A 144,179-nucleotide genomic window follows, 5' to 3' on the forward strand; every position below is an offset into this window, starting at 1 on the left:
AGCTTTCAGGGTTCCCAGAGTTTATTGAGTTCTGAGTTGAAATTTAACCTGAGCGGTCTCGAGTGACTATCCCATTTCACAAACAATATGCAAGTAGTGAAAGAACTAGATCATTCTGCTCCATGGACAATGACCGAGCTTAGTATTTACAAAGAGAAAAAGTAAAAGAAAAAAGACATTCTGGGGTAACAATGGAGCATATGGCACTAGAAGACATGTCTCGGCACGTCAGTGAGTGACTTTGCCAGAGATGCTGGACTCTGAACTCTACAAACACAACCAACAACATGCCAATAGTACTGTCATTGGAAGAAAAGAACAACATTGGATTGAAATGTTTCATTTATTATCTATCTATCAATTTTAGTTGACGTTGTCCTTTTAATTACATCACTATGAATAATTTTGGGTAACAATGTAGTGGTAGTAGTAGAAGTAGTAGTAGTAGTAGTAGTAGTAGTAGTAGTGGAAGTAATAGTAGTAGTAGTAGTAGTAGTAGTAGTAGTAGTAGTAGTAGTAGTAGTAGTAGTAGTAGTAGTAGTGGAAGTAGTGGAAGTAATAGTAATAGTAGTAGTAGTAGTAGTAGTAGTAGTAGTAGTAGTGGAAGTAGTAGTAGTAGTAGTAGTAGTAGTAGTAGCAGTAGTAGTAGTAGTGGAAGTAGTAGTAGTAGTAGTCGTAGTAGTAGTAGTAGCAGTAGTGGAAGTAGTTTATCACTATCGAGTAGTGAATAAATAACGCTTTGAGGTTTATGTAATGCAGTTCAGGGCAGGAGTGTGACATTTGATTGGACTTAGAGCGATTTATACCGTATTTTCCTGACTATAAGTTGCACCCTTTTTCATCGTATTGGCCGTGGTGCGACTTATACTTATATTTATACTTATACTTATACTCCAGAGTGACTTATATGTGATATTATTTGTTATTTTCACACTTGCAACTGCATTTCATACTCCAGTGTGACTTATATATGTTTTTTTTCTTCTATATTATGCATTTTTTGGCTGGTGCGACTTATAGTCCGGAAAATACGGTCGTTTACATATGGTAATTCATGCTCACTTTCCAATCAGGTAATTGTAGCGGCAGTACAGACAGCATCTAGCAGAAGCATCTGAATACTTGTATTTTAAAAGATGGTTACCTGACTGATCGTATTGTTATGGAAACTGTGGCTCTTTATTTAGATCCTGAAGCATTCCTGGAGCTGGTCCTTGGAGAGCGCCTCAAAGAGAAGAAACCAAAGTCAGGGTTCTGGTCCCTGGGCTCGCGGTCCTGGTGCGACCTGCGAGTCCCAGCAAAGATAGTGTGTCCAGACAAACAAATACAAGGCCTCTGCGTGGACCAAAGCTCATCCAAACACTGCTCTGGAAAAAAAAAGTCTAAATAGTCTGGGTCAAAAACTAAATCTGAATGAAAAATGTGCTAGAAATAGACTTTTCATAATACCAAGCCTGACCCTTTTTTAATCAAATTGACATATCAACAAAATAGTAGGGACCTATTCATGCTAACTTGTTGTGTTTTGAACCCAATTTAGTCCTAATGTAGACCTGGTTTAGTTTACTTGGAACTAGAATTTGTGTCTAATATTTTACTACTTTATTCATTTTCAAGAACCATTTTTTATCCCAATATACCTACACTTCTATGTTCCTTTGCGCTTATAAATAAATATCTAATGGAGGAAACAGTGAAGCTTCATTGGTATATATTGCATAATGTCGCTGTGTCCTTGAGCAAGACACTTATACAACCATATTGTCTTTATACAAAAGTGTTATAGTTGTTTGGTGGTGCGAAGAGAGGCTTTAGACATCGATTTCTTACCAAGACAATGAGGAAATAATGAAGGTAGCAAGTTAATATTGATGTTAAATATTTGGTGTGTTAAGGTTTAAGGTAAAAACATCATTACAAAACACAATTATATCATTTTTTTGTCTGAGGAAACTGTGTGAGGAAAGCTCTAAAGGAATTTAAACAGTCTGAAATGGAAAATCAATCTAAATATGGGACAGAAACATGTGGTTTTGTGCTAATGCCTTCCACATCTTGTATTTTCCAACAAGTCGGACGTGAAAGAGTATCAGGTTCTGGGTGAAACATCTCGTCTGTGAGTGAAATGACAAAGGTCACGTCAACGTTCTGTGACAGTTTTGTGATACAAGGCACGGGCTTTGTTTACCTGTCGCGCACGCATGGTCAACAACTGTAAGAAAGCATCCCTTCAATTTAACCGTCACTGTGGCAGCTATCACAAGCCGACATGTTGATATGATCAGGGAAATCTGTGTGCTGTTTATGACTGGTTTTGTGGGCGCTTTGGTTAAAGGAAGTGGTCTCATCTGGAAAAAGGACATCTAAATCTCACTGGTAACATAAGACAAGGGACGGAAGACTACAAATGCATAGTGTTGATGCTTTTCAAGTCGAGATAAATGATCGCAAATGAAGTTTGTCACACGTTTATCAAAGGATCAGTGATCACAATCCTCATATCAGTAATAGTAACAGCCGTGATCATAGCCCGGCAGAAGCAGATACGCAAAAGTAATTCCAGGAGTAATACATAGCAGTATTTGTGTGGCAGTAATTGCTGTAGTAATTGCATGTTCTTTTGCAGTACTTTTTATTTATTTAGCTCAACTTGGGTTACTACATCTAACTACAGCTACTTGGGAAAAAAGCTTTCAAGATTAAAAACACTGCTTTCTTTCTGTGAGTTGTCACAAGCAAAAGGCAAAGTTACAGATCCAGCTTTTGTTTTGGAAAAAAAAGAGTTTCCGTGATGGGACGAATGCCCAGGGATCCGGACAGAAAGAGCTGCTTGAGTGAAAAAGAATGACGCAGCAGAGACAGCCCCCTCCGTCTGGTTTCTTATACTGGCTTCGGAAGCTTTAGAGGGTGAACAAAAGCCCTCGTCAGCTAGAACAAAACGCTGAGCTAACTTATGTCCTGCATGTCCCGGGATCACATTCAGTAAAGCACCTGCATCACAATGAAGCTACGCACAAATGCTTAACATAGGTAACTTAAAGTATCACTGAGCTACAGTTTAAAGACTATAATATCAACCTTTTTTTTTGTAAATATAAGTATACCCAACATTTTATAAGATCCAATAGCTTAAGGCCTTGTTAAGATTCCTTGTTTTTATTTTGAAGCATTGTAAGTTACAGGTGAACTATGTGCACTTTTGTTTTGGCGGGAATGTACTGTGTATTTCTCCATGGAGGCAAGCAGGATGCCACCAGGCCCAGTTACAGGTCAGATCTGTGAATTGGCCTGTTGGCTATGTATTTTTGAGCAATAAAAACACTTAACATTTAAAAACTGTACCTTAGATAAGTTTAATGCCACACGGTGGAGCATTGCATGTAGGGAAATAACCAGAAAAGTTACATAGAGCAGCTTTAAGTGCATGGTAGATGTAGCAATGATATAAAAGTGCATGGTTAGACGTCAGCACTGGGAAAGCCTAGAGGAGATCAGTTGCCGTTGTAGTACTAAAGCAGCATGCTAAATTGTGCTTACAATACGTTTCCATTCTTTGTGCTGTGAAAATGGTGAGTGTTTGGCTTTGCCCAGAGCTCCAAGGCTCCACCAGCTGCAAATCGGCCAAAAGCGAACGCATGTCTTTGGTCAACGCCACAAACAACGACAGACGGCGCTGAGCCAAAATTTGAATAACAAGTGTCGAGGAATGACCAACTGTTTGGAGGCCAGGCAAGGTCGCCCGCAAGAACAATGGAGATCTGTTCTGCACAAACACAGATTTAAATAGATTTTAACCTTGAAAATGATGCAAATTCTATTAAAAAAACAAACAAATCCATTCACACTCTGGTAGATGAAAAATAGGAGGATATATGTGAGATGGCTTTCCTGAATCAAAAAATATTGGCAGTGGGTTAAAAAAAAAAAAAAAAAGAGGACAGAATAGGTTTATATAAGGACTTGCAATAGAGTAAAGGTAGATTTGTTTAGCAAAAAGTAATTCAAATTGTCTCTATCTATTAATACTAGATTTATTTTTGGCTTATTATTGGAATGGTCTCCAAATAAGACTCCTAATTTGTGTATTTTTATGGGGAAAAGGGTTTTTAGTAGGAGTGAGATCTCAGCGCACGCCTGGCTTAAACCCCGCCCCTTTGTACGCGTCACTGGCCTCACGCTGGGTTTGGAGGCGGGGCCAGCGAGGAAGCTTATAAATACCTCTCTCGCACGCGACTTCTCACATCCAATTCAGCAATGCGCGCCTGAGGGACCCGCGTGTTTCGGATTTAACTTCACCAACACCCTATGGACATTGCGGCGCCGCAGAGTTTAGTTTCCTCACAGTTTAGGCGTTTTAATCCGATTTAACCATGTTTAAGAACAACGGGAAGAAAACCGCTATTTCTATTGCGAGCGCAGCGTGTCTGTGTCTCGTCGCGGTCGTGCTCGTGGTGCAGCATCACCGCTTTGACGTAACAAACGCGCGGCAGCAGCAAGAAGACGCGGCGGCGGCGGCGGCGGCGGTCGGAGGAGGAGGAGGAGGAGGAGGAGGAGGCGCGCGTGTGGACGACCCCGCGGACAATAACAAGAAGGGATTCTCCGCGTACATCAGTAAACTCACGCGGGGCAGGAGGGACGTGGAGAGCCCCTCGCGCTCCTCAGACGCCAGACGTGACCTGGCTCCAGCTGAGGACATCGTCGCGGATGACGTCTTCGTCGCAGTGAAGACCACCAAGAAGTTCCACCAGTCCAGACTCAACCTGCTGCTGGACACGTGGATCTCCAGAAGTATGCAACAGGTATGACACATTTTTGATTTGTTATGATTATGATTGTTTATTAGACTTGCAATGGTCAGCACTTGTGTTTTGAATGAGCGGTGCAGTCACAGTGCACTCTTGTCCCCCCCCCCCCCCCCCCCCTGTGACACTGGTGGCCCCACAGCCCTGTCACATCTGCTCAGTCACATCTCATTCTCCTTGTGAATGATGTCCCAGGCCCATTCACTGCCCCTTGTTCTTCCCCTTCTTTTTGGGTCACTGTAAAAGCCCAGGATGCAATTGATGCTCCGAGCTCTATTTCCCCCACAACCGTCCCCATGAGAACGTGGGGAGATTTGTCTCGAGTCAACCTGTGATACGGCGTCAGAAAATGGGGTTCCGTGACGTGCGTTGCCTGGAACAAAAGTGGTGCGTCTTTACAGGCAGAGAAGTTGCATGCTGGGCGTGAGAACCAAGCTTCTCTGAGGGATGCACAAAGGATGATAAAATGGCCCGTCAAGTGATCCGGACATGGTCTTCCGAGTTAATTCATGTCAAACTCGCGTAAGATTCACTTAGCGGTCAGTATCAATTACCTGGGCTCTTCAACATCTGCTAATATGAGAGGAAAGCTTGCACTAATTGCTTGTAATGACTGTCCGGGATGATAGTGAACTCATGTGATGAAGTTAACAGCAGGAGTCATAGGCAGGGGCAGCTGGCGGGTGGCGGTACAGACAAGAGGACATAAAGGCACCACAATGCTAGAGGGAGTAGCTGGAGGAGAGGGTGCCAGGTGGTCAGAACAAAAGAACAGCTCTAATGCCAACCATATGATCAGCCCAGTTCCATCCAAAGGCATATGCGCACCTCTGATATCCAGGTTACATTCTCACGCTCTGCCGATGGACTTATCTTTGACTTATTTTGTCAAATTTTGATTAAAAAAACAAAAATAATTGAATACGTTTGTTCAGTGGTAAATGCATAGGGGCCAAAGTCCAAGAATATAGAGTACGTAGCGATCTATTTTGGGAAATGTCTGTGTTAATAAAAAAGAAGACTGGTCTATTATTATTATTATTATTACTACTGCAATTATTTAGCAGTATATTTAAATGTATTTTCTTTCTTAATTCAAACCGTTCATCCTTGCTTTCAGGTGCCCTTTACATCACAATACCGCCTTAGACCCAGTTAATCTGAAGGATCTTTGCATTTAAATTAGACTCTTATCTCCATTCAGATGCTGTGCGCTGCCCTCTGGCTAAAACAAAAGTGTGGCCCAACAGCACCCATCCAAGTGAACTCCCTTCACCCCTTCCCCCCCCCCCCTCCTCTTTTTCTTCTACATTTTGGCGCCATGCTTGGTAAAACTGGCACGCACTGTAACTGCGTCCACCCAAGCCTGCTGCATTCGCTTAGCTTTAAAGTTCAGACAGCTGGCATCTTCATCTCTCGTAGTGTGCCATGCATTCCGTTCTCAAGAGCACGATAATTACCCAGACGCTATCTAACAATGAGCGCTTTTAGGATGTTGAAAAAACACTGGCGGCTGCGGCGGACTGATTAGAAAGGCTTCACAATGGAGCGAGGCAAGAAGATAAACTTTAAAATCATTCGCCGTTAAAAAAAAAAAATCTTTATTGTTTTTCGCCAAGTGCTGACATAGGTGCAGCACAAAGCGTAATAGGAAGCAGCCAGGGTGGAGGCAGGTTGAAGCGGGTGCCCTTCCTTCCTATAGTGAGCGGAGACAGCCAGCCAGGCACCATGTCCAGCTTGGTGCCAAAACCTCCCCAAGTCCTAAAGCCAATACTCGCCGGTCTCTTATCACCACTTCACACACTTCTTTTCTAGTGTGAATTCCCAGATAAGACAAAAAAAAAAAGCTTCAGCGCGATGCCCTCTCGCACGCTCAAGCCTTAACCCCAGCAGCTGTATGCAAATGAGGGCAAACATAGTGGGCTGCAGGCTCTCCCCAGCATGAAAACTCACAGCATTGTTTTCTATTGAAGAGGCCCGGTGAGGGAGAGGAAAGGGGGGGTGCGACAGGGGTGTGGGGGGGTGAGTGAGTGACCACACACTGCTCCTGATTTACTAATAAGCACCAAAGATCCCCCCCTTGTCCCGCCACCACCGCTACAGCGCCGCACAGGCAGCTGCTCTCTGATTAGCTTGAATATTCAACAGGCTTAGAGCAGACAGGAGTCCAAGGCCAGAGACTTTTTAGACAGGAAGGATTTAAGTAATTGGTAAGTAACCTTATTAGTTTGAAAAAGCAGGTGGAACGTAGAATAAATACATTTGATATTGTTGTAACGAGGGTTGTAAGTATCAAAACACTAAATTGGTATAGAAACTAGATGTGCATTTGAGCAAGTATCAATATTTCAGTACAAAATGTGACTTTCCTGAACAGTTTTTGAATCATCTTGAGCTTGAACTGTTCTACTATTTAGACCATGAGGTAACACAATAAAAGTACCATTATTTTATGTTGAAGAGTCCAGTCTGTTATTTAGAAAAAGACAATATTTTATTATCATTGTGGTATCAAAATTGAGCATTGAGCCTCGTCCTTAATATCGTAGTCGAGTTTGACCACTAATTGCACCAAATCCAGTGTAGTTTAATGCTATATAAAATAACTTTAGGCTTTATAGTTCCAATTAGTCGCCTATTATGGTTGAAGTTGGCAGGGAACTCCATTTGCATGCCCATAAGATGAGCACAATGGATGAAATACTGTAGCTTTTTTTGGATCACCGACTGCAATCATAATTTGACATAGAGCTCCTTTTGTTATCTGGGGCCCAGGCAGCACGAGCTCGCATGTACAGACACGTGGCTCTGATGGTTGGCGTGCTGTTCGGCAGGTGCTGCTTTTACCTGAGGTGCAGGGTAAACACCGGCGGTTACAGAGTCGAGCGCCATTCACCTCCTTTGCACCTGCCCATTGTAAGCTAGTCTAATCTCGGCCGGCTTCACGTGTTCCTATTATATGGCTTTGGTTGTAAAAAAAAGAAAAAAGGACTTTATGACTAACTGCTACAAGTGCGTGCCGGCAGTTTCGTTGTTGACCTTTTTAACAGAGATTTTGTGATTACATCTTTATGATTGCTGCATTATTGGCAGGGTTTCCTTCCAGTAAAGATATTGGGAGCGTCTTTTAGGGCACGGGGTATTGGGGGGGAGCAGGGGTTGAGGAGGACAGTCTGCCTCCTGCTTTGTCCCGTGTCTGGGAGGCTTCGGGGCGGCTAAATAGTTGCCATGGCGAGTGAAATGCAAAGGACAAAGGCTCTTTATTAGCGCATGGGGATGTTTAACTCAATGGCACAATGGGCATGATGAGCGATGCCATAATCTCTCCAGGCGGAAAATGACAGAATTGCCCCAAGACACATTGATGGACCAGGCCAGGCGACGTCCTGTTACGGGCCCTTCACATGATCCGGTCAAGTGATGTGGTTAACGATCGTCCTCGCTCATCTGCCATCTGATGTGCTTGTGTTTTGCAGACGTACATATTCACGGATGGGGAAGATGAAGAGCTGAAGAAGAAAATTGGTGAGTTTTACGATGGGAAAGTCATAGTGGAAACAGAGCCGTAGTTTGTCCGTTCCAAAGTCGTACGGATGTGGCTTTGAGCGTTCCGTTTTAAATGAAATGAGAGATTGTTTTGCATTTATGAAACGGTCTGAAAGTGCTGTTGATTAATGAAGTTGTTCTCGGTGTCACAGGGAGCCATGCGGTCAACACAAACTGCTCCGCTGCGCACAGTCGACAAGCTCTCTCCTGCAAAATGGCTGTGGAATATGACAAGTTTATAGAGTCTGGCAAAAAGTAAGTATGACATGATGTGATTTTATTCACTGATGGCGTTAGAAAAGTGTCGAGTGTCTAACAAGAGTCTTATGTCACAGGTGGTTTTGTCACGTGGACGATGACAACTATGTGAACATGAGGACTCTGGTCAAACATCTGTCCCAGTACACCCACACTCAGGACATGTACATCGGCAAGCCCAGTCTGGACCGGCCCATCGAGGCCACAGAGAGGCTCGGAGACAACAAAATGGTGCGCAGCCGCGATTCAGAGCAAATGTTCCAAGCGTATGTGCAGATTGAAGGTCCGCTGTATGCCAAATATTGTGTTTTTTTGTCTTTGTAGAAACCAGTGAACTTCTGGTTTGCCACTGGAGGAGCAGGTTTCTGCGTGAGCCGAGGACTGGCGCTGAAAATGAGCCCCTGGGCCAGGTACGTTGCGCAAAGTCATGAACGTAAGATGACTTAACGCCTCCATTCAGCTAAGAGTTCTCAACGCATTTATATTTTCCTTCCAGTGGAGGCCATTTTATGAACACGGCCGAGAAAATCCGGCTCCCCGACGACTGCACCATCGGTTACATCATCGAGTCGGTGCTGGGCGTCCCTTTGACCCGCAGCAACCTGTTCCACTCCCACCTGGAGAACCTGCAACAAGTGTCCCGACCGGACATCTACAAACAGGTACATTTGCATCTACCGTAGTCACAATTCAAGGCCCAGAAGTATTTTATTATTACGTTATAACATTTTTGTTTCCCCACAGATCACTCTCAGTTATGGGATGTTTGAGAATAAAAGCAACATCATCAATTTGAAAGGGGTTTTCTCTGTGGAGGACGACCCGTCAAGGTGAGGGTTTATTGCTCAGCTTTGCTCTTGCTGCTGTCTGTCAAATCTATTTTCCAACTTGGTCACAACATTGTTCTTCTTGTCGTCTTCCAGGTTCAAGTCGGTGCACTGTCTGCTGTACCCGGACACCCCGTGGTGCCCTCCTCAGGTTGCCTTCTAGGGCGACCGCTCCTTTCTCATCCTCGTCCCCGTCCAGCCTCGGTATCTGAAAGGCTCGTGGGGACCAGTGTTTCGTATTAGACCGCGAAGCCGCTGTGTTTTATTACAGTGGCGATCGGTCTTGGTTATTTTACTGGGCTGCTGTGCGGCCCGCTTCGGGACTATATCTTCCTGCGTGACACCAGGATCTCGCCCATAATGTCTGGGACGAGCAAAATGGAAGTCAGCAGGAAGGAGCTTTCATTGTTAAGCTTTGCAGGCAATCAGTTGAGCTTTGTCGTGTAAGTGTTGCTTGTAAATGTATCTGCAATTCTCATAGAATGTATGCTCACATATTCAAGCTTTGGCCAGCTTTACTCTTGCATTTTTGGTTTTAACCGTCTGTACAGGCCTGTGTAGGCTTTTGTATCTTTAGTTTGTTTATTTAGCTACTCTCCTCATATGACTCCGGAAATGCTTCAGTGTATGAAGGTGTTTTTATTTTAAGTTAACAGTGTTATTCCTCCATAATTTCAGCTGGCTAAAGGCAAATTTCCAAATGCAACCTTTAATGACCAAATCTGAGGTGTGTCAGGACAAAGCACTTTTAATATTAGGTGACTTCATCTAATTCACGTCCTCTTGACGACAGGCCTCAGATAAATGTCCGACTAAATTAACCCCTTGAAATCTCTAAAATATCTGTTAAATATATAATGTATAATTTTATAATTTAAAAAAGTCCTTGCATTGTTACAATCAGGGAAAATTATTATGGCATAAGAGATTTTGAATTGGGGTTACAATCAACTTTTGACTTGCTTTGAAAAGTTCTATTTGAAAGTTGCACAGCTGAGTTTCAAATTTGCTCCTGCACAGGCTCTCACCACAGAAGACACTAAAATAGTCAAAACCAGTTTGGTTTGTAATTAGGCAATATTTGTAAGAAGATCTGCCTTGGCTCTTAGTTTGCACACAGATAAAGGTTAATGAGAGCAGATTACAGTCTGAAAGCCTGTCAGGAGCAACATGGCGGCGTTCACATGGAGGAGTGTGTCCTCTGTGTTCTCTCTCACCCATATTGGGTTACTCTGTACATCTGGATTACAGTATTGTGTACTGTGCTTTGTTTCAATGCGTAGTGACTGTGTAGATTGTATCTCCCCTGCCTTTGTAATGGTTTACATTTGCTTTTAATGATGTTGGACTGCTTTGAACTGTGCTAAATGATGTGTCTATTCTCCAGTATCTGGAGTATTTAACAGTTCATCCCAATAATGGCCTCTCAGGGACAAGAGCTGATTGTGGCATTGACCACCAAGGGACCCACACTGGGACCTCAAACGATAAATAAAATGGCATAACCACTAAACCGTGTTCTTTGGTCTGTTTTTATGTTTCTATTTCTATGCATATTTAGACAGCAAGTTTTATAGTTGAAATGATATTCTGTGTTCCTGTACATAAGGCTGAACAGAGGCCCTAAAAGCTGGCTGGCGTGTTATGTACAGTATCATGATATCAAAAGAAGTCTTCTTTCTGTTTACTTATGATCATGACTCATAGAAACACTTTGAAAACAAAACACTCATTTTAAAATCAAAATGTATTTCACCCATTAAAGATCAAAGTCCCTCCTCATGACTGCGTCTCATGATCTGGTTTTAAACATGAATACAGTCGATTCATTCTACTTAATATAATTGTTCCAACTAATTAAATACATTTCAATTAGTCTAAAAGAAAAGGCACTATTCAAAACAAAACGATCAAAGACGCTATTTAGTCTTTTTTTGTGTGTATTTGGCAAAGAAATCAAACGATGGGAACCGGATCTCACAAGTGTAAAATATACACTTGTACTTGCCCCGCTGATGTTAACGCCACTGGAATACGGCATCTGTCTGTGTTTACAGGAGAGTGGAGCTCCAAGTATGGGAACACACAAAATCACAAACATGTAGGAAAAAAGATAAACAGAGGAAACCCACCTAAACACTGCAATCACAAGTAACAACAGCAACGTTGTGGGAGTTAAAACCAGATGCAAACTATTGTCTAAAGATTGTCAGACACAAGTAAAAGTTGAGAAAATGAGTTGGTACAATACAAGTTCTACAATCTAGTTTTGAGCGCTGTTAGAGATATTCGAGAAGATAAGACTGACAATGTAGAGATTTGTAGTGAGTTGTAAAACCCCTTTCCTTTGAATAGAAAGATCAAGCTGCCCTTGAGCCGATTACTGTTTGCACATTCACAGCTTGCCACTTTAATAATACAGGAGTGTTACACATAAGCCACAAGCCCGCTGTTCCCATGGGTGCTCTGCCAGCAGTGGGATCGTGCTTCGAGACAGGAAGTACAACGCGCAAGAAGCAATAACGACAACAAAAACAGACAAAACCAACATATTGTAGCGTAAAATGAAACGGATCGGCCAAGTATTGCAATAGTAAGTCAGGGGCCAAGACTGAATATTCAAATTTGAGGGTAAATGCTCTGTTTATTGAGTGTCTTTACATCTTGTCAAAGCTGATCTCAAACTATTACAAGCAAAATACATGGAAGAAAATCTAAAAAAAATAAAAACACGTATCTTAGCATAATATAACATTGGGTAAAATTGTCAGATTGGCCTTTAATTGGTAATTATAGCTTGTGTTCATATTGCATTGAGATTGTGCTTTATTGACATGTGTAAGCGAAAATTAAGACAACAAATCTATTCAATATAATCTAAATGACTAATAGTTATTTAGTTCTATTCATTTGAAAACATAATTGAAGATATGTTAAGACGGAAAGTGGTTTAGGATGAGGTAATATAGTTTATCAAAGTCACATTATGTCATTTGGGTTGCTTCATTTACTTTTTATTGTGTCATGTGTTTATGGTCTGGAAAGCCAGTTGTGGTCATGCCAAATGCGCTCTTTGTCTCATTTATTACTGTAAATGTAGACGAATTTAAATGTAGCTTGCTATTTTGGCACCAGGTTTTATGTTCCTTTATGACGCAATTGTTTAAGTAAATGGCACGTTATATTGAAGTGAACAGAATGTGAACAAAATGTGAAGCAGAGGCACGTTAGTCTTGACTTTGAGAGCGCTCATTAGACGTACAGTGATCACGCACAACATCAAAACAGCACCATTGTTCCTTACTTGAACCATTTTTAATAAACAGCCATAAAATATTACTTGTGCACCACTAAAATTCTTGATTTTTTCCCGTCTCTATCACAACGACATTAAGGACAGAGTCTTCACTTGCCAAAATAAAGGGATCGTCTTATAATAATGCATTTGATTTGTTTAGCCTCATACTGGCTCTCAATACTCGGCAGTGGAAAGGTATTAGAGCCACAGTTGCCCTGGGACAGAGTGAAGCCAATCAGCGCCAAGCCAACTGCATCTACTTCCACCACCACGGCTTTGGAAAAAAAACTCTTAAAATGATTAGGATCTGGGGGAAAAAAGATGTACCGGTATACAAAGAAGTAAACAGCATCTTCATAAAAGGCTCTTAAAACTACAGATCAAATCCACATCAAATCAAAATGTATTTGCAAAGCACAATTTGTACCAAATGCTATTCAAAGTGCTTTAAAAATATAGTAAAATCACCATAAAAAGGCATTAAAATCAAGATAGCTCTTTCTGATATGTACATATATATTGTTATAATTCAAGTAATATAATTAGTCAAAGAATACAACAATTTCTTGACTTGGTGCATTCACTTTTGCACCATAATCCCCACATCAAAATAGGGACTAAACTGAGACTAAACCCAAAACTAAAACAAAACGAAACCCGGACAAAAACAGAACAAAACAAAATCTACACCAGGACTCAAACTGGGCCCAAACTAAATGACAAAAAGGACAAACACAGCCCAAATATTCAAACAAAGTCAAGGTGGGTGAAGTATTTTCCCCCAGAACAGCGTCACATGGAGCTGGGCTTGTACCGCCGCCTCAGTAATCTGTGTTATGCCGTTCACACAAGTGGCCCTTTAATGTCCCGCATGCTCTTGGGATTTTCTGAGATCTCCTGCACCCTCAACGTCATGCGGCGAAAGGAAACATCTAATTTTAGGCCCATAGGCACACTTCCACGGAGCAGCTGCGCGCCAGGAGAGCGTTGGCAAAGCATGTCTGGGGGCTACAACTGATCATCTCCTGATAACGGCCTCGATCACCTCCAGTTTACACACAACAGTGAAACCGGTCCGACGAGAGCGTGTGCTGCCTGTTGGTCGCTCTCGACGCCTTAGGGACAAGACCCCCGCAAAGTGCAATAACATTAGTCGCTACTTCTGAGGCTGTAGGCCGGAGAGGAAGCCATTGAAGAAGTGTTAAAATCGAGTTAGTAGTTTGTAGCACGCTGACTGAAACGCAAACAGGGCGGTGTGCGAGTTGGCGCCGCATCAAAGTGAGTGGAGCAGGCGACGTGAAAATCCACAGGTCTTTAAAGGATGCTGTGATGGTGTTTGTTTTGGGTCGGGAAGTAACTACGTGCTCGAGTCGTTTGGTTTAGGGAAAAAGATACTTTGAAGGAAACGTATAGGAATTAAGAAGAAAAAGCATATTTAGAAATCTCTAATGTGTTAGCAGGTTGAAAATTATACTTAGTAGAACGCTTTTGGATGAGTTTTTCTCTTTTTAGTCTTTACAGCCAAATGGGCAATTTTTATAGTGAAGTCAAGTTTAAATACCAGTGGTAGTTTCAGTTGCAGCATTCTTTAAGTTAAAAATCAGTATGCGTTATTTTCTGACTTTTAATTAAGTTACGGCATAGTGTAATAAATTGACTTGTTTAATTATTACAATATTAGTGGTTGCATTCAGACTAGGGTTATTAGATGTAGCAATTTTGTTATTTACAGTAGCTGCAGTGTCTGTGCTCGAACTGTTATAAAGTGTAGAAAAACTATTTCTGATTTAAGAAGATTTGTGAAGACTCCACCGGTCAATAATACGCTTAAAAGTGACATTTACATAACATTGTTTATATTATACTTTTCCCAGTGGATGGTTTACCACCTGCTTGTCTCTGGATGTCATTGTTTTGCCTAGAATATTCCACGCTATGACACCGACAAAGAAGCTCAATTAAAACACCTACAACTGAATAAATGCATTTCAGTGCCATACAGTGGAACATTCCGGGCAAAGCAATAAAGAACATCCCCATGGAGACAAGCTGGTGGCGGACCCTTGACACGGAAAGTCACATAGCGCACCTTTAATTACACATGTAAGCACTTCCACTTTACAATTCATCAACAAAGTCCATCAAACCCCCGGTAAAAAAACCACTGTCCGACTGGCACATTCCTCCAAGTGCCGAGGATTACGTTGGCGCTGCCCTCACACTCTGTCAGCGTGACTTTTCGGGGCTATATCAGTCCAGGCTCCAATTAACAGCCCGTATTGTCTGCGGGATTAGGAGCGACGGGGCCTTGATCCAGAGTGAGGTCTGAGAACAACTGGCCCTGGTCTAAATCCCACTCAGCTTGTGCACTGCAGTCGCTCCTGTACAAGTGGAAAAGGCCTCGTAATCCAGGTATCACGTAACACTACAATGGAGACTTGAACTTTGTAGTGGGCTGCTCTCTTTGGGAATGTGGGGCAAATGGTGACAATGGTAAGGACGACAGAGGGATTCTCAACATGCGGGACTTGTACTACGACTGGTACAAGGCTTTAATTTGTACGGCATTTAACTTATCTTATCTTTTATTAAATGTGTTTTTATTGCTCAAAAAGACCTTGAAAAACATGCATTCGTACTGTAGACAGCGTCGACTCTCCACGGATCTGACCTGTAATGTGGCCTGGAAGGCATTGGATCCACTGTTTGTCTCCATGGAGGCCAACAAAGCAATAACATCTTCATGAAACAGGCAGATGTGGGACAATGCACCAGAAACTTTATATATTGCACCTTTATTTTTCATTTATTTAACTATTTAGACCTGGTTTAGATCTTAATTTAGTTCTATTTGAATCCTGTATTTTACACATTAGAGTTCAGCTCATTTAACCTTTTTGTTAATCAGTTTTGGACTTCAGAAATGTGTCCTGTTTAAAATGTTAACTTTATTTTGTTGCTGAATTCCTTTTTGCTCATTTTGCTTCATACACTTGAAGAACCACCGCTTTAGAGCCTTTTACTTTTCTATTTGATCTCGCTTTGCCCCAGCAGAAGTCTTAAAACAACACCAAATAAGGTCAGATGTGAATGGCAGTTGCTGAGCAGTCCAAAGTGATGGATCGGTTGTGTGTTTCTAGTCTAAACCTTTTCATACCTGGAGGGATTAAACATTGGGTGGACGTACTTTGCATAAATTCAAAGTGAAATGCAAATGTTTGTCGCTTGGAAATAATAGTGTTTTCAAAAGGTTATTGTCAAACTTTGATAGGTCAAAAGGACGTGATTATAAGCTATTTCGACCTTGCTGCAATGCTTCAGCGGAGGTCCTCTTCTTTCCCTTCCCTCTACTTATTAATTAGTTTGCCATAGATAGCTTTCTAAACTTTGAAGTCGCATTTTTGTGTTTTCCGATGTTTGCCGTAGCCTTGGAAACATTTAGCGTCCGGGCAGAGACGGTGTGGGTGAGTCTCACATGTGGTCAAACTCTGGGTTAGTGGTAAACCATTGGATCATGACAAGTCCTTTATAAAAACTTAAAAGAGCAGAAAGTCAAAGGGAGAAAGGCTTTGAACGCGGTGGAGAGCGCATGAGGCATCACAGTCCAGGCGGATTACCCGAGAAGACCAGCCGTATCTCCCATAAAGCCCCGTTAGAGACCGGTGATTCCCAAGATGTGGTACGCGGACTGTTTCTAGTGGTAACCAGATGTTTTTTCCACAGTTCAAGATGGTTTTTGTTGTTGTTTTAGTTTGAATTCTTGACACTTTGCAAGGTTCTGTTTAAGTTTCTGGTTTGTATGACAGATTAACATGTGATTTTAACCCAGATTTAGTCTTGGTTTAGTTTCAGATGTATAGGTTTAGTATAAGATTTTGTTCCAGTTTTATATTTGCTATAGTCCTGCATTTTGACCTTGATTTGATCCTGGTTTCGTCTTTGTATTAGTAATGCTTTATGCCCAAGTTAGTGAGGCAGACCCTGACTCTATAAAATTAGACACATAACAAGACACATGGCTATTTAGACCTTTATTTCCTAACACTAGAGCATGACTTCGCTCAATGCACTGTTTTGTTCTTGTTAAACCTGAGGAAATCAACAATATTAAAAAAAAAAAAGACCTTATTTGGGCACAGCAGAGTAAACAGCAACAGATACGTCAATATAAATTACATTTGCCTTTGAAACACTTCAGTTTAGTTCATAGAATTATATGGAAACCTTTTTTTTTTTGCTACGTTCTACGGTCTCTGTGATCAATTCTGCTTTTTTGGAGAAGCCGTTCACTTTGCAAATAAAATGTGACTCAAATCAGTTTCATGTGTGAAGCCAACGACTCTGAAGTTTCCTGATGTGCAGAAGACAAAGACAAAACCAGGAGTTGTGCTGTTTGCGCACCATTTGTCACCATAAACGTATCAAAATAAGTCATCTTGATGTTTTATTTTACACACTTTCTTTCTCAAAATGCAAAGTTTAGTTGAAAACCTCACTTTATTTGCACGTTCTAGCTTCACTGCTGTTGTCTGCCAGGCCTTTTATTGTTTCATTGTTTCATTCTTGCCTTTTGCAGTCTAAAAATGTTGCACTTGTAGCATTTCAGCGCTGTAGAAGTCAAATCGAGCGTGTTCAGACAAAAGTCCCTTTGCTAAAGATCAGAATCAGCTTTTGTACGATTCATGAACGTGGCCTTGCCCTGCATTACACACAAATCTGATTTCTGCCTTTCACACTCATCATGAAAAAAGAAGATCCATGTCACTTTTGGGCTAAATAAATTTCATTCGACCTGCAGTGTGAACATAGCCTGAGTGAAATAAATACTGGATAAGACCTGGTTTAGGCCCAATGTCAGTCCTGTCTCTGTTTTACCACTGGATTTGGCACATTTTAGCTTTAAGTTTGTTGCGGTTGTTAACACATTGAGCAGGAAACTCATTCAACCCTGTAAAGTGAGCGGACGTATACATTGGAACAGCCCTATAAAGTCACTCTGCGTGGAGGCTGCGTGGTGCCAGCGACAGAACAGGGGTGCGGGGACACAAAGAGGGAGGTGAGGTGTGACTCCCAGGATGCAGCTGCCCTCCCTCCCTCCCTCCCTCCCTCCCTCATCCTGCCACAAAAGAAGGGGCGAGCGACGGACCCTATTTCCTGACTCCCCCCAACACCACAACAACGCAGACACAAGACCCTAAAACAACACAAAGGAATCGCCGCAGGATAAAAAGACGCTCTGTTCTAACAGTGAATTGGCTGCGTCATGGGCTGCTCTGGGCAAAGATATTTCCACTAAATGTCAGGGGTGATGCTGAGTCACTAAAAGATCAATAAATGACTTTACTTTTTGAAATATTAACACTTTTTTCCACCTTTTCAATATTTCTGCATTATGGTCTGCAAAAACTTCCTGCTGCTTTCTCGTGTGATACTTATGTATTTCTGTATAAGCAAAATTTAGAGTATATTGCAATGGAAATAAGTGTTTATAATGTTGGTAGGTCTACGGTGATTAGAAACATGTAATACATAATCAAGATGGATAAAAATAGACTTCAATCTAACCACAGACTGTGCAAGTAGAGCGAAAGTATAACAACATTTTATTGATATATGTCTGGTACTTGGGCTGTCAAAATCAATACCCAGATTATGATGCTAAGACAAGTAGTGAAACTAGATAATCATTTCAGCAAGTATCAAAACTGAAGAAAAAAAGTACACGCATTGGACAAAGTTGGACCGTTCCTTTTTTACTTCTTGATCTATACCAGACCAACAAAATGGAGTATTTTGAGATGCAAATTACATTCTATTGTCTAAAAAAAGAGTTTGAAATTTCAATCGCTGCAATTTATTCAGTGTGATTCAGACCAACAACTGACTCATTTTTAACAGGGCTAAAACAAAAGAATGTCGTGTGGGTTGATCGTACGTATCATATTCATATCTTATTTCCATGATTTCCTCCTTCTGCTTCAATGGGAAACAACATAGCGGCTAATACAACAAGACATTCAACGCAAAACAAAACAATTGTTTTTTATCTTTCAAAACTATTTACTTCATGACGAAAGGGAAGAGGTCATTTCCATAGACAGTTTGCTGAAATAATTTATTTGTGCCAACACTCATTTGTCATACTGTATATTGGTTTCAACAGGGGATTTTGTAATTGATGCAACTGTAAAAATAGGGATTTTACAATATCAACTTTTAGTCAAACAAGTATCAAAAGAAGAAACATTACAATTATTATTCACTGGTCTTTATAGATTGCTGTAGAATGGACCCTGCTTTAAGAAATCAAGTCTTCTGAATGATAATGTGACATAAACAGCCAGATAAAAGCACTTTATATTCATGTTTACTTTCTGGAGAATGTATTTATTTTCTAAATGTCTCACAATTTGTATTTATTTTGTATCCTTAAGATGAAAACACCCTCCTACTGTAAAACTGTAATCACTTGTAATCTTGTATTAGTATAAAGTAGCAATGTGCCTGAAAACAAACAATATTGACTACATCAAAATGGCACGTTTTAAAGAGAAAATAATACTGTGTGATGTTGTGTTGCACTCACGAACATCAGAGCTTTGATGCATTTGTCCTTGTTACAGTTCTTCTCCAGCAGGGCGGCGTGATGAGCCATTTTTCTCCTCTGCAGGGCCAACTCTTTCTCAGTAAACTCGCTCACACTCCGGCCCCTGGACATGCTGCACTTGTTACAAACAGAGTGGGGAGCAATTGTACACAAGAAAGAGTAAAGTAGTTACACAAGTGGAAGAAGTGGTCCAGAAAATTACTTGAGTATTTGGGGAAACTACAACTCGAGTAGGAGTAACTAAAGGTGCAACATCTGTTTATAATTTGAAGTTATTAAAGGAAGAACTGGAAAAACTGGAAGGACCAAACATTAAATAATAAAAAACAATCTTGTGTTCAAGATCAAAATCAGATTGCTGCGTTTCAGATGACATCATCACAACAATGGTCCATAATATGAAATAAATGGCGGTAAAACACGAAACATTCAAATGCCGAGTTCTGTCGTTTTGGGAGGGCCTAATTAATATAAATAATCAGGTTCAATATTTGTACACTTTCCTTTTGAAACACTGAAAATACTCTAATTAAAAGAGGAAAACTGGCTCTTGCCCCATCAATATTAGTTCATCTCCAAATACAAAAGCGTGTCATGTTCGCACAGGAGACAGTAGTGGATTAGTGCACTTTTCTCACTTTGAGCTTGTCCTGGAGGACCTTCTCTTGCTCCTCCTGAGCCTTGTCCCAGGAGAACATGCAGTTGTCCCAGGAGAACATGCAGTTGTCCCAGGAGAACATGCAGTTGTCCCAGGAGAACATGCAGTTGTCCCAGGAGAACATGCAGTTGTCCCAGGAGAACATGCAGTTGTCCCAGGAGAACATGCAGTTGTCCCAGGAGAACATGCAGTTGTCCCAGGAGAACATGCAGTTGTCCCAGGAGAACATGCAGTTGCTTCTTCTGCTTCTTCGTTTGCTCCAGCTCTTCTCTCAAAGCGATCAACTGTTGGCGCTTGGAGTTAGTGAATCGACAAGATGACATGGGAGATGGTCTTGGACTTGTGAGTTTGTGAGGCCAGTGACACGTGACTGGACTTGAGTTCCAGGCCCTTGGACTTGTGGACCAAAGACTTTACAGCTCTCAAAACCTCAGCTTATCTTCTGTATAAACATGTTTAAATTATAGTGTTTTAAGTTCAATTTGAAGCTATGAGAATCCACAGTAGGGTCGACTGGGAAGCAGGCTCGTTGTAAATGTGACCCGGACTCAGACTTGGACTCGTTTTTACACATTGGCTCAAACTGGGAGAGTTGTTTTGTACTTGACACAAACTTGGACCTGAACTTGAACAATGAGGTCTGTGTGTGATTCAGACCCAAAAAAGTGTCTTCACCAGGATCCTTTAGGATATAAAAAATACTATAAACTTACAGAAGGCCAAGAATCTAAAAAGCACAAATGATGTTTGACGTTTGATAACTTAACAGGAGAATTTTAAGTTTAAGGTTATGTTAATCTTAGCTTGGTCGCTTCACCATCATCAACACTTTTCGCTTTTCCTTTCTTGTCCTTTTTATTTGTGTTTTAGGAGGCTGTGGAGGAAAAGTAAACCGTAATGTTAGCTATAACGCTAATTGCTAATGTTCGCTAATGAGATCTTTCAAGTCAAGCAACGTTATTGTCTGACGAACAATATAATCAAAGGCAAACCAGTTAAAATGCGATGCCATCATTAACGTTAAATCTGGATAAATTGCTGGTCTTACTCACCATGTTGCGTTCGATACAACTGTCTGTCAGTTAACGGACGGAAAGACAGACTGAAATGTTGCCACGGATGCCACAGACAGCAAAAATAAGCTGTTCAACAATAGATGTAAAGTCAGATATTGTCACAAACTAAGACTCTAACGGATCACTAAGATTTTATACATTTTAACTTATTTTTTGTTAAGTGGAAGAGAATGGTGCAGGATTAAAGTTAATCTGTATAAACCTTCATTTGTTAGGTCAGGCATGTCCAAACTAGGGCCCGGGGGCCAAATGCGGCACTCAGACCAATTTCTGTTGGCCCTCCAGCTTCCTGCTATGTTGGGCCAAACAACAAAAAGTGGTACTTTTTACTGTAAAACTGGGAAAATTCAGGCATATTGATGTTATACCAACCTAATATTAATGTTCTAGGTCTAATTAAAGGTGTGGAGGCTCATTGCAATTACGTCAAATGCAAAATTTCGAATGATTCACTTTGTCATTCAACAAATTTGACATTGTCAAGTTGTTTTTGGCCCTCTGCTCCGTTTAAGTGTCAAAATGACACCCTTGGTTTAGGTTATCACTGATTTTGGACATATTCTTGTGTGTGTGTGTGTATGTGTGTGTGTGTGTGTGTGTTTGTATGTGTGTTTGTATGTGTGTGTGTATGTGTGTTTGTATGTGTGTGTGTATGTGTGTGTATGTATGTGTGTGTATGTGTGTATGTGTATGTGTATGTGTATGTGTATGTGTATGTGTATGTGTGTGTGTGTTAGCTATAGCTCATCTAAATCACATGGAAACAGCCTTACTCATTATGTGGACTAACACTACACACTTAACATTTTCTCTCATTAGCACATGCCTCCGCGTACACGTGTAAATGGAAGTACTTGTTAGTAGGTGCATACACTTGTGTCTGTGATTGGAGCGCGCACACTGAAAGCCCTTCTTGTCCCGTCTCTTGAGCATCCTGCAGCTGTTCTCCATTCAGACCCTTTCAATGGGAGCTGTGGTTTGGCCTCCTGGCACGAGGCCCAGCCAGACTCAGGAAGTGTCTCTTTCCCTCTCTCTCTCTCTCTCTCTCTCTGCAACAGGCCGGACCCTCCTCTCCCCAGACACCTCCTCCTCCTCCACCCATCTCCTCCTCTCTACCCCGAAACCATTCAGCTCCTCACCTCAAAGCATTAGTGATGCATTCCACCGCTCCAGCGACAGGCAGAGTAATGCAATTTCCCCCGACGGTGAGACCGTGTGAATTCTGTGTTGCATCTTTGGACTCTTTGAGGAATCATCAGTCTCAGTCAGGCTTTGTTTGTGTATTGTTTGTGTATCGCTTTGTTTTCTTCAGCTCCCCAAAAATAAACCGCAGGAGCTTTTGGGGGGGATTATATTACAGCGTTTGTTGCACTTTGGTTGAGGGTGATTGGAATCTCATAAGGCCATTAATTTCAATCATCTCATAACTTGCTGTCATTGTCTTCTACTTCTAATTTAGCCTCGTAAATTTGGTTTATTTGGATTGAAATGGTTTTGATAATGGACAAAGTAAGAAGGCTTAGGAGTGAAGAAATCACAAACTCCAATATTATTCTCATAGAAACTCTGTATATCAAGACTTAATGGTGTTTTTAAGATTAGAGACTGCATTGATTAGGCTATGACATTGTGTAGCTGTATTAATTTGCAGAATAAAACTAATTCTGCAGCACGATAACAAAATATCATGAGACGCAAGTAGGCAATTCATTAATCATTTGCAAAAAACAGATGGAGCCATTTGAAAAGAGTTAAATGCTTACAAGTTACTTTGTCTAGCTGTGTTTTCAAATGTCGGTTACATTTTGTGCGATAAAAGTGTGATTTATCCCTTCCAGAGCCTCAACTTTTATTAATAATTTGTAGAAGGTATCGCAAATAACCATTTTCAAAACTGAGAGGTCTTGTTTTTGCACATTAACTCTTCAAAAGTAGTAGATTTCAATGTCTACAAACTCGAACCGTTCCCTCATTCAAAAGCTGAATCAACATTAGCGCTGTAAAAATATGATTCTTGGTCAAACCCCCTCAAAACTATGATCAATGTGTAGAAGATGGCATCAGAAATAAGATAAAAAGAAATGACGACACATTTTCATAAACAGATGTGAATGAAACTCAGATAAGCCTTGTAGATTTGGAATTTTTGCAAACTTTGTGACACATCTATCCATCTTTTCTTAATTAAATCTTCAAAAAAAGTAGTTTAACATTCAAAAATGCAGTTCAATCAATCAATAACATCACTTTGCACTTATTAATTTAATATCCATTCATACCAACATTCATCACCCCATGGTATTTTATGAGAATGGAGCAGTCACGTGCAAACCAAACACATTTCATTCAATTATCTCTCACCAGAAGAAAATCTCTCTTTCAGATTCAAATTCAGTCAGTGTTTGGCCCTCAGCAGCTGGTCGGCGGTGCGTGGGGGGGCCAGGGGGCAGACACGAGACACACCGTTGACCCCTGACCCCCCGGCTCTGCCCCTACCGGCTGCAGTCTGAACCCCGAGTCATGTCCGGGCATTCCCCTGCAACTTAAAACCTCTCCCCTAATCACGTGACCCGCACACGCTCAGACGTCTGCGACTTGTATGAGGAAAAGTAAGACTGCGACGCCCCCTGGTGGCCGATGCTGCTACTCCCCAGGCAACACTCTTCTATTTACAATGTGTACCATTTTCAAAACGTTCAAAATCAGACACCACATTTTTTTTTGTTTTTTACATGTACACGTTTTATAGTTGCAAAAGGTAGAAACAAATACTACAGTCATTTTAAAAACAAAATAAAAAGCCTATTATCCTTCACATTGAATGAATCATCTTCAACGTGTGAATAAACTAAGCTTAAAATAACTGACAAATTAAGTAAACTGTTAAAATAAATCGAACTTATTTTGATGGTGAAAGTTTGTATTATGTACAGCAAACCGTAAACAAGAAAAATAATAAGATTTAAACGGAATGGACTTCAACAAGGTGTTATTTGAATACAAAATTCAGGCTCTTGTTTTAAAACGCTCACATTTGGCCTAAATATTGACATTTAAAAAGGTAATTGTTGTACTTTGTTGTGCACGTCACTGGCACGGTTTTCAATATTTCTCCTAATCTGAAGCCTCGCCGTCAATAAGAGATAAATACATCGACATCGAGGTTCATAAAGCTGGACAAAAGATTGTGGTTTACGTCGTCCCTTCACATCATCACTGTTACATATATTTGAAATGCTAAAACACATTTTAGAGACACCACATTGCCATTGCATGAGGATTAAATTCAAACATACCCCTCATTATTACAATATATTGAGGACATGGTTTTTAAAAGATGGAAGAAAATAGAGATTGGTTTGCGCTTAATCCAGCCACTAGGGGTCACAAACCACTGTAACGTGAGCAGATTTCAACCCCAGTCAAATAATCGAGGGAAATCTGTTGTAAAACTGACATGCAAATAAGAGGAATTGAGGAGGAACTTGATTTGCCGTGACAAATGTAAAATAAACGTTTGCTGACTGGTGAGTTACGATAAAAGGGAAGCAAATTTACAAGTTGCTTATGAACAACACAGATAAGTCCCTCGTTGTTCCTTGAAAATGTTGTTTGTGCTTCCAGTATTACACACAAAGCCTAATTTTCAGTCTCTGGGCGCAAGCTGCAATCACAAAAGCTGCCGTTTTTTCCCTTCCTCTTTCAAATCGCTGCTTATCTTCGTCTCCGGAATGAACTCACAAAATAAAAAGTCCAAGAAATAAGAAAATAAACAATTTAGATCTTGTAAGACGTGCAGAAAAACTGGTCCCACGTTCGACAAAAACACACAATCGCGTGGATGTAACGCCGTGTTATGCTCGACAATAAAGCAGAAGTTACAATTGCATTTGAGGCTTTGAAAGACCTGAGATGGTGAGATGAATTGTCAAAAAAACCCAAAACTAAGTCAACAATGTTAAATCTACTGTGCGATGTCTATACAACACGTAAGGCTCGTCCTCATCTAAGACAATGAGTGAATATACAGTACTTAACATCTTACCAGAACAACTACCAGTAGCATCGCTGTACCTTTTAAACGAAAAAGAAAAGAAAACATTGACGTGGTTTTGAATGCAGTTCTTCAAGCTCCATCAGCACCATTTACGGGATTTGTCCGGTGGTGAAAGTCGTCGTTTTTTTTAAGTCTTCAAAACGTCACCCGACCAGCGTGTTTGTGCGAGACTGTGATAAGACGGTGGCGATGCACTGAACGTGGGGGGGTTGTGGATTTGCGGGCGTGACCGGGAGGGTGCGGGGCGTTTCAGTGGGACGCGGCGGGGCTGCTGGCGTCCGGGCGGCCGTTGGCCAGGTACTTGGCTCTCATGCTGGAGGTGTACTGTGGGAAGACGGGACGGAAAAGGTCATCAAATAACGGGTAAAAACACAGACGAAGATGATGCAAAGTCGTTAAATGGATAGAGTTGCCCATAAAGTTGAAGCATAAATGAGACTTTCATCTAACGCGACACACGGAGTAGAAGATATACTGGCGCAAATATATTGGTATTTGTGATTGTTTTTCTGTTCCCTTGTGTGCGTTTAATGCGTCTTTTTAAAAACACTAGCAAGTTAAAATGATTTAGAAAACCAAATAAGCTAAAATGTGTGTTAAACTTTATAAATATTGACCTTAGCAGCAAGACAAATATCAGAAAAGAAATATCGATATAGGACCATCCCTAGTCAGTGGATGCCAATGTGTCAGAAAATAGTGTATTTTGTAATAAGGGCCACGTAATTGCGGGTAAATGTGTTCCTCTTTAGTCTTTTCTGCATGTTTTGGGGCACTTTATGCTTTACGTTGCATTACACATCAACACCACACATCAACACCACAATCAAAATATCCAACATTATGGGCAAAAGTGTGTAAAGTAATAAATCAATAAAGGATTTCCTTGGAAGGGTAAACTCGGAAGACCAAAAGACAATCAACCTAAAAGGCAATACAATTTTAACTGTAGAAAATCCTTCATTGATCACCTATAACCCCGTCTATCGTAGGGCTTAGGCATCTAATCGGGAGCTAGAACACATAAAAACAAACACCCAAAGAAGACAAGGACATTACAGTATTGTTTTTTCTAGGGCTGCAACAATTAAAATCGACGAATAGTGACTAGTCGACTTAAAAAAAAAAAAAACCCCTTGTATTTTAATCATTGTAATTTATAATCAGGATTATACAGACTGAAAACACAGGAAAATACATTATTACATCAAAAGAATCAACTACTTCTGATTTTCATCCATTATACACTTTATCCGTCAATATTCTCTATCTAGACGCCTCATATTTCAACCTTTATTTGGATGATGTTGTAAAAAAATTCTCAACGTACAATAGAAACAATTGTTTGACTAGTCGACTAATCGAAAAAAAAAATTAAAATCAACTACTAAAACACTACAATCGTTAGTTGCAGCCCTACTTTTTTCAACTTTTTGTTTTGTGTACACCCAGAATGCACCCATGTTCCACGTAACGGAGCAAAACGAAACATCCCACTCCCCTAAAATAAATTTATATATTTTTTTGTCTATTTCAAATGTAAAAACAGCTTATTTTTCTTAACGGAAAACCTCAAGCAGATTCATATACATGTATAAAAATATGTAAAGTTTTGCGCACTATAATCATACTGAACTAGACACTGTTTTACAAAAGATAAATATAAGTTATGTGTGCAATTAACTGCATTGGGGGTAATAATTGTCTTTGGATTGACAAACTATCAGCTCAAAAGTTCAGGTATCCTTCAAAAACAACAGTCCAAACGGTATCAGACAAAACAAAACCTTTCCTTTCCTTATCCCCCATAAACCTCCTTTATCCATCCTTTGCCATTGCCCCCAGGTGGCGCTGTGGGCACTGCCCCGCCCCTCGCATGCTACTCTTACCGTAGAAAACAGGAGGGCGACATGCAGCCTGGGGCCACAGAAAACAAAAAAAAAGACAGGTGACACACTCAGATGGACACTTACAGAAGTCGGGACAAAGGGATGCAGGTTCTAGCACAGCTCCCGGGGCGGACTTTGAAAACAGGCGAGACGGGGGTCAGTGTTTAGGGAGGAGTGCTAGGCGGGGCAACAGGCCGCGGGTTTAGGGGGAAAGAGAGAGAGGGGAGGGGGGGGGATGGGTTTTGGCTGTTTTGTACCTGTGAGCGAAGGATGACGAGGTTACCAAAACGACCTGGAGCTGTCCGAAGGCTTTAACTGCCAACTCTGACCACTGTTACTGTCCGCCGCTGCCAAATATTGAAACTGAGGTGCGCAGAAGAGAGGTGGAGAGTGAAGTGTGGTGTAAAAAAAGAGAGAGAACACACAGCAGCGTCTGGGCGTGGGCGGGCAAACACACACGGGGGGAACGCGTTGAGAGGCCGGGGGGACAGGGACTAAGTTCATCCGATAACTCCGAAGTGTGCCTTGCTCGAGCACTGACGGGCGGATGTCTTTTCCTTGATATGAAGAACTTTGAAAAATCCAAGCGGGTTCAATTACCTCCTGTAGCTTTACAAATCTGTGTCAAAACGCCAGGAAGCTTCGGGAATAATGTTCAGGCAGCCACAATAAAGACGGCGGATTCAACAGTTTAGAGTTTCATAGCAGCTTTCACAAACGCTGCCGAATAACCCACGCTTTTTCTTTTCTTTTCCCCCCTTTTCTTTAGTTAGTAAGAGAGATGTGCTGGTCTTACCGAGGGAGGAGGAGACTCTCGTCCAATCAGGGGAGTATTTTCACAGCGTGAGTTCTGGAAGTTTGCGTTCTGAGCCCTGTGGGTCAAACGCAGAGTGAGCCGAGCGCCAACTGAAACACGCGGCTTACGGACGTGAGAGCGAATCCTCCGAACATGAAACGGCTCCGGGCACAGGCGCACACTCGATATGCGCAGAGACAATAATGAGGTGCGCTTTAGCTGCTTTTACTGCTAAGCTTCAGGGTTCGTCTTCATTGATACCACAGCTGGAGAGGGACAGCTGCGTCCACAAGTCTGTCCTGGGGTTTTTACAGACGAGCTCGGCGAATCCCTGGAGAAATCGACTGGTTTGAGAGCACATAAGCCCCGTAGTATCGCTCACTTCAGAGGCCTCGAACTGCAGCGTAAACACATAATGCTCCTCCTTTAAGAGCCGACGATGTCAGGCTGGAGCGCTCATTCTACTTGAACACAACAATAGTTACAATAAGTTTATGTTTTTTGCTAAAGTTTTTTTTGCGAGTCTCTGCAGCAAAGAGAGTGAAGACTTAATAGCTTACATTTAGATAATATTGTGAATGTTGTTTTTAAGATATGCAAAATTGGAATATCGATGACACTGTTTAAAGTCAAAAATGCTGGTAACGCTTTAAACGCTCAGTAAACTATAATGCATTAATAAGCACTAGTTGTTAGTTTATAAGCACCTGTAAGACATCTACAAGAATTAAGTGCATTGTTTATTAACACACATTTTCAGTTAATGGTTTATTCATATTTTAGTACAAGTGCTTATAAACATATAACTAGTGCTTATTAATAACTTATAGTTTACTAAGGAACCTTATTTTAAGGAATTACCATTATGCTAAAAATGTGATATTTTCTGCACGTTTGAGATTCATTTTAGAGACATTTTACATTTGTCTGATACACGGTTGGGCGATATTGATATTGATATTGTTTTGCAGTACCTCTGCTCTAAATATGTGTTAAAACACATTTAAATGGATTCGTTAGCAGACAAATTTTAAATGTCTGCAAAATGAATTACAAAATTTCAGAATTATCACCTTTTACCTTTATTTGAATGCTTACGACATAACTTTTAATTTCTTTTTTTAGTTTAAATAAGCCCTTTTAGTGTTTCCTGTAAAAGATTTACTTGATTTTCAAATGTTGCACGTCTTGAAAACAACATTCACATGATCAAAAACTCAATATCCTGTCCACCTCTACTATGAAAATTGAAATGTTTTATCACATTTCAGTTGGATGGACATAAAAACTACCGGTACTACATCATATTTTATCTCAATATCGCCCCAGTGTAATCTCATCAGAATTCTGCTCTATTTCCTCTCATTTTCAACTTTTTCTTCACAAACTGCTCCTCAATTTACGCACGCATCATTAATTACACAACAGGTAACAAAATGTGAAAATCATCAAAAGTGTGCACACCCTGAACGCGCGCACACTTACATGTACTCTGTGACGGGGGCGTTGCTGACGGTGTGTGCGGCGGCAGGGAGGCTGGTCTCGCTGCCGTACGAGCTGCCGCAGCTGTAGAGGCTGGGCATGTGCACGCGGTACAGGTTGTCATTGTTCTGTCGGCCCCCGTGGCTCAGGGACTCATCCTCGCTGCTCTCATCGCCCCTGAAGGCAAACATAGGAAAACACTTACAGGAGAATCACCACCAGGGGGCACACCGTCCTGTTCGAAGGCAAAATGCAGCGCCTGGGTACCACATTCTGTTGCTGTTGAGGTTAAATTGCTCCATGAGTGACTAGACAAGACCAGCTTTATGAAATCTAACTTTAATGCAAAAATGAAGTTATTATGATTAAAACAGCCACATAAAAAGAACAACACATTTCGGTGAACTTTTTTTGGGGCACAGATTTCTTCATTTTGCTTCTACAATGGTCACAATTATTATTACCTTTATTTCTTGCGATTATATTGTGCCCTTAAGATGAACAATTATCAATTAACACAATAACATCCATAGTTGTAACAGTTTGAACATTTCGACCTTGATTTTGATGAGAAAGAAAATGGTTGATATTTGATTTCGACACCACAATGTTAAAAATGGACTATGGAATGTAATTTTCAACAACAAAAAGTAGTAGTTTCTTTAAAATGCCCGATTGGTCTCATTCTAGTTCTGAAGTCGAGCGTGATTAGGCTCAAACCATCCAGAAAAGGTCCATTTTAAAATGTTTTTTTTCTCCCAGGATCAATACTTGTTCTAATGAGTGTCTGGTTTTGTTTTGACAATAGCTTTGGTATCAATTCTTCTGACAACTCTAGACTGGACCCAATCCGCTTCACCACCGCAACAAATGTACCACACAGGCAATATTTGTGTACTACAGCTCTTGGCTCTGCTTTTTTAAAACTAACAACGCTGATCATCTGACTTGCACTAATAGTATTCTTCATTTCCTGATGTAAAACAACACGTCTGATTGCACCGGGCACGCGTGAAGCCTTAAACTCAGCGGTGCATCGAGCGACAGCGTGCGGCGTTCTGTGTGAGAGGAAGCTCCGGCTGAGATCAGACCGATGAGCGGAGCCTCCTTCAGCGAGGAGTTAATTATTCTGCAGCTGAGCGGGCCCAGGAAACTACATTCATTACAGACATCCGGCAGCGCTTATCAGCTGCAGAGCGCGCCGAAAAATGAGAACAATCTGCCTCATACACCAACCCCGAGCGAGCTTTGATGGATTCTGGCCAGCCTCGGCACAATTAAGAAAGATAACAAGACATGTATCCTATTTGAGGAAGAGCGGTGCCGTTTTGGACTGTCCCAGAGGCGAACAAAGCGTCTCTGTAAAGCACAAAAAACCTCACACTACCTCCAAAGACCCGCCGATTTTGCGCTCCAAAACAGGAAGTATTTGAGTGACACGTCGACTCGCGCTCACCTCTTTCCCCTCCAGGTGTGCGGCACGCTGCAGATGATCGAGCTGAACATGAGCGCGGTGACAAAAGAGAAGAGCGCCAGGTAGATCAGGCCCTCCAGTCCATCGTAGCACAGTCCAGTCAGGGCCTGCACATAATCCTGCAGCGACAAATGCAACATGCAAAACCGAGCCAATAGTAAGCGACAAGAAGGAAATAATGTGATTCTTTTAGTACACGGTAATGTTATTTAGATTCTTTGCTTAAATGGAGTGTTTTATTGCAGCAACAGCTAAAGAAACTACATAGACCATGATCCTTTGCTCCATTTCAGGGCAGACAACACAACAACACAAACGTTATTAAGCACTTTTATGTCTTAATTCTTTGGAATATGACAGTACTGAGCACCAAAAGCTTGTCAAGGTATTTTAAAGGAAAAATAGCAAAATGGTGATAACTTTTTCTCATTCTCACAACAAACAGCAACAACAATGCCATTTTGAGCGAATCGACATTGTAATTCACATATTTTCTCTTGAAAGTGCTAAATATACCTGTAAATGTCATGATTGAGGTTCAAGTATAGTACAATATGTTAATGGAGCTTAATATAATCACAAAGGTGCAGAAACGTCACTTTACATTGTTGTTTGGGAGCTTAAACTACACATTTCTGTCACTTTCAGAACTATTTTAATTATCAACGATATCCTCAATATTCTAATTGTGCAGATCTTCAAAACAACAATGGTTTTATCATCCATTTTTACCTCTACATGTATTGTCATGAACTGAAATTGTGATCTGACAACAGGAAAACTGTGAACTGTGAAATCTTTTGGCCCAAAGGATATGTACTGTAATCCTGTAGCCTCGCCATACACGTCATACAGTGAAATAAAAACCATGAGAATATCCGTGAGATTTGCATATTGTTATATAAATATATAGTCTTCTCGCGTTACTAATAGCATTTTAAACTCTCTAGACCACTTCCGATGCCACAATAAATAAATAAATAAATAAACACACGATATTTTAAAGACAATATTATCCCAATTATTTGTCTTTTTCAGTATTGACGCTCAAACTTTTGGTCCAAATCTTTGTATTGATTAGCCATTAACAGAGGAGACTGCAGTGGCCCAGCAGTCTAATTTTTGCCCCAAACTGAGCGATAAATTGGTATTAAAATGCTTCTTGCTTGATGTATTATCATAAATATATAGAAGTCATTTGATTAAATCAGTACTTTTTTGACAGTAGAGGTACATTTAAAATCAAACCTACGCAATAAAACTATTCAAATAAGTATTGTTTGTACCACTATAATCTCAGTCTAAACATGGATTATTAATTAGAAGGGTATATACATTTTCAAGAGTACAACTGAGATTCAGATCAACCCATGAAGTAACAGCTTTCCTTTTATGGAGATGCCTGGCAAACAATGCAAGTGAAAGATAATACTATAGCAATTATGAGATAGAAATGTTATAGTATTGTAGCTAGCGTAAAAGGTTAAGGATAACATAACTGAAGACGACAGACGAGCCGCACGGACACAAAAGCGCGTTACGTAACCGATCCTGTCAGAACCCTGCGCGGGACACAAAGTCAGGTGATGTCGGTGCGTGTTATGTGGAGCGTACCATGTGCAGGCCGCGACAGTCCACCAGAGCCGTGAGCTGATGGAGGTTGATCTCTGTGCCGTTCAGAATGCCCTGGATCTCCTCCAACCGGCCCTGGGAAACCAAAACAACGCGGCGCTGTGAAAACTGGATTACTGTACTGCGAAAAGTCAACTCCGGTGATTTGGGGCGATTATTATTGAGCCGACAAATAAAATACTGTGGGCATAGTAACACACTGAGGTCTCTGCTCGGGGGAGAATACGTGTTGGTTGGCCGTGAAATGGATCGGTCTATTCCAATTGTATCAAGATTAATCAGCTACTTGATAATCATGTTTAAACTGGTCATATAAATTATAATAGTAAAAATTCAGAAATAATAATTGTGAACATTTTGGAAGCTAGACATGTCACGTAAACTCAGTCTTTATTCTTTTTGACAGGCCGATTTTAACATTGCCTTTACCATTAGAAAGTTAGATTTTATAAAGTTGGTCGCGTACTAAAGGAATGGTAATGTAAACCAGTGTTTCTCAAACTGTGGTACGCAGGCTGCCTCTGGTTGTATGCAGGACCTCTGTTTTACTGTGACACCTCTTGACAATGACAATATTGAGTGACTTATGTATAGTTTTACAAGCCTGTATTTTGGCAAACCAGATTTGAATACATTCTGAAAGAAATGTTGGCTAGATTATCACAAAAACTACACTGTAACGCAATTTATTTTGATTTGACGCGACAGGGAGGGGCGGGTGTTAAACAAATTTCTCAAATTGCTTATTACACTGTGTCACCCGGATAAACACACGCTGGGATCAAACAGACTGAGGCTGTATGGCTTTTCTGTCGTCTGTCACTGGCCTGGATCTTCACACATCCTATTGTAATTCCCATAAAAGGGGAGGCTCCTGTCAGTCTCTTATTTCCGCTGCCTCTGGTCACGGCCCAGTATGTGTGAGTGTGAGCAGAAACACGTGTGTGCCCGATGTGTGTGCAGAAACATATACTCCTTTGCCGCGTGCATAAAAGCGCCTATATCCACCGGACTCAGCGTGCCGTGCAGCTCTAAACCTCACCAGAACTGAACCTTTTACTTGTAGTGAGGAGTGTAGAGAGAGGAAGTAAAGAGGCTGACGCAGCATTTAAAGATACAGCAGCCCAAAGCGACATCGATATGAGCCATCATTAAGAGAAGTATAGTCTTTCTGTTATTTACTTGTAGTGTTTTGTAAAGTTTAAAGATCCATTGTAGATTAGACAAAGAACCTTGCTTCAGGTTTTGTGGAGAGGGACAGAAAGAGAGCCCATGTCATTCAGAACAGATTTAGTAATAATAATAGACAGTAATAGTAATAACCATTCAAATTGGATTAATTTCAAAGTGCGGGTCTCACATTTCTCAGATAACTTTTAGTCCCAAAGCAGCAGAACAATGTGAATTCCATTTCCTGTTCAAACCAAACAGAACTGTGCGGCCTCCAGATGCCGATTGCTTGTTGTTACATATGTTTCCAGTGCTTTAGCACTTGCCGTGTGAAATATGCCCCTCCCCGTGTATTCCCAATGTCAGCGATCAATTGTGCAAAGAACACAACGGTATTGTATTGGCACGGGGCTAGTGAACGCCTAATGTGTGGAAAAATGGACATAATGGACGTCCCAGGTGAACCGGCAGACTGTTATGTAAACAGGTGCACTCTCTCTGCTTAGCCAACTGGACTCATTCACTGAACACACCGACAAAGCCTGAACAAATGTGTTGAAGTCAAAGGGGGGCGGAGGCCAGGGACCGTGCGAGTGACCAGTGGGAGTGAAACGTACCCTGGTTTGTCTGTATTCTCCGGAGGCAGAGCGCAGAAGTTCTGACACGTCATCCTGCATCTCCACCAACGCTTTGTGACTCCCTGAAAGTTTCTGTAATGAGACAGACATATATAAAAAATCAAAAGCTCTGAATGAAGCGGAAGTGAGTGACATTAGGGCCGCATTGTATTGAAAGAGAGTGCAATGGCTGCCATGGCTGCACTGTGATATTATACTGTGATATTTTCATTTACTTTTTGATAGAATATTTCCAGTTATTGGTCTTAATTTACTACTCAAGACTCAAAACAAAAAACAAACATTGACCAAAACAAGATTAAATAGAGGCCAAGTTAAAATCAGCCTATTATTTCCCATTTCAAACACAGTAAAGAATGTCATATGCAGTATATTTAGTTTGTTGCCACAACCAATATTGTAATATCAATACTTTTGCGATATATTGTGCAGCCCTAAGTGAAAAAGAACCAAAGAGAATTCACACTGTGTAATTCAGCGTTCTATTTCGTTGTTGTAAGAGAAATGGCGTTAAACATACTTATACATCAGTGAATAGAGCGCATCATATAATCTCTTAAGACGTTATACAATTTTGCCCAAAGTGTCAGTTAGTTCCACTTTGTTTTTCGCCAAGCCCTCAAGGCAAATAGAAGTATTTTCCCCCAGATTCAGACAGTTTCAAGCCACAGTCGACCTTAATTATAGATACGCACTGTTGAATATAGTACTCCATGTTTTATAGATGTACGCGCAGTAAGTTCTTGGGTCTTGCGGCACTCAAAATGGCATGGTTTATTTATAAAAGCAAAACAAATGATTGCAAAAAGAGGCAATGATCATTCAGTTCCACTCAGAATAACACGACTGCTTTTTAATGGCGTAGTGTTATCGGGTCAGAAAAGGCTGCTCTCCGCCTCCCTCACTGCGTCGACAGAAAGGGAAGCATTGTACTGCGCAGTGGAATACAGATACTTTGAGGCAAATGGGGGGGTGAGTCATTGTGCCCACTTGAATTCTCGGGCATTATGAGCGCGTGCATCATCGGGCTGTAAATCTAATACTGTCAGAGCCGCGGGACGGTGAGTATCATTCGTGTCATTTCAGTGGAATCGGGCGGAAACGGACACAGCAAGCGGAAAGCCTTTTTTTTTTTTTTAAATATTCACTAACCTGCTGAAAGGGGTTGGTCGCCTCTGGGCTGCAGCCGAGGTAGTACTGCAGGATATCTGTGGGAAAAAGTAACACGCATCAGTAATATTAAGCAACTTCGGGGCAAAAGTGTGATCTGAAACCAAGAATAGTGCACAATGATCTCTCAAGTTGGACAGGTAAAAAGTGCAGAAATTATAATAAAAGCCCAATGAGTGTCTTTACAACAAATAATACTAATAGTTTACCAGCATTGTGGAATATGATACTACAAGACAATATGATGAAAGCATGAAACATGAAAAGATTAAATGCAGAAAAGGAATGTGGTGGACACGGCAAGCCAAATTTTCATAATACGAACGAAAAAAGTCAATTTTAATATGATTGAAAAAGCTTGATACAACTGGTTCTCATTTTTGTGTGCCTTTATTTATTTTTACTATTAATATTCTTTGTTTTCTGTTGCACCTATTGTCCAAGCAAGTTCCTAGTTTGTGAAGCGAGTTAAAATAATCATAAAATAGTAGTAGTTTCTAAAAATGTACTTGTGTGGTCCCATCACCATTCTAAAACTAGTCAGGAAAACTAAAATTGTTTTACATCATTGTATTCATGTTCAGTATGAATTAAATATCTAATTTTCATTCTAGTTTTAGTGTTGATTTTAAAGCCAGTCTGAATAATATGAACTCGTAGTCTTGTACCGTATTCTGAGGTATTGCTGCCCTTTTGACCAAAGCAATCAAGTCTCTTGTAGAACATTTGTGATGAATTATTTAAACCTCTTGTCAAACTACAATCCTTTTTAAAAGACAAAGCCGCGGCCCCACTTTGTGCATCAAAAACTGCGGTTTGTAGGAGATTGGCTATTGTTAAACTAGCGTATTTTTTATTTATATCGGTCGTATTGCTGCGGTTTTTAAGCCTTCAGAGCAGACAAAACAAACCAGTAAAAGGCGGCACGCGCATAATACCATTTGATGCACACGTTTTCCTTTGACGCAGCAAAATGAACCAAAACAAAGGGACCACATCCAACTAAAGGATTAGCAGTAACTCTTCTGCCAACAGCTTGTTACGCATGTGTGTTTGTGGCCACATGTTGAAACAGGCAGCGTTCTGATCTCTGTAGGTAACGTTTTGGCTTTTCACTTACTCATGTTGCAATGCACCAGCTGGGCCAAGAATGACGTGTGAATAATACTGTGGAAATTGTCCCTTTTTGAAGGTTATCCAATTAAAGAAACAACTTACAAAGCCGTTTATAGGTGGAATGAGCCACACAGATGCAAATTAATGTCTCTCTGTAACAATGATCAGATTGCAATTTGTAAATCCATCAGAAACGTGCTTTAAAATGCCTGACAGACAATAAAACCAATTACACAAATAGGGCTGCAACATAACATGAAACGGGATATACGATAACTTTGTTTTGCGGTAAAAATACTGCTATTGCAACTGTATAATACATTTTTGACATAATCATTTCAGTTTAACTAAATGTACACGTCTTAATTTACTAGTCAAACAAAGGATAAACTTCACAGAGCCAAAAAAACAACAACATTGCACATAATAAAGAATAGTAAGAAATAATAATAAAGGTTTTCTCATCTTATTTTATGTCTTGAATGAAATCTGCCTTTTTACTTCCAAAAAACAATAAGTCAGATAGAAAACTTTGGATTGCTGCACTTTATGTATGTATCTGGCATATTACCTCATTACTTATTCATATCTTTGTGATACATTATGCAGCTCATACTATTTACCCTGCATTGGCTACAGTTTTTTCAGATCTTGTTTATAGTTTTTTTGATCCAGACAGTGCAGTTTTAGAATCTCTTCACTTATTTCAACATAATTGTGTAGACCATACCCACCTAAGCGAGTGTATGTACAAATAAAAGGTATGAGAACTACATGAGGACGCTAACAGATGGCACGGATGACGTCCGCGTGGCGTCGTGTCAGGAGCCGCATTCCCACAGCTGAGCACACTCCGCACAAGAGAGGAGGATTTCCGCTCCAGAGAAAATAAAGACTCACTCTCACCCACACGTTAACCGAAATATCTGGGGCCATACATTTCCTGTGCACGGTCTCTAAACCACAGTTTTGTCGTTAGAACTGCCTACAATACGAAAAACTGGCTTCCTTTTTCGTGTTCCAAAAGCATTCGCGTTGCCGTATTTCAAGATCACGAAAAGTAACTGACACAGATGTTGTTTCCAAGAAAGATCACGCCTAGTTTGAAGTCGAATAGCATGAGAATGACTCTACAGTTCATAAGAATAAAACATTAAAATTCCTTGGTATTTTTTGACTTGCACCCGTTTTTCTTGTTGATTAGACAAGCCATCCATAGCAGCTAAAAAAAATACAACAGTTTGCATTTTTGGAGATGCTGTGCTTCCTCAAATTAAGTAAGTATACTCTGCTGCAACATTGAATCAACCAGATAGATATTAATGAAACCCCCCCACTAATAGATGTGATCATAAAGAAACAATACATATCAATTAACCCGGGCGTCATAATCGAAAATCTATTCTAAATCGAGCAAAGGGACGCTTCATACGCTTGCCCTAATTTTACAAAGATGTTCTCAGTAATAAAAGGAAGCCTATTGTACTGAATGATTTATGAGTGTCCAGGCAGAGCAGTGAATCACCGACAATGTGCACGGTGACAGTGCAGAGGATTGGATTGGATGTGTCAATAACTCTGTTTATTGACACATCCAAATGCAAAGTGTCCAAAACAGCATTTGTATTCACTTTACCTTTATTGATGACTCCATACTGGTCTGCAACTTTGACCACGTATGTGTCTGGAGATGCACAGAAATCACTGGACGACTGAAAAACAAAAACGAAAATCAAACGACACTGATTTTTTCACTGACTTTCACAAGAGTTTAAAATATCTGTGACAAATTTGAAGCGGCGGCGACAGATTCAGGAAGACGAAGGTGTGAACGTGTCTGATTCATCTGCAGAGGAGGTAATGCTCCGGGATGCATCATTTGAATAATTTTACATTTATTATCTCGCTCTTACATTCCAGTGTAAGTTCAGACTCAAAAGAAGACCGTATAGGACCGTCACAACAACACATTCTGAGCTAGGGCTGTACTCAAAATATCGATACGACTTAATGGAAAGACGCAGATCGATACAGAGATGCATATCATAAAACGTTTAACAACATAAATTCATTACAAATGGCAGAGTTCTACACTTGCTGACGGCTGAATTAAGACCACATCTGGGCATTTTGCATATGAAATTCCAATGTATTTTCTTATTCTACATGATGAAATTGTCGTTTTAGTAAACTTTTACCAGCGGTTTTAAGGGATATCCAATTATTAGGTCATGTATCTCATACATACTAGGCAATATCCTGCTCTATTCTGAGCTGTGATGAATTGCTGCAAAATATATTGAGATAACTTGTAATATTACTTAAGAGTTGTCTCAATACTAACGTTACAAACGTAACTTTGATCCCAAGGAAAAGGTTTGATACTCACAACGAAGGTTTGATACCCACAACGATAATAAAAAACACCCCAGACAGCAATTCTCAACAAAAAATATGTTATAATAGTTTTCTAATACTAGCGAGTTATGATTCTATAATAAAGGTTCAAATAAGTATATTGTTTTGTTTATTGACACGCTACGGAGAGAAATAAATAGCATTTTAACACACACAATGCAGTAAAAATAAGAGTTAGTATCTATAATTATCCCGCTCTCTTCTAGAAGAACAATAGAAAATGATAATAATAGTATAATAATAATAATACTACTACATGTAGACACTTACCGCTGATACAGCCAGAGCCATCCCCAGGGACACCCAGCTGATCACCAGAGCCACCACTCCAAACAGACACACTCTGGGGACGAGAACAAGGCTGTTAAGCACCTTTAAATGCAATTATTATCACAACAGAGACATCGTCAAAAAGACGATCAGTCAACATGTTTTGGACAGTCAGCGAAACAAAAGTAATTTAACCGGAACCACAATGTAAAATGCTGAATGACTGAGATCGAGATCAGGTGCAAAGAATTGGAAAAATAGTGACTGGCCGACAATTCAAAGATCATAATCTTGATAATTGTAGTAATTAACCGGACTTTACTTTACTAAAACAGATACAAAAAGATTATTTTAGAATTTTTATAAATAATTTAAAAAAAGTAAATATTCTCTATCTAGAAGCCATCAGACACCATATTTCAACCAAGAATCAGTGCTCATTATTTTGCCAACCAAATAATTGCAGCCTTAATTATTTGTGAATTGCAATCATTCAAATTGTGATTAAGCTTGAAGCTGAAACATGACCTAAAAAACTACTACACAGTGGTTCTATCGTAATAAAAAAACAAGCTTTAAATGTGCATTGTGTAGCCTTTCTGTTTTGAAGTCCACCTCCTGCTTGTCTCCATGGAGATGTTATATTGCTTGAGGAATGTTCCACAGTGATGGGATTAAACATCGATCTTTTTTTGCTCAATTGCAGGCGTTTTCATTGCTGAAAAATACCTTGAAAAACATGCATTCTTATTATGAGCGGGGTCTCTCTCTGCACAGGCTTTAACTTGCAGAGAAGTTATAGTGCACCTTTAAATGGAAATCAAAAGAATAACAACCTCAGATAAAATAATCCTTTCTTTTGTCAGTTGAAAAGTGGCTTGAAGAAAAAGCACGAGTTTTTTCTCCCAATGTGACTAAATTACAGGCTGTGTTCTGTCTGGCGGTTGTATTTATAGCTCCTTTTATTACACAAACAACACTAACCACGCAAAAACGCTCTCCACAATAGCGCATGCTTTGTCATTTGCTATCGCTATGGCTACCGGCATTCTGCTTGGGCCATCATGCTAAATGTATGAAGATATTGTATAGGGCGTGTATTAAACAAGACTAATTTGTACTGAAAATATTCTCCGGTCCCGTAATTGCCACTTTACAGCCGAGAATGATTCCTACGGGCTCATGATGAGGCTCACCCGATCAGCGTTCCCTTGGAGTTTCGAATGAGTCCGAACAGGACCAGGAGGCAGATGAGGATGTCGAAAAGGAGCAGGGCGATGTAACCGAGCCACCTGTGAAGGCACAAGTCACTGTCAGCAAACGGCACGGAGAAAACAAGCCACACACACACGCGCGCTGCCATGTTGTGAAATAAAAATGCTGCAGGAAGACACGGATTACGGAATATTTGAAACCTAGAATGATAAGCTTGGGTCTTTTAAAATCGAGAGGTCCACGGCCAATCTTCTGTGCTTTTGAGGGAAGATATATGACCATTTATTTGTGTTAAATGGCAGTTATTTAACGGCTGTACTGTTAATGTTCAGGAAATTCATGTCAAAAGCCCCTTTTATTCGTTTTTAAATGGCAAATCTTGACCTGCCATTATATGTAAGAGAAACACCAAAAATGTATATGAAGCCACAATAAATGTTAACATATTTGCCACTATTTCTCTTTGTTTGCGTTCTACCGCGAGTTTGTAGGAAGATTTAATGCTTGTATAAACACAAAATTAAGTGAAAAAAGAAAAAAGAAAAGAAAATCAGGTGTTTTAAAATTAATAGTTATATTACCCAACCCTAATACAGCCTCACATGCCAGTTTAGAGAAAGGGATTAATAATACCAGTATCAAAAGTTACATTTAAACCCAATTCAGCAAATAGGAGTGGATAAAGGATTTGTCCCTAATGGGTTCAGGTTACAATTTGATTATCGTCCAAACCTCAGCGGCTCGTATGAAAATCATATTTATAAGTTATGGTCACGATGCAAAACATTTTCAAACCACAGATAACCATTTCACATATTCAATATACTCAACAAACACATGGTACAGTATCAGTACTAGATGTGTAATTCTTGTGGTGGTTGTGCCATCTCATGATTGGCTGAATACGTTCCACGATGTCTGTGAGTGTTTCTAAGTATCATTCACACATTTGAATAACAAAATCTACTCAAATATTTCAACTTTAGCCAAGGCGGTCTCAGAGAAAAGACCAGCTAAGGTTTACTGTGCAAGATAAATACGAGTGAAGGCTCGTAATGTTTTAATGGATAAAGACTTAGAGAAGTCCATGTTCTCTTTATTCATTGAACGTTTTACTACGTGTTACAACTTTAATTAGCACAAGAGGTCGAACAATACGTTTTTCCATGGCCTGGATCCAGATCAGCCGATTAGTTTTGCCAAAGGTGTAAACTTAAATGGAACAGAGGGCCACAAACAACCCGACAATGTCAAATTTGTCAAACATTATGCATCTGACATTGTTTTGAAGTGCCTCCACATCTTTAAGACTTGGAACATTAATATTAGGTTGGAATAACATAAAAATGCTTTGTAAAAAACTTTTTATTGTTTGGACCAACTTATCAGGAAGCCTGAGGGTCAACAAAAATTGGTCTGAGGGCCACAATTGGCCCTCGGGCCGTAGTTTGTATATGCCTGTTGTAAGGTATACATTATATTTACATTGCACTGAATTGCATCAGACAAATATATTAAAAAGCTAAATATACAATTAATTATTTGATTTTGAGGCATCAACTACAGCCCTGTTTCACAACGAACAACTAAAAACACAAACTACTTTTGCACAAAAGTCAAAATAAATAATGAACTTCCAATATTACCAAACAAAGAGTGTTGAATACATTTCTTAAAAAGCAGAAATCGGCAGAAGGGTTGAGTCATATTGAAAAAATATGCATCGATCTCAGTCTTTTTTAATGTAACTTAAAGGCGGTATGGACGATTTTTCGGCGATTTGAGAACGCAGGCGGAAGTGCGCATGCGCACTCCCCCGTGCGGACCGATACAACACACACGTGCATTTGTTTATTAGCGCAACGGAGCGCATCGCATCTCTCGTCTCCCGTAGATTTCTGTCCACTTCTGCGTCAGCTCGAACCGTCTTTCTCCGTCTTCATTTTGCCCCGTACACTGAGGGAACTATATTATGATAGATCCATGCGCTTAGGCACGCGGAAACGTGGGGACGAGCCTGACGCGGCTACAGGTGAGCGGTAGGTGCGTTTTATGATTGATACGTGGCAGGACAAATGATTTATCCACGCCACGAGGAAATGATAACAAATTTGCTGAAAAAAATCGTCCATACCACCTTTAATAAAATGGCTTTAGGACAATGATTTTCATGAACATACACAAAAATGACTTTAATGCCCTTTGTCACAAAAAAGTTCACATTTATTACTCCTAAAGTCCAAAAATGCATTTGTTAACAGAGCCTTGACTGTAGAAAAAACCCAAGCATGTCATTTGCCCAGTCCTAAAGGGCAGAGTACTTCACACTAGCTCAAGGTGACGCAAATATTTACTCAAAGCTAATCAATACTGGGCATATGTCTGACCGTGTGGAATTTCATACAATGTTTTGCTCACGCCTGCCTTACCTGTACCAGTCAAACAGCTCTAACTTGCCGGAGAGCTCGTCCAGGGAGACGCCGGCGTTTTCCCAGAAGGGGATGTCCACCATCTGCTTGACCAGCTCGTCCAGCTGACCCTGCAGCTTCTGGAGGATGGACAGGTAGTCTGCGTTCTGGGAGTACTGGCTCTCGAGCTGCTGCAGGTTCTCCTCCACCGTCTGGTTCAGAGATGTGGTGCTGTCGTGCACCTGCAGACGGAGCGGGGTCAGACGGGGACAGGTCAAACCAGGTCACCAAGCTGAGGCTGGGTGTAATCGAGTGGCATTATATCAATACTTAATATAAAAGAGTGTAGCATGTAGAGGTGGGAGATATATAACAAGAAATGTATAATATTGTTGTTTTGGAGATATGTTTAATTAGAATATTGAGAATATTGTCAAAAATTAACCTCTCAAAATATATAATGGTGTAATGATATAATGTATTTCTGCCTTTTTGTGGTTGATTTCACAGTACGGTTATGTTTTATGTGATACTTGAAACTCGATCGAGACATTTACAGGCACATTTCAGCACTCCTGATGCATTGTGAAAATATAGTCTGAATATCATAGTCAAGTAATGCTAAAAGATAAAGATATTGGTCAATATTGTCCAGCTCTAGTATCAAGACAACAAATACACTGCGGCCATTTTTATGCTACAGTGACAATAATAAGACATGTTCAAGTCCTGCTTTAGTCATCAGTTAGACATAGATTATAATCTATTTGTGGCTCAGTTATGTTTTTGCCAGACGTTCTAGTTATGCAAACCTATATAATTAGGTGATTAATCAAGATCAAGATTCGGTTCACAGTGGACATTTTAAACATGCCCAGGAGCGCTAAGATTTGATTGAAAAATAAACTTTACAGAACGGATATTATTGCTTGCACAGGACATAATGTTAATAAATCACTTTGAGATTTGCTATTGGCGACGAGAGAAATTGGAACATGTCAAGTCCTATTCTAGTAAAAGATTCACTCCTGGTTTAGTCCTGCTTTAGTCCAGGATGGTTCCCAAAGTAGAACTAGCCTGATTGGTCATGTTGCTGCTCTAACGACCCACATTTCAACACGTCCAACAGCGTGCAGCTTTATTGAGGGAAAGGGGGGAATCTGCGGCCCTCGAAGCAGACGGCAGATGAATTATTAAAAGGTGATTCTCCAACATACCAGCTTCTGCACCCCCGAGACGGTGCGGTTGGCGTGGCGCAGGGAATACGTCAGGCGGTTCACTCCATCACAAGTCTCCCCGTTCCCATAGAAACCGACAGCGATGCCAGCGCTAAAGTGGAGACAAAGAGAGAGGGGAGGGGTGGTGAGGAGGAGGAAGAGGAGGCGGAGGAGGGTTTAGCTAAAAAAGACACGGAGCGGAGAGAGGGAGGCGTGTGAACTCTGCATTAACCCTGTCGCTTCAACGGGCCCCATTCACGTCCAGCAGAGAGAAAGAGTCCATAGAGAAACATAGAGAACCATGGAGACACGGAGGAATGGAGCAGCTATGCCCCGAACCCTCCTCCTCCTGCCCGACAAAGGCCCCACTCAGACTGGACATCCGATTTCTCCACTGATATACCTCAATATAACAGAAATATGGCTTTAAAAGAAAGATACGAGAGCTGCAAAACTGTGTACTCTCAATGGTAACGTGAGGGTCTGTTGCGTGTATCAATCCTCATCAATTCGTGTACTACAGAACACTATTTTATTGCAGAATTGACAAAACAAAACACTATTCAAAACTTCTAAGGACATAGTAAGTGACTGAATCTATAAACACGGCCTAACCATGCTTGGTTTGCAGTCGAAATAGGGGAGATTATGTTAGTAAAATAATCGCAGCTTTTGTGGTGTGCCATTTTGGTGATGATTTAAATGGCCATTTCCACAAAGCAATTACTCATGTAGCCTTATTTAATTAAATAAATCATGTTTATTTCTAGTTTGGAACATGTTTAATCCAAGTCTAGTAAAATAGTCACAACCGTTTTAGTCCAAGGTCGTGTTGTTGCTATAATGACCCAAATTTCAACACCTCACCTTGTTCACACCGACAAAACGTAATATTGCTCTGTTTGCAGTCAAAACATGCAAAATTCACTTTTTAAAATAGTGCTGATACTTCCTAGATTTAAACCTGATATATAATCAAAGCTTTCCGGTGTCTTTCTAGCTGTCAACCAGATTTTCACATTGTTGTTGTGTAACTTTATACGGCTCTTTCACTTTGCCCAATGAGCTCATGAAGAGGAGTGTGAAGGAATTCAACCAACTGTCCTGGGAGGTAGTGTGACTGGATAATTTAAGAGTGAAGTGACGTATAGTTTAAGTGATTCTTTTCTTAAGGCAGATTGAAATACGTAAACGTCGTCATGGGACTGTAAACCGGGATGAAGGGGCATTTTTATTGTCACACACCTGCCATATTATCCTAAAGAAGTCAGACTGAAAACGTCCTGTTGCCTCAACCAGTAGGAAAATGGCACAAAAACAAATAGCATATAACATAGCTGACAAGACACATCGCAGCACCATCACGTGTTCATGAATGAGCAGTTGAAACGGTCAGGTATGATAATGATATGATAAAAAATAACTCCTTAAAAGGACAAATATCATGCATTGTTAGTATTGGCCTTTAATGCTTTTGAACATGCTACTGAAAGCACACATTACTTTCCATCTGTGAAGCGATACATCTTCAGGAATTGTGTTACCTATCTTATTTCCTGGCAGTCGAGGGAATTATCAAAGGGGGGTAAACAAACCTAGCTTTCCCCAAAGGGCTAATGCAGGAACGCAGTTGAATCGAACACGTTTTGAAGACGGAAATGTTCAGAAAGAGTCTGCCGATGATTTATGGATTTAACAGAATAGAAGAATTCTACGATGAGGTCACAAAACTGGGAAATGTGAACTCAAGTGCTGTCTGAGGCTCAGAGGGGAGAGGACTTACGAAACAGAACAAGCATGAGTGAAGCTTGATTTAGCATGTGTTCTTCCCTTAAATAGAATTATCAGAAGATCAAATGAACCTCAATGGACTAGTAAATTCAGTAACATCGAATCTAGTTCAGTGTTGTGCTCCTCTTGCACAGAAGATAAAGAAAACCATTTATAAAAACCTTACATATAATGGTACACAGAAGCACAGAAACTTCTCCAAAAAGAGTGTAACACTATCTCTCAGTTGTGTCTCACTTGGCTAACCTCAATGAGAAGACATTTTGTAGTCTATCGACAAATGGGCCGTTTTATGCCATGTCAGACAGTGTTCAGCCAACGGCACTCAGGGAATCAATAGTGCTCCCTCTTCCTGGAGAGCAGCGCGTCTCACTGCAGTGCTGTGCAGGAGCAAAGTGGAAAGCCAGCATCACTCTGTACAGTAATAAAACACCACTTTCGACATTAGAAATCAGATTTGCAGACTGTGAAAGACTTGAAACATTTATAAATATTTTGTAGCTTGAGGAAAACGGTCAAACACTGTGGAATTGTGCCAAGCTAAGGAGAGAAGAAAGCAAAACAATCCAAAAACCTTCCCGTAAATACGTTTGTCGATTGTTAGAAAAACAAAGATGTAATTGTAATGCAGTTCCTGTACTCGTCAGATCCCAGGGCTCAATCTGTGCTGCTCCGACTGTGGCGATGGTTCCCGAGAGGCTAATCATTGAGACGCAAGAAAAACAGGAAACTAATGCACGTTCCAGGAGAGAAAATGTGTGCAGATGGGATCGCTGTCTATATGGAAAAAAAGACTAACTTGTGCAGACAATGTTTATACACAGAACAGTGAAACAAGTTTTACTGATGTCAGGGAATTAAAATGGTTTGATTATAGAAACCCAAATTACGGTATATTAAATGTTTCACTATTGAACGATTGATTGTTTTCAGTGTAGTTTTTAATTGGTGCAATGTGAAAGCACCAGTGTTTGGCAGAGGCCTGTGGTATTCTAAAATGTCTGCTACTTTTGGATATTATATTTGATCTACATGACGTCGTTTTCAGAATTTATGACTATGACCTTTTTTGTATTTATTTATTTAACAGGACAACGTACAGTTACATAATGCCTGAGGGCAAAGATGCTTGTACCAGATTATATCTTTGAAAGCTAATTTCCATCTGCAGTCCTTAAAAAGGAAGAGGGAAAGCGGAGCAAAGTGCATCATTTTACAGTGTACAATACTCATACATTTTCTAACATTAATTCACTCACCACATTAGCATATTATACAGTGCAGATATAGCAGCTACCACTATGTGTTCAAAAGAAGTTACTTATATTTACATTATGTGAGGACTTTGTTCCCTCGTTTGTCGCTTGGTATGAGAAAGCAGAATGGGGCAAGGCTTGTTTTACACTAGGGAATATTACATTGTCCTAATGAACTCTTTGAGGGGTGGAGGAGCCAGAGGGTGGAGGATCTGGTAAACCATTGGGAGGAGGAGACACATTTTTCAAAACTCAGCAGTTTATTTTCATGCTGTACGTGGCAATGATGATACAGTTGTGTTTTTGTGCGTGCTTATATGTATATATATTGATTCTAGTGGTTTCAATGAACCATTATTTGCTTAAGAGAAAAGTGGTAAGATCATACCATTAAATAACTGTTTGCCTTTTTAATAGAAAGTGAGTTTCTTATGCTTATGAAAGTTGCCAGGTTGTATTTTAAAGCTTTGGATGTCTTCTTAACATGATTTTTTAAGGGCGGGATCTAAAATGAGCCCTAGGTATTTATTCATTGGAAAAATACATTGGCGTTTTATCCAGGTTTAATGTCAGGTTAGACTTCCCATAGCAAAATTGTGCAGCCCTACAATGTTGATCCTTTTTCTGTTTTGTGAAAGAAAATTTGTATTTATTGCTTTGCACCTCCAACGGGTCCCACCGATTTCCACGTACCTGCAGACGAGCGTGGCGATGATGACACACCAGGCCGTGCAGCAGCAGTCTGCGTTGGTGCGTTCATCGTCCTTGTTCTTCCGACAGCAGAGACAGAGCGAGTAGATGAAGAGGAACACCAGGTTCAGAGCCAGACAGGCCAGCGCCACACCTGCCAGCAACAGGATGGACTGAAAAGAGAGACACAGGGTTATGGAAACAGCTGATGATACTTGGATGTCCACTGAGTCCGTTATAACAGAAGGATAACCCCTCCATTATTTATCGGTCATTGGCTTGTGGAGATTTTTACTGAATTTGACCCAGATGAAGCTGAAGTGATGCTTCTTATTATGAGAAGAAACTACACCATTTATTATTCTCAATTATTGACAGTAAGGCCAACAGTAAAATACGTAATTCTAACTGTCTGATAGTAGAATACATCCCTCTAAACTAGAAGCATTTATAAAATCAAACTCTCTGAATGAAGTAAAATGATTAAATTAACAATTTACTCATGCAAGTTAACAGATTAAAAGCCTTTATTTTAGGGTATAGAGTGAACTTAAATACTTCTTTGCTTCTAAAATTGCCACAATAACTATCTTTTTATATTGTGACTCAAATATACTCACAATTACCAATAACCAACATAATCTTGACACATTGTGGACAACTTTATTAGTATACTTACAGACAAAATAGGGTTTGTGAGATACATTTAATATCTTTCCAGAGTCATCTTAAAGTACTACCTTGTCTGAGTAATAGAACCTGGTCTCTCTATTCAGTGAGACAATTATTTAAATGATGGATTAGTTGCAATTATACTTACAACTTGTTTTATACTGACTCAATTTATATTACAGCAGGGGTGTCCAAACTTTTTTCACAAAGGGTCGCAATTTGAAACTTATACGGAGCAGAGGGCCACAAACAACCCCAAAATGTTGATTTTTTGCATTTGACATAGTTTTGATGCCTCCACACCTTTAATAAGACTTGGAAAATTAATATTATGTTGGTATAACATCGAAATGCTTCAATCTCTCCAATTTTACAGTAAAAACAACTACTTTTTGTTGTTTGGGCCAACTTAGCAGGAAGCCGGAGGGCCGACAAAAATTGGTCTGGGGGCCGCATTTGGCCCCTGGGCCTTAGTTTGGACATGCCTGTATTACAGTGTTTCTTAATTACACAAAATACTGTAACCATTAAAGCATAGCCCTTGATCGACGTGGAAGAGCAGCATTTTGCCTTAAAACACAAAACTGCATATGATGTCACTTAGGGTCACGGTCCAGTTAGCTCTTGCTGCGTTCTACTACTTCCGAGGTCATGAATATGTAATGAAAGAAGCTTTTCTGCAGCTCTGGCCTAAATTAGACTGTCAACAGTTTTGCACACACTGCACTGGGAAGTTACCTCAGAGAAAGCCCCGGGTGAAGGAGAAAACGTCTTGAAATGAGATATTGTTTCACTTGGAAAGCCTGGCGGTAGCTTAGGGGTTTAAGCACAATACAGTTCCTACAGAATTCTGCTGAGATTAATGCGGCACAATAAAGCCAAAATAGCCACCCTATTTTTCAAAGAAGAACACAATCATAAAGCATAATTAGTTAAACAAGAGCTGAGCAATTAAAATAACTGAAATTAAATTATTTCTAATTGTTGGTGATCCTCTTAGAGCTTTTTAATTTAGAGGTCTACAGCCAATCCTCGTCAGTAAAAGCAATTGTGACTATTTTGGTGTTAAATTATTAAGTATGCAAGTTATTTTCCTTCATAAAAATGTGTAGCCAATATGAGGAAAACAAACATTATTACCGCGCAGCCTTAAATTAAACCAATATAGTCTTTAACATGAGGGGAATTCAGCTGTGTTTACATCCACACCAACATCTGATTTCTCGAAGATTATTTCAATGACAAAAAATATGATACGAGTTATCAGTGGGATGTCAAGATTATTGGGTTAATCGATAATCGTGATTATTTAGGTTACAATATTATCATAAATATTAAGAAATTATAAATGTGACAATTAAGACGTTTTTAAAATTCTAATTATAGAAAAGTGACCAATTTCAAACTGAATTAAGTCTTTTTTTAGTTTAATAAAAGAAATATGACAATTTTAGAAGCATAATTAAGGCCTTTCTGCTCTCCCTTTGCTCAAAAAAGTAAATCTAAATGTAAAGTGCGTTTTTATCATGGCGTTTATGTCAACTTAATCATTCAGATCGTTCGATTTCATAAAGCAGGTCACATGTCGAGAAGGAAAACATTTTTAGGACGTTATTGTCATTTTGGCCGCAAAGTTAATAATCGCAAATAATCGTTAAATCGCCATGTTCATTTTTACATAATTGTTACGCTAAAATTAGAAATCGTATCAGACGTTTCAAGCCGTTCACATATCATTTTCTAACTTTCCAGTGCCAGCGTTTCCTCTATCAACGGTAAAACACTGCTTCCTATCACAGCTCGACAATACAAATACGGCTTATTCTTCCGCCACAACACTCACAGCTATAGACAATGGGCCTCCTCTCAGTCTGCCTGCACTTCAGCGACTCAATTGAGCTCCATATAAACATGTTTAAATAGACTTGAATCGCTTTGTCGGCCGAGCGGTGTGTACAGTCGATGTTACAGTTGCACGCGGCGCTGAAATGCCCCTCTGCTCTGCTTATTTCTGTTTTTTTTTTTTGCACCGTTTCCGACGCACTGGCCGAGCAGGAAGAGGAGCGATGATGCAGCAGGAGTGAAAGGAGAAGTGACACGTTAAAACACCTGTTATTTAGCACCGTCGTGGGGTAAACACATAACAATGTCAACTACAACTCAGACTCGGCCATCTGGAAAATGCAGGTTTTCCCCTCCGGCGCCTGTGACAGCGCTGCGTGTCTTTGCAGCACGAGCAGTTGGTTTATTTACTCACACTGTACTTTATATTTGACACAGCAAAACTCAATTATTCACTTTTATTTTGAGCATTTAAACAAACAGCTACAACTATAAATGGCCAATGAAATGTTTATGAAGATATTTACGAGTGGTACAACGGTAAAATACAATGCCCTGGTTTAGTCCTGATCTAGAATCTTGTCGTTTAGTCCGGGTTTAGTCCGGGTTTAGTCCGGGTTTAGTCCGGGTTTAGTCCTGATCTAGAATCTGTTATCTTGTTCTAGTCCAGGTTTAGTCCAGGTTTAGTCCTGATCTAGAATCTGTTATCTTGTTCTAGTCCAGGTTTTGTTCGGGTTTCGTCCGGGTTTCGTCCGGGTTTCGTCCGGGTTTCGTCCAGGTTTCGCCCAGGTTTAGTCCAGGTTGAGTCCAGGTTTAGTCCAGGTTTAGTCCAGGTTTAGTCCTGATCTAGAATCTGTTATCTTGTTCTAGTCCAGGTTTTGTTCGGGTTTCGTCCGGGTTTCGTCCGGGTTTCGTCCGGGTTTCGTCCAGGTTTCGTCCAGGTTTCGTCCAGGTTTCGTCCAGGTTTCGTCCAGGTTTCGCCCAGGTTTAGTCCAGGTTGAGTCCAGGTTGAGTCCAGGTTGAGTCCAGGTTTAGTCCAGGTTTAGTCCAGGTTTAGTCCATGTTTAGTCCATGTTTAGTCCTGATCTAGAATCTGTTATCTTGTTCTAGTCCAGGTTTCGTCCAGGTTTCGTCCAGGTTGAGTCCTGATCTAGAATCTGTTATCTTGTTCTAGTCCAGGTTTTGTTCAGGTTTCGTCCAGGTTTAGTCCAGGTTTAGTCCAGGTTGAGTCCAGGTTGAGTCCAGGTTGAGTCCAGGTTGAGTCCAGGTTGAGTCCAGGTTGAGTCCAGGTTGAGTCCAGGTTTAGTCCAGGTTTAGTCCAGGTTTAGTCCAGGTTTAGTCCAGGTTTAGTCCTGATCTAGAATCTGTTATCTTGTTCTAGTCCAGGTTTTGTTCAGGTTTCGTCCGGGTTTCGTCCAGGTTTCGTCCAGGTTTCGTCCAGGTTGAGTCCAGGTTGAGTCCTGATCTAGAATCTGTTATCTTGTTCTAGTCCAGGTTTAGTCCAGGTTTGGTTCAGGTTTCGTCCAGGTTTAGTCCAGGTTTAGTCCAGGTTTAGTCCAGGTTTAGTCCAGGTTTAGTCCAGGTTTAGTCCAGGTTTAGTCCAGGTTTAGTCCTGATCTAGAATCTGTTATCTTGTTCTAGTCCAGGTTTTGTTCGGGTTTCGTCCGGGTTTCGTCCAGGTTTCGTCCAGGTTTCGTCCAGGTTTCGTCCAGGTTTCGTCCAGGTTTCGTCCAGGTTTAGTCCAGGTTTAGTCCAGGTTTAGTCCAGGTTTAGTCCAGGTTTAATCCAGGTTTAGTCCTGATCTAGAATCTGTTATCATGTTCTAGTCCAGGTTTTGTTCAGGTTTTGTTCAGGTTTCGTCCAGGTTTCGTCCAGGTTTCGTCCAGGTTTCGTCCAGGTTGAGTCCAGGTTGAGTCCAGGTTTCGTCCAGGTTGAGTCCAGGTTTAGTCCAGGTTTAGTCCTGATCTAGAATCTGTTATCTTGTTCTAGTCCAGGTTTTGTTCAGGTTTCGTCCAGGTTTCGTCCAGGTTTAGTCCAGGTTTAGTCCAGGTTTAGTCCAGGTTGAGTCCAGGTTGAGTCCAGGTTTAGTCCAGGTTGAGTCCAGGTTGAGTCCAGGTTGAGTCCAGGTTGAGTCCAGGTTTAGTCCTGATCTAGAATCTGTTATCTTGTTCTAGTCCAGGTTTTGTTCAGGTTTGTACAGGTTTAGTCCAAGTTTAGTCCAGGTATCGTCCGGGAATAGTCCGGGAATAGTCCGGGAATAGTCCGGGAATAGTCCGGGAATAGTCCGGGAATAGTCCGGGAATAGTCCGGGTATCGTCCAGGTCAGGCTTTTAGATAGGATTTTGAAAACACCTTGTCCTAATAATTTTGGGGCCGACTAAACGAAAAAACGAGTAGCTTCGGCATTCGGCTCGGCAGCCAATCAGAGCCAAGCACACAAATTTCGTCGACCAATCAGCGTGCAGCATGCACATTTTCACTTGTAAACAGTAATGGCGGACTATTGTCAAATGCTTCCCGGTCCGATTTAATGATAATATACCCTTTTTCCCTAAGATTTATTAATAAAATGGCCGTCCCTGTACTCGAAAATGACCGTCCACATTTTTAAATACCCCGTCCAAAATACGGGAAGACGGGTCTCTATCTAAAAGCCTGGTCAAGGTATCGTCCGGGTTTCATCTGGGTTTCGTTCGGGTATAGTTTAATTTCAAAATTATTCAGAAAACGTCAAATATCGTCTTTTTTATTTTGTTTTGATACCTGTTCAAATTAGCTTCGAGTTCTGAAGCAAGTTTTAGTATCCGAGTACAAGACACTGCTTTGGACACCTTAATCATGGCATATCCTATAGTAAACTTTAAATAAATGAACGTGTATGAAGTTAGCGTCTGGTAAAGGTGCATGTGCGTGCAGAGCCTCTACGGCTCTGGAGAGGGAGACGGCCTGAACGCATGCAGCAGGATTACTGAACGCTTCTGAAACCCAAAGAAAACACGACTCCAGATGTATTCGATGAGAATACAACATCATTACATAGTCCCAAGTCTAAATTATAGGGCCTTAAATCGCACACAGACATACACAGCTGATGGCCGGAACAGATCTCTCCACCAGGGAGGATGATTCATGTGGTGTTTGGCATTTCTCAAAATAGAACGCATCCGACGTCTACTGTCCCGCTATGCCATAAGCGTCCATTCATTCTCGTTTGATTGGCTCATCTTCAGAAACCACAGGCATTTTGCAAAAAGTAATAATTGCTTGGTGTCATATTGAAACAAACTCTGGGATTGAATTATGTATGTGCTTGACCTCTAAGCACAGATATGGCTATACGCTCACATCAATAATTAAAGAAGCATAATTTCCATACTAAAACTAGCTGTCATCATTTCCTCCCCTCCCCCAGCTTTACTTGTGCAGCCGCCTGTACATTCTCCTTCTGGAAACCCAACAAATACACTGACTGTATGTTAAAACAAGCTAGTTAGCATTAAAGAGGGCATATTATGCTTTTTGGTACTATTACTACTATTCTGGTACTTAGTGATAAACCGTAACATAAGAAGATCGCTATTTTAAATTTTGTTCATGGTAAACTGTAATATTGCTCTAAAACAGCTTGAAACCGATCTGGTGACTTTCTGCTGAAAATGCTTTTATGATAGAATAATGGCTGCATAACATTTTCAGCCCTGAGTCTCATTTTTTTTTGGAATAATGGCAAGTACAAAGCAGTGGGTGGAGATAGGGGATAGGTAAAAACTGACATTTTCAACACACTCAAGCCTCAATTGCGGGAAAATACACAAAAATCAATGGAAATACTTTTGAACTTGGAGTAAGATAGGGTTATAAAAGTCATAAAAGTTTACCGCTAATAGGTTTAAGTCTATTTAAGAAGTAGGTCTAGTCGGGTCAGCTTAGGTGTTTGGATCACACGTTTGACGACGGCAGCTGGCCATGGTCTGAAGGCTTGAAGGTCGGGACAAGCACCGCACAGATGGTGAAGAGATCAAAAGTGTATTGGGGCAAACAAGAGTGTTACCAGCCATTTGGTGCTCTTAGATTCCTCTAAACCAGCTTCACAATATTAGAACATTTGTTTATTCTTCTTCTGAGAAATAACTTTAAAGGGCGGGGCTTAATGTAACCATTTTAAGTCACAATTACTAGCCTATGACTGATTTCAACTGTGCTTTTAGAGAGTTTAATACACATTTCATAGAATTTATTATCATCTTTATACTTCCTCTTTAAATCTTCGGACTGGGGCAGCAACAAATTGTTATTATAGTAGTTGACTAGTCGGCATAATTTTTTTTCCGATAAGTTGACCAGTCAAAGCAAATAAAGGTTGAATATGACTGAAGACTTCTAGAAAAAGAATGTTAATGAAATAAAGTGGTAAAAAATGTATAGTTTTTTGGACATTTTGATTTAATAATGGCACTGTCCTTGCTTTTTAAATGTGTTTTAGTCCGTATAGTCCAGATAAAACGTAACTTAACACTCTTAAAATGTCTTAAAACACTTAAAAATATTACAACAATATAGCAACTATAAAAAGCCACAATTACACTATACCAGCATTTGAATAGTCGTTTAGTCTTGACTGTTGGTCTTGGATTGTACAAGTCACATAAACGACAGAGATACACAGATATAAAACATCAACAAACGGCAATTCAGGATCAACAAATGGCCCATGTGACACACCTCAGCACAGAGGGAGGAAGCCGCACTACTGACAATAAAAGCCGTTTCCTCTACTCATTGCATTGTCCTCCGTCTCTAAATGCATTTGAAACAAGATAAGACTTAATTACCTGCTGATAAGGCCACTCCTCCGGTTGGAAATCGCTGCTCGTTTGCTGGAACTTGAAGTTGAAGTGCGGGAGTCGGTGCAGCAGGTTGACCCACCACGGAGCAGAGTAGCTCACCACAGCTGCCATGGCGTGTGGACGTCAAAGCAGGCACAGCAAACAAGCAAACAGGAACGGATGCTTGGCACTACGATCTGACAGGAGACTCCACTTCATAAAGACACACCACTTCAAAGCTGGGAAAGAACACAAAAACACAAAAGTACAGCTGAGTATATGAAGTGGGGCTGTAGTACTTTAGTTGTTTTGTCAATGAATCGGTCGAAAAACATAAGTGAAAGGGCAGATAACTCACTCCTTTTTTGCTGTGATCCATAAATCTATATAAACAATTTGTTTTACTAACTGGTTATATACCGTATTTTCCGGACTATAAGTCGCACCGCTTTTCATCGTTTTGGCCGGGGTGCGACATATACTTATATTTATACTGATATACTTACACTCCGGACCGACTTATATGTGATATTAATTGTTATTTTCACACTTGCAACCTTATTTCGTACTCAAGTGCAACTTTTATGTTTTTTTCTTCTCTATTACAATTTCTTTAGCTGGTGCGACTTATAGTCTGGAAAATACGGTCGATTTATGGATCACAGCAAAAAAGGAGCAAGTTATCTGCCTTTCCTCTTTTGTGTTTCAACGTTTTTAGTGTCGCTGCACACCTTTATTGTTGAAAATTGACATAAAATAACATACTGATATTAGCTGTAAACTTTGCTTTGTACCCATGTCTGAATGCATTGCCCTTGCCAAGTAAACAAATGAACTATAACGTGATCAAATTACTCCAATTACAGACACAATAAGTCCATATAATCTCTCTTTGAGTATAGCTCTTTGGGTTTGCAATAAGGGTCATTTTGGTGCATTTTCAGGTTCATACGTTTGCTTTAGGCACTTCAGAAAGGCAAAAGATTCAATGACCGTGTGCATCAATGTGATCATTTAACTCAAATTGGACATTTCTCAAAGGCAGACCAGTGTTTCTGAGCACACAGGAATGGATTAATCAACTACAGCAACAACTTCATGTGAAGTTGCAAAGACATACAATTTCCATGTGTTTAAATGTCCTAATCGTTATGGCTGCACGATTATGATAGCAGTCGACTTCTCTTTTCAATCAATCCAGTGATTATTTCTATTGTGCATTGGGATTTTCTAATATACATTTTTAACCAAATAGAAGGGGTGGAAAGTGGTGACTGAAGGCACAAGAATAAAGTGTGATATTGAAGAAATATTAAATTGTGCCATTTTGATATGATGATCACAGCAATTCAAACACATTTTGCACGTGTTTTAGGTCAGTATCGTGCAGTAAATGTTTGACTGCGCTGATCAAAACACGATTACGATCATTCAAATAGTCGACCAATCACGTTCATTCCGATTAATCGCTGCAGCCCTACAACAACAGTTCAAAGTAAGCTATAATAACACATAACACATGCTTTTGCGAGATAATTCATTGCAATGTAAAGCAGGAGAGATGTCAATAGTAGCAAACACAGCATTACTAAAGGACTAACTCGCAGTTAGCTTAAGCATGCTAACCACTAACTAGCTCGTTAACCTAGATCCGAGTAAACCCTGCCAGCCTGGATCCAACTCTCTCTAAGCTCTAAGCTGGACGTCCCCGAGTCCGCAAAGAGCTAGTTACAGCTATTTACAACAAGTAGCTGTAAATCTGTAGTTTCAATCTGTAGTTTCAAGCCGTGTTATACCTGCAATGTAGCGAAGCTAGCGTTAGCCGGTTTGGGTTGGTGATGGTTGTTATTAATTCAGCCACAGAAGAAGCGGCGGCGGCGGAGGAAAACAAGAAGAAGTAGTCTCTTTTGTTCTTCTTGACATTATCGTCTGCGGGGTTAGTTACATCCTGCTCGGTCGCGTTCTCCGCTCCTCGTTTGTGCCCGGAGTGATTTTGCCTTCACGTCGCTCCAACACCGAAGGAAATCCGTGTAAAAGATCCATGCAGTGCGCTAGCTGAGTGCGGGGGACACCACGGGGGAGACTGGAGTCACTCGCCCAGCTGGCAGCCCGCCTGTGCCCGGTGTAGCGCCCGAGCCTGCCCCCCCGTGGATGGATGGGTGTACTGACCTGGCATTCACACAATACTTTTTTATATATACACGTAATATATACTTTAATATACTTGTAATATACTTGTAGAAATTAGGGGAACTGCAAGTGGAATGTTGCAGAAGCTAATTTTGCTGTAGATTATCTTTTCACGTATAACATTTATGAATTACTGCATGGTCCCTGACAAATAAAGAATACATTAAACTAAGCTCTAATAAAGTACAAGAAGCAAGACATTCATTGCACTCAATACATTTTACACGGTGATTAATATTTCAAAACAAAATATGATGTCCTTTGAATGGGAAAACTCCTCAAAATGTTGCGTGGAGGATGAAACCCCTATGACTCGGCCGCTGCATATATCATCTTACAAACTAATATAAGCAACGTATTACATTTGTGTTTGTTTGATGTGCTATAAGGTTATTTGAAATGGCTCAAAATGTCCACATAATACAACATTTACTGACAGAAGAGCTGGTGATCAACGCTAAGACCCAGTGGCGCCATCTAGTGGACATGTAGCGGTAAAGCAATGAGAGCTTTACGTTGCGCTGGAAATGCCACAATGCCACTTGAACTCGGAGTTAAATCTGGGGTAAAAGGGGATTAATGTTTCTGCGGTGCTGCTGAGGAGGTTTAGGTCCCTCACCTTCTGTTGTTCAGTCTGTTCATCTCGACTGGAGCTGTTTAAGGATCTATGCTAAGCCTGTTGGCCTTTTTGTGAATGAAGAGGATTTGATTCATGGGAAAATAGCCCAGAGCAAATAATAATCCTGATGTATACATAGGCCTAATGTATATTTATACTGGTATATTCTGTTTCTAATATTAAGATGGATCATTGTTTTATTGATAATGTAATGGGTTTAGCAATAATTTGAGTTATTCATTATTAATTATTACCCTAACATATAAGACCTACTAAAATTCAGATATGACAAAACTTATAATGAAATAATTGTGAGACAAAACCTAGGCAACATGACACTCATAATGCTCCAGTGTGGGCTAACCTGTTAATCATATAATAATTTAGGTCATCCAACATGAATTTAAGAAATGAAACTATAAAGATGATAACAAGTTGAACGGGTTAAACAAGGAAACTGAAGCAAAGAAACAAGTGTCCGTGGAGTCAATTTTAGTCTTCCTCAATGTACAATAAATAAAGTAACAAAGACACACATTTATCCACGCACTTTGTAACGGCTGCGTTGACGCGTCTATTTCGCTGCATATACGTGACAATTTTCTGTCCCGATCTTGGACTTTAACTAGGCAGCGCCCTCTACAACTTTAAGAAATGAATGACTTGGTGTGTTTTTTTTTGTTTTTTTTCCTTCCTTCTTCTCTGCAGGAAATCACATGGAGGTGCTGTTGCGCTCACATGACAGAGCCATGGCACTGGAGATCCACGAAGGTAACGTGAGAAAAACGACTTATTCCATCTTAAACGAACGCTTCAAGGGGCTATTTTGTCATTCCACTGGGAGACAGAGTTGTGTTAGATCACGCGTTGACTGTTTGTGTGTTTGATTGTAGTTTAGAGGAGGGATGCTCGCGCTTTTCCTGCCACAAACCAAAAAAAAAAAACGCACCACTTTTTTGTGCGCGTCACGTTAACGTCAGAATAAGTGGCGACACTTGTATCGACATGTATCCTCACTGCTTTATTTTTTAAATGTGTTTTTGTTGTTGATCGCGCGGCTGTTTTATTCGATTAACTCTCACAAAGTTTTGCAAGTTTCTTGTTGTGTTGTCACGTGAAATCTGGGGATCATCCCGGGAGCCGTGGAGACGCTCGGATGCCCCCACACACAAAAAATGTTCTGAATGTACAATTAACCACTTTGCGTTTCCGATCGCTGCCACTCCGTCACAACGATCTAAAACCTGTTCAAATGGTTAAAAAAACGCGTGTCTTATGATTTTACTTTGAAACGCCGCGGCACAATTTGAAGAATCAGCCAGGTTCCTTATTATTCCTTGAGCAAAAAATGACGAAATTCCACATGATGATAAAATTAAAACAAGTGGTTTTAGATGAATAAGTATGAAGAGATATTGTTCCTCTTTTAGGCTCAGTTCCTGCCTATTACAGAGAAGTGTATGAGGCCATCCACTGTAGGACACATGAGAAAGTGCAATTGGAGGTTTTTCAGCGATTACTCCAAAAGACTGAGCTCCCCCAGCCACTCACAGGCCAGGTGAGATGTTTATGACAGCAAAATCTACCACACAGTCTCATGATTTATTGTTGTTTTTATTCAAATGCAATCTGGACAACATTAAGTCAAGTTGCCCCTTTATATCTGAAGCGTTTCTCTGTGATAAAAGCTGCTCCTAGTCTCCAAACACATCTCGTTTTTTGGTGTTACAGGCCTTATTGTCATGTAGAAGCTGTCTTGTTTCCTGGTTTCCCGGTGCACTAAGTCTTTTGTGTCGAGTTTGCACTTTCTGAGGGAGGAATGTGTCCACACCACAGAAGAATCTTGTGTAAAACTGACCCCGAGACTCATGTCATTGTCCTCCTCAGATTGTTGAGCATGTGGAGTGCACGGGCGGATACCTGAACAAGCTGGCCCTCTACAAAGCCTTGGCTCTCATCGCTTTGGCCCAGCAAGGAAAGAAACCGAGTCCCAAACTTCTGGAGAACTGCATTCAGGGTAAGATGCGGCCACGCCAAAATGTTGGGTTTAATGAGTAGCTTTGCAATTGGGCGCTGTGACCAAAGAAAACCTCCCCGGTCATCTGTCTTTAAAAGAAAAAATAGAACTAATGTGTGTCCTTTTCTGTCTTTTACTGCACTACTACTTATTGTGGTTAGAATAATGTATTAAATGGTCAAGAAAATGCTCCTTTGAAACAGTTTGATTTGTATTTTGAAGCTTTATTGTGTAAAATATGGTGGTGTTTTGTCTCACAATATCACATTTTTGGATTATTATTTTAGTATTATTAATATTGTTACATTTTTTTGACAATGATGCAGTTTAATTTGTATTTTGAAACTTTATTGTGTAAAATATGGTGGTGTTTTGTCTCACAATATCACATTTTTGGATTATTATTTTAGTATTATTAATATTATTACATTTTTTTGACAATGATGCAGTTTAATTTGTATTTTGAAACTTTATTGTGTAAAATATGGTGGTGTTTTGTCTCACAATATCACATTTTTGGATTATTATTTTAGTATTATTAATATTATTGAATTTTTTTGACAATGATGCAGTTTAATTTGTATTTTGAAACTTTATTGTGTAAAATATGGTGGTGTTTTGTCTCACAATATCACATTTTTGTGTTATCATTTTAGTATTTTTTGACAATGACGACTTTAATGAAGGTGAAAATAAGGCCAAAAAAATCACAATATTTTGAAGAAAACTGGAGACTGATTCCGCTGTGAGATTGAACCGAGTCATTTGCAAAACAAAACACTGGCTTTCAACCAAAATACATAATTTAGCAGTTAATTTTCAAGAGTTTGGGAGCGTTTTAAATTGGAAATTGAGTGTGTTTTTTAATGAAAGAGAAGAAGCTTTTTTTTGTCATCGTGATGGAAGATACAGAGAACATTTGGAAAATAAAACGCACACGCCACATTTAAGATGGCAAGATTCCTTATTAGAGACAATATTTTATGTATTTTTTATTTTTGCATACACTAAAAGGTTAGATTTGCGTTTGAGAGTGAAGAGGTTGTGAAAAGCGACCGGGCGCTGGAGGAGATTTACGAGTTGGACTTTGAGACGTTTTGTCCAAAAAGTGTTATTGTGAAAAGAAACATCACAACTGTACAATTATTCGCGATTATTGTTGACACCATGACCAAACAAGTGTGAAATCCTCAACTTGCCTTCTGTCACAAGCCTCGCTCAAATGTTCTGAATGAAAAAGTTCTGATATTGTCACAAAAACAGCCAGATAAAGACGTACTTTACATGTAGATGGACCTTTTTGGAGTACAGATTGAACTGAAATGACTCATTGTTGCTGCCTAGACTCTCACATGTATTATTATTTACTTCTTATGATGATCCCGTGACCTAAATATTATAATAACCGAATGATATGACATCCCTGGTTTTGTCTGTAGGCCTCGCGTCGCTTTAACTCCCTCTGCGTGGCGGCGTCAGGGTTGTACGTGCTTATATGTTTTTCTTTAGCCGTTTTCTTTGCACTGGTCTGAGAAAATCCCACCTTCTGTCTTTATTTAAGGCCCCTCTGTTATTTCAGGTGGCTGCTGCATGCCACTTCCTGCCAGCGCAAGAACTACTTTTCCACATTTTATTGTAACACATTTCATTTCAGTCAAACAAAATGGAGTAAATGAAAGAATGGCAGTTTGACATGAACCGCGTGACCAGCATTGTGCCAGAGGAATACATGAAATTTAAGGATCAATTGAATTGTTGGAGAGATGACTCCGGACTGGGTGGACTGTAGGGTGCTGGTTCTGGTTCGTAGAAGTCACTGCCCGAGAGCGCCGGTCAGAGCACTACTCGAGGCCAGGAATGAGGATCGGAAAGAGGAGAAGAGACGAGGGGCTTTTGTAGCTTTATTTAGGCTCAGGAGGAGACACACAAAAAGAAGAAGAACAGATACAATACAGATTCCCCGGCTTATATACCATGCCCCAGGATCAGAGGAACAAAGGCGCTCGGTGATGGTGGAGGGAAGAATAAAGGGTGAAATGCAGTGATGTCATAAGGCACCCTGTGGCGCTGGCGCGTCCCTAGTGGTCGCCCCATGAACTTCAAGAGCATAGGAACCCCGGGGCCTTTTGTACAGCCGCCCCCAAATTTATGGAGTACATTTGCTCTAAACAAAGGCTACTGCGCCACCGGCCTTCCAGCCTGCCGGCTGGTTGTGCCCTTCAGCGCTGTAAGTCCGTGCAGGTCCCCCGGGGACGTCGGACTGCTACTCGGCCTCTCTGGATCCGACGGCTCCGGGAAGACCCTCTCGGGCCGTGGCGGCCGCCCCGTGCGCCTTTAGGGGTAGTTGCTTCCTGCAACTGCGGCCAGGTGACCACCTTGCCTTCCTTAACCGGCATTACCTCCGCCCGCCATAGCTTCTCCACGCCCCTTGGTAGCTCATTCGGCTGATGAGCGGATGTGGTGGTGAAGAAGCGCCGCCCCGTCCTGGATGATGGCTGCGGGGAGGTGGACGGGCGGAGTTGGTCCGTCCTGACCTGCCCACCACGCAGACTCGGGAGGGGGTGAAGGCGGTTGGAACGGGCCTGCTGGAACTCTGGGAGCTGCGGGGCGCAGGTTTGGCCCATGCGGGGAGCCAGGGCACACCGGCCCAGGGGTATACCTACCGCCCGCTCCACCTCTCCTCAGCGTCGGTGGCCCGATACAGTGCTCTCAACTTCTCGAACCGGTCCGTCGCGGCTGGGTTCCTCCAAGAGTGGCCCGGTTGGGTCCCGCCCGGGAGGGTCTTCGCTCTGTCCCGCCCCCTGCAACGTACGCGGATCGGGCGCCTGGTAGTCCGGGGTCGGGCGCCTGGTAGTCCGGGGTCGGGCTTGAGCCCCCTTCTAGCTTGATCCCACCTAACTCTGGAGGGGGGGTTCTCTCTTGCTTGCGCCGAGCCGGCCTTCGGGTTGCCCACTCCGCGATCCTGCGGCGGAACTCCTCGAGCTGTTCCGTGTTCCTGCGGGATACATCCTCGACTGCCGACGTGGCATCGTCCTCGCGGTTGAAAGGACTTCGATCCTCATCCTCCATCTTGACGGGCAGAGAATTCCACGTCCGGCTCAAAGGACCATTAATGTTGGAGAGATGACTCTGGACTGGGTGGACTGTGGGACCGTAGAAGTCACTGCCCGAGAGCACTACTGGAGGCCAGGAATGAGGATCGGAAAGACGAGAAGAGACTGGGTGCTTTTGTAGCTTTATTTAGGCTCGGAAGGAGACACACAAGAAGAAGAACAGATACAATACAGATTCCCCGGCTTGTATACCATGCCCCAGGATCAGAGGAACAAAGGCGGAACACTGGTGACATCATAAGACGCTCGGTGATGGGGTGGAGGGAAGAATAAAGGGTGAAATGCAGTGATGTCATAAGGCACCCTGTGGCGCTGGCGCTCCCCTAGTGGTCACCCCATGAACTACAAGAGCATAGGAACCCCGGGGCCGCGGGGCCTTTTGAACATGAATCAAAATCACAAGTTTCATGGTTTCGGCGGGCAAATCACAAAGGCTGCATTTATTGGAGTAACATAATGTCTGCCACTAACAACATTATATTAAACAAACTTGCAAATAAAACTGCCAACACTGTAGTTTAGTCCTCAACAAACATTGTCTCAAATGCATGTGATTCTTGTATTTGGTTAGCTGTTCATATTTCAGTCTAAATGTGCAAAATGTGTCGGAATTCTGCTCAAATCAGTCAGTAAAACAGCAATTGTCTGAGTGTTAATCTCCCTATTTAAGGAGCATGAAAAGTAAATATTAGACATTGATAAGCATTGTGTTGTGACAGAGTTGCCTAAGCCTCAGCTGGGAGAGCCCAGAGACTTGAGCTGTCTGAGGATGCAGCCGGCGCAGGACGATGAGCTGACGCTGTCCCAAACCCTGGACCAGCTGCTGTCCCGGGACACCATCCAGGTGGAGCCCATCCCCGAGAAGAAGGGACTGTTCCTCAAGCATGTGGAGTACCAAGTCACCAGCCAGGTACCGCTCGCTGGAGTCCAATGTAGCGAAAATGTGGGGAGTTTTTGGAGTCTTTATTGGTTTCTGATAGTTTCTCAATTATGGCAAAAAAATAATAATAATCTGAAATATTTGGCTCAAACGTGTTGTAATGATGACTTCTATACTGTCTTCTATACCTGTTGAGAAAATGTTTGGAGTTTTTGGGATCTTTTGTTGTATAAAGGTGCATTATGTGCGTAATTCTTTAGACTTTATTCTTTAGGCTTTATTCTTTAGACTTTATTCCTTGGACTTTATTCTTTAGACTTTATTCTTTCTGCCACAACTCGGGTATTTTTGACCCCCTGAACATAAATGAAAGGGAGTGTCTACAGAGCCGTGAAACTGCCGCGGCTCCTGAAACTGCTGGGCTATTTGACCGTGCCGGGTTAGGGTTAGGTCTTGGGGTTAGGGTCAGGGTTAGGGTTACATTTGAACAACTTGTACTTTTTGCAGTATTTTCAAAAGTATTAGTACTTTTTCCCCCTTGAAATAAGAGTATCTGCGTAATTCTTTAGGCTTTATTCTTTAGGCTTTATTCTTTAGGCTTTATTCTTTAGGCTTTATTCTTTAGGCTTTATTCTTTAGGCTTTATTCTTTAGGCTTTACTCTTTAGGCTTTATTCTTTAGGCTTTATTCTTTAGGCTTTATTCTTTGGCCGTGGCTGCAGAGCCGCGGTGCGGTCAAATAGCCCAGCAGTTTTACCGAGCAAGCTCCCTGAAGGCCACAGTAAAGATTCACCGTTACGCAAGAACGCAGACACTCTAGCAATGGCTTCGGCAAATGATCTAGTTTACAAAGTTACCGTATTTTTTGCACTATAAGGCGCACTTAAAAGCCTTTACTTTTCTAAAAAAAAAAAAACAACAACAACAGTGCGCCTTTATATATGGATGAATTCTGGTTGTGCTTACTGATAAGATATTCCTTTATTGTCCCACATGGGGAAATTTCATTGGTGCAACACAGGTAGATACAGAGGATAGACAAAACCCAACAAGGGATGGAGGGGAAAAATAATAAAGATGAAAAATAAATAAATAAATAAATACATAAATACCATTGCATGTGATCACGACAGTAATTGCACATGAATCACGACAGTAATTGCACATATGACGGAATTGCACATGAATATGACAGTATTGCGAGTGTTCAGGACTAACAGTGTTTGTTATAAAGTCTGACAGCAGCAGGAAGGAAAGACCTGCGAAACCTTTCCTTCACACAGCGAGGGTGGATCAGTTTCTCACTGAAGCTGCTCTCCAGAGCGGACAGAGTGTCCTGCAGGGGGCGACACTCATGGTCAAGCGTAGATGTGAATCTAGCCAGGACCCTTCTGTCCCCCACCTCCTGCACCGAGTCCAGAACACAGCCCAGGACGGAGCTGGACTTCTTGATGACTTTGTCCAGCCTCTTCCTCTCCCTCTCTGTGATGCTGCTGCTCCAGCAGGCCACACCGTACAGGAGGGCTGATGCCACCACAGAGTCGTAGAAGGTCTTCAGGAGTGGCTTTTTCGCTTAATGCACCTTTATGAAAAATTATTGAAAATAGAGCCTTATAGTGCAGAAAATACGGTATCCAAATTTTATTCCCAATTTTTCTTTTTTATAGTTTGAATTTAGCCTTGTTTTTGGTCTTGGCTTAGGCTGTGTTGGCTTTACTAGTACATTTTGTCATTTACAGTTTAATTTGACTAAAATCTCATTATTCATCAACTGCAGTGGGTTTAAAAAGTGCCACGAAAAAAAAAAAAGTTTGACTGGACTTGACAACATTTATACTGTATGACAAAGTACAACATAAATCGGTCTTAATGAGTCCCTTCATTGTCCTTCACAGCGGTATAAAATATCCGTTTATCGCCGATACAACGATTTTGACGTCTTCCACGAGGTTTTGCTGCAGAGATTTGCCTACAGAGTCGTACCAGCGCTGCCTCCTAAACGGATGCTAAAAGGAGGTAAGTCTTTTTTTTATTTTAACAGTAGTTTTTTCCCCCTTGTGAAACTAACAACATCGATGTAAGTCTCTGTGTCCCAGAAGAGGTTTTCAAACAGTTATTGCAGTTCATTCATTTACTGCCGGAATGAAACAAAGGGACTAGTGGTGTGGAAAATGGGCCGATTGGGGTTCACAATGACTGTTTCAGAGTAACGACACCGTCTGTATTCTTTTATTCTGTACTGTGTTCATTTGTGCCATGTTTTCTAAAGTTGCACAATCCCATAATGAGGTGGAAGTCATGAGATGGTGAGTCGGAGTCCAGGGCAAAGTGGTATATATGATCCAGTATATGATCCTTTTTCTTCATTTGTTATCATTAGTATTTTGTACTTCACATTCTTTGCTTCCTGATTTGATACCAGTTTACTCCGGATGTAGCAATGGTTTGGTCCTGTTCTAGTCCTACTGGTTTAGTCCTACTGGTTTAGTCCTACTGGTTTAGTCCAACAGGTTTAGTCCAACAGGTTTAGTCCTGGAATTAGTCCTGGATTTAATCCTGGATTTAGGCCTGGATTTAGTCCTGGTTCAGTCCTACAGGTTTAGTCCTACAGGTTTAGTCCTACAGGTTTAGTCCTGTTCTAATCCTGGTTTAGTCCTACAGGTTTAGTCCTGTTCTAATCCTGGTTTAGTCCTACAGGTTTAGTCCTCGGTTTAGTCCGGATGTAGCTTTGGTTTGGTCCTGGTTTAGTCCTACAGGTTTGGTCCTGTTCTAGTCCTGGTTTTAGTCCTGGTCTGAAGCTGCTTGTTTATGGCAAAAAACAAAACCAACTACATTATCATAATTACAGTTATTTGGCGCATAATTTATGTCTTTATTTCTATACATACCATAATGAAGCTGTAGAGAAGCTGTAGCTCTAATACATTTTATTTTGTGACATTTTTGTTTGAAAGATTACAGTCAATTACAAAAGTGGCCCACGTTTTGAGTACTATTCTGAACAGAGTCTAATTAAACGCACTTTCAACGACAACATATATGTAATTGAATGGATTATTGATTTAAATCTATATTTAAACAGGCCTAGTCAAGGTTTAGGTTCTGTTTAGTCTTAATTGCGATGTGGACTCCGCCTTAAAGCACTAGACAAGTTTGATGCTCGGTGTGAGAAGGGTTTTATTGTGTGTAATATAGAAAGTAACTTCCGCAGCTTTTTCCCATTTCTTTTTTGTGAATCAGAATCCAATCTTTCTGGTATTTTTATGTTTCAATAAGTACAGGTTTGCTGCAAGTGCCCTGCAGAGATAGCTTTGTGGAGCAAAAGAAAACCTCTCCTCAAAAACGTCTGAAATAGTATTTTCGAGGGTGTAAAAAAAGCAATATATACATGCATACACGGATATCAGAGCAGAGCGTTACAAGCAAAACCATAAACCAGGTAAAAGCTTAGGAGGATAGTAATTATCTGCTGGTGGCTCCATACGTTTTGTCCATTGATTCTGTTTATTATTTGCCCCTCGAAGACATTTGTCTAACCTCGGAACATTTCAACCTTCAAGTAATAAATGGATGGCACTGTGTAGTATTTTCCTCCTTTTGTCCGATTTCTGTGCGCAGTGTTGACCTCCATCTCCGAGCGGGAGTTTATTGAAGGCAGGAGACGCGCCTTGGGCAGGTTTATTAACTTGGTCGCTCGCCATCCGTTCTTCTCCGAGGAAGAGCTAGTGAAGACCTTCCTCACCTTCAGTGGCACTGTATGTGATTTCTGTCGATTTATCTTCAGCGCGCTAAGGGAAAAAAATGCCTCAATGCTAAACCTTCTTTGCCATTCTCTTTTCTTTTTCCACCAGGATGTCCAGACCAAGCTGCGAGACGCTTACAAGAAAACAGGGGATGAGTTTATGACCAACAGAATTGCAACGCAGGCAAAGGTGAGGTCAAAGTGCAATTTATGTTATGTGCAAACTGATTACTTCTTCTATACTGTCAAAATGAACCTGTGCAGAAAATATTGACCTATATACGTTCCATTTGTGATGTTTTGTGACGTATTTGTTTAAAAGCCTGTGTGGAATAGAAACATGGCTGTGCTCCATGTTTTGAGTGGAACATGAGTGTAAATGATATGTATTTTTGATTTTATTTTAGTTATAAAACACGGTAATACTTTTGAAAGGACAATTTTAAATTTGATACGTTGCACAGCCCTAGTTTCTGATAATATTTCACGCACGCAGTACTTCATAAAAAAAAAACAACGAAGATATTAGTTATTAAAGTTGTACCTAGTAACTTGTTTCCATGGAGATGTGTGCGTACAATTGTATTAAACGCATCTATTATTGCTCAAAAATACTTGTGAAACATTCTTACTGGCTCGTTTAATGCTATACTGTGGAACATTCAAGGCAAGCATCTCCATGGAGACCAGCAAATGGCTTGCCTGACCAGCCATTTCCAACACGTTTTGGCAAACTACTTATCAAAACTGTGTGTGGGTCTGGGGCTCGACCGCTGCGTTTCAATTTCTAGGGCGGAGTTTAGAGCAGAGACGGAACCAATCACATAAACCCAGAAGTGACGCAAAAAACGCGACACGCTTAACCGGATATTACGTAGCCCATGTCAACAAGGCGTGTTCCGCGTTATCCCTCCCCGAACGCAGAAAATGTCTCCTGAATTACGATGACGCCCTTCGTATAACCGCATCTAACGCACGTTCATCACAGCGAGTAGAGCGGACTTTCCTGATTGTTCAAACCGAAGCGAGAGCAGAAGTAAACACTCGGTCACGAGCCGGGTCACGAGCTACTTCCGTATCTCAGTGTGACGTGTTAAAACCTGCGACTGGGATTGGATAGGTAAATGGATTACTGACGATTTCATTGGCTCTGACTCCGATTCCAGACCCTTACGCATTCAAACAGAATGTGGGCGGGGCTGGCGGGTCAGGCAAGCAAATGGCACTTTCAACCAGAAATGTTGCGTAGTGAACCTTTTTTAAAATTTGAATAAAAGTGAGGTAATACTTTAAATAAAAACATCTATTGTGCGTCTCATGTAGTGTATAATACATGAGATAGTGTATAATCTCACGTCCCACCTGATGAAGACACTGGAAGACACTGGAGCGGCTAGTCCTGGACCACCTCCGCTCCACCGTGAGCTCAGCCATGGACCCGCTGCAGTTTGCATATCGGTCTGGCATCGGAGTGGAGGACGCCGTCATCTCCCTGCTGCACCGCTCTCTCTCTCACCTGGAAAAGCCTGGCAGCTCTGTGAGGATCCTGTTCTTCGATCTCTCCAGTGCCTTCAACACCATCCAGCCGCTGCTCCTGAGGGACAAGCTGGAGACGGCTGGTGTGGAGTATGACCTGGCAGAGTGGATCCTGGACTACCTCACAGACCGACCCCAGTTTGTGAGAGCCCGGAACTGTGTGTCTGACACTCGGACCTGCAGTGTGGGGGCGCCCCAGGGCACTGTCCTCGCGCCCTTTCTCTTCACCCTTTACACTGCAGACTTCAGACATGACACGGACAGCTGTGTCCTGCAGAAGTTCTCTGACGACTCTGCCATCATCGGACTCATCACGGACGACGATGACGCGGAGTACAGAGGACTGGCGCAGGACTTTGTGGACTGGTGTCAGCGGAACCACCTCCTCATCAACGCGGGGAAGACCAAGGAGATGGTGGTGGATTTCCGCAGACGCCACCCCACTGCCCCCTCACCAGTGAACATCCAGGGACGGGACATTGAGAGAGTAGACTCATACAAGTATCTGGGTGTTCATCTGAACCACAAACTGGACTGGACTCATAACACAGACGCACTGTACAGGAAGAGCCAGAGTCGGCTCTACCTCCTGAGGAGACTCAGGTCTTTTGGAGTGACAGGGCCACTCCTGAAGACCTTCTACGACTCTGTGGTGGCATCAGCCCTCCTGTATGGTGTGGCCTGCTGGAGCAGCAGCATCACAGAGAGGGAGAGGAGGAAGCTGGACAGAGTCATCAAGAAGTCCAGCTCCGTCCTGGGCTGTGCTCTGGACTCGGTGCAGGAGGTGGGGGACAGAAGGGTCCTGGCTAGATTCACATCTATGCTGGACCATGAGTGTCACCCCCTGCAGGACACTCTCTCCGCTCTGGAGAGCAGCTTCAGTGAGAGACTGATCCACCCTCGCTGTGTGAAGGAAAGGTTCCGTAGGTCTTTCCTTCCTGCTGCTGTCAGACTTTATAACAAAAACTGTTAGTACTGAACACTCGCAATACTGACCTAACCTAATACTGATGTGCAATTCTGTCATATGTGCAATTGCTGTTGGAATTCATGTGCAATTACTGTGAAATTCATGTGCAATCTATGTGCTGTCGTGACACATATTCATGTGCAATTACTGTCGTGATCACATGCAATGGTATTTATGTATTTATTTATTTATTTGTCTATGGGAGTTTTTTATTTATTTATAGGAGATCTTCTACTGAAAGTGTTTTTCAGACTTCCTATAAGTGATCTGTTCTTCTGTATCTACCTCTGTATCTACCTCCGTTGCACCAATGAAATTTCCCCATGTGGGACAATAAAGGAATATCTTATCTTATCTTAAAAGTTTTATTCGGCCACTTTTCTATTGTTTCTATGTTTTGGCTCACGTGGATGATCCGTTCCTACATAAAGTTTTCAATAAACTTTTTCCCTTTCCTCCGTCAGGAATATCTCCCGGCTGACATCCAGGCCCAGTTCTCCACGAGTCGGGAACTCATTAGAAATATTCACAACAGTTTCTTTAAACTTCGTGACCGGGCTGAGAAGATGGCGGAGCGCTCAAAGGAAAACGCCACTGATCTGCTTTTGTTTGGGAAGGAGCTCAGGTATTTCATCACCGCGAACACTGTCAAAGTCTCTGGGTTTTAGACGGGGAAAAAGGATCTCGGGGGGGATTCGGGCTCCTCTGTGTTGTGTCTCCAGTGGCTGCTTGACTTGGGGATTTGAGAGTTTTGGCAGTTTAGACACAACAATATTGCCTTCTGTCTTTCGCAGTAATCTGGGCTCAGACGCTTCCACGATTCCCTGCTTTGCGTCGTCCCAAAGCAGCTGGGGGGCCCTGCGTCAGTCCCTCAAGAGTTTGTCTGTGGAGTTTGCCGTGTTGTCGGACAAAGCCGCTCAGCAAGTAAATGACCTCGACTTTCAAAACGCAGCGCCTATTTGGATGAAATTGTCCAAATCTGGAGCTAAAGGCCCAACTGTCTTTGTATTTGTGATGTCTGCAGGGTAGACGAGAAGAGGATGATGTGGTGGAAAGATTAAACCTTTTCCTGGATTTGCTGCAGTCGTACAAGGTTTGTTGTACCTCAAATTAGGACTGATATTGCATGTGTATCTTTATCGTTTTCCATATGAAATACAACTCTGTACATAACTCCTAATCTGCTGATTTAAACAAATAAAGTAGAAATGTAAATCTACATAAAGAGGGAGCTAATTTTAGACCAAGAGCAGCCTGTGTCACACCTGTGTCTCGGGTACTGGGTTCAGATGTCTCCAAAACATTTGTCAAACTTCTTAAAATACACTAACAGGTTTGATTTGATGACAAAATATTTACTTGTAGCTTATTGTATTCAACCAAACAAAGAGAGAAAGTGCCATCTTTTGATGTGACTCTAGGATCTGTGTGAGCGGCACGAGAAAGGTGTTCTTCATGAACACCAGAGGGCGCTGCACAAGTACGGGATGATGAAGAGGCAGATGATGAGTGCCACAGTCCAGCCCAAAGAACAGTCTGTGGAGCAGCTGGAGTCCAGGATAGTACAGGTATAACGCATGCAACTGCAATACGATACCATTTGATGCAAGAAAACAAAAAGAAGATTGATAATGGCCAAATCAGTCCTTAATTTATCAACGCTGTGGAACATTGTCCACACACTGAAATGTGAGTGCACTTTAACTGTGTGAGGACCAGTCCCCTACGCCCCAGCCTACACTGACCACTGCTCCCGTTACTATTTTTAGAAACATTTCTCTTCATTCTACTATTTCTCCCAAATCTATTGTTGGACTACCTGTTCTCCATCTCGTAGAGTTATTATAGTGGTGTTCAGAAGTATAAAGACAATGCAGCATCAGGGCTTTCCAATAGTTTAATTTAGCATTAACATCTTATTGCCAACAGAGGGCACTTTCTTCCCCTTGACCTGAACAGATTTCAGAAAACAGAAAATCACAATTTTTTTCATGTCTCGCTCTGTGTGTTTTAAAAATCGGAATTCAAGTTTTTAAAAATAATTATATGAACTACTTGAACATAATAACAAAATACGGTATGTCTGGTATTTCATTTCTGATTTTTGTTTTTTTGCGATCAAATTTAAATCAGAACTTGAAAATATATTTCAATAAATACATGATCTTTCGCCGTATGCTTTTTCTGTACTACAATTTAAAAGAATACTAATAATTTTTCCGTGTCTTTGTCAACAGCAAGAAAATGCCATTCAGACCATGGAGCTGAGGAACTACTTTTCCCTCTTTTGCCTTCATCAAGAAACACAGCTAATCTTCGCCTATCTGCCAATCACGTCCCACATCCTCGGTGCCTTTGTTAACTCGCAGGTCCAAGGACACAAAGAGGTGAGAACAATCCCTCTTACCAGACTCTCCTCTGCTTTAGTGGACTTTAAAAGTGTTTTAAACTTGTTTCTGTCGAGTCAAACAAAGACCCAATAAAGATGAATGTCCCTGAAAGGATTATCACTTGATTTCAGGCGGCTCATGTTTCAGTCTGCTGTCACTTTAAAATAAATCTCACATACATTCTCACAGGACATAATAGATTTCTGTCTGACCCTTATCTTATATATGGTCTATTTTCTATTCAAAGTTTTGTTGATAAAAGGTACTTTGTGTTCCAGATGGGAGAAGTGTGGACTGAACTCCAGCCTAAACTCGGCTGTCTCTTTGGTCGTAACAACGGCGTGAAGCTGCCAGTCTGAAGACACTAGTCACTAATAAACACAAGCTGCTCAAGTATTTGTATTATGCTGAATTAACACACCTGCTCATCTGAAATTGAATTATTAATATAACCATTGTAAAGTGTTGTGCACAAGTCGACAAAATTAAATTTATGCTGAGATTATATTCTTGTGAAAATGATCAAAACATTCCTGCATTTTCTATTTCTATAAAAATCTATTACACTTAAAGATACACTAAACATAGGGATCAATGTCTTGTTAATAAATGTCACAAAGCCACACATTTTTGTAAACATGAAGTACATATTTATAGTTTGTAGACATGCTTAATCTTGACAGTGCTTTGTTGTATTAATGTTACTTGCATTGTTTTATAGGACAAAACGAGTGTCACTACAATTCACTATAACACTACAATAATGACCAAAGACAACTTCATTATTTGTACATCTGCAGATCAGTGAATAAAAACCAAGACAGTAACATCTAAATGTGTAAAATGCATCACTACACAAGGAATGGATGGAGCTTACATATTTCCCTACATATTGTACACACAAATAGGAACTGAAATGAAGAAACAAAGTAATTCACATTATTGTTTCAAGGAGAATTTATACAACATTTCAGTGTACATACTGTAAATATTGTGTATTTAAGAATGTTGCCAAATGCATTTTCCCAGTTTTAATAAATGCATAAACTCACTGAACTAACATCTTTGTGCAGCGCGTTTGTTTTTGTCCAACGCGAGACGAACGGGGAACTTTTCTAACACATTTACATCCACACAACTGAGGCCACGGTGGTGCAGCGTACAAATGTCCACACAGAACGAGTCGCTGGGTTTAAGTCCGTTCAATTGCACGTTTCGGTTTCAATTCACCCATCTTATTGCGAGTATAAGAATAAAGAAAACGATGATCACGGTGACGGTATCAAATTGTATTATTATCTCTTTTCTCAGTTCATTTCAGCTCTTTGACCTCCTCCAGCGTGTGGCTCAGGATCACTTCATGGCCCTGAAACTTAAAGTATCCCGTAAACTTCTTCTTCTGCAGCATCAAAGGGAACCACAGGATGTCGTCGGCCCACATCTGACCGAAGGGGATTTTGTCCGTTTCGAACCACTGGGGCCTCATTTCTGAAAATCACAACACATAACGATATCAGACGCACTGTTCTAGGTTCTTCTCGGGGACTTGGGCACAGATCAGTGTTGCAGTATTATTAGGGATGTGGAAGAATGATCTTGTGATATTTATTTCACGCCTTTACATTTGGCACAGACAAAACTGAATCCAGGGACCACGTGATGTCTTATTATAATCGATTGTCCCATTCTCGTGGCAACAAATTTGTCTCAATCTTAAACATAGAGCAGTCAAAGGATTACTGAAATGTCACGTAAACAGTTACATGTGATGAGAGTGTTCTTTGTACTCTGTTATTCCAGATACAACCGTTAAAAATCCTCTGACAAAGACGTTTTTTTTGTTTCTCGAGCATCTGTATAAACACCATCTAATTATTGAGTTATCCGATTATTCTGGCCATGGAAAGGACAAAGACATGTTATAATAGAAGGGCTGTGGTTGAAAGGCAAAACCCAATAAGTATATTTATGTGTATGACCCAAACTGCAATAAAAAACTACAACTATTAATGCAGAAAGTACTAGGAAACTATGTATTATATATAAAGACTGAATCATGAGTTTAATCTGCCTTTTTAAGTAGAAATAACCCCAGAAATATAAATATTTTTGACCAAACTTACTCCATACCTTCTAATTATTGCCATTGTCTAATTTAAATCCTTACCTTATCCATACAGCTCTTCATAATAGTGTCTGGTTTTGGGTATATTTACAAGGAGAACATTTTGTCCTCAATGTCAGGTTGACCGCATGAGACCTAAAAAAGGCAATGATGGATCCACTCCTCTAAAATGTCAGCTCAAGTGGGAGTTTCCTGGTCAACAGTGGTCACAATCTCAAAATATATCACACTCTAGTGCTTCCTGTCAACAGGTCTGGCTACAAAGAGCATGGCAGCTGTTTATTAGGCCGGAGGGTTTAGTTATAGGTGGGGTTGTGAACAAAACTGATACGCAGATACTAAAACGATTATACTCATATAATATATTTGTTTTATCCTATTAAAAAAATTAAATAACTTTCAATATTCAGTTCTAGAACTTCAAAAACATAATTCTGGTTGATTTTTGCTAAAATGCCCGATTCAACTCTCTCCCATTTCAAACTGAGGTTGTTTGAAGCACAAACAAATGGCTGGACTCTTTGTGAAGCTGGTTCTCTGTAGTTTTAGCCTCTGATGTCTGATTTACTCTGTATATAAGTGGTTACAAGCTTTGCACAGTAGAAAAACTGATTTTAAAGCCTGCCTAGCTTTTCTTTAGTAAATATAAAGATGAGTAAAGCTGGAGTCTGGAGGATGGTCTGACGGACACTAAATGGATATTTGTTAGTTTTTGGTGGAATCCAACTGTTTGATAGTATTTCTTTTTTTTTTTTTGACAAAATGTAATAAATGCAGAAAATGCCAACTGTGTCTGGGCCTGCCAGAATTTAAGGGATAGTTAACAATTTCATAAATAGACTTAATCATTAAAATTGCACAGTCCCAAATGTGTTGTCTGTAATTTTACTGTCTTACAGGATGAAACTGATACATAGTTAATACAATGAATGTTTAAAGATTTAAATTTTTCTCTAGAAACATTAATTTATGATTACCGTAAGTTCATCCAACCGCACCTCAAAAAGAGTGAGACACGTTTTACCTACTTGCTTGAATAAGCTCCAAAGGATTATGAGATATTGTAATGAAATGTGGATTAACAAAATTGTAGAGCGTGAGTGTGACTGTCCTGCAGCGCCGCGTAATGAAGACCATCTCACCGTCTGATTCTGTCGGCTCTCCGCTGTACGTGTCGGCTCTGAAGATGTGCACGTCCAGCAGCTGCGGTTCCCCGACAAATTCAAACTTGATATTTCCAATTTTGTCCAAAGCATCTACAGTCAGACTACTCTCTTCATGCAGCTCTCTGTCGAAAAAATACAACATTCAATCAATATTTCATAAACTGCCGTACTTTAAGGATTAGCCACACTAGAAGTATCACAGCCTCTAAAAGCTTCTAAAAATGACATTGTAGTATTGACGTGTGCGTTTCCACTCTTCTGTAAATAAGACTGTGGGTTGTTCCATTAAAGCTATTGGAGGCTAATAATATGCGACTTTGTTATTCTGCAGCGTTGACAACATAACCTACACTTTCATAAAGAATTTATGTAGCTTTATATTTAGTGTATTTGAGTAGAGTGGAAGGCACAGTCAAGGTTAAGTTATAAAGGAAAATACATATCCAGTTCGGGATGTCAATATTGTGATGTTAATCGATCGATAACCGCGATTAATCCAGTCACAACATCGTGAACTCTGTAGAAACTAATTATCGCAAAAGTTAAGTGAAGTAAATCGCATTACCATGTTGTCATTCATTATTTTGTAAACGCTGGTCACGTACTTGAGGAATAATAACGTGTTGGACAATGAATGAAAGGAAAGTGTGCTGTTGTTAGGTAATGATCTCAATAATACTATCTTTTCTTACAATAAATGTGACAAGAAAATTAGATATTGACATCCATGTCCAATTATTACAATTATGTTTAAAGCCACAATTAGCCATTTTAACTGATTTGTAGTTTGTTGAAAATTGACTATTTAAATCCACTGAAACAAAACAAGCAACACCTCATTCACTTTGCATTGTAACTTGTGTTTGGTGTCATATGGAGGGCAGTCTTTTCTCATTTTTGGAGGGACAAAAAAGTGCCTCTAGGCTTCCTTCCTCTCACCCCAAACCAACCAACTTAACATCTGATGAGTGAATCCTGACACAAATGAAACACATATTTTATTCAGGCCTGATTCCAATCCCCAACAGGACCAACACTGACTTTACAAAGTAGACCTGCAGGAGGAGGCAGCTTTACCTTCTTGCAGCTTCTTCAATGGTCTCTCCGGGTTGAACTTTTCCCCCAAATCCGTTCCACTTGCCCACGCCGAAGCCTCTTTTCTTCATGCCCAGCAGCACTCGGCCCGGCTGCACCACCAGCACCAGAGTCAGCAGCTTTGGGCTCAGCATCATCCTGCAGCACAGACACAAACCTAGCACAGACTGAGCACAGACTGAGCACAAGCTGAACACAGACTGAACACAGACTGAGCACAAGCTGAACACAGACTGAACACAGACCGAGCACAAGCTGAGCACAAGCTGAACACAGACTGAGCACAAGCTGAGCACAGACTGAGCACAGACTGAACACAAACCCAGCACAGACTGAGCACAGACTGAAACAGACTGAGCACAGACTGAAACAGACTGAGCATAGACTGAGCACAGACTGAGCACAGACTGAGCACAGACTGAGCACAGACTGAACACAAACCCAGCACAGACTGAGCACAGACTGAACACAGACTGAGCACAGACTGAGCACAGACTGAAACAGACTGAACACAGACTGAGCACAGACTGAGCACAGACTGAGCACAGACTGAACACAAACCCAGCACAGACTGAGCACAGACTGAACACAGACTGAGCACAGACTGAGCACAGACTGAGCACAGACTGAGCACAGACTGAACACAAACCCAGCACAGACTGAGCACAGACTGAACACAGACTGAGCACAGACTGAGCACAGACTGAACACAAACCCCGCACAGACTGAGCACAGACTGAGCACAGGCTGAACACAAACCCAGCACAGACTGAGCACAGACTGAACACAAACCCCGCACAGACTGAGCACAGACTGAGCACAGGCTGAACACAAACCCAGCACAGACTGAGCACAGACTGAACACAAACTGAGCACAGACTGATTACAAACCCAGCACAGACTTAACACAAACCCAGCACAGACTGAGCAAAGAGGTCTGGTTACCTCGTCTTGTGATCGGTCTGACGTGCTAAACCAAGCAGCGGATTAGCTTTGAGAAGAACAAACTTACGACAGCCTTTGAAAACAAACTAGTGGGATAAAAGCATAATAATCAAGATGAACTATACCAATTTCACACTGGAGTCCTCGTGGGCACTCGCGCCAAACGTCATCAGTAGGCGTGGACACAACGGGACGAATCTAATTATTTTAAATGAAAATGTAGCCTCCATGTTTCATAAGTAGAACTCACGTAGATCAAATTAAAGATTTGCACTGTTAAAACAAATTACTATTGAAAAATATGCGTGTTTTTTAATACAGAGAGGAACTATGTGTGCACTGTTTGTGGGGGGAGCGCAAAAGTGTTACACAGCCCGTTTATCCAATTAGAGGCGTGCCTTTCCGCGCAGGCGCAAAGACAGCGAGTTTCGGTTCCTGGTTTCACGTGTCCACAATGTCAACAACAAAGAGCGTGTTTCTCGTGTCCAGGACGCTTCACTGCTCAGCTCGAGTCCTGAAGAAGCCAAAAGCGGCGGAGCAGCGCTGGCTCCAGCGGCAGCGCAAAGATCCTTATGTCAAAGCGTCGCACAAGCAAAACTTTCGGTGCAGAAGCGCCTTCAAACTCCTGGAGATAGATGACAAGTTCAAGCTCCTTCTGCCGGGGCATGTCGTGGTGGACTGTGGAGCTGCACCCGGAGCCTGGAGCCAAGTGGCGGTCCAGAGGGTCAACTCAGCCGGGACAGGTGAGGACAGGGGGACACCAGTCTCTCTTAAGTCTCTCATCCCGTTTACCTAGAGAATGTCCTCTTTTTCATTGATGCCACAGGAAATGTATAAAATAAAGCAAGATTTACATATAAAACATGATCATACTTTTTGGATGTAATGATATTCCAATCTCTCTCTGTACATTAAAATTGATAAAAACGGATCATATTAATTCAGTTATTTTTCTAAAAGCTTATAGTTTGTCTCACCAAAAACCTGTCCCTCTTTTTCTACAATTTGAAGTGGTCGTGGTCACCCTAGATGAGGAGATGGACAAATGTGTTTAAGGGGACATGCAATAAACATTTATCATCTCTGTGGACATATTGTGTTGCAATTCCCTCATTTTATTCCAGTAAAATAAATTGTAACCCTCCGTTTTGTTGTTATTGAAAGAAACACCAGCTACATAACTGGTCATAAAGCACTTTATTATGGTGCAGTCTTGCCTGTCTTGCAGAGTCTTGGCCGCAGTCCACCACAATGTAATGGATAATGCACTGGCCAAAGCTAAAAAGGGCTTTACTGAAACGGAGCCAAGGGTGTTGCATATATTTTCCATCAGATCCATTTAACCTGCAATATATTAGAATGACATTTATGCATTAGTTAAAGCCAGATGCACATCCGTAAGGCCATGACGATTACTATTTTGGCTTATCAGTTAGTAAATGAGAGGTGGAACACACATTTTTGGTGGTCAATATTTACCGTGGGTACGTTTGCCTTGTCCTAGCAGGGTACATTTTTTATTATTCTGTTCTATGATATGATTTGAGCTGCAGACAGTTGAATAAAACACTTTGATGGCTCATTATAGAGACAAACTAACTACTAACTATTTAATTCAGCTATTCATTTATTATAGCTCATGTATTTCAACATTGTACATTTATAATCATTTAAAAAATATATTATCCTGGTTTTAGGGTTATTGTGTCAGCGGCATAAATGTATTTCTATATTATTGTTTTTTTTCTTCCAAAAATACATGGCACTTTGAAATTCTTTATTGTTACAGGTCTAGATGAACATTAAATCATAAAATATTAACGCACTGGTCCCAATGTTGCACAGTATGATCAAATAACATGTATCGTTCTCTGTTTTAGATCCTTCCGCTCCCCGTGGGACAGTGGTGGGCGCCGATTTGCTGAACATAGCGGCTCTAGACGGCGCCCACTTCCTGTCCCATCACGACGTCACCGACCCCGCCACGCACGCCAAACTGCTGCAGCTGTTGCCCAAGCGCGCTCATGTCCTGCTGAGTGACATGGCCCCCAACGCCAGCGGATTCAAGGAGCTGGACTGTGAGAAACTCATCTCTTCGTGTCTGACACTCATTGACTTGGCCGAGATGGTTTTACGGCCCGGAGGCTCGCTTCTGTGTAAATACTGGGACGGCCCTTTCAGTCACTCACTTCAAGAAAAGCTGTCCTGCATCTTTGGTAGTGTCAGGATCGTGAAACCAAATGCCAGTAGAAAAGATTCATCTGAGAGATATTTCCTTGCCAGAATGTACAGAAAGCCAATAAAGTAATTTTTGTAATGAGTTTCCCAAGAAAAGAATGTGTTTCTTTTTACAACAACGGGAATATTTAAAGATGACCAAGAGGTGGCACTGTTGAGGCACGGTTCAAGCCCAGTGCTTTTGCCAGTCTTGCTACATTGCACTGGGCTCCACATAAACGCAGCTGCCCCAATTCAGTGATATCTAATATGTAAACTATATCAGCATTTACCATTGTTGTCTTCAAGGTGATTCGACTCAATTCACACTGCTTTTCTGAAGTTATTTCCTATGTGTTGCCTCACTGTGTTGTTTGTGCTACGCAGTCACTTTGCCATTTGTTTTGTTACAGAAAGTCATTTAGGAGTTGCTGTTTGCTCTCAATATGCACCACCGACCATGTAGAAACGCAATCATTTCCTCATTGAGAACTTATGAAGGGAAACTTGATACATAAGTCTAACAGGGAGACACATGCAGCATGACTAATGGGAACTGGGAACAACGGACTAAAGCCTGGCAGAGAATGTTTTGGCGCTTTGCTTTCCCTCTCTCTCATTAACAACCGCCAATACACAAATTATCTCCAAAACTCTTAATTGGTGTCTGGCTAATATTCGGTTTGACAAGTCTGCTATGGAAGTTGTCAATGAAACAGAATATTGTGGAAATGTGTGTTTACTTAAGCAGTAGACATGGGCAGTATTTAGATAATGTTGTGAATGTTTCTTTAAATATATTTAAATTTGAGTGTAATTTAGAGTAAAATCTCAAAGGAGCTTATTAAAGGTAAAAATGAACTTTGAAATAAGGTGTTTAAGAAGTGGAATATTATATAATTTGACCTTTCTTACATTTTATTCAGATGAAGCAGTCACAAAATGTTACTTTTCAGTGTTTCATTTCAAAATTGGGTAAATGAGTGGACATATTTATCACAATGGACTTCTGTCAGCTTTTAGGTCGGATTCACAATACAAACTGAAGCAGACTCGGTTCGATTGGGGACAACAGTTGCAACATTGTCTCTTCCTCTGAGCTGGTCCGGTTTGTGTTCACAATATATTTTCATCAATCAAACTAAATGTGCAGAAAGACACCTCTAGCCCTCGCCTGTAGAGGTGAGGAATGACTGGGAAAAGTGAGGGAGAATCTGGATCTCTGTCTAATCCACGTCACACAAACAAACTTTGAGCAGGATTTTAGCAGTTTTTGCATTCATTCTTTGGCTTTTGCGGATTTACCCCATATGTGCACAACCTGCCTCACATGTGCACAACCTGCCTCACATGTGCACAACCTGCCTCACATGTGCACAACCTGTCTCACATGTACACAACCTGCCTCACATGTGCACAACCTGCCTCTCATGTGCACAACCTGCATCACATGTGCACAACCTGCCTCACATGTGCACAACCTGCCTCTCATGTGCACAACCTTCCATCACATGTGCACAACCTGCCTCACATGTGCACAACCTGCTTCACATGTGCACAACCTGCCTCTCATGTGCACAACCTGCATCACATGTGCACAACCTGCCTCACATGTGCACAACCTGCATCACATGTGCACAACCTGCCTCACATGTGCACAACCTGCCTCTCATGTGCACAACCTGCATCACATGTGCACAACCTGCCTCACATGTGCACAACCTGGCTCACATGTGCACAACCTGCCTCACATGTGCACAACCTGCCTCACATGTACACAACCTGCCTCTCATGTGCACAACCTGCCTCACATGTGCACAACCTGCCTCACATGTACACAACCTGCCTCTCATGTGCACAACCTGCATCACATGTGCACAACCTGCATCACATGTGCACAACCTTTTCCACATGCGTGGCTCAGTTTGAGCGGCAGCCCAGGCGGAGCTTGGACATGTGTTTTCACGTTTCACAGGTGAGTACGAGGTGGGCTCAATGCCCAGGGTATTAAGACTGTTCTATAAACACAAGCTGTGGGGGTGAATATGATTTCAGCCATGGTTTTTGTTTACCATGTTAAAGCCAATTTAAGCCTTATTCATATGTGTGGTTCCATTTAGTTTTAAAACATTTTTTTTGCAAATATAATCTCTGGAAACGTGATCTATTTTTGAGTGATCATCAGTGATTATAATGAAATCAGACTTCAAAATGCTCCTGTTACTTTCACGTCTTTCTGCGTGTCATTTGTCCCGTTATCGATCTCACACAAGAGTTTGTTTTGTTCCTGAGCCTTTGCATTCACAAATCAACCGTGCCAGAGTTAAATTAAATGGGTCCGAGACAGATCATTCCAACTGACCAGAGTTCACTTATTTGGTTTGATAGCGATTACCCAAACAAAGTGTTTTGTGAATGAATTAATCTTGTAATGTGTTCCTCATCATTAGCAAATACGTCAATATTATTTGGTTTATCAATAGTTGTGATAAGTCAGGTCACAATTTATTCATAAGAACTAAAAAAAATGCTTGTGTATGTAGAAGCTAAATTTTGTATTTTTACTTTAATCTATAGTCCCAAAAATCCATCTATATGTAAATAAATGTATCTGTTTTGTCACATAACTTTCAATAACTTTATTTTGTCGTGTGTTCAGTAATCGTGAATAATCATTACATTGTGATGCAACACCTGAACTTAAGTCATATTTTGATTGATTGATTAATTCCTGTTTGAATAATGGTGTCCTGTATTCGAGGGATAAATGAGTTCTCAAAAAAGTTCAGGTTTCACCTATCCCCTATCTCTCCTGCTCTAGCTGGGATGACGAATGGGATTTAATACAATTTTAAAATTGAAAATGCCACTCACAACACTGTGATACATACAGTATGGGTTAAACTTTTAAATTACGCTGAACTGGAATAAATTAACCTTTTTGATTATATTCTAATATGTTCAACTTGCAATTACTGGGAGGCACATTACTGTACGTCACAGAACCTGCATTGCATTTCAATAGGCCTTCATTAATAGATTCATAATTAAATTGCCCTAGAGGTTGGGTTTTATTATCATTCCTGGCAATAATGTCCATTATGAAATACACAGATGAGGAAAGAGTCATTGATATTTCAAAAAAACTGCAGTTATCAATTAGATTATTGATTAATTCATTCTCCAGAGCTAATTAATAGGCTACAGAAAACACTGAGACTTGGTGATTTGCATTCCTGACTGTACGAAGAGCCCACACAAATGCATATCTAAACAGCCCTTTGGCATTTCGTCTCAGGAGTGATGATTGAAGTCTACGCTCTGAAACATTCATGGCTCGTGGTACAAACTGTGGAGGGAAGAGGGCACGACCTCCAAAGACAATTGTTTGGGATGAATTGGCGCAGACAGGCCTGTTTGATGAAGTCGACACTTTAGTGAATTTTGTGAGCACATGACTCATCGTTTTACCTCTCATGTTGGCGCTTTGGCAGTTTTGCTGTTTCAGTTTGCTAAATGCCTCCAAATTACAGTGGGATTTATGGAAATTTTCGCTGGAGCTTAGCATTATCCTGGCACAGGTTTGCAGATGAATCATTCACAGGTTAATTCATTTCTGCGCGGCCAGCTGCAGGTTCAGATGTAAATATTTGTAAATCAGTGAAAAGGGTTCACGTTTGAAACTCAGGTACGGGGCCCAAACGCAATAATTGCCTCAAATCCTTTCTCTCTGTCAGAGCCAAACGTGCTGCTTTCCAACTGACTAATCTCATTTTGTGCACAAACGATAATCATTTGATATTATTTGTTTCCAATTCAATTGAAAATCACTTTTCTGATATTTCATCTTCGCCTTCACCAAAACAAGTTCCTGTGTTTGTGAATCCGGTTCATTGACAATGGCAATAAACCTTTTTCTGATTCTTATTCAAGGAGAAGCCAGGCGGATATTGAAAGTATAACTTGGATTTGCACTGCCGTTGTAGAGTCTATGTTTACATCTGCACCAAAAATCTGAGGAAGGAATAAATAAAACAATCAGAACAGCAACAAGACGACAAGTGCCCCAAACGCTGACATTCTTGCCCCACTTTGATCCTGTGCGCTGTTGTTGTGTCCTCGAGCAAGACACGTCATCCACCTGTCAATGATAATGAAGTAGCGTCTCTTTTGAGTGTTCAAAAAACCACTAATACCAAATCAAGGGTTCATTTGCTAAAACATGTATCTGGTCACAAAGGTGCTTTTAATGCTACTAATATCATTAATGACAATATATTTGTTATGAGGTATTGGCTCAAGAAGGGATGGAATCATTATGGCATTACACTAAAATATATCTAGACACAGAGTAAATTATAAGCAGTTGACTTTTTTTTCAAATGACACTTATCTGTTTTTGCAAATTCACTGTTCAAATGCGTATTATCGTTAAAAGTAAGTGGTATAGAACATTTTTATCTGTGGAGAAACCTGGGAAAACATGATGATAGACATTGTTACTCAACTTAACATGAACAAACTGCAGGATTTGGGAAAGTTTATCACTCCAACAAACTCACCAGAGCACATTTGAATGTTACTAAAAAAAAATCTACTCCATCTCAAGGAAATAAACAAACATTGCTCTTTTATTAATGCGGCGCAGCGTGCACGAACGTCAATGACAAGGAAATGAAGGATGGGTAATATCATTCTTATCACTCCCAGATACTCCCGCGATTGTTAGCAGACAGCGCTGACCAAGTAATAACGGCCATTATGAGAATCATTTTGTACCTGCTCGCCAGACAAATTCATCCCCGAATTCCGAGACTGTGCGACAAATGGAGCGACAGGTTTACCTTTGTTTATTTATGTTGTCAGAGCTTTTGCACGCCCGTTCGCTTCTCTCCCAAACAGCTGAATTCCTCTGAAATGAGGGGAATTTTAAGCAAAGTAATTACAGAAAAACAAACCTGTTCAAACATGATATTGGAGCACGCAGCGCACGCAGCCTTCTCGCGCAAAGGTAAAGCCTGTCAAGAAAAAAGAAAAAAAGAAAGGAATTGGCAGTTTGGTTCAAAATCTCTGAACTTTGTGAGTCTGGGCTTTCAGAGATGAGGCAAAAGACGATCTGCGCTCAGAGAGACGAGAAGTGGCCGTGTTAGAAGTTTGTGTTTTGTTCGTATGTACACTTTTAGGTAGAATTCTATGTACATTTTTTATAAATGAGACCCCTGACCTGTAACAAGGCCTGGTAGAGTCACCCATTTCCATTTCCCATCTCCATTGAGACAAGCAGGGGGTATAACATCCAAAAAAAGTTAATTTGCTCTTCTAATTTAGATATTTATTAATTTTTTCCTTGTAAATATACATTATTTTACCCCACTTAAGTAGCAGTTTGTGAAGAAAAGTTTAAAATGATAGTTCTACATAACAAACTGATGACATCACACATTTTCCTGATCCATTAAACATAATTCAACTAAATGAGAGGCACTTAAATCAGCTTGAATATATAAAAGACCACTCCACGGCTGCACTAAACCAGATTTACATTGTCACTATCTTTCAAATATGACATATAAAGAATCGAAATAAACAAACGCACTCTTGATCTTTGTCATCGGCTGTTGCTGCAGTGCAGTGGTAAAAATGTCAGACATGTTTGTATAAACAGGGTCAAAGGACAATGCGGATGGAGAGGTTAAGAAACAAAGCGAAAACAAAAAAAACAGCAATAAGAGCACTCGGTAGGGTCCCACTTTGCGTTGACATTTATGGCCAGGAACAGCTGGAAATGAAAACAGCAAACTATTAACCTTTTGCTTAGAAGCCTTTTAGGGAATAATATTGTCTTGTGTATGAGATGAATACATGAGCAAATGTTGTTTTAAGTTTGCAATGCCCTATAAAATGTAAGGTTAAACGTCTCTCTTTGGTGCTCTTTCTGTAAATAGTACGAACATGCTTTTCTCCCAATACTGCCATTTATTTCATTGTACTTTTAATATCTATTAGCCCCTCCCCTCCCCACGCTGACACCGTGTACAGTAATATATGAGTCTTAAGCCCTTTAAAGCCTGTGCATAATAATATTTTATGAGCGTCCTCAGCAGTCCTTTGAAGACCAGAAGATGAATGGCCATTTTGTACACGCTTTGAATACCATATTTACATTTCCTGGAACAACTACCGCTACTTTTGAGTGTATTTTTACAACATGGCCAAGTCGTTTTACATACATTTAGTGCTTAGACCAAAAGCTTCAAAACACAGGCCACATACCAATCAGTGCCTGGCTGCTGTTAATCAGTTTGCCATTTTATATATGTGCCATACGACAGATACAGCCAACCATTGCATAATTACAATCTTGGGGCAGTCTGTAATATGCCATAAAGACCTGACGGCTTTAGTTATTTTTCAATGCATTATTAACCAGACCTATAGGAAGCACGGCCCATTATATTACATTGTGCATTTCTATTGCGGAAGCTACTCCTATTTCATTTCATTATGATGACTTGGTGCATTAGAATAGAATAAGAATAAGAAATATAGCCGCAAGCGGCAATGATCGGCCCTCGCCACACCGCCGCCACGCCGCAAGAGGAGGGGGCGCTAACGCGCCCCAATTGTCCTTTTATTACATCTACTGCTGAATCTGTGACGCTGTCACATCTTCTCCCCTTTGTTTTACCATCAAAAAGCATTTTTATTTTGAATTCTTGGCACAATGTGCGGCTTTGCCGCACAGACACCGTGACTCTTTGAATAAAAATGTGTATAACTTTTGATGGTCCAACCCTGAAGATGAGTCTCACCAAATTTCAGGTTAATAGGGCTAATGCCCTGGGAGGAGTTTGTGAAAGTATAAAGTGTAAACATGTTCTGGCAATTTCCCCATTGGAATAACATGGGAGGTTTTGGTCATCGCTACGGCAAAACCATAACAATTATGACATGGGTCTCATTGACTTTTTTGATGGGGATGCCAAAATTGTGAAAATTAGTGTAAAGTGTGTCAAATTTCATATAATTTCGCAAAACTAAACATTTAACCTCCATATAAAATCTGTAGGGGGCACTGTGGCGCCAAATTAATTAATTTCACTTCAAGTAGGTTTAGGGCAAAGAGTTTAACAACTGATTCTAATTTGACGCAATTCGGACTTTATCTGCGCAAACGGCAGAAATGTTAAATTTGGGAGATTTCTGAAATTCTTGCTACAGTTTGCGGCTTCGCCGCACAGAGACCGTGACAGGTATCAATGTAATTTGAATAACTTTTGATGTCCCACTCCTCAGTAGCATTTTCACCAAATTTCAGCTTTTTAGGGCCAACGCCCTGGGAGGAGTTCGTAAAAGTACGACGTTTGGAAAAAATCCCGAGTCATGCTTAGCCGTTTTTGAAGCAATATGGCCGACATTTGGTTGGGCAGACGGCGTTGCCGTGATAATATTTATCTACCTCTGCGCCAAATTTCATGTTTTTACGATCAGATTTTTTTTGGGTCATTTCCTATCTCTCAATGCATTTTTGGTACATTTGGGGGCGCTGACGCGCCAATTTTTTATTATTTTAGAAAAGGGAAATAGCCAGAATGTAGAGAGGCACGATTTTTAGAGGTGTGCAAATTTTTGTGACTTTTCGTCAATGTTCACTGGGTGAAAAATAGGGGGGTTGGTCCCGAGAAGAAAGAAAGAAAGAAGAAAGAATAATATTCTGATGCGAAAACAATGTTTCCCATTTTTCAAATATCATAAACTATACATTTTCGGAAAGCGCTTGCGCTTTCCTACCTCATGGTGTGAGTCCCTGGTCACTTTGTGTTTTTGGCCCTCTATACAGTAATAATGTTCAATTTTTGCATTACATGCTTAAATGCACGGAACATGCAAGAGATGGGGAACGTATTCGTGAGCTACTTAGGGCAAATGAGTGCTGCGCACTTTTGCACGGGCTTCGCCCGTTTACAACAGTAATGTTCCATTTTCCTACTAATAATTAGTATGCACGGGGTGTGCATGAGTGGAGGAGTGCGTTAGTGAGTGTTTGGAAGTGGGTGAGCGCTTCGCGCTCGATTTCGTGCGCACTACGTGCGCAGTTTCGCAGCCGTGCTTCGCACGGCCTTACGGGACTAATAATATTCAGAAAACCAGAATATCCAAATGCTATTCGTTTCTCTGCTTGATTCAACAAAGAATGACTCGGTTACTAATCCCAAATCTAGAGGGAAATATCTAAATTGTATAAATGATTAGGTTCAAACTAGGGATGGTCCGATGCTGAAATCCGCTATACGTCTTACTGTGTCTTACTTAACTTTTAATAAGAAATAGTAATTGGCTATTTATACAACAATTTCTGATAATATTGTGTAAATATACTGCCATTTTTTTACTCATTAGTCTGTTCAAAAAGTCAAATCTGATATATTGAGGACAAATTGGGAATGACACCCACGCCCAAATATGGCAACATTTTCAATACAGTTCTGAGGAAACCGTCCAATATGATACCACATGACCATCCCTAGTTTAAACTGTTTAAGTCTGTTTAAATCGGCTGACCAGATACGTCACAGTAACATCAGACACTTTTTGGAAGGCGTCCGAGTGCAACCCAAATATGTCAAGTCCAAATATGTCACGGTACGACTATAAGAAATCCTAAACTTACCCAAAGACGCACCCACTGAAATGATTTGAGTGCAACAGGTAAAAGCCACGTGACTGAAACCTCTCTAAAAGAGCACGGTACAGGCTTAAGCAAAAATAATGAATGAACACAATGTTGGTCATCTTTCAGTGAAGTGGATGGCTCTATGTTTTAATTGGCTTTTTGTTTGCTTTTCCATTTAATGAAGTTGTCACAGGACAGCTGGGGAGTGGGGATCTACTGGGGATGGAGAGGCTGATCTGCTCTGCGGTGGTGTGAAAAATGAAGGCTCGTACCACTGGGAGCGAGGCTGAAGACAGATGGTGCCAGGGCTAATTCTACCACATCTTCCTCTGTTCAACTCCCTAATGTCTGACAAATGGCTCGCAGTATATGCATCTTCAAACCCAAAGTATTTCATTTATTTGTGCTATTTTCAACAGAATAGTGCCCAATTTTGTGTATTAGTGAGAGTATTTTGTCTAAGTCCATTTTTTTAATTTGATTTGGTTAAAAAAAAAAAAAGAGTAAATCATAATAGTTTACATTTTACAATTATTATTCATTGTTTCGTTTAGCACCACATCGCCAAACCCTATTTTTTTTCTTTTTAAATATGCGCCGTTTTCTGTTTTTTGGTAAAATAACTTGACTTTGATAAAGGACTTGAATCTTAAAGCAGAGGACTTGGACTTGACTTGGACTTGACTTGGACTCGGGACTTAAAAAGACTTGTTTCTGATGTTGATTTTAAAGATAAACTATTGACTATTGCCATACACGGATCAGTAACAATGACATCTGTGGCTCAATAAAAGGATATTTCTGCATTTTCTCAATACACATTAAATAGAAATAGAGAAATTGCAATTTTAATTAAATGTCTCAGTGTTAGTAAAGTGGGTTGTCAGTCTTAGCTTACACGACATGTTTAAAATGCATATGACAGGTTCCCATGTTTTTCTAATTATAACTTGGTTTGATTTGTGGTGAATATTTACCCTAATTTCACACCAATCAAGTTGCAGTTTGTGACAAAAAACTGAAACATTAAAGCTGAAAATGACAGGACTTTGAGCGACATTCCATCGATAATGCCGGGATAATTTATATTCTAACAGTTTAAACGACCATTTACCAAAACACATATGTTATCTGGTCAAAACATAAATATAATGTAATTTATATGGATTTTGGCCCTGGATTCCTACAGCTGTGGAATTACCTGTCCAACCAGGAAGTACAATTACACACGTGACCAAAATGATCAAACTGGGGCAAAAATGGCAAAAATGTTTAGTAAAATCATTTAAATTTTCACTGTTTTAGTTGAATAAACAGTGTAACTTATCATATGCACTTTAAAGTAGGAAAATAATGTGAATCCTTCAACAACAACTGTACCTTCATTCTAAAATCAATTTGACATGATTCCTTTTACAGAACACCGACAGTATGATTAGGTTTCTTAAGTCTATGGGGAGAAATGTGGTAGTTCCTAATTTAAAGCTAATTGGCCAATTCCCACTTACACTTCGTTACATCTTTGGTAGGTCCCGGGCACAATTATACAAAATGTTGATCAAATGCAAGACTTTGATGTATGGGCTCACCTACTTAGCATCTCAGGTAATAATAAGAAAGCCCAGTGGATTACTTAGCAGCGCGGGCGGAGGCTGGGGAGAGTTTTGGAGTTCGTTCGCTCGCTCATTAATCTTTCTAAACGCGCCATAGGCCTAAGCTTGACGCGGGGTTATTCGGTGAGCGCCCTGTGGGTCTGTGTCAGCACTGTATTTGGATTTGTGGGAGTCAACCGCGCTGTTTTTTTATTTTTTTATTATTATGGCAACTTGCGAGACAGATTACAGGCATGAGCGGTCCAAAGGGGCTTCCAACAGAGGTCGTCATGGTCGTCCCGTCCCGTCGCTGGAAGGTGCAAAACGTCACCTGTTGGGGGGCGTCGTCAGGCAAACAGCAGCGGGAGGGAAAGACAAGACACTTTGGCAAGGCATCTAACATTTGCTCATGGAGTAAAGAGCGGCGGGTGGTTGATGAATGTAGAGGAAAAACATGTCCTCATTGTCATGCAAGAGGGAGGAATTGTACTTGTTACCAGATTAGAGCTTTGCTTGTTCAAGCTGTGATTTTAAATATTCATAATTCTCAAGGATCTTTGAGGTCTTTGTAAAAGGTGTTTTACATTGTGGCTGTTTCCCACAGTAAGCTCACAAACAAACAGCATACTGCATACAAAGTAATGCCCAAACATCTCTCTACTTTTCCGGGGGAATCTTTCATCTTACATACAGTACAAGTCATTATCTTGTCACAGTGGAATATTGTCATTTGGGATTCGAAAATATGGTCGGTGCAGTATGAGTGTGACTAGCCTAAGGAAATGTTTTTGTTTTTTTACATAGTTATGATTTGTTAGTGTGCTCAGAAAGGCTTTGAAGTGTGAATATAATTATTAGCAAAAAAAGAGTTTGGAACGTTGTAGTTTTTCCTTTTTGAATTTAATCCCATTTATTCAGGCCCCGGACCAACACAAAGCCTCTTTATTTTATTCAGATTATTTTAGATTTGTCACAAGGATCATGCAACTATAAGACAATGTTTTTGGTGCAAGATTTATTTGATCCTTTCCATCTAAACAGACCTCAGGCTTGTAAAAGAAAGAAAAATTCAATTTTGATTATTAACACTTATTAACACTTGCAACTGCCACATTTGAACACATCAGTCAAGCATAACATTAAAGCAGCATTTACGCCGCTGCGTCCAAAGCATCCAGTTTACATTGAAAAACTATGTGGACGCGCATCTTGGGCCTCCAACTTTTTACGACACGAATCCTGCGTTTTTGTGGACGCAGAAAAGTTAAACAAAGCTCAACTTTTTTTGCATCAGACGTGGTGCAACAGCCAATCAGAGATTACGCTCAGGTGATGCGCTACGCACCACCCGGAAGAAGACCCAAAACAAACCCTGCAACGAAAAAAAAAGAAGGATATTGACTAAACTCTGCTCATTTCTGAAGTATCTGTGGGCCCCAGACAAGCCCCGGAGCCCATTCCTCTGTTTTTGAACTTTGTAAAGTTAACACACCAGAGCCACTTTCTCCACCTGTTCTTCCATCGCACAGCTACAGAGGGAAACACAGCGTCCACTGCACATGTGAGCTGGACGCCTCGGTCTGCCTTCAAATGTACAGACGTGAATTGTTCTTGTTGTTGAATATGTTTTGTTCGAAAATATAATTCATTCCCATCAATCAGGGATTTGCAGATGGAAATTGCACTCTCATTACTCATTACACTCTGGTGCAGAACATCTTTGTCTTTTATAAGAGTAATGTCTCTGTACATTGTCCCCTCAAAAGAAAAGCTTATACTAAACAAAACAACGCTTTTGTTTTTTTTTAATCAACTCTTTTTGTAGCATTTATTCCTATAAACGATATACTCGATATTCAAATGTTGCATATCTTGAAATGAGCATTCACAATATTAAAAAAAATCCAAATGACATTCACCAAGAACTGCATTTTGCTATTTTTCTTTGTACTTCCTTGCCTGGTTGACAATAAACTCTCACCTAAAAACTTGCCAATTTGTCTCTTGTAAAAGACGCTCAAACCTTAAGGCAAGTTTTTCCTATTCTGAAGATATATATATAGATTTTTGGAAGAAATATTTAATTTACCGCACATAAGTAGACATTATTCCTGCTTCCTGTATATGGACTCGAGACGTGCAGTTGCTTCCTGCTATAATGAAATGAACCGCAGATACTAGTGAATGATTGAATGAGGCGGTATAAGAGAGAAGTGCAATGAGTGAGGTGGTCTGGCTGTCGGTCAGGGACGGAGGGTGAACGGGGGCGGAGAGGTGAGGTGTGTGTGTGTGTGTGTGTGTATGGATGAGGGAGAAGGGGGTTGTGTCTGATGAAGCACTGAGCAGCACCTGAGTCCCATTAAGGCTCTATATTTGTGGCTGTCCTTCTGTGCACTCACACCCATATCCCCACTGCCTTACCATATGGTGGCCTCATCTTCCGGGTTTATGACTTTTATATCATGAAAATGATCCTGGAATGACACTGTCTGAGTTACATTTTATTTTTGTTCAGCTGCGGGGAAGAAGGCCTTAAGCCAGGAATTTGAAAAGTTCTCATTCTGTTGCTTGCAGGACACGAAGGTCAGTGTCATCACATGGAGTGGTTTATTTTGAGAACCTCTCCAAATTATCCTTGGAATGAATATTATATGAGAAAAATATGGAGGATAACCACAATTCAGAGTTTTTTGGTTACAAAACTATAGCTGGTGGATGCTTGTGTTAAAATGAATTGTATACAACACTATATTGCATTTGATAGTCTAACATAGTGCTTTTCTGGACACGCATTCATACATATTAAGGTGGGTAACGCGTAATTTACCTGCCATTACATAACGACCAGTAGATCGTGTTTGGAAGAATTCTTTAAAAATGTATATATGCCGAATACCTTCATTAATCTTGAATACATTTTCTCCATGTGATTCACTGTTACGATCGTTCTTGTTTGCTAAAGCGCAACATAAATAAAATGTATTATTATTCAAATGTATTCCACAATATGGTCCAGAATAAAAATGTTACATGGATTAAAACGGCTTGCAATGTTTGTTGCACCGATCTTTGTACATTTATTTATCTACAACTGATAAGGGAAAGAAAAATGTTGTGCGCGTTTCTATTTTTCTCACTTAAATGTGCAGTCTGAAGCTTAAATTACTTAATCAGATACTGTGATGTATTACTCTGACTTTCCGAGAACAACACCCGGAATACAATTACTCAAAATGTGCATTCTGAATTCATATTTTTGGTATTGGGAAGTGGAAATTGGATACATATTCTTACTTTCTATCGTTCTCTTTTACATAAATGTTTTTCTAATTGTCAAAATGAATTGCATTTAAAGCAGCAACTAAGCATAATCAGATTGCCTGTTTTCCACATCCTTAACCATCTAACGTTATTTACAGCAATATCCATAACAGCCTCGATTATATCTGTTTGCTGGTTACCGTAAATATGATGGAAAACATCTGTGCGGTGTTATTAGTGCGTCTGCGTCTCGTCCAGTCGCGGCGCACGCTCAGACCTCCACAACTGCGTACAGAAGCTGCTGAATTTTAGCTGCTCTTAATCAGATATAATCAGTCCGTCTGCTGGGCTCTTCGACTCGCCACAAAGCCCTGTCGTGTATTATTTAAATGCGTTTCATCAGCGTGGGGCTTTATGTGACACTGATGTGAGTGCTTATGTTAGTGTTGTCTATAATTCATGCCTCCACACTGCTCTAATTGAAACATGTCAGATTTGGCCTCATTAATGTTGCATATACGGTGAGGAGGGTGACTCAAAGGGCATATGTCAAGCCGCTGTCGGAAATAGTAGTTCGATGTTGGATGTTTGTACTGAAGCGAAAGTAGGCCATTCCTCTAGAACTTTTACTATTGGTCCAAAATTATTCTCATTGTTAACCAGTTCTATGGACGTTTCAAGCCTTTGTTGTGGTAGAGTGTACAATCAAAACGTCATTTATTCAGTTTTCACATGGATACAACAAAACCGTCCAATCTGCAGCCGAAGATGTTTCATTATTTCATTAAATCTACATTGGGGCATTGTAACTTCAAATACTTTTTCTCTCAAAATGCATAAAGATTACTATAGCGCTTGCACACGCACACGTACACGCATACCAAACTTTACAATTTTGTACTTTCACAAATTGTAGAAGGATTTTTTAACACCTTATTCTAAGCTTTTAAGCTTATTCTAATTCTAAGTTTAAGGTTTTGATTCCAAAAAATCAGACAAAGTTTCGATCAGCTCTAGTTTACTCAAATATTAAATATAAAACCCTAAATCCCTTAAGTCAACAAAATTGATTTTTCAGATTTGACTACATGTGCCTGCTGTCCAATAAAAGATTCAACACTATTGTTTAATTAATTAATGATGTAACGTTAGTAAAACTGTTAAACATACAAGGTTTAACGTTTCTTTTGGGAAGGCTAACAACAACAATAACAAATCTCAGTGTTTTTTTTTTACACTTGTAAAGAGCGGACTCTGTTATTTCTGACATAAAAAGCACAAGCCTAAATCCCGACTTCATATTCTGGAGCTCCTGAGGACCACATGAATGCCTTAATATTCACACATGTGTTGTATGAAGTATTATATCCCATATAATAAGTAAATGCATGGTTAAATGTATGCTACTGAAACGCTACTTGTCTCCTGGAATGTTTCACAGTATGGCTTTAGACTTGACCATGTAGCCAAGCAGGTTAGCCACACAGACTGAAGTTACTGATCAGATCTGTGGAGAGGCGATCTTGCTCATAGTAAGAATGTATGTTTTTTGTGGTATTTTATGTTATCTATAATATGTGGCTGTAAATAAATAAATAAATACATGCTGAGATAGCAGCCTAATGCCATACCGTGGAACAAGCAAAGATTAAATTCAACGTTGGGCTGACAGTGATTATTATCAAAGATGGTGAGAACCACAAAGTCTTCCATTGTCTTGCTTTGTTTCCTAATTGTGTACCACTTCACAGGTATTTGAGTGTATTTGTCGTACATGCAGTGCACATACACATTATTATCGCACCTTATTCCTATTCCCGGGGCGTTTATAACTCCACCAAACCTCTTCAGAAAACCTGTAATAGGATTTAATGCTATGGCTAATTCCCATGATGAAGTAATAAACACCTTCTAATGGAATCTAATAGTGAAATTCACCTTCGTCAACCTTCACCAAGGACAGGTCGGCCCGTCCTCCGTTCATTTACCGCAGAGCATGTTGGGAAATCTCCTTTAACTTCATCCCGGTGTTGTAGTCCATATATTTACCCATGCAGTTTCTCGGGAATGAAAGTAAAGTCTCTGAATTGATTGTTAAGTATTCAAGAATCAATGCAAAGTTTCTACAGCTGTCAGTCTATTTAATGAATGCTCCATTGCTATGCGACTGAAAATCTTTCTCACCAGTACAGCCCAATGTTCGAGTCCTTCTGCACGGGCTCGTATCCTCCGATCTCCTACTGTATGTTAATGGACTGTATTGGGCTAAAGGCATGTGGTGCATTGAGTTCCCTGCTCTCTTTATTTAGCGCCTGCATGCAGCACAGGTCCAGGAAGGGAAGAGTTGCTCATGGCAGGCACTACAAAGCTCTCATTAGGAAGGGTTGAGTTAGGAGGCACAGCGTAACATCCTGGGCAGAGCGAGTGCTGCATTGTAATGCTAGAATAATAGTTAGAATTAATAAGTGTGCAGATACAATACGACACAAAGAATTTTAGTGTTGAATCAAAAGGAATAGTTTTAGATGTCACAACAAATGCTCTCTCTGTTTTGGAAGGGGTGAATTTGAATATTTCAGAAGAGTTTAAAAGTGGATTTTATGCACTTTTTTTTTTTTTTACTATTTGAGTAATATTTAGTTTGAAGTAACAGTACTAGGACATTTTTATTACTTTTCCCACTGTTTGTAAGTCTAGAGAGAAAATTATTATGAGGACAATATTAAATACATTACATACTTACCTTCATATATGATTTATTGTTTTTCTGTTATTTGGAAATGCCAGAATATGTGCTTTATTTAATGTTGTGTCTGTCCAATTACAATTACATCACGACATAAATAATATTTTAGATATATTTTACGATAAAACAGCTACACAATTATTAGTATTAGTTAGTATTAGTCTCTCTGAATACTTGTTTACACTACCTGAGTACCGTAATTGTTTGGGCCACTACTTTTTAGTTCCTTTTGAGTTGACATTTTACGTTACTCTAACTGTAACATACATATTTTGGCTACTCTAACTCTACACATATACAGCCCTCTTGATTTACCGAGTGGCTTAATAAACTCTGCCTGTGCCTGGTTTTTAAGCAAAGTTATTCATCAAATCTCTAGAAACCTTAGCAAGAAGTTCATTATTGGTGAACTAACTTCTTTTTATTTGTTATTCCACTTTACGCACAACATAAATAAGAACTGCTGTGTTGCATAGTTAAAGCTATAACATAAGGAAATAGTAAACACATTGTACCACTAGAGGCAGTAGTGAGTTATTTTAGAACATGTAAAATGACTCCCTTTCTTTCTTATATTTAGCCTAATGACATCCACGGTGATGTGCTCTCATAACCCATTGCCATCTGGTGTTAATAAGTTGTGACTAGATAACACACTGCGGTTTTCAATATTAGTTGTGTTTTGTTCCCAATAATGACTGTGCCAGGGACCACCTCCACATGTGTGCAGGCTGTGGAGATAAAAATCCACGCAGCTGTCAATTATCCCCCCAAAAACACACCACTCCCTGGCTTCTTTTCCTTTAAATCACGGTCAGGTGAAATGACCCGTGAAGGAGCCAAAATATTTACTGGTATTTCTTTGTGTTCGTGTGGAACCACTGGCTGTGTCTCCTCCACAGGGGACGTGTTTTGAGTGTGAAAGAAAAGAAAAAGGTGACTAATGAAGCAAAAATGTTTGACCTGCTGAGAAGAGCGTGTGGGCTGAATAAATGGCCAATGCCACTTTGGATATAGCAAAGCACAAAAATGCTTATTAGTGAATGCTGGCAATGTGCACACCTAGATATTACTAAACCGATAGTTTCTTTCAACACAAAAATTGCAAGCACTGTCAAGACATTTTCATCATTAGCACTGCGACTCCCAAGGGCAACTATAACGTCTTTTACCTTCATGTGTGAGCATTGCTCATATTGATATAGTGAAGGTTTATTGGTTCTAATAATCCGAGCTGGTTCACGGTGGCAGTAGTTTGAGTAGGGACTCCCAGACTTCCCTCACACCAGACACTTCCTCCTGCTCCAGGGGCCTCAGAGAGACATAGTCCCTCCAACGTGTCCTGGGTCTTCCCCGGGCCTCCTCTTTGTGGAACATGCCCAGAACACCTTCCAAGGAGGCGTCCAGGAGGCGTCCAGGAGGCGTCCAGGAGGCGTCCGGAACAGATGCCCAAGCCACCTCAGCTGGCTCCTCTCAACGTGGAAAAAGTAGCAGCTCTACTCCGAGCTCCTCCTGTGAGCGGTGTGAGTTTGAATCCCGGCTGTGACAATTTACTGCATGTCCTTCCTTCTCTCATCCCTTCACACACCAGTCCTGTCCTCTCTAACCCAAGCCAAAGGGCCAAAAGTAAATAACTGCCCTGTGTGTCTTTGTGTGCGAATGCTGTGACACTGTGTGACGCTCTACAACACTCTACCGTCAAGCAACTGCCAAGTTCTTTCAATCTTGCAACTTTCTCGTTAATAATATTTTGAAAAGGCATTAACCTTGTTATAACGTTGAAAGAGTTTGACTCTTATATAGAAGTTGAAATATTCTTGTTCTCATGGATTCCCCGACACATACTGTTACATGTCTTGTTACGTTACAGATTTATGACCGTCCTGTGCATTTTCCATCATGCTGGAGCCTTCCTAAACCTTGCGTCAGCTCTCATTACGACTAAATAGACTTTGAAGCATGTCTAAGGCTCTCCTCGCTGCCTCTCTGGTCGCTCTCAGGACTGCACCCATCGATCACATTAACTGTAACTGACAATCACTGTCAGAGCTGCAGCCTAACTATCCCCAGGAGACGCGCATCGTATTTCAGCTTTATGAGCGGCCGCTGCTCATGCACAAAGAAAAATGAATCATTATGACGATGTCTTCTCACATATTGTTGAAGTGACACTGCTCAATGCACTTTACCAATGGTTATTTTTATACATATTTTTTCTTGTACTGTTGTATGTGATGTTTTGTCTGTTTGTGATGACAGTTGATGCAAGCTTCATTTTTAATGCTGTACCAAAGCAAATTCCACCAAATTGTTTGTGTGGCCATAACAGAGATTTTCATTTTGTGTCTAAAATTTGACACAATGTGAGAAATTAACTTCTCTATACAAGTAAACACTTAAATCACATATATTTCACATGTTGGTGGTCAAATATTGATTCATTATATGCAGCGTAATGGGAAAGTACACTTCTATCGTTTGGAAGGAAGTTATTACTGTAAAAAAAAGTTTTCTTTCTATATTTTGAGGTGTATCTGGCTTAATTGTATCCTAAAATTGAAAGCAAAGGAATGCCTGTATTTAAATATTTGAAAACAATGCGAAAACAGCACAGACTTCAGCAGAACACTTTGGATTACATGTTAATTACGTACAAACTTAGTTTTCGAGTTCTCAATCCACAACCACAATAGCGTGACTTGAGTTTGTAGATGCGACTGAAATACAGGCGGGGATCATGTGACTGCTTAACACGGGAAGAAAGGCCATCGATCGGAGTCGGGACCGAATCAAGCCCATCCGAATTAAGTGAGTTAATCAAAGGAGCAAGTCGCCGACAGAACGTCCATATTATTGATGTTCCATAAATAAGAAGCATACATTTTACCTTTTGACAGGGCCTTCCTAGTTACCGCACCATTTCACATCAGAACATTATTACAGCCGGCCCAAATACAATGCAGAGTCGCACTAACCGCTGTTACTCACGCGTCGCTTTTATGACTTCTAAAAAGGGTATTGGTTTCTTCGGGCCTCGGCACTGGGCGACAGGTTTCAAATGTTTATTCCCAGCTAATAAATGGTAAACGAGGTTAATTCAAGTTTATAGTTACCCGGAAACTATGGAGGCTTTCCTTTTAAAGCCAGTCCAACAGAGGCTTCACGATTGGGTGGAGCAAAGAGGCGTGTCAGCCATGTCGGTAGTTTATTTACATCGGATCATGTGTTGTTTACTATGCTCCGGAGGCTGTAAACGTGACAATATTATCCAATTTTAAAGCATTGCCAGTCCAGTAATGTGGCTTCTTCTTCGATATCCTTATTTCTTATTTATAGCCTGTTCAAATGTGAAATTGTGCAAAGGCTCATTATTTCCCCGGATTGATGAGAATAGATCAATATTGAAACGCTGCTTTCACTATTTAGACCAACTTAGACTTAAAGGTGCACTATGTAACTTTATTGGGAGGGGGTTCTGCACGTCTTGTCTCCATGAAGATGTTTGCTTTGCCTGGAACGTTCCACAGTATGACATTAAACATCTGTCTTGCATTTATTCCATTGCAGGTGTTTTTATTGCTCCAAAATACAGTGAAAAACATTTATTCTTAAACAAATCTGGAGATAAGTTAGTGGTAGATCCTCCACCTTAAAAGTTACATAGTGCACCTTTAAAGAAACGATGAATGACCTGAATCTTCTAAGAGTTTATCCCGAGTTTACGCTAATAAACGTCGCATAATTCACTTTATTCAGGAAGTTGTCATGGGCGCTGCCATTATCTGTGGCCATTTTACTGAATACATTTTTCTATCAGTTTGTAAAAGAGTCAAAAAAGTATATTATTTTACAAACAAATAGGAAATGACATGCAAACTTCAAATGAAGTAAATAGAAGTACAAATACTTATTAGAGTAAGAGTCATATACAGACTACAAAGCTGTTTTCAAGCCACCCAGAGAAAAGGTGCATTGTTGACTTGTTGGTGCACATATAAAATGAACATTTCGCAAAAATTAACCAACTTTATATAATATTTTAGTAGTGAGATTTTTCTCCATTCCTCTGTTGAAATTAATGGAAACCGGCATAACCTTAACTCCAATAATAAGATAAGTTAAGATAACCTTTATTTATCCGACAATGGGGAAATTCCAGTGTTGTATCACAGGTTAGGTACAGGAACAGATTAGGCACAGAAGTAAATAATAAACACAAAAACAGAAACACACTTGTAGAAAAACTTTCATAAAAGCCTCTTATTCTCTTAACAAAAATAAAGATAACACTCTTATTTACAGCTGTTATAATGTATAATAACAGAAGTGCAGGTTAGTAGCAGTCCGGCGACTACTACGGGCCGTCCCTTTACCATGGTCTAACAATGGTGACGTTTCCCGTCCAAATGTAAACTGAAAACTCACTACGGCTTCTGAAACAGTCCAGCCGAAGCACAGTTGTCTCATTACATTTCCAATCTTTACCGAAAATGGTGTTGCCTTTGTCAGTGTGACCAATTGAAGCGAAAACGCAGTGAAACTAGACCTCCTCTGCAGGTCCAATTTACTTTACATTGTTGTTGTTAAAACATTTTCCAATCCCTCTTTGTGGACGTGAGAGCACCTTTTTCCAACTTGTGTCCTTTTCCTCCGGCTCGCCTGCTCGGTAAGATGAAATGCTGCACACCGAACAGGATTTGCTTAATTAATTTGTGGCATTATTACTCAAGGGTGAAAGTTTATGTCGCCGGTAGTCGCTGTGATAACAAAATGACTCCAGCTTTAGTCAATAATGCTTCGCATTGAGGCAAATGAGGTCGATAACAGCAGAAAAATACTGATGAGGAAATAAACAAGAGATGATGCAAGCCTGTACAGGAATCGCTGTATCAATGCACAGAGCTATTACGAGGTGTTCTTCAAGGACAGGCACCAGGACGACTGTGAATGAGATCGACTTCATCAAAGACACTGAACACATTTTACATTGTGTCATTATGGATTTGGTGTTAACGTGGGTACGTGGATTTCAAGAGTGATGATTAATTGGCATAGTTGCCAATTAATCATCACTCGTTAGTCCAATATTATTATTATTTTTGAATGGTTTTAGTTCTCAAACTGGCAGCTATGGAAATTGAAACCTGTGAATGCTATTGAATGTTGTCAAAGTAACTTCTTTTTAATTCCAGTTAATATAATCTTTTTCACATTAGAACACTTTATAATAACTACATCTTAATTAGCCTTACTTCCTAATTAAGTATTTAGCCTGAATCATGCTCAATAATCAGCCTTTTTCATACTAGATTAAGGTGTAGGAAGTACCAAAAAATACAATGGGTTTTAGTGTTTTGTTCTATTTTCAAAAACCTGAACGAATAAAATGTGTATTTACAATAAACATTTGTAGTGCAATATCTGATATTATCCAGCAACAATGTTGCTGGATATTGGAGGAAAATGTCAAATGCAGAGAATGATGTATAGGCCTCTAGTAAGGTCTATTCTAATTTAAAGGAATAATAGAAGATTTTTTGCCGATTTGAGAACTCGGTTGTTGTCCCTCTTTAAAAAATGCAAATGCGCACACTCACCCCCCACCCTCCTGTTCTTTCCAAGAGGCCCCGCTGCTACACGTGCGTTTGTTTATTAGTGCCACGGATCGCATCGCGTCTCTGGTCTCTGCAGATTTTCGTCTCTTTTGAGCTTGAACACAGTCTTTCTCTGTCGTCATTTTTGGACTGTACACTGAAGGAACTCGCTAAACACACACCGGCATATCAACCACGCATGCGCAGTTAGGGAAACTCGCTGCTATCCTGGGAACGAGCCAGAACGAGGCTGCACGCCTGGAATGATTGACATGTGGGAGAACTACTCGGCTGTCCATGCCACGAGGAAATTAGACTCAGATTGCGCAAAAAAAAAATCCTTTAATTTCAGTCCAGACTTTGTTTTGCCAGTAACATCATCCATGAGAAAACTAAACTGTCCCACACCGAGGATCCAGAGCTGTAGGAAAAGACGATACTCCGGGAAGGTGTCATAAGAAGTGTCCAAAACAAGTATCCAAGCAAACGTCCCTCATCCCCAAGATGTGGATGAGCAAACTGCTTACTTATACAAGCCCATTGACCAAACACTCAATGATTACACCAATCAGATATATTTAGAGGTAGACCACAAACTTTGTATTGTAGATTTTAATTGTTTTTATTGAAAAACTGACCAGTGGACTACTCATGCCTGATTGTCCCCTTGGAAATTTCCTTTCATTTGGTGGTTTTCAGGTCTGTTTTTATAGATCCATTTGGCTTGGTTATAATTGGTTTAGGCTATAATTTTAATGTGCACATGTTCAAAATTATACAAATTTGAATAATAATAACAAATATAGCCGCAAGCGGCAATGATCGGCCCTCGCCACGCCGCCGCCACACCGCCGCCACGCCGCAAGAGGAGGGGGCGCTAACGCGCCCCAATTGTCCTTTTATCACGCCTACTGCTGAATCTGTGACGCTGTCACATGTTCTCCCCTTTGTTTTACCATCAAAAAGCAATTTTATTTTGAATTCTTGGCAAAATGTGCGGCTTTGCCGCACAGACACCGTGACTCTTTGAATGAAAATGTGGATAACTTTTGATGGTCCTGAAGATGAGTCTCACCAAATTTCAGGTTAATAGGGCTGACGCCCTGGGAGGAGTTTGTGAAAGTCTAAAGTGTAAACATGTTCTGGCCCCATTGGAATAACATGGGAGGTTTCGGTCATCGTTACGGCAACGCCATAACAATTATGACATGGGTCTCATTGACTTTTTTGATGGGGATGCTAAAATTGAGTTGTGTGTCAAATTTCATATAATTTCGCAAAACTAAACATTTAACCTCCATATAAAATCTGTAGGGGGCGCTGTGGCGCCAAATGAATTTATTTCACTTCAAGTAGGTTTAGGGCAAAGAGTTTAACAACTGATTCTAATTTGACGCAATTCGGACTTTATCTGCGCAAACGGCAGAAATTTTAAATATGGGAGATTTCTGAAATTTTAGTTACAGTTTGCGGCTTCGCCGCACAGAGACCGTGAGAGGTATCAATGTAATTTGGATAACTTTTGATGTCCCACTCCTCAGTAGCATTTTCACCAAATTTCAGCTTTTTAGGGCCAACGCCCTGGGAGGAGTTCGTAAAAGTACGACGTTTGGAAAGACTCCGAAGTCATGTTTAGCCATTTTTGAAGCAATATGGCCGACATTTGGTTCGGGGGACGGCGTTGCCGTAATAATATTTTTTACTTCTCTTGTCACCATCTACCTCTGCGCCAAATTTCATGATTCTACGATCAGATTTTTTTTGGGTCATTTCCCATCTCTCAATGCATTTTTGGTACATTTGGTGGCGCTGACGCGCCAATTTTTTTTATTTTAGAAAAGGGAAATAGCCAGAATGTAGAGAGGCACGATTTTTAGAGGTGTGCAAATTTTTGTGACTTTTCGTCAATGTTCACTGGGTGAAAAATAGGGGGGTTGGTCCCGAGAAGAAGAAGAAAGAAAGAAAGAAAGAAAGAATAATATTCCGATGCGAAAACAATGTTTCCCATTTTTCAAATATCATAAACTATACATTTTCGGAAAGCGCTCGCGCTTTCCTACCTCATGGTGTGGGTCCCTGGTCACTGACGGGTACTTTCGATAATTTTGAGTGGGCTCCGCCCACTTTGTGTTTTTGGCCCTCTATACAGTAATAATGTTCAATTTTTGCATTACATGCTTATATGCACGGAACATGCAAGAGATGGGGAACGTATTCGTGAGCTACTTAGCGCAAATGAGTGCTTTATATGGGGATGACGACCGCGAAGCGGTCGTCATCCCAATGTAAAGTGCTCGTTTAGTGCGAACTTTTGCACGGGCTTCGCCCGTTTACAACGGTAATGTTCCATTTTCCTACAACTAATTAGTATGCACGGGGCGTGCATGAGTGGAGGAGTGCGTTAGTGAGTGTTTGGAAGTGGGCGAGCGCTTCGCGCTCGATTTCGTGCGCACTACGTGCGCACTTTCGCAGCCGTGCTTCGCACGGCCTTACGAGATTAATAGGCCTCTCGCCAGCTTGTGGCGCTCGGGCCTAATTACATCCCCATCTTTTTCTCTCTACTTCTTCTGTCTTGTTCATTTTATCTGTATATTAATGTGTATTGTACGTGCTGTCCCCCCCTGTCTGTAAATACCCCCCCTTTTTTATATATGTTCAGCGTCTTTGGGTCACTGAAAAGCGCTATATAAATAAAAGTTATTATTATATTATTATTATTTTAACATTGTAGAAGCTTATTGAAACCATGCCACAGCGAATGTGTGCAGTAATCAAAGCTAAAGGCTAAAGAGAGCTTTTTTCCTGTGGCATTTTTTCTTGGACAGAAAGTGTAAATAAACACAACATGATGCTTTCACCTGCTTGTCTTCCTGGAATGAACATGTTAAATATCATACCAAGGAGCATTCCAGCAAAATCTTCTCCATCAGAGAAGTTACGCAATGCCCTTTTAGATAATTGTGAATAATCAGTAAATTACCCAGGGATTCCATTTCTGCTTGAGCAAGTACCTTTCAAACAGAAATCTCACTTTGTACATGTTGTACACCTTTTCACCATCTCGATAATTACAATATTACAAACACAAGAGGGGGCACTTTGGTCTTTAATTAAGCATGGCCAACCACTTTTTTTACTGATTGATAGGACACACCAGTAATTAGATGATATAAATATAAGAAACCTCTTTTTAAAGAACTTGAACTGTGAGGAAAATGTGGCAGTTGATGAGAATTTCTGTTCAAAAAATTGGGACTAATCTGACAATTTTCTAGGAATAAATTGGAACAGAACCAAAGCCAAATCTACAGCTAAGATGATAATTTAGAGAGTTTTCAGAACCAATACCGTCAAAAAGTCAGCAACATGAACGAGAGGGGTTCAATATGAATATGAAGCACAATATTCTTTTTACTTGCATTGTCTCATTGGCAAGTAATACACATGTGGTGATGCCCATACACTGTCATTTACAAAAGTGTCAACTGGCATAACGTTTTGAGGAAGTTGAAGTCTAGTTGGCGCTATTGTCTTGTCTACATAAATGATATGACAAAATATAATGCCAGTTTGAACAACGTCTTTCTCTGTCGTCATTTCTGTACTGTACACTGAAGGATCTCGCTAAACATACACCAGCATATCAACCATGCATGCGCAGCCAGGGAAACGTGCTGTTATCCTGGGAACGAGCCAGAACGAGGCTGCAGATGTGCAGTAGCATGCAAGGAATGATTGACATGTGGGAGAACTCCTGGTTGTCCACGCCACGAGGAAATGAGACTCAGATTGCGCGCTAAAAATCCTCTATTATTCCTTTAAGGTGAAGGATGTGTACTGCACTAATGAATGATGACAAACCTATACATACGCATCAATATTAAAAGTAGTATTGAAACTATATACTTGGTAGAACAGTAAAATATAAACAAACGTTTCCAGTAATATTTTAGAATGGCCTTGATCTATATCAGAAGTCCACGTACATGATGTTATTTATTATTGCTGAATTTTATTGTCCCATGAAAATGTCTTTTTATAATTATCCTTGAGGCATTGAAATCAATATTACGTAAGAAGCCTTTTCCTTTGAATCGAAAAAGAGTTTGAAAATTGTGCAATTGTGCAAGCTTCTTTAAAAGCAAGGCTTTAGTCAGCATTTGGGCTGGAGTAGATGCGGATCATGTTGCTCATGCTCGTGTCTGGCCAGCGCAGCATGTCCTGTTCTGAATCAACCTGAGTAACTACATGGCAGGTGCCCCATTGATTCTTCTTGAGCAATAGTGCAGTGTTTTCATGAATCAGTAGATGGGCCCCAGAGGCAGCCGCACATCAACGCTCGGTGCAGCTCGGATCCAAACAAGCGTGACTTGTCTCTCTCTTTCTCTCTCCAGCGTCTCTAACACAGAACACACAAACAATGTGTCCTTCCCCTTGTGCATGGTCCAATCTGTTTACTCACTTGAATTACAAAAGATAATCTTAAAAAGTTGTGAGAATAAGTGAATGTAAAGTTAAGGAGACATATTATGTACAATTGACTTTTATGTTCTTCATAAGATAAGATAAGATAAGATAAGATACAATACAATAGGATGAGTGCAGAGCTAGCCATTTGGGTGCCCTAAGTAGAAGGGCAGTGGTGCCCCCGATCCACTTTGAACGTGTAAATAATGCATAGGGGTTTGAAGTCTCTAATACAACCATAAAGGGACAATCCTAAGTGGACCCCACTAAGGATTGTGATTTATGCCCTCAACTAAAAAGCTATCAACAAAAATTGTATAATTTTCTGTATCTGGTGCATAATATTATTAGCAACTCATTACTTAGTTCATTATGAGTTCATTGGGTTCATTATGAGTTCATTATGAGAGACCCCCACTGTCCCTACATTTCTCTGCCCCGGCCCTGCTCCAGTGTCACATGAAACCCTTTTCCTGCTTATCTCCAGAACAGATCGAGGCTCTAGAAAACACTGCAGGTTGCAAACTATTGATGCTTTCTGTTGCATTTATAAATGATGATTTGGACATTTATAAGAAGTTAAATCGCTTTGGCTTTGCGTACGCCGTGGGGTCAGCTCTGTGGTTTGCTGGACGCATTGCATATCTTGTTTGATTCTTTCTGTTTCAGGGTTTATAATTGAATAATGAGGTCTATTTTCATCATCTATAGACTGTTTTGCGCCTTGTGGTTTGTGTGATATGTATGTGTTCCCAGCTTTGCCCTTGATCTCTTTGCGTTTGCTGGTGTAGCTGCCCGTGCGCATCTCAAAGAGATGAGAGCGTGGCGACACTCAAGTCCTAGTTAGTTTTGAATTGATAAAACAACAAAGACTTCAATTTAATTGCAAAATAAACAGTGCAAAAAACCCATTGCGTCATTCAATACAAACTGTCTGGTCAGGTTGGTGCCCCTCGGAGCCCTTTATGCCCTGCTATTTGTGTAATGGGAGCAGCGGCACTGGATAAGAGAACATTATTTGTCCCTTAAAGGAAATTCACATGTTGCAACACATAGCATATACTTCAATCCTGACGGCATCAGCCCCAGGCTCCTTAAGTCCTGCGCAGATGAACTGTGTGGAGTTATGGAGCATGTCTTCAACATGAGCCTGAAGCTGAGGGTGGTACCACAGGTCTGGAAGACCTCCTGTCTGGTACCTGTGCCTAAGACACCGCGCCCCAAAGACCTCAACAGCTTCAGGCCAGTGGCTCTCACGTCCCACCTGATGAAGACACTGGAGCGGCTGGTCCTGGACCACCTCCGCTCCACCGTGAGCTCAGCCATGGACCCGCTGCAGTTTGCATATCGGCCTGGCATCGGAGTGGAGGACGCCGTCATCTCCCTGCTGCACCGCTCTCTCTCTCACCTGGAGAAGCCTGGCAGCTCTGTGAGGATCCTGTTCTTCGATCTCTCCAGCGCCTTCAACACCATCCAGCCGCTGCTCCTGAGGGACAAGCTGGAGACTGCTGGTGTGGAGTACAACCTGGCAGAGTTGATCCTGGACTACCTCACAGACCGACCCCAGTTTGTGAGAGCCCGGGACTGTGTGTCTGACACTCGGACCTGCAGTGTGGGGGCGCCCCAGGGCACTGTCCTCGCGCCCTTTCTCTTCACCCCCTACACTGCAGACTTCAGACATGACACGGACAGCTGTGTCCTGCAGAAGTTCTCTGATGACTCTGCCATCATTGGACTCATCACGGACGACGATGATGCGGAGTACAGAGGACTGGCGCAGGACTTTGTGGACTGGTGTCAGCGGAACCACCTCCTCATCAACGCGGGGAAGACCAAGGAGATGGTGGTGGATTTCCGCAGACGCCACCCCACTGCCCCCTCACCAGTGAACATCCAGGGACCGGACATTGAGAGAGTGGACTCATACAAGTACCTGGGTGTTCATCTGAACCACAAACTGGACTGGACTCATAACACAGACGCACTGTACAGGAAGAGCCAGAGTCTCTACCTCCTGAGGAGACTCAGGTCTTTTGGAGTGACAGGGCCACTCCTGAAGACCTTCTACGACTCTGTGGTGGCATCAGCCCTCCTGTATGGTGTGGCCTGCTGGAGCAGCAGCATCACCGAGAGGGAGAGGAAGAGGCTGGACAGAGTCATCAAGAAGTCCAGCTCCGTCCTGGGCTGTGCTCTGGACTCGGTGCAGGAGGTGGGGGACAGAAGGGTCCTGGCTAGATTCACATCTATGCTGGACCATGAGTGTCACCCCCTGCAGGACACTCTGTCCGCTCTGGAGAGCAGCTTCAGTGAGAGACTGATCCACCCTCGCTGTGGGAAGGAGAGGTTTCGCAGGTCTTTCCTTCCTGCTGCTGTCAGACTTTATAACAAACACTGTTAGTCCTGAACACTCGCAATACTGACCTAACCATGTGCAATTCCGTCATATGTGCAATTGCTGTTGGAATTCATGTGCAATTCATGTGCAATTCATGTGAAATTCATGTGCAATCTATGTGCTGTCGTGACACATATTCATGTGCAATTACTGTCGTGATCACATGCAATGGTATTTATGTATTTATTTATTTATTTGTCTGTGGGAGTTTTTATTTATTTATAGGAGATCTTCTACTGAAAGTGTTTTTCAGACTTCCTATAAGTGATCTGTTCTTCTGTATCTGCCTCTGTATCTACCTGCGTTGCACCAATGAAATTTCCCCATGTGGGACAATAAAGGAATATCTTAATCCAACACAGACATCAAAAAGTGTGTTATAATATAATGTGCAGCATTGTGCATGCACAAGAATAAACAGTGTTCTCTTTGCATTGTCAGAAGTGTATTTAAAATTACTCACATTTCCGTGATTGTCTTGTACTCAATGTCCCCACCCTATTGCAATTCTTCTAGGGATTAGACAGGACAGCTTAGCATGAAATGGGGATGAGAGAGAAGGGAGGACATGCAGTAAATTGTCAGAGCAGGGATTCAAACTCACAGCGCTGCAGCCGGCTGCACATGGAGCCTGGCATGTGTGCTGCCCCATTAACCACACGACCACCAGGCAGAACTCTTTACAGAACAGGCAGTAAACTTTAATCCAGTCTTTATTCTGAATCAAAAGACCCAGAAATGACAAAGTTACAGACTTTCAAAAGCTCTAGAAAGGTTTAGAAGAAACTTTAAATATAAGCTCAACAAATTCACTCCTGACCCATAATAAACGCAATGTTTTTTGTTTTTTTCACGTGTTTACTCCAAATCGCTTTGGTGCGAGAGGTTTTAAGAAGGATAAGAGAGCGTGTGTGAGTCTGAGGAGGAGAGACTGTCGCTGCTGCTGTTACAGGAGGAGGAAGAGCAACACGACGATGACACACGACTGGAGAGGTTCAGAGAGAGAGGATTTAGTCGGATAAATAATATAAATAAAACAGAAATGTCACAGAATGGAAAAGTGTGAAGACAGATTTTAGTCTTATGAAGAATAATCACACACTATAGCCTTCTTATATCTAAACATAGTGCTAAATAAACGATAGCCAGATCAAACTGCTTTCTTTCTTTAAACTGTATGCACTGGATTGGTTGATTGAACAACATTCAAATCCCGCCTAAAAACATACCTCTTCACCCAAGCTTATGACCTCCCCTACCCCTAGCCTCCTCTACCCCATTGCCTACTCTTCTACCCCCTGTTACATCCCCATCTTTTTCTCTCTACTTCTTCTGTCTTGTTCATTTTATCTGTATATTAATGTGTATTGTACGTGTTGTCCCCCCCTGTCTGTAAATACCCCCCCCCTTTTTTATATATGTTCAGCGTCTTTGGGTCACTGAAAAGCGCTATATAAATAAAAGTTATTATTATTATTATTATTATTAATAACAGTACAGTCAAAGTCAGCGTTACTTTGTGTTTTGATCCTTCAGTGCAACTTAAAACAAAAAACACACACATCTGATGGCAGCAAAATGTCTGTCACATGGGAAAAAAGGAAATCAAACATATTTTCTAGTTTTGTTGTCATTTTATAGCCTATAATCACACTAGTTATAGCTTTAGTATGTGTATAATGTCATTTGAATGATTGTAGCTGCAGGAACTCAAAGTAACAGTACAGAGAAACCCCATGATCTGTCATCAATTCGCCGCCGGGGCATCACCAGCTCCGTTCTCATGATCTAAATGTTTATTTCGTTTTGAACGTCCTGTCACAGATGATTTATGCGTCTGGGTTGATAGGTGTTTTTGCCGAGATTCGACGGTAGAAATTCAGGTGGCGTTATCCATGACAAAATTGAAATTAGTTTATTCTCTATCATCGCTTTGGCGGCGCAATCACGGCGGTGACAATGGATGGGTAACGCCATTATCAACGGGACAGTCAAAAACAAATCTACTCCGCTCGGGCAATTTTACCTCAGCGATTGTATTTCAACACTTTTCAAGGTGTCAGCGACTAATACATTTTTGAAGACAGGTTATTATTTGAACAGTGGAAGAGGTTTTGCAATGCCCGCCACGCATCTGAAAATATAATTGGTTTATAATAACTTATCATTATTGATTCAAGTTTGCAGCTCTTTTGGATAGTTCATTCATTTATAATAGAAAGTAACTACATGAAAGTTGTGAGCTGGATGTCAAAATTGCAAAGTAAAACGCAGAATTGTTTGATTCAAATTACTTTTAGAAGTAAAGGAAAAAAAGAATGAAGGAGGGAAACACGCCTTAGAGTAATACTGTAGATATGTTTACTAACCGTCTGTAAATACTATAACTTTATACACTCAAAACCCACTGCACATTTGGCTACATTTTCCAGTCAATTCAAAGCTTTTGGGTTTTGTTTGTCTTTGTTTTTTTTTCTCAGGACATGAAAAATTAAGACATTTTTAAGACAGAGTCAAAAATGAATTATTTAGATCAAATTGTTTTCTGTTATATGCATTTCCCATGCATAACTTACAAAGAAGCCCATTTGGGACAAGTAACGCTCCCTGCGACACTTCTAAATTTTAATATTCTCTTTGATTCAGAAAGCCAAGAACCCACCACTTATACATCTAAAATGGTATAGTTGTATTCTTACTTTTTTTTTTTGTTCTACCTTGTAATCGTACACAACGTTGCTCTAATGATGTCTTCTGAAAAGAGACGAGAAGTCCCTTTTCCCGAGGCAGCGCCAACAGCATCAAACAACCAATCCAGGTCAGCGGTCAGGCAGTTTTCCCACAATCCTTGCCAGCTGCAGAACAACACTAAGGTCTGTGTGTGTGTGTGTGTGTGTGTGTGTGTGTGTGTGTCTGTGTCTGTGTCTGTGTCTGTGTCTGTGTCTGTGTCTGTGTCTGTGTGTGTCTGTGTCTGTGTCTGTGTCTGTGTCTGTGTCTGTGTCTGTGTGTGTCTGTGTGTGTGTGTGTGTCTGTGTGTCTGTGTGTGTGTGTGTGTGTGTGTGTCTGTGTGTGTGTGCTTGATGGCATATTTGGAACACACACTACAAAGAAGACTTTTATCTCCAAGAAACCTTTCATTACAATGCATAATTATGTCCTCAAAACAAGAATGCTCTTCTTCTCAAACTATTTCCTGTGTGAATAAAATGCGAGTTTGAAGTGTGCACTATTTAGCCTACAGCAATTACACTAATGGTTTGAACGGTTGAAGTGTTTGGAGTGGAGTTTTAGAAAGTATGTGAGTTTATGTATGTAGTGTCAAAAAGCCAGAGCGATTCACTTCGGCACAGAATATTACAGCAAGGATGGAAGAAAAGCCTGTATGGGTTAAAGAGCCGAGGCAAAGCTGAATGTCGAGGACAGAAAAAGAGAACATCAGGGAAACCATGCATGTTGTTATGGACTAAATGTCAGCGAGTGGAGACAGGCTTGATTGAGATGTGTTTGAGGAGAAAACTGAGTAACATTGACTTTATACGGCATGTTAAAGGTGCCCTAAGACAGTGGTTCTAAATCAAGGGGTAGAGGTTATATATTATAGCTTATAGAGGTATATATATGGCTCTAAACTGAACCTGGGGGTCTTGAAAGGATTTAGGAGGGTCCCCAGATGATATGAGAGGAACGTTTAAATGTATAAAATAGTCTTAAACAAGGCTTAACACCCTTCAACTGCAGTGAGAAATGTAGATTATTATTTGTTGGCCGACCAAAGTCATTTATCTTGGTCTATCTTCAAATAAAATGAAACATTAGACATGAGGTTAAAGGTTGAGAGCCACTGCCCTAAACAACCTTACTTCTTGTCTCTGGAATGTTCCACAGTAAAGCATAAAACTCTAAACAATCCGCTCGATGGATGAGTATAACACATATAACATGTGTGAGCTCCATGTGGGCGGGCTGCAGTGTTGTCAGTCTGAATATGACATTTTACTGCATGTCATTCCCCAGTCTCATCCCCATTTCACGCTCTGTTCTTTCTTATAAAACCTGCGGGCAAAAAAAAAATCCTTAATAATACCAGGACCGATGTCAAGTCTCGGCAATGTCGTTATGGCGACCACCTGTCCCTCTCGTGGTTGTCCTGCAGAGCCTCAGGCCTCTGTCCCACTTATTTAAAGAATGCCCTACTTTTTCCACTCGTCCGCATGAACAATGGAACAATCCGTCACGTGGAACAAAAAGGTGAGCGTTGCATAAAAGGATTAGGAGTTGTTATTATATACTTAAATTAATTATGTTTGTCTTACCAAATCCCACCGACCAGTGTCACTTTTACTACAATTCGAGGAGGTCACTGTTTGTGGAAAATACAATGACTGAAGTTAGATGTTAAGTTGATATAAGAGGCAATCTGCGCCTGAAAGAAAACCCATGTTACAAACCACACACAGTATATCAGGATCACATTTATATTTGCTTTGGGACTAGTTTAAATGTCTTTCTCTGTAGTTATGAAGTCTTCACTCATGCCGCGCTCGTCTTTGTGACATTAACAAAGAAATCCTGTCTTGCAATTTGATTTCTATAGAAAGTTATTGCATCGAGAGGTGTGGCTGCTTCAATTATCCTAAAAGGGAAATATTGAGTTTGAAGAATGGTGACGTTTTTGGCACATAGCACAACTTTACTGTGAGAAATTATAGTTCTGTTTTTCTCTCTAATTTGTTTTTGCAATATAAAGTTTCCCCCAAATGCTGCGTCTTCAGAAAATATCCAATATAATACATATTTAATGACGCAATTATTAAAAAGCAGCTTAAGGATAATAACTGTTAAGCGACTATTAGAGACGAGAGCGATTGGAAATATCTGTGCATAGGATAAGTCATCGCTTTTATACTGATAATAACCATTACACTTTTTAAAATTAGTGTCTCAATAATCCTTTGACTGTGCTTCCTACTTAATAACCTTCCCTTTATGGCGCTTTGAACTGTAGATGATGCAAACGCTAAATGCATTTCCTCATATTACATCATGCGCCAATATCGACTTATACAGTAATAGCAGTCACAAGGTTTACGTCAGCGGTTCTCAAACTAGGGTTGCACTTCTTTGGGTCAAGTGTTTTGATCTGGATTTGTCCTTTTGAAACCTTAATCATCTGTTTTGTCCATTGTGCAGTTTGTATTACGTCATGATGTTGTGACCTCATCAAAATCGTAGATAGAATTGTACTAAGACTGAACTTTATGCTATGAAAACTGCACGACTTTGTGTGGAAGTCAAAGAGACAAGTGCAAGTAACTAAAATGACTGGTCTCTGACACGAGCGCTGCCCTTCTCCTGCGTGCACCTGTCCATCACCCACTGCAGAGGTGGTTTTGCGTCAAGACTGGCTCTGATTATGACAGAGCTCCAGTCGCATCCACAGCGTTGAGCTAAATCAGGTGTATAAAGCATTAGCTGTGCATTACATTCTGCCACATTCGAAACTGAACTCCACAGTTTAGTGTTTACCATCAGCGGGTGTTGTTACTTTTAACTTTCAAAATCGACGTCACTTTTGTGTACACCGAAACACGCAGTTTAGCAATCTTATTGGTGATTCCATATTTTTGGCAATAAAAACATCTGGAATTGAATATATTAAAAAAACAGAAGAGTTTATGCCAAACTGTGGAACGTCCCAAGCAAAACATTTACATTTTTATGAGACATTTAGGTGATGGACCCTCCCCCAGAATGCGTAATATGATTATTATTATTATTATTATTGTAATGATTATGATTATTATGATTATGATTACTTTTACTGTTAACCAATGCTTTTGTGCTTTTTCCAACCACTACATTCTTTCAAGTTTGACTGCAGGAAATTACTATTCTAAAATCTTGAATAATGCAAAATATAACTTGATTTATTAATCCGAAGCAGTTCTAAATTGGCTATTCTTTCTATTTCAGCGGAGAATGTATTTTATTCATCGATTTCTTTTCACCACCATCGCAAGCTACAACTTTAGCCATTTTTTTCTGTTCTTCCAAAAAAAAAAAGCGCACACCAACCTTTAAGTCAGCGCAGCATGACCCATAAATGAGTCATGATTCACCGGTTATGGTGTCCGAGGGTTCTCCATGATTGACAGGGCAAACCAATCAGTACAGCATATGCAGGAGATCCAAAATAATTCGAATCCAATTAACCAATTGCCACAGATCCCAGTTCATACAATATGCAGCGGAGCGGCTAATGAATGAGAGAGCTCGGAGATTTTTTCTTTTTTTTTTGCATAAATTCAGAGTTAATGAGCAAGCAAAACCATACATCCGGCAGCGTACCTCAGCCAAATTAAAAAAACTGAACTCAGAGTACATGTTGGAAGATAACCAGTACGTTTAATAGTTTTTGCTGGAAGGACATTTATTTCAGCTTGGTTTGGTGGAAAAACGGAGTCATGAAAGTTTGGTAAAAGTAGTTTGTCGATGTGTGGTGGTGGCGGTGATGCTTAATGGAGCTATTGCAGTCACACTGAGACCAAATGATGCTGCAGATCTGTCATGCTGCGGGTGTGCACTTTAATACAAGTTGTCTAAAATATTGTCAAGGTGAAAGATGTTGAGAAAAAATATGTGACTCAAATTGGTTGACTGGAAAAGTGAATAATCCACTGTATAGCAGCAGTTGTACTTTGTCGTATGATTTGCTGATATACAATAGAAAACTGTTATAGGGAGCTTTAATATTAGCCTGATTTGCATTGAATATACCACAATATTATGCCAGTAAATGTATTGTATATACTAAACAGTGTTGGGAAGAATACTATGATGTGTATTTTAATGTATTCTGTTAATTGGTCCAATGAGAGTACTGTATTCTGAAAACTAGAATACTTTCAAGTTGAGTTGCGTTGTATTATAGTGTGACAAAATAACACGGTAGGATTGAAACAGTTTTTTCTTTTTGTTTCACTGTTTGTTATGCATTTATTTATGCTTTTTTGCACTAATCCAGTGCAGTTTGAAGGCTGAATCTCATGATCAAACACTGCAATGTATTCCTCGGATTTTTAGAAAAGTAACTCTACTCTGAATAACACAAAAAGAAAGAGTAACTACTGTAATGCTCAAAATAAATAAGGATTCTGATTCAGTTACCAACACTATACTTTTTTGGGGTCATTTTTAAGAAGTAAGTAGGTTATTTTTACCGTGACATCAACTTACCAACATTGTCTATGTCTGGGGACAAGCGAGTGAAAGCACCAAGCCAAGTAACAGGTTAGATCTGCGGAGAGGCTACCCTTTTGAGCAGTTAAACACATACAATTGAACAGATGCTAAACCTTAAAGGCGGTATGGACGATTTTTGGGCGATTTGAGAACGCAGGCGGAAGTGCGCATGCCACTCCCCCGTGCGGACTGATACAACACACACGTGCGTTTGTTTATTAGCACAACGGAGCGCATCGCATCGCTCGTCTCCCGTAGATTTTTGTCCACTTCTGAGTCAGCTCGAACTGTCTTTCTCCGTCTTCATTTTGGCCCGTACACTGAGGGAACTATATTATGATAGATCCATGCGCTTAGGCACGCGGAAACGTGGGGACGAACCGCACGCGGCTGCAGGTGAGCGATAGGTGCGTTTTATGATTGATACGTGGCAGGACAAATGATTTATCCACGCCACGAGGAAATATGATAAAAAAATTGCTGAAAAAAATCGTCCATACCACCTTTAATGGCTAAAAGAAAACATTCCAGGTCAAGCAATCAGACAGGCTGATGACGGACCACGCACCGGAGAAGTTACACAGTGCATTTGGAAACACTCACTTGCCCACGCAGCTCTGAAGTAAAGTAAACCTGAAAATGACAGCCATACACTACCTGGACGGAAAATTAACAATCAAAATGTCACACAACAGGTGGCTCTCTTTTCATTCACCTCCACCTGCGTTCAACATTGATTCAGGTTAGAACAATGAATGCGCATAATAATGCCTTTTGGATGTAAAAATAGGATTTGTCAAACGTGACGGACCACTCATCACAAAAGCCTGCGTCTGTGGCCACTTTGCGCCTATTTGAAAAGAACAGTGCGTCACGCTCCGGCTGCAAAGCATTCTGGACCGCGTCGAAAAGAATTAAAAAACAAAGAACAGGTTTTTGGCCATAGTTGGTTGATTAAATGAACATTTTCTGTGTCAGCCTCTGTGGCGAAATTTGCAAGCACATTGGTAAAAGTTGAATTTCTCCCTTTTAATTTCATTTGAAAGGGCATCACATCCTCAGATCTTAAAACAAAACTCTATATAATGAACACAAGAATAACCTTAGTTAATTTGTGTTCACTGTAAACCACAGTGTGTAGCCCAGGAATTATTAGTATATATATATATTTTTTTGTAAACCATGTCAAAAAATTGTCTTGCTCTAAAAACAAATGCATCAACCTGCTGAAAATGGTTGAATAAATATTACTTTTATCTCTGAAACTTCCCTGAAAATGAAGAACAAATGATTTAAAGGAGCATTATGTAACCTTTTTGGTGGAAGATATCGCTTTGCCTGGAATGTTCCACAGTATGTTAATAAATCTTTATATTCCTGCAGCAATGTGAAGTCACACGTCAGATCTGTGCAGAGGCGAGATGTTTTTCATGGTATTTTTGTGCATCCCTAATTAAATAAATGCAACGTTTAATGCCATACTGTGGAATATTCCAGTCAAAACAAGAACATGTCCAACAAAAAAGATACACAGTGCAATTTTAAGCCCCAAATAAATATGAGTTACTTTTCCCCTCATAATAATGTGTTTTGTTTTCAATGCAGTTTTGTTTCTGATGTTTCTGCCGCCTTGATGGAAAACACCGTATTTCAGAATAAAGTTAAATCTATGTTAATCTCTCAAGGTGCCGGTTTGTCATCTTAATGTAATTCTCGCTGGGATTCTCGCGACGGAAAAGGACGTGCGGCAAGATCAAAGCTAAAAGTCTAGCGCTTTTCGCTTTAGCATCACAGTGGAATTACCCCATCTCTCTTACGGCATTGAAAACTCTCCAAATTACACATAAAAAGACTTTCTCTCTATCTCGTGTCTATTAGAAGGAGAATGGGAACAACACAGATACTTGCCTGTTTTGTTAAAGGGACTTGTAACTGGGAGACACAAAGTGCAATTGAGAAGCAGGGAGATGGGATAGGAAACGTCTCTTTGCGGCGTATAAAAGCAGAAGATGGAAATGACTCGAGCTAATTGCAGCTTTTAGTCACTCGCGGAGCTTGAAAAGAGGAGCGCGGCTGGAGGCGTGGTGTAAGCTGCAGGTGCGATAGGAATGCAAGACAAGATGGAAGAAGAAAATCACCCATTTCACCAAACTCCAGTGTGGGGATTTACACCAGAAACATGCTCCATAAAGCGGAAACATGGAATTCTTGAAATATCTTGCATATTTATCACTCTTTAAATGTTTTAGATCAGCAAACCAGTTTTTTAATTTCACAAAGAGATCACAAGGCAAGGCAAGTTTATTTGTAGAGCCCATTTCGTACACAAGGCAATTCAAAGGGCTTCACACAGCCGGAAAAATGCATTAAAATCACAAATTAATTACAGAAATACAATAAAATGTACTAATTAAAAACAATTTAAGTCATAAAAGAGAAGAGTGCAAAGAAAAATCCTTTCAGTCATATGCACAGCGAAAACATAAAATGCAGTTAGTAATGGTTATTTGATTTATTACATTTATTATGAATCCAAATCTATGTTGTTGGGCCACCTTTTAAATTGTGGCACACTCTTTTTTTCAGAATCGTTTGAACATATTGGAGTAATTTAAAAAGAACATGTTTTAATAGAAAAAAATAGAACTAGGTCAAAACCCAGCCTTTCAATATCTGGATATCAACGTTTGCTCGTGAGGAAGCGACGTCCTGAAACAGAAACGCCTCAGACAATCACCCTGCCACCACCGAGTATGATGTTCTTTTTCACCAAGAGCTGTGCCAGTTTCACACCAGATGTAACGGGCAATACAGCTCCTGTCCCATCAGTCGATAAAACATTCCTGGGGGAACATCCAGATGTTTCTCTGCGAATGCGAAACGAGCTTTTGTGTTCTTTCCGTCAGCTGTGCTTTTCACCTTGAGACTCTGCTCAGTGTCGTTCTCATGGTTGAGTCATGACCACTGCACTTAACTGAGGCTGGTGTGACCTGCAGGTCTCTGGATGTCCCCGTAGGTGCTAAATGAGTGGTCGTTGCACACCTAGGAAGAAAATCATGGTTTCACGTGATTATTTTATCACGGCACAATGCGTTTCTTCCTTTTCTAGATATTGCAGCTTGCTCTGGTGGTTATCAGAGCTGGATTTGCCCACTGAAACTGACCTCGGCTCTCTAAAAGATAAAATAATCCATTGATACAACGCAGGTAGATACAGAGGAAAAGGACAGATAACAGATTATAAGAAGTTTAAAAACACAATTAATAGAAGAACTCTTATAAACAAAAACTCCTATAGACAAAACCTCCCATTTCCCAACAAGGGATGGAGGGGAAAAATAGGATGTCCGCCGGGATAACGTGACGATTTCTGGGTAAGACGATGGTTCTCCGCAGTTTCATGAGTTCCTCCTTTGTATAACGGCGCACCGGCGCAGTTCCGTACGGCGGCGGTGGCCGGGGGGCGCGGTGGGGCCAGGGGGGGCCAGGGGGGGCTCGGAGCTAGCGCACATCACGACGACACGACGAAAAACACTCAATAATCCAGCCGAACAAAGTCGAAAAACAAGTTGAATTAAAGCGATTCCAGCGCGTGTCCCGATCGTACAACTAAAGTAAAAAAAATATTTACAAAATACAAAAGATAAAGCACAATAAGTGTGAAAAAAGAGCAGACAGAGCGTTGCACCGGGCTGCCAGCTGGACCGGCGCCTTTGTGACGTGTGAATCAAAAGTGCGGTTCCTTTTTGTCAGTCAAACAGGCTTGACCAGTACGTACGGGCCAGAAACTGAAAACCCACGAACTTTATCATTGTTTGCTTGGGACCGGCCCCAAAGTGTGGACATATTCATCTTGTATCCTCACGTTCTTCCAATTGATAGCTTGACATGACTTTGGGTAGAATAATGGCACCGCTTTTTTAACCCAAAAAGAAAGAAACGGTTGAACTTTGCGCCAGTTTTTGTGGATCGGCCCCGTAATTGATACACATTCAGATACAGACAACTTTATGACTCCCACCAGGGCAATTAGTGAGAACAGTTAAAGAGAAGAAAGAGTAAACAGCCAAACATACTGCGAAAACAAACCATACACAACGGAACGATTCTGAACAAAGAGGAGCTTTGTGGTCAGTAAAAAGAAAAGAGATTGCATCAACATTATCAGCTAAAGATAAAAATATTAATTGAAGTAGTGTCGGAACGGAATATTTCAGATACCTATTTGTTTTGAAGGAACAACAGCGATGGCCTGAAGAGAGGAAAGAAACGATTTTAATTATGGCTCTGAGAGGCAAGAGTCACATTGGCTTTTTTCCGGAAATGCCCCAATAATTTTATGTCGATGTTTTTATGTAAATTGTATGTTTCTCCCTGTCGTGTTCTTTGTTTTGTGTTGTTTGTATTTTACAATTCTGATTTCTCTACCTCCCTCTACCTCCATCTCTCTCCCCCTCTCCCTGCCTCCCTCCCTCCCTCCCTCCCTCCCTCCCTCTTCCTCCATCTCCCTCTCCGTCCCTCTCTCTCTCCCTCTCCCTCTCTTTCTCCCCCCTCCCTCTCCCTCCCTCTCCCTCCCTCTCTCCCTCCCTCCCTCCCTCCCTCCCTCCCTCCAACCCTCCCTCCCTCTCCCTCCCTCCCTCTCCATCCCTCCCTCTCTCTCTCTCTCTCTCTCTCTCTCCCTCCCTCTCTCTCTCCCTCCCTCCCTCTCCCTCCCTCCCTCCCTCCCTCCCTCCCTCTCCATCCCTCCCTCTCTCTCTCTCTCTCTCTCTCTCTCTCTCTCTCTCTCTCCCTCCCTCCCTCCCCCTCCCTCCCTCCCTCCCTCCCTCCCTCCCTCTCCCTCCCTCCCTCCCTCTCCCTCTCCCTCCCTCCCTCTCTCCCTCCCTGTCTCCCTCTCCCTCCCCCTCCCTGCCTCCCTCCCTCCCTCCCTTTCCCCAGCCTCCGTTTGGAACAGTATCATTGAATTCAGCCGCGAGTGGTCATGTTTCTTCATGAAGGGTTCAAGGACTTGGGTACAAAATGTATGATTAAGCTTCCACACAGCGTTGGTTGGACATTCAGCAATATGATCTGACTATATTCATGTCAGAGTATTATTGAATGAATGTATGTGTAATTGTCTGCAATAATCTTTAGCTCCAAAGATTTTTCTCTTTCTGTCTCCTCCTTTTCAATTTCACGTCCACTGTTTACACGTCGCTGCAGAGACTTACAACAGCTGTTTAACCGTTTAGATAAATGATTGAGCAGTGCAGGCAAACCCCGGAGCTTCAATTATCTAAATCTATTCATCGTCTAAATGGACAGTATTGACCGCACTGTCGCTAATACAGGGCTGTGAGGAGTTTCTCCTGCAGGCAACACACAAATCTGCCCCCACCTCAGGCACAAGCTGAGAGGGAGATTTAAGCTCTTCTGATGGGCAAAGTGGAAGAAATTAGCTTTTAAAATGTCGGGATCTGACAGGCTGAAAAGATAATTTATGAATATTAAATGTTCAAAGGTGCTGAAAGAGAAAATCCAATGTAGAATTGCAAGAAAGCCGTTAGGGTCCTTGAAACTAAAAACTTGAATAAATTTACAAAAATATTTTATTAAAGGGAGTACCGGATTCTGTTGGTGTAAAACCTGTTTATCCTAGTACAGATACAGTACAGATAGTGTAAAAGCAGCTCTCAGGGTCAGAATGAGACTGCAGTGTGCGGTCAGCAGTCTGCGTCTAATTGTAAAAGGTTTTCATCCTCTCTTTTATCCTCTTCTAGCATTACGCTGTCAGCAAAACCCTGAACGTTGTGAAAAGCTCTTATAAACTCATTGCGGTGAAAAATTAGGATACTAGGAAAACCTGACAAGTCAGGAATGTACTTTTGGCATCAGCAAAAAAAAAGAAAATAATAATAAGGAAAGGCATAACAGGGATGACACCAACTATTAAGGACTGGACTGAAACAACATTGCACATAAGATGAAAAAAGTGATTATTCTTATATTTGTTTCTAACGGTGACATATTATGTAAAATCAACTATAATGAGCCTTTAACCTTGTTATAACGGTGTTTTCTCATCATTACTTAGTTTACTCAAAGTTGTGTTTTGATTCATTCATAAATGTAATCCTGCATTATTCTAAAACAGGGACTCATGTGTTCAGACAATTCCTGTTTTCCCCTACCCCCTATCCCTGCCCACACCACTTTTCAAACATATAAATGACAATCTGCTGCTTGTTACAGTGAAATGTCACAAGGAAGAGGCCGGGCATATCAGTTCTGCAGTTTTGAAACAGAAACCTGCTTCTATTATGAAGCCGTTTCAGCAGTTCACAATGAACAAAATGTAAAATGATGATCCACTTATGCAATAGCTTAATAGTAATTACATGGCATTAAATATCTCCTTGAATCTTTGGATTGTCCACAGAGAACCAGTCACAACATGGTTTTATTCAGTTGGTGGTTTTCAGGTAAATCCTGAACCTCACAGACCTTAGACACACTCTGGAAATGAACTTCTTTGAAACAATAAAAAGACTAAGCACATTTTACTAAAGGCTTCGTTAGACGCAGTAAATTGCTCTTAAAGCTACACAATTGCAAATAAGATAGATTATCTTGATTGATGCAGACGAAAGGAGAGCAGTTTGTGTGGGTAAATGGAATGGCCTTTTATGCAAAGTGGTCTTTCTGAACTTAAGTCCTTCTAAATAGGATTCTGTTTATAGAATAAAGGCTCTGGGAAGGCAAAAAGCAACACCACTCCCTACTTTGAAAAAGGCCTCATTTCCTCAAAGTTTTCTTCTCGTGATTTCATGATTGCTCAGTGAACTTGTCTCACAAATCACACAAAGAGTCACTTAAAGCCTAATGATGAAGTGGCTCTCACCGTTGGAGTAGGTAGATTAAAAAAACTGGAATCAAAGATGAACTAAATGTGAGTGAGGGGAAGAGCTAAGACTCAACTTAAAAGGACATTTGCTGCATACTCCTAACTACAGTCAAACTTTTTCTATTACTGTAGCTATACTGCCACTCATAAAACCCCTGTATGAAAGTAAATCATACTCATCTGCATCTACTGCTACCAATAATAGTATGAATGCCTTGGATTTATATTGCTCTTTACAAGCTTGACAGGCCACTCAAAGCCCTACAGCGGCCATTACTCATTCACTTCCCATATCGTAAGTTATTGTAAACAGGGCTGAGCAATACGACAAAAAAATGTGTCACGATGAATGACAAATGATGACCGATCAATATGATGAACTAAATTATATAGTTTATCATATTGATCAGTCATCATTTGTCATTCATTCAAAAAAAAAAAAACAATCAAATAGCTTTTAATATGAATTTACTGAAAATAAACAACATATTTTTGATCATTATAATTCTGAACACTGCTTCAAACGACGTAAATACTTTTAGTTTTGTAGATTAAAAAGCAGATCATTGATGTTTAGAAAGGTCTAAATCTCGATTGAAATTTGGCGAATTGCCCAGCCCTATTTGTAATCTAATTCTGGGACTACAGCTGCTGCCACCACCAATCGGCGACTCTCAAACCACTTTCACACTGGCGAGGCGGTTGAAGTGTCTTGCCCAAGGACACAACCACAACATGCAGTAATCGGAGCTGGGTACAAACCGCTGACGCACCATAATAAGACAAATGCAACCAACTGAGCTGCAGCAATAGACTCGCTATACATCTACTAAATTACCAACACTGACAAAATAACTACGACTAAGTTGTTGTTATACCTTGTCCCTCAACTACTATAAATTCTAACTGCTCAAACCATTTCCATCAGATGAAAAATGAGCCAAAACATTGTCTAAATTACTACCTTTGAACCTTTTCTACCTACAACTTAGGTACCTACCGTTACTATTATCCACATACATATACAAATTATAGTCTATAATCACCACCTTCTCCCTTAAAGGTGCTTATCCTGCTTGTCTCAACAAAGATATCATTGCATTTTCCTGGAATCTTACATACGGAATATGGCGTTAAATGTATCTTTCGCCATGGACCACCAGGCCAAGTTACAAGACAGATCTGTGGAGAGGCAAGATCTGTCTTATAGTGAGAATGCTTGTCTTTCAAGGTAGTTTTGAGCACTAAAAATACCTTCAATTGAAAAAAAGAAAGAAAGATATTTAGTTGAATGTCATACTGCGGAACTTCCAGTTAAAGCCTTCACCAGAAAAGATACATAGTGCACCTTTATAAAAGCAGAAGACAGATATGTCCCTCTGCTACACAAAAACGTTTTCATATAAGCGTGTTATTAAGAAGGACATTTCTGATGGCCAAATGGTGTCCTGAAAGAAGTTTTTTTTCTCTATGTGTCTCTCATGCGTGCAGAATCACAAGTGTATCGTTAACTGGCAGGTCCTGAACATATTATCACATAGTGAGCTTTGAATAGATTAGAACTGTGTGGGACGCGTGTGTGGGAGTGAACCAGCAGTCGGTGAGAAACAGTGCACGTCTCTCTCCATCTTTCTTATCATTTTCAACAGATCTTCATCCTAAAACACAGTTGTAGCTCCACAATAAAACCCCAGAAATGTATCTCATTCCAAAAAAGACGAAGGGGGAAACACTAATTCGATCTATTCTATTGCTATGACAAAACCAGCTTAGAAAAACACAGATAGTTGAATAGATAAACTTTATTACTTAGGCACACAGAATCATCAAGAGAGAGGATTTGTTTGGAAAACTATCTCTGCTAAAGCCTAGAAAGTGGTGGCAGTGACGGTGTAAATGGGATGGAGGATGGTTGCGGTGAATTGGCAGGATGATAAAAGGGAGCACTGAGTAAATTTGTAATCGTTTTTGAGAAGTGTTTAATGAGGTTGCAGAGGGTATTTTGTAACAAGTTTGTAGACATATTTGGTAGATGTTTTTTTTCTGGTAAAAAAAACATAAAAAAAACACTAAAACCACTGGACAGGGAGAAGGGGGCATACATACTGTGTCATGCCTGCTGAACAGTGAAGATGGTGGATGACAGATTTCACTGCAACTCTGGGGTTGAAGACATTTAATGGTAGAAATACTGTAAATATGGTGTAAGTGGAAGTAGAAGTAGATAGTGGGAGTATAGGCAACAGTAAATTTGTGGAAAATTTGTAAAAATCATTATTATAAAAAAGTAACCCAATATTTAGATCTGTTTCTATTCCCAAGAGAAATCAAATTATGAAAACCACCTGGTGAATAACTGTTGTATTTAGAAAACAAAGTATGATGAATTTTAATACAACTAATTCAATCTTTGACTTTTCCCCCCATTGTTTTCTTTGCCACGTTAGTCTTTTGCATATTTTTCCTTTTCAAAACCTGCACAGGTGTGAACAATCAGAAAGAAATCTGATATTCACAGGATATTTTAATAATCTGATAACAGAAATCAAATCAGATTTTTGATGTACATAGCATGTGGCAATGTTCACATGCTCACCAAAATATGATGATTATCTGATTTCTGGACCTTTAAGATGATTTAAATGACATGCAAATCGTAAAATCCAGGATGTGGACCACGACTCTCTGTATGTCGAGGCCTGAGAGCAAAGGGTCGTGAAAATATATTTGTTCCACTGACAATATAGAAAACGTGTAACTTGTAATAATCAATTGAAATGGATGAAATGGACATGTGCAAATGTTAGTCAATTGTTTTGCTTTTTTAGTATATTTGCATACATTAGAAAGATGACTTTTTCAATCATTTTGTTTGAGATAATTGAGCGTTTCACTCGGCGGTGACAGCCTAATTATCTTTACGAAACAGTCAAACACTTGAAAAACCAACAAACAAACATCATTTCATTATTGTTCTGTCAGCCTGAAAACACAACTTCCCGAAATAAGTCTACATCATTCGAGGGTGACTCAAAATTGTTCTGAACTTTGGCCTCAGGTAATAAGAAACGGTGTTTTTGTGGTTTACTTTTCTTCTCTAGAAAAGTCTGTGTGTCTCAATCGTGCTTTTACGCCATCCTTTACACAAGGATGACAGTTTGTGGCTGTGCTTCAAACTATCCGTGCGTCTGTCATAACCCAAATGGATCACACGTATTAAAGAGGACACATCAAAAGGGATGCAAAATAGAAGTAATTTTATTTTAATTAGGTTTAATTTACTTTAAAGTCTGTCTAGAACAAAAATCCACAACTAAACTGTCAAAGAATCAGTTCAGGTGCAGAGGTCAAGGCGGCGTGCAGCTCGAGTGCCATGGCCGGGCGCCTATTTATATGGGCAACCAGCCACGCCAATAAACAGCAAAAAATTCACACAAAACCCATGGGAAAATGTGCAAAAAATGCAGCAGAACCTAACAACGCCGTTGCACAGTGAGCTGGAGGTCACTATTCACTGCACTTACGTGACATTTTTTGCTTGTCTGTCCCTGTATGTTCTGTGAGCTGGTTTCACTGAGGGGATTTCACTCTATTTAAGAAAAAAAACAATGAATATATGTATAAATGTTTACATAATTGTGTGTTTCCCACTTTGGCCCAGGTCACCCTTGAAAAAGAGTTTTTTTTTTACCTGATTAAATAAAGGTCTGTACATAAATGCGTGAATAACTACTAAACCATTACTCTTAACTGAGCTCAAACCAGAGCCAATCCAGCACAGGATGTTTACATATTATATGGGTTAAATACACCATCATAGATCCAATTATGTGTTCAATTACGATAACAAAAGAATGTGCCGAAAATTGCGTCGATTCCCAGCCCAGCAACTCCCTAAAGAGAAAACAATACAGGTGCCACATTGCTGAGAATACTAATGCTAAACAGCCATTTGTTTCTAATTAACTTCCTGTTAATCAATGAGACTGACAACAGGAAGAGCACTGGAAGACTAGGGAACAATCTATTACCAGAGACTGTTGTTTGGCTTGTTAAAATAATAGAACAGGCTTTGAAGGAGCGGGCGGATGCCATTGGTGCATTGTTCTTTCTATAGCTTGACTTAATTGCAAAATATTTTAAAAGCCTCATGCAAGTTGGGGCGCAGTGTGTCAGGCTTCGTAGCGTCTGGAACTCGACCACGCTGCAGTGAATAGTGTCTCTGGGTAATCCTAATTGAACATATATTGGCAGTGTTGCTTATATTGTTTTGGCACTTATTAAAAGGCAGGATTGAAAGGGAATTCTAATGCGGTTTCTGCAATTGAAATAAACAACAGTGGATCTTTCTGGCCTCTCTATGGGAAGGCGTTAATGCTTGACTTGTCTCTAGCAGCGCGCTCTAATTGGGCCAAGGTGAAGGCGGCAAAGGGCTTTGGGGAGTGATGGATCTGCACAAAGCCAGTTGAAGATGTATATTTTAGTTGAAAGAATTTCTATGTGAAGCAGAATTTACCAAAGTGGCCTCTTCGTATTGATCACCGTATTGGATTTTCATGGTCCAAAACGGAACAGAACACAAACATTATTAGTTAATATTTGATTTAAATTTGTCTTCCTGTCTTTGTAAATCGTTGCATTTGTTGAGCGATTTTTCACAACACACTACATTGGACAGCGATCCTGGTAATAATTAGTTGTGGAAAAGGTTCTCAGTTCTCATTGTTACTTATGTAAAAGCACAGATGAAAAAGAAAAAAAAAAAAGAAACATGAAAAATCTACTTAGTTTTGAATATTTTAGGAGTAAAAAGTAAAAGTAGTTCCCACAGATTTCAAGACCTGTTAAAACATTTATGTAAATTATTTTGATAAAGATATTTTGTCAACATAGCAATTCAAATCACTTTTACATTTCTAGTGAATTTCTATTAGACAGGGAAGGCCAATTGACCACATGACAGGCACATGTGCTGTCCTTCGACCACCAAGCGACACTGTCAGATGGCCCCAGGAACATGCTAAAAACGACTTTTTACTTATATGTCCAGTTAAGAATGTAGTGGATTAGAAAGTAAAAAGTGTCCATTGTAAAAAACAAAACATATTTTTTTGCTTTAGATTAGATTAGAAAACGTATGAAAGAAAGCTATAAATGACATGTCTTTAAGTACAACTTTCTATACAGCAATAATGTCTGTGATGATTAAATATTGAAATGTAAAATGTTTCACATTCAGGGTAACTAATGCCACTTAGAAGCTGTTTTTATTTTCTCTTCATGTAATAATTTCTACTATAAGTTACAGTATCACTGTGATTTTTGTTTTGCTCGTTACAATCTGATATTTTATAAAGTGTAAAATGTCATTTTATGTCAAATGTTTTTCTCACAAATGGTATCTGCCTCTCAGTCATTGTTTTATCATTACCAAAAGTGGAACTAAAATGTGTTAACTTAATCAATTCAGTTGTAAATGTGAATTTAAAATATGTATTTATACAGTCAATGTAAAATATTCAATTTTGGACATTTAAAAAAAACAAAAACACGGTCATGTCAAATAGCCCCCCCTATATTACCAGCCGCCACTGCATATGAATATTTCTAATCGATCCTCACATTAATCCTTTTGGAGTAGATTATATTAGCCTTTATTGTCTCTGCAGATTTGTCTTCTACATTTGACCCATCCTTCACCCAGTGCCACTGGGGCCACCTCTCAGGAGCAGTGGTCGCCAGAACTTGAGCTGGGCTTGGTCAGGACTTCCATAGCTGCAGGATTTAATCCAGGGTTGTCCCCATGGGCCGCATCCGCCCCCACCAAATGTTTTAATCCGGCCTGCCAAACGTTTCTAATTTCTAATTATTAATTTCGATAGATATATAGTCTTTTTATTTGTTAGGTTATGTTCAGCCTGCGACCCAGCCTGAGCATCAAAATACGGTGGCCCAAAATGAGTTTGACACCCTTGATTTAACCTATTGTGCAACCAGAGGAAACCTCCCCAGACACGGGGAGAAACATACTAACTCCACACAGGACGGCCCGGTCTGGCCCAGGAGTCGAACCTGCGTCTTTCTTAATTTGAATGCATGCCACTCTGCCCCAGTGGGGAACGTTAACCACGTTGTCATTAGAGGGAGTAGCTCATATACGCACAAGAAAAGAAAATCACTCATACTTTGTTTTGCTACTATCTGAAAGCAGTGCCCTTGTCAAATAGAGAAATGAATAACTAAACCAGCTGCAACACTTCCTTTGCACTTGCTAAGATCATTAACGCTCGTGCGATGCACCCAACAAAACAAAAGCGATGTGTGGGTGCTATGATCCGCCGGTGACAGAGAGTTCACAAGCCCTAGGTCCCATGGGTGCTGCTATGCCTCGTCCTATCGCCCAGACACAGGAAAGTGGAGAGTGGCAGGCTCGAGGGAGGAGCTCTCAGCCTGTCTGTTCTGTGGCACAACACACCGCCATGTTCTCTGTCAGATCCACTTTCAATGGGCAGCCCAAGTTTTGTAGAAACATGAAACTTCTCAACCTCTTCACCTTATATCTCTGCGCTGGTTGTCATCGTTAAGGTAAATATAGTCCTGGTTCGGAAAAGAAAACAGGCCGCTGGAAATAATGAGTTACTCGCACTAGAAATTAGATTCGTTTGACATAATATTACTGTAACATATTCATGGGACTCTGTAAGGTTAAAGTGCACATGACAAGTTGTCCTATTTTTCTAACTTTTATTTTATTAGGGGAAGTAAGTGAGGGTCACCTGTGATCTTACCTGCTCATCCCCGAGTCCTGGAGAAGCAGAAGGAATCCACGGTGGTGATGGGAGAGTCTGTCAGGGCCTGGGGGCCACTGTCTTCAGGGCGTTGAGCTCCAGGTTGTTACCACTGCACCAGGACACCAGCCGATCTACCTCCGGACCGGGATGAGCTCCACTGAGTGTGGGGTCGTCTGAGATATTCTTCCCCAGCCGCACATGTGTTTTCTGATGGAATGCTGATTTCTTTTACAATTACTAAAATATTTGACAACATGAAATCTTGTTGCTGTTGTTTTGGTTCTCAAGCCGAGGATTTCATCAGAAAGAAAGCTATCCTGTCTCACCACGGATTGATCTGTGTCTCATTCTGAATTGAGTTCTTCACATGAATCAATCTGGGTTCTCGCCAAAAGCTATCTGAATAAAAATATATCACGCTGATTGGTTGAAGCGTCACAGCAGTGAAAGAAGCAGAAAAATCTAAATTGTGTGTTCAGAAAAGCACAGTCCTCGTTCTCATCCACAAATGTTCAAAATGCCATTGTGTGCAGGTTTTTGAAAAACAAAATAGACTGTATTTCTAAAATCGGCCGAAGTACAGCCGTTGGCACCGCCATGTTTGTTTTAGTTCCAGATGTTTTGACCTCCGCCCAAACCATAAAGCTGCTCTGTGATTGGTTCCAGTCCCACCTGTACCATGTTCCAGTGCCATGTGATTGGCCTGTTTACCAGTGGTGTGTGCTGCAAACGAATCAGCTGGAGTCTAACAAGATGGATTCTCGAGAGTTTGTGGATTCACAACAATTCCGAGAATTCATCTTTACTGGAAAGGTTATCAGAAAACAACATGGCTGCCAGATACTTAGGCTGTAAGAGGTCTCTTTGATGTGATTGTAGTAGTTTCTGATATGTTTCACATTATACCCATTTCGTAAAGAAATAACGATTACATGTGTGACTACTTTTTTCACATGTCGTTCACACAGAGGTGGTCCTTGATTTGCGGGTGTTTTGGAGCAGAAAATAGTCTTGGTCTTAAAGGAAATGAGAGGGTAGAGCTAGTGTGGGTGTGCTGCCACAGGTGCTACCGCTGAGAAGATGAAAATCAAAGATACGAGATGTGATTTAAAAGCATAATTACTATTGGAAATCTCTAGGTGATAGGACTTTTACTGATGCTGCATGGATTTAATCTCTTCAGTTGTGTATGATGTGGTAATAACAGAAGATATGGACAGTTGTTTCTTTCTGAGGCCAAATGTGGGTGTAGATGATTTCATGATGACACTCGAACACACTCTCACTATAATGTAATATGATAGTCAACATTCGGTTAAAACTGGGGACCCTGACTGTATTTTTGTGAGTGAGCATAAAGTATACATTAAGAGACTAAATCAGATGGTGCATAATGTCTGCAGCAAAAGTATTTTGTCTCTCGTAAAGTTTGAAGTAAGAGCCGAGCGCAGTGCTTTGGCGGTCTGCCCCATTTCACTTTGCTGTGTATAAAAAGCTGCTCTAAAGCCCAGATATGAACGAATATTAAAAATATGCCAAAGGGTTTGAGGGGTCTTACCTTGGGCTGGGAATCAGAGGGTTCCTCACGATTCCATGCGATACACAGCTCACGATACGATAATGTCCAGATTTTGCGATACATGCGATAATTGATATAGTGCCTAAGATATTCTACGATATATTACATTTTTTTAACAACATTATAACAACATTTTTCTTTGTTAAACCACAAGCTGCACAAAGTCAAAATGAAATACACCCATTTTTATAATCAAGACAGTAGAAATGTCTAGTTGTTTGCGCAAACTAGTTTTCTTTCTTTAAACAAGCGACAACATTTTAGTGCGGTCACAAAATAATTTAGGTAATCACACCAAAAATTACTATATCGATACAGCAGCCCACGATATCGATACTGTATCACGATATTTTGGCACACCCATAGTATTACCATTCAGGTAGATTTAAACATGATAGAACATTTACACCATTTCCTTATTGTTGAATAATACATGGGGTTTTGACACAAATCCTTAATATTACTTTAGATTTCCAGTGTTTTTTATTAGTATTTTTTGCTTTGTTTTTGCATTGCAGCAATAGTCCAATTTGACCAGTGTGCCAGGAACACTAGTTCATCGTTTCAAAGCTCTAAGCCTTCCTCATGCCGCCATGGGGTGAAATCATCATTACGAGCGTTTACGCGCTCGTCACTCCCTTTCCCGTCGGGATGCCCCACCCACTCCCCATAGACTTCCATTGATTTGAGCAGATACAAGCATGGCCCATGCCGCACTCTCGCTTACAGGACAATGCCAGGAGGGTTTTTGGAGGAATGCCTTGAGGTTTTGCCAGGTTGTGCCTTGAAAAGATCCATGGAATTCATAATGGATTAATATACCATTTTGGAGTGTCCTGAGCAACTTCACCAAAAAAAGAAAGCAAAACAATCATCATTGCCAAATCTAAAGCAGCAGACACAGTGGCACAGGCACGAACAATATTCACTACATTAAATATCAATACATTTCCTAAATGGTGTGATAGTAGTTTAGTAAGTGAAGTGCCACAGAATATTTTCAACCAGAAAAGTGAAAAACTTTGCAATAGTGTAGTGTAGTCCAATAATGCTCAATCCTTTAAACTAAAGATGCTGACAGCTCATTGCCCAAACGGTAACTATCACAGCAAAAACATGTGAAGGTAATATAACCTGCTTTCACTCCGGGCCGACGCAGCGCTGATGGATGCTTTGTGACAGAACATGAAAGAGTGTGATTTCACAGGATTTGTTAAATCTGTGTTTGTAGTCCACGCCTCAAGGCTTGTTGGAACATTCCGCTCAAGGCACTAAAGCCAGAATCCGGAGCCTCTTTCGAATTACAACTTACCACATACATTTATCAGTCTGCTTTGATTCTACCTTTTAGTGAACATGTGCGCTTAAGAGGGAACAAAGGGGAATTGAAAATGTCATGTTACTTGTTCGTGTTGTTTTACTACATTTATTTTGAATAGCAAAGGTGGATTTCCATGGATTAAATGAAATAAGAAACATTTCTTCTCTGTATTTGACCCATCCAGGGACCCATCAAACACAACTTCATGTATGTATCCTGTGAAAAAACATATTATTACATGGTCAAGTTTTTTAAAGTTTTTAAAATGTTAGAAGTAAGACAAATTGCGATACATTTGAACTTCAAAATGAGAAAGTTATTAACTCTTATCACTTCATGAGCCTGACAGTCTGAGGTCTGATTTGGGGACACTGCCCTGGACAATTGCTCAATATTTTAGCCATGCCATGGAATTCATTCTGGCTCATGTGGCTGATTGAGCTGCTCCTTGCTCAGGTAAAAAATAGTCGAGGGAACTTCGCGAGCAAGAAAGTAGAACAAAGGCCTGAGGATTTATTAAAGGGTTAGAAAGTTGGTACCTTCATTTGGTGATGTTACTGACATCATGGGACATCATACAAAATCTGCTGTGCCACTGAATAATTATGCCTATGTTACTTATCTTGTTACCTGCTTACTCCAGGTTATTGCTCTGTTTGAAATTCTACAGCAAGCACACTAATTGTTGGTCGGATCATTGTAGGGACGGGAACACTGTGACAACACTTTTCGTGGAGGAAAAACAGGAGTCTTCGTTAGCGTCTCGTTAGCGTCCCGGTGCAAGGCAGTTTCAGTGTAAGAGCACACATTTATATACACTGCGGATATCATACATTCAGGGCAACACTAATAAACTTTCACCAAGGTCCACTTTGAGGACATTTCCACATGCCTTTGCCACTTTTTATGTTATAATACATATTATTATAGTATTATAATGGGCCTAGTTATTTTTTACAATATACCAATTACTTATATTTCATATCAAATAGTCTAATCATAGTTTTAAAATAAATGTAAATGTTTTATGGCCCTTTTAAAAGTTGATTTGAACTAGAATATAAAGCTTGCATCACACACCGGACTTTCCTCTGCACAAACCAATGCAGCGATGTGATTGGCTGATTGGCGTAACATACAATAACCTTTATGTTAAGTCAATCTTGCTCATCAATCTGCACAACTTCTTTCTTATTTAATCAGACTGATCTCCTGTGATGTAAAAGCTTTCTCACGCCGCACTTTAATCTGATGCACGTTGATGCGCAGGCAGCGGGCGCATGTCGGGTTCTTGCATATTTGGAGTAAGAGGGAGCGCAAGGGGATGTGAAGAAAAGACATAAACTACCAGTTCAGAAACAACTACTTAAAGCCGCTCTTAACAAATGGGGAGACAGCGACCCGAGCAGCTCAGGTGCAGTGAGTTGATCTAAGAACACTTGTAATTACAGTGCAATTAAACTCTGAATAAGTTTTTCAAACATCCCTTGCAGCCTGCTCCTCTGGTGTTGGAAAAGAGGTTCCAGTTCCATCACCACAAAGTACTGACCTAAGTGGAGACTCTCACGTGGACCAGGTAAAGACTAAGCACTCCACTCTCTGACTGCACAGCAGGACCTGATAACCATCTACACCGCACTGGTGTCTGGAGTATGGACCTGTCCTCCTGGGCTGTAAGAAAAGCCAGGCCGCACAGCTGAAGAGGATGCAAACTAGAGCTCTGAAGATCAGCTCCAGAGGAAAGCCCTGGAGCACTGGAGCTCCCAACACTGAGAGCAGGAGAGAGGAGGCTGCAGTGCAGTGAGTCACACAGATGGGTCACTGTGAACACCCACTGCATGAATTTCTCCCTAAGACCAGAGCAGAGAGCTCTGAGCTCCTCTGAGCTGAGGAACAGGGACGTCATTTTTGACAGCAATCAGATTGTATCGTATTGTAAACGTTTTACAACTTGACACTGATGCATGCAACTCTCGATTTGGTTGAAGTTAAATCAGAATTACTGACAATGTGCAATGTGAATAAAACCAGAATAAAAAGGAAAATATGGAAATATTAGAAATCCTCTTCCAATGTGAAAAACCTGAGGCCAACACACGCACATCTATTATTTATCTGTCTTGTGGAGTTTTTGTTTTTAGTCTGGTTCACTGGAATCTTCACAACGTCAGTTCCATAACAACCTTGACTTGTTCAGTACACCTGACTTTCTGTCTGACTTGGTCTAGTTACAGTAGTTTGTCTTCACAACTCAAATGATGTCTCGTTAAGCTACTTTGACCTGATTTGCTGTCATAAAAATGGATCGTTATCATTTTCCCAATCACTCAGCAGCACATTTAAATGGTTGATACGGGTAATAAATGATCTCTTCACTTGTCTTTAGCTTATCCCAAGCTTTAAAAGTGGGCTGATTTCATTTTTTTGTATCGATTAGCTGCTTAGTGAGGCCAACCCATCACACAGGTGACCAGAAGTTTGGTGCAGTTGTTCTGAGTTTGTAAAGATCTTCACCCCCCAAAAGATATACAGCAATGAGAAATAAGTGCTTCGTGTATAAAGGGGAGAATCAAATCCTGGTTCTCCACCAATCTTCTCAAACTTTACAGCTTTAACTGAGTCTTCCTGGTAGGCACCCCTTCCACTCTCCTCGACAGTACACTTTCTTTCTACTCTTACATCAATAACATCACCCGTTCAGCTTATGTTCACCTCCGTAACTGTCTGTCACTCCTCACACCACAGCCATACTGGTCCAGCTGTCTCGTCACCTCCTGGAACTCTCTCTTCTTTGGTCTCCCCAACAAATCTCTCCTGAAACTGTAGCTTCTCCAAAACTCGCTTCTACCACCACTTCACTCTCATTCTCCAATAACTTCATTGGCGCCGCATAAAACAAAGGATTAACTTCAAAAGCCTCCTCCTCCTATCCATAACCTGGCTCCGGCGTGCATCTCTGACCTTCAGCCGCTCTGCCGCTCGCTTCCACTCTTCAAATCCAGACTCAAAACCTACCTGCTCAGACAATCCTAAACCCCATAACCTCAGTCACACTCACACCTTCTTCCCGTTCTGTATTGCATGCTTCATTCTGTTGTTTTTAATGTTTTAAATGTGTTTTCCTGTACACTGTCCTTGGGTGTGGAATTCATACTAAAAGTGTAGACACGAAAAAACGTCCGTAAACCTTCTCAAACTTGCTCGCTTCTGCACAAATCGCCTTCTGCCTCATCTCTGAAAGCCCCAACGTGCTCAGCTCAGCGTTTTTGGATCGTGCCGCTCATTTCCACATCAAGTGGTCTTTATATAGATCACAAACTTAACATACGCAACATTTTTTTATGTACCTGCCCAAATAAGACCCCTGACCTGTAACTTAGCCTGGTTTAATGCCATACACTGCTATAAACAAAAAACAACAGAAAAACAGCTGCAGGGACAGTCAAATACCGCCATTAAACCTTTTACATGCAAATATCATTATTATACACTTTCCCCCATAGTTTATGAGTAAAAACCTTCATTCTACAGTTTCTACTCATGTTTTTAAAAGGAAAAAAAGCTGATCACATTATTACCAGTTTTCACCATCTTTATCCTGTGGAACCTTCCAAGCAAAGCAGTAGCATCTCCAGGGACACAAGCAGGCAACCTTTAAACATGCGTAAATTGATCAAAACACACGATACATCATTGTATTGAGTATTGGAAACCTACAACGGCTAAACAAACAAATTTGCAAGTTTCACAAAAGCTGAACAGTCATGGCTAAACGGTCAGATCTCCTTGGAATACCAGCTGATTTTGCTCTGCCATTGCCAGGCCATTTGAGGTGAATGTTGCTTTGTTATTGGCACATAAATACATAAAATTGAATTCTATTGAATTAAAATGCAGCCCTCACAACCTAGTGAGACCTCCGTGTTCACTTCAGACATGATTACACATTTCTGCCCTGTCAGCATTTCCTCTCTTTCAGAAGCCTGCTTTTTACATCACTTCAAACCTCTGATATTTAATCTTGCCAAAACCAATTAGGCGAACATAAATCTGTATCAAGTATTCCCACGTCAAGACACAGCCCCTTCAGAGACACACGGCAGGAGTGCAAAGTTAATTAATCCTTGCAATCAGTGGACTACAGAAATAAAAAGTGGACGCTGCCACTCCCAAGACAACTGTTAACAAAACTGTTTGCAGCTTATTAGTTTTGGAAAGTGCATATCAAACAGGGCCGGAATATCTCCAAGCTCCCCTGGCCTGGCATGTGTAAGTAGTAGTAGTAGTGAGGTGGGGCCATTGAAATGCAGCCAGTGCACAGTGTATTGATCAGATGCAGTGTGCAGAGAGTGGACAGGGCTACAAATGCAACTTGGGCTAAGACCTGCTTTAGAATCAGCCACGTTTATTGACAGAATGGATTGAAACTTCACAAACAGATGCACATCACTATATCTGTACGTGCGAGTGGCCAGGGCTGGTTTTATATTGTTACATTTTATGCCAAAAAACTGACTTGATTGTCCATTGGTTTTGTTTCATCTAGTTTTACTGTCTTCAAGAGCATTCTTTTCTCCAAAGTATTAACTTTTCTTGCAGAGTGTTTGCCTCCTGCTTTTCTCTGTGTGATATCCTTGTGTCTGGGATGTTCCATCCTGAGGCATAAGGCTTATCTTTCTACATGGTTTCAGGTCAAATCTGTCATGAGGTGATTCATTTTTCAAAGCTTTTTTAAGCAATACAAACACCTCTAACTGAATAAATGCAAGATAAATAAGTGTAATAATAATGTGGAACATTCCAGGCAAAGCAATAACATCTCCAATATGGTAACATAGCAAGAAACATGGGTGAAAGGAAAATGGAATGGAAATAATGTTGTGCTCAAGAAGAAATAAACACAATGAGCTAGTTTAACGTTTCTGAAACTATGGCTGCGTCTGAATGTCCACACTCGTGACCCCTTATTCTCTACGACAGGGGTGTCCAAACTTTTTTCCCCCCAGAGGGCCGCATTTTGAAACTCATACGGAGCAGAGGGCCACAGACAACCCGACAATGAAGTGAATCTTTTGATGAGCCTCCACACCTTTAATAAGACGTGGGACATTAATATTAGGTTGGTACAACATCAAACTGCTTTAATACTTCCAATTTTACAGTAAAAAGTACAAGTTTTTGTTGTCAGGGCCAACTTAGCAGGAATCCTGAGGGCCAACAAAAAATAGTAGTAGTATTTTTTGTATCAGTACCTTAAACTTAATCTTTTTTTCTCAAAGCTTGCACAATGGGATGAAGTTTTACATAGGCTTGCACTTAAAGTTTAAGGCTGAACTTGATAAATGAGAAGATCTTTGGAAAGTGAGTCAGATTTGTGACGCACGTAAGTTTGAAGGAGGCACAAGTAACCCATAGCAACATATAACTCACATCTGGGAAACAACAAGATCTAGGCTTAAATATATGAATATTTGTAGAAAATGCGTGGATTGGTTGAACTTGGTCTTTCTCATAAGCATAAATAGAAACAAAGGTGGATAGATATAATTTTAATTGTGGGTGTGTATGAACAGAAAGAGAGAGGCAACAATAAAACAAAAAAAAATGAGCGTCGTGATTCGTGACTGAACATTTCTCAGTTTTTCACTCTGCTACTGTGACATACACATTCCTTCTGCAAACTTGTATGTAATGATGTATTTCATGTAAGTAATTTAAATAGATCGGGACAAATACAATGTGGAACCAACTGTGTGTGTTTGTAGAAAGGACAAATGTTGATCTAATTATCCAAATGGTCGATTGCATTTTCAGTTTAATGGCACAATTCACCTTTTTCAGTTCTGATACTGCTTTTAATTTGCCATTACACATCTGCTAATCCCCAACATCAGCCATTGCAAGAGACCGAAAGTGGACATATCCAATAACGTGTCACAATTCTGACCCAAACATGTTTTTCTGTTATGTAGTCTTCATTTATAGCAACACCACATAACATTCTGGAGGTGGCACATGGGAATTGAAAGTTAGAAACTGCACTTTGGAACAGGTTTTAGGAGGTTTTATGTCTTTTGAGTCAAGACGCAATCCCAAGACGTATGTTTTAATACATTTTTCATTGTAATAAAAACATGACAATGATTTTTTTATTTATTTTAGTCTCTATTTTGGCAAAAGAGTTATGTGGGAGGAATATAGAACAACATTAAAATAAATTTAAATACACACGTTCGTAGAGGCACACTACTGCATCGGGCCCTGTTTAAACACCCTTTAACCCCCCCAGTCTGACGCCTCTGGACACAATCTCATATCATGATACCAGATTCAATAGATTTTGCTTAAATGCGAATAATTCTCTTTAGTTTTTACATACATGAAAAACCAAATAAGCCTTTTACATTATTTCTAGCTGGAAAAACCCTCCACAGTAGCAGGTGGCCACCTCTCTTTGGTGTATTGATGTAACTGTCAGAAGGTTTTTTGTTTTTTTTGGCCAGCGACATTCATTGTTCATGACACGAAGCACCTGAGGCTGAAGAGGTATTTAAATTCTGTGAGCGTCTCCACGAGGGACCGGTCTCCAAACTCTGTCGCTGCAGCGCTGGGCGAGTGGGAGTCTCATTTGTGAAAGAACTGTTCAATTTCAGCTGAACAGCATGAGATGAAACAGCCCAGAGCAGAAAGGGCGTTTTTTGATGTTGTACGCCATGACATAACACTGTTAACTGCGATCTATCACATGCAAACGGTTCACTGTGAGGGGGAGGCTGGAAAGGTGCTGATTGTTACTGACATACAGGGCCGTGCAGAGAGCTACAGGGCAGGCCTCAAACTTTAGAAAGGGCATACAATTTCAATTTTATCAGGACAAACTAAAAGCAAAAGTTTCCATCATTAACGGGTAATACGTGCGCACAATTTGCACCAAAAATGTTGGGGGTGGTTTAGTTGTATTGGATGCTGGTATTGGTGATTGTAATATACTTTAAAGGTGTACTATGCAACTTCTACCACATGCTTGTTGTTTCCATGGAGATATTCCTAGCTATGCATGCGTTCGCGGTGACGTCACACAGCCGTAGCTTCCCCGTACCGGCCATTTTAAAAGGGGCACGCAATGTATAAAAACCAACACGACTGCATCCTTTTCCACGGCATAATGAGCTACGAATACTTTGATTCTTTAGACGATAACGGCAAACTAAGGTACACGACAAAGCTATCATTTCTTGTTCAGTCAACAGAGCAATGTCCTGACAGATACGCAGGTTTTTGGCATTTTGGCCTCATATTTCCTGGATTTCCTGTGTAGTAGACGTGCTGATGTGCCCCTTTCAAAATGGCGGACTCGGTTGCCACTGCATAAGTTCCCGGATGTGCGAACGCATGTATAACTATTGCCTTGCTTGAAATGTTTCACAGCATGGTATTAATAATTATGTTTTTTTTTAAATATGACTTTGTTCAATGGGATAGAATCTGTGGTACATATTCAACAGTCAATTGGCAGTTTCTGAAGAAAAATGAATAACAAGATTTACTTTATTAATCTTAATCCCACATGTTAACCATTATAAATTACATATAAATAATAATTGAGTTTAGTTATCAGTTGCAGTGCCATATTAACACCCATCCATCCATCCATCCATTTTCTACCGCTTGTTCCCTTTCGGGGTCGCGGGTGACTGGAGCCTATCCCAGTGACTTCGGGCCTTAGGCGGAGTACACCCTGGACAGTGGCCAACTTGTCGCAGGATATTAACACCCCTTTAGTCAAATAACTCTAATCTTGTTTATATATATATATATATATATATATATATATATATATATATATATATATATATAAAAAATAAAAAAAAAATCTAGAATGTAGGATTCTCAGTGATAAATCCTCATTTCAGAACTTTCTTACCACTTGCTCTTTACTTTCCCTGTGCTCGATCTCTGCTCATTCAGTCCATTCATTCTGTCGATTTCGCAGACTGACTCAGTTCGTCAATCATTTTGGCAACATCCTGTCGTTCACGATCCAACTGTGCCCGGCGTATTAAATCATCTACATCCTCGGAGAAGCCATCCGTCTCCTCTGGTTAGTTTTGACATGGCACAACGGCCCGGCACGGCTGTTTGTATCACTTATGACGGACAAGCGTCCTTATTTGTACAACGAATTCAAGATCGAAATGATAGCTTTAGACATAAATGATATCAAAATAACTTCTTGAACTATTCTACAAACATACAGTTACAAGCATGTGGGTGTTTACCGTATTTTCCGGACAATAAGTGGCACCTTTTTTCATAGTTTTGGCCGGGGTGCGACTTATACTTATATTTATATTTATATACTTATACTCCGGAGCAATTTATATGTGATATTATTTGTTATTTTAACACTTGCAACCTTATTTCATACTTCAGTGCAACTTATATATGTTATTTTCTTCTCTATTATCATTTTTTGGCTGGTGCAACTCAACTCTGGTGCAACTTATAGTCCAGAAAATACGGTACATTTAATAATTTGGGCAAAGTATACTTTTTTTTGCAATAAGTCTAAAGTGGTCAGGGATAAATAAACAAGAAATAAATAGCTAGTTTTTATTTTGTTTTTTACACACACAATGACCCAACTATTTTAGACATTTAGATGAACTGCTCATCTCTAACTTTTACTCCACAATATATATATACACACACACACACAACTTTCCTCTCCTGTGCTGCTGCTGCAGATTTTATTTTGTAATCCCCCCACACTATGGCTTTTTTCGTTTGGTTGGTTTTCCTCATCAAATATTTATATGTCGTTTTCTGATTTATAAAACCTAAAGCCTGCCACATTTCTGCGCAGTCTGTGTTCTGATTTTCTTTGCTGTTGGCAGTGTGGGGTCCCGGTTGGAGACAGGATCCGATCCAACGGGCCCACCTACACTAAAGACTTCCTCCAAAGCACATCCTGTAATTGGTCACACACGCCATCTGTTGAAGGCTACATTTACTCACTGCATAAACTAGAGGTTACACTAATTTACTATCATACCTGCTCCATGAAAGTCCCTCTCCATTTACATCATGTACATGGCGCCAATACAAGTCCTATTGCCATTTTATTCCTCAGTATAAGTTGCTGTAAAATATGATACAATATTGATTTCCAGTCAATGCCGTTATCTGATTTGTCTCTTGCAGCCCTGACAAATAACTGGTGTTTGCTCCGATACTAATATTAAAATCTAAATTCATCAATCAAAAGACACATTTAAGTTATAAAGTTCACAAATCAACTTTTCATTTTCGTCACAATAATAAGAACATTTAATTATTCGGGATATAAATTAATTTGTTACATGCTTGTGTAAACATAGATCCATATTTCCATTTTTTACCCATAAGTCTGTTCAAAAAGACAAACCTGATGCACTTAAACCTGGAGCACCTGACATTTTTTTCTGGTAAAATATTTGATGTCTTGTCAACTCAGAAGTAAGAGCAAAAGCAGTATAGAAAAAATGGTCCAATAACAATTGATGAAATCCTCTAATTTCACCCATGCCCGTACTGGAGCCAATATGTCGCCCGTACCATAAGATTATAGGAACTTCTATCCCCTTATTAATGTCATGTTTTGCAAATAGTTTGATTGGTTGAATTGTAAGAATGAATTACGTTGTATTTTTGTTACAATTAGGCCGACACAAGCAGCCTCCAACAATCCTTACCATGTCAAGAATAACAGAACAGCAAATCATTCCAACTCAAGTCATGTTTCCAAACACAAATCCAGGAATCAATACCATATATATATATCTTCACAGTTCTTATAAGAGAGGGTCATTCTCTTGTTGATGCCCTCTAGTTTGGAATACTGAATGCATCCAAACAATATCCAAGCAATATTGCTGCTTCGTTGTTGCTTTGTTCCGACACGACTGTACATCATGGGGCCAAAGCTGAGGGCCATCTTCAGGAGCATGACTCATCGATCATGGCACACGTGGGAGGTCCTCCAGGGTCCAATTAGCAGTGTCACCACCCACTGTCAGAACCTTTAATGGGGCATCCTGGGTCCCCCTCTCCTCCCCGTACAAGTAACACCACTGACATTATGAATGAGTGATTGACAATACAAGTGCATGTTACTGTCACTATGTTTGGAAATTATGTTGAGCGATAAAAACTACTCCGAAGTTTCAATTGACTTGGAATATTCTCGCAATTCTAAATTAGATGGCTAGAAAAGTCTGTTGTTAGTTTACAGATGTATCGAGGAGGACTGGCAGCCTTATTGCCCGATCAGTCAAATCTGTACATGCATTTTGGTCTGAAATCATCATTCAAATGAGTGTGATAGACATCAGGGAACCCTTTGTGTCTAAACAATCAAGGAGAAATGGGGCAGAGTTCTGCAGAATCAACAAGCGAAGCACTAAACTCATCTGAGGTAAAAGAGGTTATATATTTACTGTAGTTCTGAATGTTACAAATATATTCAAAGGCGTTGTCTTTATGTTCTGACCCTCGTTCAAACAGAATGTAGAAGGGACTGATCAGGCATTAGCATGTTAGCTCCATATAAAAAACACATAGGTTTGGTATACTTACAACTCTTGTTAATGGATTGAGGTATTCTTAAAGACCATGGTTCAATATTCCTTTCTATAACAACAATCAACAAAATCAACAAACAGTAATGGAAGAACAACATGCTATTTATAGATGTGCATGACAGCATTGGTCACGATCATTAAGGACCCCGCCGTGGCCTTGGCGCTGCTCAGAGAGGTAGAAATTCCCAGGAGGTTTTTTCCAAGGATCTTACCATAATGACTAGGATGAGCATTCTATATGTCAGCAGCCACTAATCTCATTTGAGGTGTTTTATTGCACAATGAATGATAATCGGGTCAATTATGCATCTTCTACATCGAGATCATACAGTGTAATTGTTCAACATACCAAAGAGAACGGCTGAAGCGTCACAAAAAGAATGTACGTTGAAAAGACTCTATCTGCAGGTCCAATTCTAAAATCTAAACCAAAGTTTTTGGGCTACATACTAATCAAAAACCTTACTGCAGCTGGTTTTGTTTCTTTCACACATATTTCCATAATCCTTCCACATATTTTGTCTGTTTTCCTCTCCAGAGATCAATACACTTGTCCTTCCCTGGCCCTCAGGAGCATATTGTAATCCATGAAGCCCCTCAGTGTTTTGAAAGTCATTACACTTTCTTCTGATGCTGTCTGTGCCTAAATTGCACCACATTTTTTGATGATACCATTGTTTTTTGTTTTTTTAGTTTGCAAGTCTATATAGTACATTTTTGTTGGATGTAATTTTATTTCTCTAACTCTTTTTGACACACATCAAGGTACTGACACTCTCATGCCGCGGTTAATAGGCTTTCACATTTTTGTCACAACTTGGCTATAGCAAAATGTGAAGTAAAAATGTTGTGCACTACAAACAAAATGACAACGTTATTTACTTCAATCAATAAAATGCGTCGATAG

At 40.5% G+C, this 144,179-nt stretch overlaps 5 protein-coding genes across 10 annotated transcripts; 3 read left to right on the forward strand and 2 right to left on the reverse strand.

Annotated features, from left to right (window-relative positions):
* Positions 1-4,297: 4,297 nt before the first annotated feature.
* On the forward strand, positions 4,298-10,946 carry lfng (LFNG O-fucosylpeptide 3-beta-N-acetylglucosaminyltransferase). The gene is made up of 8 exons (XM_072443027.1): positions 4,298-4,799; positions 8,279-8,327; positions 8,501-8,603; positions 8,684-8,837; positions 8,931-9,016; positions 9,103-9,268; positions 9,351-9,436; positions 9,530-10,946. The coding sequence occupies exons 1-8, from the start codon at positions 4,371-4,373 to the stop codon at positions 9,594-9,596; spliced, it is 1,140 nt and encodes a 379-aa protein (XP_072299128.1). The 5' UTR covers positions 4,298-4,370; the 3' UTR covers positions 9,597-10,946.
* Positions 10,947-25,343: 14,397 nt separating this feature from the next.
* Positions 25,344-57,059, reverse strand: ttyh3a (tweety family member 3a). 2 transcript variants are annotated; one of them, XM_072443010.1, is made up of 15 exons: positions 56,898-57,059; positions 55,108-55,340; positions 47,765-47,934; positions 44,025-44,136; positions 42,829-43,049; positions 40,381-40,476; positions 39,185-39,257; positions 38,133-38,208; positions 35,363-35,418; positions 34,190-34,282; positions 32,385-32,477; positions 30,753-30,889; positions 29,300-29,473; positions 27,815-27,890; positions 25,344-25,453 (listed from the first exon to the last, which is right to left on the reverse strand). In XM_072443010.1, the coding sequence occupies exons 2-15, from the start codon at positions 55,231-55,233 to the stop codon at positions 25,379-25,381; spliced, it is 1,578 nt and encodes a 525-aa protein (XP_072299111.1). In that variant the 5' UTR covers positions 55,234-55,340; positions 56,898-57,059; the 3' UTR covers positions 25,344-25,378. The 2 variants fall into 2 exon arrangements, with proteins under 2 accessions (XP_072299111.1, XP_072299110.1); XM_072443009.1 differs by lacking the exon at positions 25,344-25,453 and adding an exon at positions 27,244-27,381.
* A 1,455-nt stretch (positions 57,060-58,514) lies between these two features.
* snx8a (sorting nexin 8a) lies at positions 58,515-73,058 on the forward strand. 2 transcript variants are annotated; one of them, XM_072443012.1, is made up of 13 exons: positions 58,515-58,681; positions 59,341-59,468; positions 59,798-59,927; positions 63,760-63,950; positions 65,815-65,935; positions 67,538-67,674; positions 67,771-67,851; positions 70,632-70,792; positions 70,962-71,091; positions 71,192-71,260; positions 71,589-71,735; positions 72,405-72,554; positions 72,836-73,058. In XM_072443012.1, exons 1-13 carry the CDS (start codon positions 58,627-58,629, stop codon positions 72,914-72,916), a joined length of 1,581 nt encoding a protein of 526 aa, XP_072299113.1. In that variant the 5' UTR covers positions 58,515-58,626; the 3' UTR covers positions 72,917-73,058. The 2 variants fall into 2 exon arrangements, with proteins under 2 accessions (XP_072299113.1, XP_072299114.1); XM_072443013.1 differs by lacking the exon at positions 59,341-59,468 and having other exon boundaries at positions 58,599-58,681.
* A 178-nt stretch (positions 73,059-73,236) lies between these two features.
* On the reverse strand, positions 73,237-78,142 carry nudt1 (nudix (nucleoside diphosphate linked moiety X)-type motif 1). Of its 4 annotated transcripts, XM_072443014.1 has the most exons (5): positions 78,009-78,063; positions 77,889-77,913; positions 76,926-77,081; positions 75,825-75,970; positions 73,238-74,045 (listed from the first exon to the last, which is right to left on the reverse strand). In XM_072443014.1, exons 3-5 carry the CDS (start codon positions 77,078-77,080, stop codon positions 73,870-73,872), a joined length of 477 nt encoding a protein of 158 aa, XP_072299115.1. In that variant the 5' UTR covers position 77,081; positions 77,889-77,913; positions 78,009-78,063; the 3' UTR covers positions 73,238-73,869. The 4 variants fall into 4 exon arrangements, with proteins under 4 accessions (XP_072299118.1, XP_072299115.1, XP_072299117.1 ...); XM_072443017.1 differs by lacking the exons at positions 77,889-77,913; positions 78,009-78,063 and adding an exon at positions 77,446-77,453 and having other exon boundaries at positions 73,237-74,045; positions 76,926-77,100; XM_072443016.1 differs by lacking the exon at positions 77,889-77,913 and having other exon boundaries at positions 78,014-78,142.
* A 157-nt stretch (positions 78,143-78,299) lies between these two features.
* mrm2 (mitochondrial rRNA methyltransferase 2) lies at positions 78,300-80,207 on the forward strand. Its single transcript, XM_072443018.1, has 2 exons — positions 78,300-78,631; positions 79,769-80,207. The coding sequence occupies exons 1-2, from the start codon at positions 78,343-78,345 to the stop codon at positions 80,194-80,196; spliced, it is 717 nt and encodes a 238-aa protein (XP_072299119.1). The 5' UTR covers positions 78,300-78,342; the 3' UTR covers positions 80,197-80,207.
* Positions 80,208-144,179: the final 63,972 nt, after the last annotated feature.

Source organism: Eucyclogobius newberryi, unplaced genomic scaffold (genome assembly GCF_026437365.1).
Source record: "Eucyclogobius newberryi isolate DKJ021-1_F unplaced genomic scaffold, fEucNew1.0.hap1 SCAF_13, whole genome shotgun sequence".
Classification (NCBI taxonomy): domain Eukaryota; kingdom Metazoa; phylum Chordata; class Actinopteri; order Gobiiformes; family Gobiidae; genus Eucyclogobius; species Eucyclogobius newberryi.

Excerpts from the sequence above, each read along its gene's own strand:
- mrm2 (XM_072443018.1), top strand. The coding sequence starts at position 78,343 with ATGTCAACAACAAAGAGCGTGTTTCTCGTGTCCAGGACGCTTCACTGC. Across the intron at positions 78,632-79,768 it reads GGTCAACTCAGCCGGGACAG|ATCCTTCCGCTCCCCGTGGG; the intron begins GTGAGGACAGGG and ends TCTCTGTTTTAG.
- snx8a (XM_072443012.1), top strand. The coding sequence starts at position 58,627 with ATGGAGGTGCTGTTGCGCTCACATGACAGAGCCATGGCACTGGAGATC. Across the intron at positions 67,852-70,631 it reads GAATTGCAACGCAGGCAAAG|GAATATCTCCCGGCTGACAT; the intron begins GTGAGGTCAAAG and ends TTCCTCCGTCAG. Across the intron at positions 72,555-72,835 it reads AGGTCCAAGGACACAAAGAG|ATGGGAGAAGTGTGGACTGA; the intron begins GTGAGAACAATC and ends TTTGTGTTCCAG.
- ttyh3a (XM_072443009.1), bottom strand. The coding sequence starts at position 55,233 with ATGGCAGCTGTGGTGAGCTACTCTGCTCCGTGGTGGGTCAACCTGCTG. Across the intron at positions 44,137-47,764 it reads ATCGCCACGCTCGTCTGCAG|CGCTGGCATCGCTGTCGGTT; the intron begins GTACGTGGAAAT and ends TCTCCACTTTAG. Across the intron at positions 27,891-29,299 it reads GCCCCCGTCACAGAGTACAT|GGCTCAGAACGCAAACTTCC; the intron begins GTAAGTGTGCGC and ends TTTGACCCACAG.
- lfng (XM_072443027.1), top strand. The coding sequence starts at position 4,371 with ATGTTTAAGAACAACGGGAAGAAAACCGCTATTTCTATTGCGAGCGCA. Across the intron at positions 8,604-8,683 it reads TTTATAGAGTCTGGCAAAAA|GTGGTTTTGTCACGTGGACG; the intron begins GTAAGTATGACA and ends CTTATGTCACAG. Across the intron at positions 8,838-8,930 it reads GGCTCGGAGACAACAAAATG|AAACCAGTGAACTTCTGGTT; the intron begins GTGCGCAGCCGC and ends TTGTCTTTGTAG.
- nudt1 (XM_072443017.1), bottom strand. The coding sequence starts at position 77,080 with ATGATGCTGAGCCCAAAGCTGCTGACTCTGGTGCTGGTGGTGCAGCCG. Across the intron at positions 75,971-76,925 it reads ATTGAAGAAGCTGCAAGAAG|AGAGCTGCATGAAGAGAGTA; the intron begins GTAAAGCTGCCT and ends TTTTTTCGACAG. Across the intron at positions 74,046-75,824 it reads AGAGCCGACAGAATCAGACG|AAATGAGGCCCCAGTGGTTC; the intron begins GTGAGATGGTCT and ends TGTGATTTTCAG.